Source organism: Pelobates fuscus, chromosome 8 (assembly GCF_036172605.1).
Source record: "Pelobates fuscus isolate aPelFus1 chromosome 8, aPelFus1.pri, whole genome shotgun sequence".
Lineage (NCBI taxonomy): Eukaryota > Metazoa > Chordata > Amphibia > Anura > Pelobatidae > Pelobates > Pelobates fuscus.
The window spans coordinates 120,372,214-120,516,392 of NC_086324.1; the positions used below are offsets into that span (position 1 = coordinate 120,372,214).

General features: G+C 42.6%; 1 protein-coding gene across 1 annotated transcript; it reads left to right on the forward strand.

The window, feature by feature from the left end:
* Positions 1–15,284: 15,284 nt before the first annotated feature.
* Positions 15,285–102,515, forward strand: LOC134571714 (ATP-sensitive inward rectifier potassium channel 12). The gene is made up of 2 exons (XM_063430253.1): positions 15,285–16,135; positions 100,830–102,515. Exon 2 carries the CDS (start codon positions 100,958–100,960, stop codon positions 102,245–102,247), a length of 1,290 nt encoding a protein of 429 aa, XP_063286323.1. The 5' UTR covers positions 15,285–16,135; positions 100,830–100,957; the 3' UTR covers positions 102,248–102,515.
* Positions 102,516–144,179: the final 41,664 nt, after the last annotated feature.

Consider the following 144,179-nt stretch of genomic DNA (forward strand, 5'->3'; position numbering starts at 1 on the left):
GCATTGACTCTGCAGGGAGTTTTAATCTGTCTTGGAACAACTTGTTTACCTGGTTGACTTCATGATGATTTACTGGATCTACTGTTTTGTTGATAGTTTTGTTTACAAGGTTGACGCTACTACAGTTCGGCGACAACAAGAAAGAGGAATTGGGAGGTGTCTGATGGCACTGTATATTACTGTCATGCATTGATTAGTTGCATTTTTTTACACCCATGTTAACTGTTTCTTTGCTGCTGGGAGTTTCAGTAAAGAAAGATAAGCAGATATTTGCCTCCTGTCTTTAATAAAAGTTAGATTATTAGGTCACTTAAAATAGAATAATCCCTAATTCTTCATTTCTTCTGCCTCTTTATAAGGACGCCACATTCACCAAAATGGCTCGCATCTGGGGCCATTCAGTCCCTGACATAACTACACAAAATCCACAGACATGCCTTCCTTTGGGGCTGCCATTTTTAAACTGAAAATCTCCATGAAGGTGCTGCCATATCACCTCGCCAAAATGTCTTAGCATGCCGTATCGTACGTAATTGTTTCTTTTCAGCATTTACCATTGTCTATCAGATGTACATCTATAGCCAGTTTGGGTGTAAATTTGCTGTTTGAGTGAAGTTGTAAATGTTCATATTTAATATATATATATATACATATATATATTTCAGAATAAGGTTGTCTTCAAGCAATTCTTGCTTGGCTTTACAGTTTCCTGTCTCGTCCTGTCTTGTCCTGTCTTGAAAGATTGTACCAATTTTAAGCGATTCTGGACAACCTAGCGTCAGGGTACTGTGAGGTCCTCAGTAAGGTTTAAGTAAGCAATTTAATCAAAGGACAACACTGGAAAGGATCAGTAGGTGTAATCCCTTACTGCTAAGCATGAAGAAAGATCATTGCTAATATTAGCCAAAATATCAGGCCATGATAAGAAAGAACACATAAATGTGAGCCAAAATATACACTGTAGACCTAGAATACTGGAACAATAGAACAATGGTGCAAGGCAACCAGGCCCAAAAGTAAGTATACAGTATAGTTTATTTGCAAGTTATTACATTGTTTAATACTTTTGTATTTGTTTAACACTATTTAATCTTGTTAGTGCTCAAAATGTCTTCCATCAACATTGCAACATTACTCGAACCTGCACTGTGCACCAGTACACTGTGACACACAGTACAACACAAATTCTGGTTCCACATCAATATCCATAAATGCTTCTAAAATGAACTCATTTAATTCATCCATTGTGTGGGGCTTCCTCTAAAAAAACATATTCTTTACTACACTCCAAAAATGTCCATTGGGTGAACATGGTGGCCATTCAGAACAGTGAGAAGGTGTTCTTAAGGTAGTCCCTCACTGCAAAAGCATAATGAGAAGGTTACCCATTTTTTTGGAAGAGCGGTTCGGCCCAATGAGCCCTGGTTCTAAGTTGGGACACAACCACATCGCGCAAAAAGTGTAGGTAACTGTTATTGAAGAAAAATGGTCCTACAACACCTTTTCTGGGCAGTGCACCCCACACTGACACTTGGCTGGTTTAGTTGAGATGTGATAGTCAAATGAGGATTTTAATCTGCCCATTTCACACAGTAATGCTTTTCATGTGGCCTGACAATATGAAAGAAGCCTCATCTGACCAGGTGATCTTATGAAGAAGGTCTGGTTCAATAGAGGTTTGGTTACTCATCATCTCACATAATTGCAACTGCTGGTCTGGGTCGTCCTCCAGAAGACCATGTAACAGTCTTGGATGGTACAGCTTAAATTTCAATTTACACCTGAAGCATTGCAAGGACGATCTCGGTTTGGATAACAGCTGAGACGCATGTTGTGTAGACTTTTTTGGACAGTTCAAAGCATCTATCTTCTCATTTTCTTCTTTCATAGATGTCCTAGAACGTCTAGATTTCGGTGCATTTACCACTGCACCCGTTGCTTCACATTTATCTCTAATAAGTTTTATAGTCAGACATGTTGGTGGAGGCGTGTCACATGTTTCTAGCTATGCTTTGCGCACAAGCTCGGCATTTTCAGTCTTCCAGTACTGCTTTAGAATCCACTTTCTTTGTAATTGACTGAGGTTCACTGTCATCATTCATACATTGAACAGTAAAGAAAAATAATTATTTAATCTGACTTCCACTGTTCTTTCCAACTGCCACACTGATCTTTAAATGCCTAAAATTTAGCTGCCACTTTGTTGTGTGACAGCAGTGACAGAACTACCATTGGTGTAGCCGGTGCGGCTCCACTGAAACCCGCATCATTTTGGGGCCTATCAAATGGCCGGTGAACAGGGACACCCAATGTATAATTTTTCTTTATTGCTAGACAGGGATACGCTGTAGTATCTGCCGGCTGGGAGGAAGTAACAGCCAATCAATTTCTCCCAACCTAATTAGAGAACGGCAAGGGAGGGAGACAGTAGACAACACAGACAGCAGCTGAGAGTGAGCTGCTGCAGACCCACATCAACTTCAGCCATCAGCCTCACCCAACAAAGCCACCCTCCTGCCGCAGACAAAAGGCATATAACAGCATTTATAAAATATGCAACCTGTATATGTTAGTGTGTATATCCCTGTGTGTATATCTGAGTGTGTCAGTGTGTGTATGTGACTGTGTGTGTATCTGTGTTTCAGTGTGTTTATCTGAATCTGAGTGTGTGTGTATGTGTCACTGTGTGTATCTCAGTGTGTATGCATCTATGTTTCGAGATGTGTGTAAATGTCAGGTGTGGGCATATGTCAGTGTGTGTATGTGTCAATGTTTGCATGAATATGTGTCAAAGTGTTTACATGTATGTATCTGTGTGATAATGTGCATATATATCTGTGTATACATGTTCATACATGCCAGCGATCAAAAAAACAACACAACATGCAAACACACCTGTGCAAACACAAACATTACATCCAAGCACACACCAAATTCAATCCAAACTCCAAAATTATAAACAAACAAATCCCTTCACTAAAACGCCAATACTAAACACAATGCACATGGGCATTTAAAATACACCTCACATAAAACTGAAGCTTTCCTACTCTATGATAGATGCCGAAAGGTGCCTGTGAAGTCTACGACATAATAAGCTATAATACACTAATGGAAACTAAGCCACAGAAGGAATTTATCTTCTCTGCCCAATGGGGGGCCGAAAGTACTCGTACACTTAATACTACACAACGGCGTTCAGCACTAAACGCACTCAAAGGCCTCACTTCTTGTTACTCACACATTGAGGCACACAAAAAATTGATCTACAAGTGGTATCTCACCCCAAGCCGTCGCAACAAATTTTACCCCGGAGTACCAAATACTTGCTGGAGATGTGGCACAACGAACCCACATTTGGTGGACATGCCCGGCTCTCGAGCAATTGTGGTCTGGGGTAAAGACAGTCTTTCGAGATTTGTTCATACCAGACATCCCTGTCAACATTAAAACAGGGTCAGCGCTAAATAACGAGAGGTAGAGTAAGATAAAGCAGCAACCCTAAAAAGGGGATCCCTCTCAACCCTTCAAAATAACATACAGAAAAAGGAAACAAATAGAGAAGGGCTGCGCCACAGATAAAAGTACTTAAAATCTTGGCCCAGTAGTGCAAGATATATCACATACAGAATGTCTCTTATTGAAAGTAAATGCAGCTGTGGTTTCTGGATTATTTGTGCTTGGGGGATGTGGTAGGTCTGGGTCTCTTCAGTCTCTGTATGTGGAAAGAGGGAAGACAGAGCGACCTTATAGTGCAATATGTCAGGACTTGACGGACAACACGTAAGAAGTAAAAATATTGCACTCATATGACCAGCTCTAGTGTATATCGAATATAGTGGTATAATCCCCCCAGATGTTGTTGAACTACAACTCCCATGATTCCCTGGCTATGTGTTTCATTGAAAGAATCATGGGAGTTGTAGTTCAGCAACATCTGGGGGGCCGCAGTTTGGACAGCCCTGACCTAGATAATCATCTGCTGTGAAAGACCATCATCATATCCCATAAGTGGGGATTATACCACTATATTCGACAGCCCTGATCTAGGTGCTCAGAAAAGAAGAAATAGCCACAAATAGTTCTCTCAGAAATATAATAAAAGTATATAAAAATAAGCAGAATATTACTCACAAGCATAGAGCAGACTCACTGCTCTATGATGACAGCGTTGGTGGTATGATCCCCACCTAGGATATTCTTGAGAGTAGAAGTGATAAAAGTCTTTAGGTAAAAATAGATAAAATGCCAGGAAATTTTTAAGTAAATTATTGAAATAATGAGGTAATGGATTGTAGAAAAAACAAAATCCTTTATTCAATTTAAAAATCGTAAAAAGTAATGTCCATAACGTGTTTCACCGTGTAGGCTTTCTCAAATGGAAAGCCTACACGTTGAAACGCGTTATGGACATTACTTTTTAAGGCTTTCAAATGGAAAGCCTACACGGTGAAACACGTTATGGACATTACTTTTTAAGATTTTTTAAAATGAATAAAGGATTTTGGTTTTACTGAAAAGATTGTTTTGATCGCTGGCATGTACAGGACAAAATTGGTACCATCTCTGCTTACTCGGTCACCAAGTCCATACAAGTGATGGACTACAAACCTAACATAACATAACCCTGTCCCACACAAACTTGACGAGGAGCCCTCAAAAAGGAATGGGTTTTTAACTAGGGCACAATCTTACAGGATCACTGAAACTGCTACCAAGAGGCCCACAAGGTACTCTAACCTGCAGTATGCATTCACTAGACTGACCCCTATGTCCTTTGTCAGTGCCCAGTCATGCCCTGCTCCCCACAGCGTTATCCCAATGCTCATATTTCGCTAACCCAACTGTCACCTTTTGTAAGATTACATAGTTACATAGTTAGATAGCTGAAAAGAGACTTGCGTCCATCAAGTTCAGCCTTCCTCACACCTGTTTTTTGCTGTTGATCCAAAAGGCAAAAAAAAAAAAAAAACAGTTTGAAGCACAATTTTGCAACAAGCTAGGACAAAAAATTCCTTCTTGACCCCAGAATGGCAGTCAGATTTATCCTTGAATCAAGCAGTTATTACCCTACATTTAAAGATTATATCCTTGAATATTCTGTCTTTGCAAGTATGCATCTAGTCGCTGTTTGAACATCTGTATGGACTCTGATAAAACCACTTCTTCAGGCAGAGAATTCCACATCCTGATTGTTCTTACAGTAAAAAAACCTTTCCTTTGCCTTAGACGAAATCTTCTTTCTTCCAGTCTAAACGCATGGCCTCGTGTCCTATGTAAAGTCCGGTTTGTGAATAGATTTCCACACAATGGTTTGTATTGGCCCCGAATATATTTGTATAATGTTATCATATCCCCTCTCAGGCGATGTTTTTCTAAACTAAATAGGTTTAAATTTGTTAACCTTTCTTCATAGCTGATATGTTCCATTCCTTTTATTAATTTTGTAACCCGCCTCTGCACTTTTTCTAGTGCCATGATATGCTTCTTTAGAACAGGTGCCCAAAATTGCACAGCATATTCAATATGTGGTCTTACCAGTGATTTATAGAGAGGCAAAATGATATTCTCGTCCCGAGAATGAATGCCCTTTTTCATGCATGACAATACCTTACTGGCCTTGGCCACTGCTGATTGACATTGCACATTGTTGCATAGTTTGTTGTCTATAACAATTCCCAAGTCCTTTTCGTGTGTTGTTATCCCTAATTCACTTCCATTAAGGGTATACGTTGCTTGTGTATTCTTTACGCCGAAGTGCATAACTTTGCATTTTTCAACATTAAATTTCATCTGCCATTTGAGTGCCCAGTCCTCCAGTCTATCTAAATCCTTCTGCAGCAAAGTAATATCTTGCTCACATTGTATTATTTTACAAAGTTTTGTGTCATCTGCAAACATTGAAACATGACTTTCAATGCTGTCTTCAAGATCATTTATAAAAATGTTAAATAGAAGGGGTCCCAGAACAGACCCCTGAGGGACACCACTTGCCACCTCTGTCCAGCTTGAAAATTTACCATTAACGACAACTCTTTGTATTCTGTTTTTAAGCCAATGTTCTACCCAAGAACAAGCATTTGCATCGAGACCGATTTCCTTGAGTTTGAACACTAATCTTTTGTGTGGAACTGTATCAAATGCCTTGGCAAAATCCAAATAGATCACATCCACAGCAACACCCTGATCTATACTTCTACTTACTTCTTCATAGAACGCAATCAAGTTAGTTTGACATGACCTGTGCTTCATAAAACCGTGCTGATTTTTGCTGATAACCATATTCTCCTCAAGGAATTCTTGAATATTATCCCTTAATAACCTTTCAAATATTTTACCAGCCACAGAAGTTAAGCTCACAGGTCTATAATTTCCAGGCAAGGATTTTGAACCCTTTTTGAAAATAGGAACCACATCTGCCTTCCTCCAATCCTCCGGAACACTTCCTGAAAGAAAAGAATCTCGAAAGATTAAAAACAGAGGTTCGCTTATTTCTACACTTAGTTCCTTAAGTACACGTGGATGGATACCGTCAGGCCCTGGAGCTTTGTTTATATTAACTTTCTTTAGTTGCTGCAGCACATTGTCTTGAGTTAACCAATTACAATTATTCTGCAAGTTTTTAGTAGCAATCATTTGCACATCTATTGCCATGGGTTCTTCTTTAATATATACGGAGGAGAAATAGTTATTTAGAATTCCTGCCTTTTCTTGGTCTTCATTAACTAACACCCCCGTTTCAGTTTTAAGTGTACCTATACTTTCATTTTTGGGTTCTTTGGAATTTATGTACTAAAAAATGCTTTGGGGTTGGTTTTGCTCTCTTTAGCTATCATTTTTTCATTTTGAAGTTTAGCAAGTTTAATTGCCTTTTTGCACGCATTATTTGCTTTCTTATATCTTTTATAAGATGCATCTGATTTGTCTGATTTAAATGCTTTAAATGCCCTTTTCTTATTTTTAATCTCTTGTTTTACTTACTTAAGATTGATGTCTTTCTCCAGGATATTCCTTCCTCTATGTATACGTTTAGCTCCCAGTTCAACCTAGGACATACCCCTACATTGACCAAATGTAGCTTATACTGTTGGTATTGCTGTTTTGTTATGAGTTATGTATTGCAATTGAACGAAGAAGTACCAGTTATGTATTTTAAACTGTGCCTTTGAATTCCAAAGTTCTAACATGCATTGTTCAATATTGGACTATATCTTAAATGTATGTCCCCACACCCACCCCATCCCTTTTTATTTCTGTACCCCCGATTCTACCTTCTCTTTATCTATGCTATTCAAAATGATAATAAGCAATTATTACAAATAAAAAAAATACAACACTGCATCCAAACACACCCCTGAATGCAAATGCAGTCATTACACACAAACATCCCCACTCCGTCCCGTGTCAACCCCCATATTAAAAAACTAAAATTAGCTACAAACATCAACTCTACACACAAAGCACACCTGCATTTAAAAGCCAACACTACATATAAACACACTGCACTCAAACACAAACACACCTTTGCATTCCAATGGCAACAGTACAAATACACCCCTATATGCACACACATACTCTATACAGAAACATGCTTACATTCAAACGCCCAAACACTGTTCACAAATACAACTTTGCAAGGATGGGCAAATGATAGAGCCCCAGCTGGCATAGCATCATGGGAGTTGTATGACAGATGGGGATCAATATTTTCGCCCTTATTCGCTAGAGAGGGGCCCAAAAATATTTCTTTCACCTGGACCCTTTCTACATTAGTTCCACCACTGAGTGACAGCGTGTATGTGTACCCATATAATCTGCTGTGATTAATTTAATTGATTCAACTGTATACCTACTTTTGGGCCTCCCTGTATAAAACATTTATTTTGCTATCTTTTATGCTCATTTAAGAATTTCTATTGTTCACTGAGCTATTAGGTAAATATATGGTGGAATTTTCCCACGCTGTGTAATTTGACTCATAACACTCTGATTGGTGGATAAAGTAACCAATCAGAGAGTTATGAGTCAAATTACACAGCGTGAGAAAATTCCACAGAACTTTCCCACGCTGTGCAAAAGGACACAGAGCACTCTCATTGGATGGCTTGAAATCCACCCAATCAGAGTGCTCTGTGTCATTTTACACAGCGTGGGAAAGTTCTTTGGAATTTTCCCACGCTGTGTAAAATGACACAGAGCACTCTGATTGGCTTAAACCAACCAATCAGAGTGTTCTAAGCCTAATTGCAGGGCGTGGCAAAGCTTTAGAAGCCTTGACCCGCCCTGCGGAGCTCAGTCCGCGGCGTGCCCTCGAAGGGTGAAGAAGGATTAATATTTTTTGCGCTCGTTTTTTTTTTTTTTTTAAGTGCGACGGTTATATTGGCTTTTTATTTGGCCTTTTTAGGGGCGGAAGAAAGAAGATTTTAGAAAAAAGAAGACATCTAATGGTAAGTTTTTTATTTATTTACAGGTTTTTAGCTTTATTGACTCCCCCCTCATTATTTTTAGGGTGAGGGGGGTAGGTAGGGGGACCATTTTTTTGGGGGGAGGGGAGGTGGTGACTAAGGGTTTGGGGACCCCTAGTCACCTGGGGGGGACTTTTTTTTAGGGCCCCCACCCGCCGTTTAGGGGTTGGGGTCCGGGGGGAGGACAATAGGTCCCCCCCTATTGGTATTTAGGGCCCCCACCCGCCGCTCAGGGGTAGGGGCCAGGGCGGGAGGACAATAGGTCCCCCCCTATTGGTATTTAGGGCCCCCACCCGCCGCTCAGGGGTGGGGGCCATGGGGGAGGACAATAGGTTCCCCCCCCTATTGGTATTTAGGGCCCCCACCCGCCGCTCAGGGGTGGGGGCCGGGGGGGAGGACAATAGGTCCCCCCCATTGGTATTTAGGGCCCCCACCCACCGCTCAGGGGTAGGGGCCGGGGCGGGAGGACAATAGGTCCCCCCCTATTGGTATTTAGGGCCCCCACCCGCTGCTCAGGGGTGGGGGCCGTGGGGGAGGACAATAGGTCCCCCCTATTGGTATTTAGGGCCCCCACCCGCCGCTCAGGGGTGGGGGCCGTGGGGGAGGACAATAGGTCCCCCCCTAATGGTATTTAGGGCCCCCACCCGCCGCTCAGTGGTGGGGGCCGGGGGGGAGGACAATAGGTCCCCCTATTGGTATTTAGGGCCCCCACCCACCAATCAGGGGTGGGAGCCAGTGGGAGGACAATAGGTCCCCCCCCTTTTGGTATTTAGGGCCCCCACCCGCCGCTCAGGGGTGGGGGCCGGGGGGAGGACAATAGGTCCCCCCCATTGGTATTTAGGGCCCCACCCGCCGCTCAGGGGTGGGAGGACAATAGGCCCCCCCTATTGGTATTTAGGGCCCCCACCCACCGCTCAGGGGTGGGGGCCAGTGGGGAGGACAATAAGTCCTCCCCCTTTTTTTTTTACTTTAGGGCCCCCACCCGCTGAGGGAGGGGGGACCCTTTTTTTTTTTTTTTTTTTTTTTTTTAACAGTGAGCAGCCACAGGCTATGTTCGCCAGGAACTATTCGCCAGCGAACCATTCGGGACATCACTACTCAGTCCCCAAATCTATCTAAATCCCTCCGCAGGAAAGTAATATGCTGCTCACATTGTATTACTTTACAGAGATTTGTGTAATCTGCAAACACTGAAACCTGTCTTTCAATGCCTGTTTCAAGATCATTTATAAATATGTTAAATAGAAGCGGTCCCAAAACAGAACCCTGAGGGACACCACTTACCACTTTTGTCCATCTTGAAACTTTATTATTAATGACAACTCTCTGCTCTCTATATTTAAGACAATGTTATACCTAAGAACAAGATATTTTCATCTAGACCAAATTCTTTTAGTTTGAACTTTAATGGTCTAACCTATTGTGAGGAACTGTATCAAACACCATGACAAAATCCAAATAGATCACATCCACTGCAACACCCTGATCTATAATTCTACTTACTTCTTCATAGAATGCAATTAGGTTAGTTTGACATGACCTATGTTTCTAAAACCATGCTGATTATTGCTAACAATGTTTTTCCCAATGAATTTCTGAATATTATCCCATAATAACTATTCAAATACTTTCCCAACCACAGAAGTTAAGTTTACAGGTCTATAATTTCCAGGCAAAGATGTTGAAACCTTTTTGAATATAGGAAATTGTCACAATGACTTACATTAAATTTTCCTGGGTATCTGCGATCTGAGAGGGCACATGATAGTCTGTTAGTCCTTGACCCATGTAGGGAGGGAAGCCCTTGATAATTAATCTTTGGGACACAGCTTAACAAACAGATTATAATTTTTTTTTTTTTTTAAACCATGGCATAGCTGTACCTAGAACAACACTAATAGGAACAAGCCACCTACTGTTTACTGTCTACCAATAACTACCATTGCTTGTCAATTTTACCAAACCTACAGTCTCTGCACATTAAATTTAGAAAACAATATTTTTTTAGGTACTAGAGGCACTTGATGGTGCAGCTCATAGGAAAACATTATATTTAATTATTTCCTATGAGAAGCATTGGTTGTACACACAGTGCTTGCCATGCATGCATATTAGGCCTGTAATGCTTCTCTATGGGGAGCATTCAAGATAGGGTCAGGAACATAAACATTGATTCCTGACACTATTTAGCCCACTGTCCCCCTCCTTGCCTCTCTTAAATAGGGTGAAAACTGACCCTATTTCCAGCACCACTGTTTGACACCACCCCTGATCTGCCTCCTTAGCTGACATCATCAGAACTGATTATCTCAGCCAATCACAATGCTTTTCCAATAGGATTGGCTGAGATTGCCAAAGATGCAGGCCAAGGGCAGGGCCAAGCACCTCACTGGCCAATCAATATCTCCTCATAGAGATTTAAGATTTCCAAGGGGAAAGTTCAGTGTCTCCATGCAGAGGGTGGAGACACTAAATGTCAGTGCTGCAAACTGTGCAGCACTGCCCCAGGAAGCACTTCCAGTGGCCATCTCAGGAGTGCCCACTGGAGGTGTCTCTAGGCAACAATGTAAACACATTTACAGTAAAATGTCTGCAGGGACTGACTATAGTCACCAGAACAAAGACAATAACCTGTAGTTGTTCTGGTGACTATAGTGCCCCTTTAAATTAGTCCAGCGATGGAAGAGGAAACGCCTCCTTAAAGGGACACTGTAGGTTCTGTGTCTGCCTCATCTCATTCAACTGGTTATAGTGGTATGAATGGGTAGTTCTACTACAGAAAAAGGAAATATAACAGTGTAGTATGTACACAATCACCACTCAGTACGCAAATTCCTATTGGCAACTCACTATTATCCAGTTAAAATGGAGCCTTCACAAAATCCTTGTCAGGAAGCTTAGCTCCCAGGTCCCTTTTGCTTCCACTTCAATTACAGGGTGGTGGGACAGAAATAAATAAAGTGCAGAATGTAAACAAAAGCCAAGTAAAGTGCAAAAATAATTAATTATTACTCACATATGAATTCAAAACAGCATATAGAGCAGTCCTAGGCATTTCGTCACTTCTAGGAGCTTCCTCAGGGTCAAATGCTGCTGAATGTGCAATCAAACAAAGAATAAAAAATTCCCTCCCTAACTAAGTCTTTTTTAACCTCTCTTAATTACTCCAGCATGTGCGTTTCATTGCAGACTTGAATGATAAGGCTCCTTCTTTATTCCGATCCTATTCTTCACATCATCGTGATAATAGTGAGTTGCCAATTGGAATTTGCGTACTGAGTGGCGATTGTGTACAAACTACACTATGTTATATTTCTTTTTTCTGTAGTAGAACTACCCATTCATACCACATATTTTGTATTCAGAAGACAAGAGGAGATCTTCTAGGTATTGCATCTACTTAGGGAAAGTGCTGTTTCTTTTTATTGTAATTTCCACATACTGCAGTATTCGCACTTTATAGGGGCTTGTGTTCAGCTTTGTATATAAACTGGTTATAGTGTCTGGAGTCCACCGGTACGGTCATTTCATTCAGCATTAAACAGTTTTTAATGTTTTTATATTTTAATGCTTACCAAGAGCCCCCAGTAGGGATGTGCATGGGCAAAACATTTGGTTCAGTTCGGCACTTCCAAAATTCGGGACTTCAGGAATTCGACACTTTGGCAATTTCCTAACCCTACCCCTAACCCTTACCCTAACCCAACCCCTACCCGTAACTCTACTAGGGTTAGGGGTAGGTTTAGAGGAAGGTTGGGGTAAGGGTTAAGGTTAGGGTTAGATTCCCGTCATCATTCCCTTAATTTTACCTCCCTCTCCTGTTTTGGCACTTTTCAGAAATCCGAAGCACTTTGGCACTTCTGAAATTCGGCACTTCGGTTCGGTACTTCCGAAATTCAGCAATTCGGCACTTCAGCAATTCGAAGCATCCAAATGTCCGAATTGCCTAAATTCGGCCGAATTTAAATTCGGACCGAAACAAATTGCACATGTCTAGTCCCCAGCAGCCCATCCCCTCTCAGTATTAGCTTGAGATTGGCTGAGAGTATCAACTGACTGCTTTTAGCCTATCAGAACTGCAACTAACAGTATGAAGGGTATGACAACAAGGAAGTGTGTAAACTCTGCCTTAGCCAAACCTCTAGAAGAGGCCAGATTATGGGTGGCCACGGACCCTTATTTAGTGTTAAACTGCTCTAATGTGGTTTAACACTGAATAGAGGGAGGAAACTCTAGGCACTATAACCAATTCAAAGAAATTAAATGGTTATAGTGACTACTGTGTTCCTTTAGTGACATTGTGGGACATGGAGAGGTGAACAGCACTGAGGGAGTCTTGGCTCTGGAAAAAAGTAAGTAAAAATATTTTTGTTTTAAAAATATTTGTATGTCAAATCGAGCACTGAATGTAACTAGGGAAAGTGGGATAATAGTGCTAGGCATACAGATTTAACAGGTTCTATGGAATATGTTGTAAGAAATGTAAGACAAAAGGTTGCTGTACTGGTGCAAAAAGTCACTCACACATTTAATAGATGGAGAGAAAGCAAAATACACCAACATTTTGGCAACAGCGATATCGCAATATACAATAATATCCTCAGGCTCTACTTACCAATTGGTTCATGGGACTTCTTGGTAATATTACAGGGAATGTGAGTGTTAATACATAAGTAATTAAAGTGGTTTCTTAGTAAATGTTTTTGCAACGCAATCTAGACTAATTTACCCTATTTCAACTTTTAAATGTGCTGTATGCATTTAAAAAAAAAGCCCCAGTACAATTAATGATTTTATTGGGACTAGATATAGTTAAAGAAATAGAAAAAAAATTAACAGGTGTATATATAACTGGCAATGAAAGGATTTTTCGGTTAGGATTTTCCTTTCTATGTGACAGACCGGGTGGAATTTGGAAATATTTGTGTTGTGCTTAAAGTTATGGGCCAGTATTTTGTGCCATGACCTGTGTGTTTGTTGTAAAGCTAACTTGATGCTCCTGGCCTTCCTCCAATGCATTGTGGGAAGCAGCCGTGCTGAAGGATGCTGGGAGGGCATTACAAACTGAAGGTCACCTTTCCTCTCCCGGGTTTTCTCATCACAGCAAAGAGATAAAAGCAGCAATTTGCCTAACAGATAAAATAAAGCTATTGGCTCCACATTCTGCATACAGAAACATCATGCATGGTCCCTGGGAATAAAGCCTTTATCATTACAAGAAAGGATCGGATCTAAGAGGAGAACTCAAATATAACAACTTTTCTAGGTTAACATATTTAACCCTCAAATTATCTAGTTTGCTGGTGACAACCAGAGCCAGAAGAGAATGTACTCTGAGCTGGGCAAAAATACAGTAACAACCAGTCTCTTCACATACAGGGCTGGATTTACTTCTACCGTCTCACAAAAACAAAATTCACTTCTCAGATACCAACTCCATGAGTTGGAAGATGCACAAGAAAGTTAGGAAATATATATTTGCCTCCCTACCTCCTTCTTTCTGCAGAAAAAAAAAATGAAATTATCACATGATATTATATTATCACATGATATTATAACAGTATAGTAAATATATCTAAAAAGGGAAAAATGCACAATTGTAGTGTTAGTAGAAATCCCCATAAGACATATGAGCATAGGAAACTTCCTACTAACTAGGACCTGGTCACTTAGATTGTAGTGACTTAGGAATGGAGACAAATCAGTATACTGCTTAAAGTAGAACAAACTTAAACTAATAAAAATAATCTATGAATAAACTTTCCAGGAGATAAATGATAGCTGAATGAAACTCTAAACTCATTGGGTAACAGAGTAGACTAAATCCGGATGTCACATAAAAACAAGGTTCAAATCAGGCTAGCCAAGTCACAATGTATTTCTAAACAGGTTACCCTTTCTAGACATAGTGTAAAATGTTCTCTGCGTTTCAATAGTCTATGCATTTCTAAATAGCAATACTAATTAAAAAAAAAGTTTAATTTTATTGAAAACAGTAAACAAATTATAAAAAAAAACAAAAAAACTTTCAGGATTTATTACTGATTCACATTTTTTTTGTAATGTATCCATTTGACTGTCCCATGAGCTAAATTGTCACTACATTATTTTCACATTTTGTACAGTTGTATGTTTTATATATTGTCCGTGATCATAGTCAGATCATCCTCACTCCACCAACCCCTACTATAAGGTAGTTTGGGTTATGAACACCTGCTAGCCCTGTAGACTAGAAAAACATTTTCATCCTTGCTAGCACAACAGACATAAAGGGCTCCTGGTAAGACTGTTAAAGTGCTAAGTGCACCAGGAAGGTCTATAGAATAATTTTCGAGGTAGTATGTACACCTTGTAGCACTCTAGTGGTTTTCCCATCTCTAAAATTTGTATAAAATTAGAATAAAAGGTCTGAGCAATATGTTAATCAAATGGCTAATCACAAATGGTTAATGGTAAATTATTTTAGCTGCAGATTTGCTATGTATTCTTTTGCCAATGGCTACATTTTGCCAATTGCTACCTTTTACCTACTTACTTTGAGAATGATTTTTGCTTTTCCTTTCCAATATGGTCAGATATGCAAGAAAAGGGTTAAATAGTAAAAACTGGTTTAATGTTAAAATTCAGTAGCTTGGCAAGTTTAGACAGTAATGTGTTAAACACCAATTACCTGTTTACTGTTTAATCATATATTATGACAGTGACACTTTCTTTTTTTCATTACACGCTGGCTCATGCAATAAATTCAGGGAGTGATTTTAAACAATTATATGGCTTTGAAAGGGATCTAGCAAGAAGAACGTAGTCGTAGATTGACTGTATCAGCAGCAGGGATGGAAGAGGCAGAGCTGTTATTCCTGACAAAGACAGGGAAGAGGAGGAAGAAATGAATAATCAGGCAGGAGGCAAAGAGAAGCGGGTTAGCAGGATAGCATTAAAATGTCACTGCTAGCCACAGTGGAGAAAAGAGGATGTCTTCATACTGTAAAGTCATTGAAAAGGCATAGAGATGGAAGGAGCAGTGAGTGATGAAGGAAAGACCCATTCAGAGCTGGCAAGAGAGGAGGGGGACAGTGAGGAGCACAGACAGACCTGCCGTGTAAAAGTTCCAAAGTGCTGATACAGTGATTTGGTGCTATTTAGCTGCTGTTCATGGCAGGAGCAGCAGGAGGGAGTGCAGACTTGTGGGAGTCTCAGTGCCCCCTGTGTGGAGCTCTAGAGCTGGATATTGCGTGGGACTCTGAGCTGCAGAATTAATACCCAAATAGAGAAGGAAAAATCACCAGTATTGGAGGAGAATGTATGAGAGGCACACGTTGAGCATCATTTCCACCCGGTAAAATTGTTTTACCTGGATCAACACGAGAATAGAACGTTTACATGGACAGAAGACTTGGCACCATCTCTGGCTCATGACATGGACTGCTGAAGTCTGGAAGCCACCCCATCTATTTCTGAAGATCCCACGGAGGCTCCTAATGGAAGGGAGCCTTTAGCTGGAGGAGCACGCACAGCAGACACCAGTGAATGGATTCTGGATATAATACTATGTTCAGCTTGCTTGGAGTATGTGTGGAGCCTCTTAACGCAGGGGAAGTTCTGGACTCCCCACCAACTGGGTAATTGGTTCTTCTTAGACACTTCCTCAGAGATCTGACTTCAGGTGACTGGTAAGAGAAAAAAAAAACTCACACCCCCCACAACCCCCTAAAGTCCAAACATTCGCTTTATTCCAAATATAACATCTGCTTGGCATAGAGTCCCTGTTGGTCCCTTATTTTATTTCCTTTGAGTGTCAGAAAGGAAAATATAAAGAAAGTCTTAGACTGGGGCAGACTGTGTAACTGTATAAACAAACTTCATGTATCTTGCAAGTTGCCAGGCAGAATGCTATGGATGTTGTAGTTCTTAAAGTTCTCCATAGTCAGAGCTGCTGTGTAGGGTGGTGTATTGTCTTGTGGATTGTTATACATAGGTATAACCTGGCATTACACACACTTATAGACATATAACATAATTCTTGCTTCAGATAAACAACACAATGATTACTTGTAATTGAATGACAGAAAATAACAAGTGCATGTCACAGGGCACCTCACCAATATTTCTGCTACTAATGTTAAATCACAAGAGTCACAGTTTGCCAAACTTGACATATGTGTATGTAGGCCATTATGACCCCGCCCAGTTTCAAATCCCATTAAGGGTATAATAATAGCCATCACAATATTTCCAAGCGCTCTCTCTCCACTTAGTGGCCAATTCCCAAATGGCTCCTTCAGATAAAGAGGGTATGAAGAGTGCATTGCCATAAACAAGTAGTGACTCCAGTGATGGAGGAGAAAGTGTTAATCCCAAGTAGTAAACACCAGTCTCGCACATTGCAAAAGCAGCTCATTGTTTTTCCTAATGGCACTTAAAGGGTTAACATGCATCTATATGAATTCAGGAAACGTGACACCATTACCAGGCACTTGTTGTTTTGCTGTCAGACGCTACATACCAGTAATGCCTCATCCACTGGACTGTGCAATGCAGAATGCTTATCTGCCTTGCGAGAGCGGATCACCGGTAGTAGAAAATGAAATTATCACCCATAAAGGGTAGACGATGTATTAATGGACTTCCGAAATAGCTTGCTCTGTGTAGCAGCTAAACCAGTTGAAAACTACTCACTTTTATACTTTTTGACAACAATCTATGATAATAGCAAAATTGCAAATATTAATTTGTCACAGAATGACAAGTGCCATTATGAATCCCTTTAATCCCATGAAAAGTTAGAATAGCACAATATGCTCATAATAGCAGTTATGATTATATTTAAAAAAGATACGCAGAAGACGAATTTAATACCTGTTGGATTATTTGGGGATATATATATATATTTATTTTATTATAATTTTATTTTTGTATGTGTTCTGATTGGCTATGAGTATTATTTATAATTACTACCTCTCTTCAAGTAAAAAAAAAAAAAAAATAAAGTTAGTAATGAATTGTTTAATTAATTAGTGGATCTGTTTGAAATCAATTTGTGTGTAGAGAAATTATCACTGATATTCAGAACTGATGTCACTGAAAGATTATTTTATTTTATTTTTTTTGTGTTTTTTTTTTTCTATTTTTGTATTTTCAGTTCAGTAGTCTATTGTATTAACATGTCCACAGAACTAGCCAAAGCCTAAAAGCATTATATAAAAAGAAAAAGATTTATGAGTTCTACTCAAAGACATTCTGTAAATAGCTCCACAGTGAACATAAACTCTACTTGTGTCAGATGAAGGTTTCCTGTAAGTAAAAATAGAATTTGGAGATATTGCATTCATATGCAAAATTTTCTACTGCACAGATTCATTAGTATCACTCAATAGAAATGTAAAAATAGGCAACAGACAATCTAATGATATAGAGCAAGTGTACAATTATTCTAAAAGTAGATTGCAAAATTATCCTAATTTATTGAATCAATTATTTCTAGTATTGTAAATTTCCATTTTTTTTTTTTTATTATTAAAACATGCTTTGAAATATATTCTGACTGATAAGTAAAAATGTTAGCAAAACATCCTATTTGCAACCATTTGAAATATAGTTCTGGATTCTCTTAGCAGAATAGGGGTTACTCACCTTAGTCTGCTAAGAGAATCAATTCTAAAATGCTTTAGTTGTACCAGAACCAGCTAGTTTAATACTTGGGGGTTTATCCACTACACAATGAATGATAAAAAAATAAAAAAATAAAAAATAAATAAAGCCAACATAACGAGTTAAAAATTAGCAAAATCACATGTGTTTTCAAAATAGGCTGTATTGGCCTGAGGTTTGACTATTCCATTTTTTTTTTTTAATTCACCAAAGTTAACTATTTACTAATGAAACACTTTTAAGTTAATTCACTAAACTGAACTGCAGCAAATGAACATCTGGCTGGTAAAAATAAGGCAAAAAATTAAATTGTTCAAGTCATCTGTAGTCATAGTTTGTCCATTTCAAACTAAACTTTGCCATGTTTAGAATTTTGAGTATAGCGATTAAACGTCTCTGAGGTTTATTTATAAAGACTGAATTGTAAGTGAATGGAGAAGCAAATTGCACCATTTATAAATATAGCTGACATGGAACATTTCGCAAACTCATCTATAGTAACATGGCTACTCAAGTCTAAATAGTTTTGAGAATAAACAAAACCCCTTTGCTTTCTACTCAGTAATATTGAGCATTTTTCCATCTTGTCAGTTTTGATCTACATTTTGGAAGCCAGTTGTCAACACAATTCATATTTTGGAAAATGAATATAGCAGATTTCATGACAATATTTTTCAATGTGTCTGTATCTGAAGTATACCGTTATTTAAATTCTGATAAATTTGCCGTGTCAAGAACCAGTTGTGATTGTCAAATTTTGTCACATTTTAAAAACCCAAAATGGGTCAAACTGAACAATTTGGTCAAAATAGCTACCTAATTATATTTTTACTATTCATTTATTGTTTTTTCAAATTGGGTATTCTATGTTACATTTTTGTAATTTCAGTGTAAAACATTTCAATGTTTAGTGAACGAATCTCAATGTATAACTTTGACCAGGTCACTCAAGAACATTTATTCTTATCCTGTTCCTTCACATGTCCCTTTGTCTTTGCATTTTAGATCATGTCCTGCTCAGATGCACTATACATTTTCTACATCAGTTTAGAGTTTTTGCAGACACAAACAGATCCTAAGGTCCTTGGAGACCTACGTACTTACAGTTACTCTCAATACAGAAGACATGACTTTGAGCCCCGAAGAAGATATTTTAAGAATCTTTCAAATTGTTTTAAAAATAACAGACAAGAATGCTGGTAACAAATGAATAGGCATAGGTCACAAGAAATTACTGGAATAGTTCATGATATGAAATCTATTATAAGCAGTGAATTATGATGAACATACCTAAAAAAAAAAGAGAGAAGATTGCATACTTGTGACCAATAATGAGCTGCATTGGAAGTCAATTTTGTCAAATCATTGACGCAACAGATAATTCATAGAGTACTGCTGTGGTCTTTGGTGCTTAAAAGACTGAGATCCCACTATCAATCCAGAGATAAGCATCTCCTACCTGTTGCATGGCAGGTGTGAGATTTTTTTTTTCTTCAATGATGTCAGGGCTTTGGACCACAATATGAAAGGGACACTATAAGCGCCAAAACAACTGTACATGCTCCTGCAGTCTCATTACGCTGAAAAGTGCCTTTGTTAATGCAGCCCTAGCCACACCTCCCCTTTCGCTCACACAGCCTCCCTACACACTTCCTGGAAAAGAGTCTACATTTTTTTAACTTCACTTATTGCAGTGTATTATATTTAAAATGTCTTCTCTTTTGCTCTGTTAATACCCTGCTATTGTCTGCGATAGCATCCTGTATGTGATTAACATTCAATTAACAAAGTAGGAAAATGTAATATAGTGTTTATGTAGGTTGTGTTAGTCACAGCCAAAGTTGTTTTGATGCATTGAGGAACCCTTTAAACAAGGGAGATGTAGAAAATTATTTTGAGCTAGTTAAAACAACTCGCTCCACAAGGCAAGTCTCATGGGTGACTTTTCATATAAATACATCCCTGAATTCATAAACACAGAGACACTTCATACCACAGAGAAATTGTGAATCAAAATCTTGATAATGCGCATAAGGTGGAAATTCACTGTTAGGCCCGGGTAGACACATATTATGAGCTCAACTTGTAGTTGTTTTTTTAGCTTTCTACTGCTTTACACCAACCACACAGACATACACATGCACTGCTGACTTGAACGTGAGCAGCATCATTCATGAAAACCACAAATGAAAGCTTCCCAAGTTCATGAAACCAAATTAATGACTTTTACTGTATTGTGTAGATATAGGTTTCTTATTTTATTACAGCTTGACTATGTAAAAACTATTCTGTGCAAGGATACGTTTAGGGTTTTCCCTCATAGAAACACTCCTGAGTTAAGAACCTGGTGTGTTTAAAATACAGTTTGATTACTGGACCCCACACAGTGCCCTAAATAAAGAGTCAAGTTACTTCTAATCCAACGGAGAGAAAGTCCATCACCCAACATTCGTTACCAGGAGATCATCAGTACTCATGGTCTCCTGGCCAATCGAAAGCTTCTTATGGAGCTTAGAGATTAGGATGCAGGGAACATGCATCTGTGAGAAGCATTTCCGTACATTTTGTGCTGGGGAAATTATGCAGTCAGAAAAGGAGAAAAAGTCAAGATTGACTAAGTAGCATATGTAGGTGATGGAAGTGCACTCAATCCTTCGTCTGGAATTCAGGGTGCTCTAGTGGATAAGTCCCAGTACCACAAAAGGACCAATGGAAGCATTTAAATATAAAGAATAATCCAGACACTCCAGCATATTCCAAAATGTATGCAATCTTTATTGGAACAAGGAACCAAAAAACAAAGTTTCGACCCCTTAGGGCCTTGACAAAGGCCCTAAGGGGTCGAAACTTTGTTTTTTGGTTCCTTGTTCCAATAAAGATTGCATACATTTTAGAATATGCAAGATTGACTAAGTAGTCTCAGCCACGTTTTGGTTTCTGTAGATTTTTTCAGAACCTCAGGATTTGTTGTAACTGACCTTCAGAGGTGAATGTTGGTTTTATTATTAATTTATTTATTTATGTGCATGTTTTTAATGCATTCTCTTCTTGGTGCATTAAAAGGACAATCACCTCCAACCTTGAGTGACATCTGCCATTAAAATCTATGTTTTTATTTTTTATCTTTTTAGCAAGGGAGTTTTATGATTATGTTCAATCAACATTTAAATCCTAATTATAGGCCTCTAACCTTGTTCTTAGTTTTGTATTAAGAATGCAATAAACAACTACAGAGTGTTTGCTTTGTCATCAGATAACATTAAATCCAACTGTGAATGTCTCTACATCTGTATTAGTTTGTTAGTTACTATGCAGAGGAAACAAATGATGTAGTGTTTAAAAATGAACTAGTGTTTCCTCAGTTTTAGCATAACCTAACTGCATACTAAAAGTTAATTACAGGTTGTGCTAAAATTATGTTACTTTATATATATATATTCTCCATAGTTTCTTTTACATTATATTTTTTGTTTAATTCTTTATTTTTGTTTGGCATAAAATTATAAACAAGCTGGTACAGCCACGACAGCTCATACAAGCGTTATAGTAACAAAGATCATTAGACAACAACATGCCTTTTAGTAAAACTGCACATTTTTATGGGGGTTAATATAGTTGAGGCTAATCTATCACGTCTAGCTATGAGGAAAGAGGAATTAACACACAATCCAGCAATCCAGCAAGTTCTACTTAAAATGCTAATAACCTAATAGGTATTAATCTGAGGCACTTGCCCTTTAAGAAGTATATATATAAAATATGTACATTATCTCTTAAATAACCTGTATAACCGCTATCCTCTAATTCATCCTAAGTATAGAAACTCAGAAACCCAATATTTAAAACAGTGAGTTAGCGCACAAAACTGGAAATAACTCTCAAATTTGAAGATTAAGATATTATTAGAACTTATATGGAAGAAATATAATTTAGCAGAAAGTTCATGCAAGCTAAGATATTCTCACAATATGCACACAATGTTCTTTTAGTGATTCCAGGATCTTACAGTCCACGGTGAAATATAGAGGCTCCTTCTAGATCCTCCAGGATTCCCAGAGTTTCAACATAAATAGGAATCTGGGAAATGAGAACTTAAATGATGTAATAATGTTAGGTGAAAAACCTTCACCACTTTCACCCTACGGGTGGAACTCTCACCTTGTTATAATACACTTGTATTCAGTCTGAGTTTCGTCCTAATTGATATCTGGTTCAGGGGCTTGTACTGGCCACACAGTGTATTTCGCAAAATAAACGATATGTGAGTCTCTGATAGTATTCACAGTTTTATTCTTATCCAAGATTTAAAATGCAAATCTCAAAATAAAAATCTCTATCTGGCTGGCTCACAGTTCGTGGGAGAGTTTGGATGATCGCAAGGCAGGTTCACTGTCCACCGATGTTGCTGTCCAACCTTCCTTTCCCCTGGATGCCAGGTACGTAATGCTAATAAACTAGTTTAACAAAATAGAATACCACTGGATTAAAAAAATAAAGTTTTACAGAATAGGGGTAGTCGACAAGGTGGTTCTTGATATGTAAAAAATATAAGAAGACAAACATGTCTTAGTGTTAGAGTGAAGATCAGCAGGATAAAGGCAGAGAGACATGAGTGTAGTGCATGCTAGAGAACCACTGGAACATGGTTGGGGACAAGATTACTGTACAGCATTAAGGAAAGACAAGCAATTCAATAAGAATAAGCAGAGACATTAGTTACAGATCAAACACTCTATTGATGTAATCATGTAGACAGGTTACGCTGCAGTCCCAGAGTATGAGATACAAGGCTGCTGCCCAGGTAGTATATGTGTGCTGAGCCTATGCCCACAACCACTTGGTGAAGTAATTGAGGTTGTTTAATGCAGCAGCAAGAAAGGTGCAGTGTAGGGCCTCTCTCCAGCCCCGAGGCGGTATGAAGGGCAGCATCACTGTGCCACAGACCTGGCTGATTTTGTCCAAGTCCTTCCAGATAAAAGGGAAACAAGAGGCTATGGTAATATAGTACCGCTGCCTGCAGTTGGCCATCTGTCGGTGTGGATGACTCTGTGGGGTCTTGCCCCAATTGACCCTCGACCCAGGAGAGCCACTTGTATGAGATGCATTTGCTTGTGGAAGGTTAAGGCCCAGTGTAGGCACACACTCCTCCATACTCTGTCCACCTGTTTTTCACCGAGGCTAAGATGACACTGCCACTTGGCATGCCTGCAGAGAGGCCCAGGAGCGGTCAAATTTGTCATCCAGTCTCTTTAGAGATTTCTCAACACCGCAGGGCATTCTTTCTTGGACTGTGTAGGTTCAGAGCCATGAGCTGGGGGTGCAGCCGCCATCTTAACAGGGGGAGCTGCGTGCGAAGCTGGATTGGGTACAGTATCCTTGATTCTCCGTGAAGCGTGTGGCAGACCAGTGGGGACCAGGATAACAACCACCCGTCCAAAAGGGGGGAGGACGGGTCTGCGGATGCCCCTTGCAAGAAATTGAATATTGTATGCCATGCGAGAGAGCGGCCGCCTCGCCTGCCCAGCAATTACTCCAGGCCTCTCTGGAACCTCAGAGAAAGGTATGATTTGGCAACGATAAGGAAGTGGTTCCTTACAATGTGTGTGTATCCATGACTGTTTCTGGAATGCATATGTGTTTATGTATCTGTGTGGGGAAACTGCTTTCATTGTATTATGTATATGCTTGTGGTTTTGATATTTGCATTGTTTTTATCGTAAGACTGTGCTGTGTGTGTGATGATTGTGGTTTATGAGAGTTACGGTCTGTGAGGGTGCCCATGTATGAGGGTGACTGGGACACTGACTTTTGTAAAATGAATAGCATCAAGTAAAATACCATCTTGAGGAAAGGAAATCTCCAAATCGGTTATTTATGAACTATCAAAATAAAATAAGAATTGCAGTTCCACTGTTAATGAAGAAACAGTTTGTAAATTACTCCTAAAATATGTAGGCTTGGTTAATATGTTGTAGATGTCAGGCAACCGTATTTGATGTACCAATCTGCAGAACCATGCAATAGTGACAGCAGGTCTCTGCCTCCTGGATTGTGTGTACGTGGGATTTCTACATTATTTTTCCTACATTTTATTTATTTTTAAAGAAACTTTGCGAGCTGTTGTGGTTATAGTGCCACTACAGCTCACTATAGTGTAGTTTTCTTTAAGAAACGATTAGCCAACAATTTCACTACTTATATTGAGGTGCCCCCTTCAATGTGAGTAGTCAAATATTTTGCTAACTTCTTACCGGAAGTCGTTGTGAGCTGATCCCTGACATGTTTTAATTCATTTTTTTTTAGCAGTGCATAGTTTAATAGACAACCTGATACTGACAATTTAGCAAGAGTGTAAATGACATGTTTGGAGTCAAGAGTAACATATAATGTTGACCATGCCCTTTTTTATATTTATAAAAGGAAATAATCAAGTGTGAGTCAAAGCAGGGCAAAGTGTCTGGCTACACAAGAGAGACTAGTAAAGAGTAATGCCACCAAAAGCTTTGTTACTGGGTGTAGCTTGCTTCCTCCACAGGCTCTGCCAGAACCCCAGGCAGATAGCATCAAAAGCTTTTTGAAAGCTCTCCACCCACCCATTTTAATTAGGCCGCTTGGGAGCTGTCTAAAGAAAGTCACCCAGGCACAGCAGGATGTTAAGTATGCTTTACTTGGTGGGGACCAGGATAATCCCCACCGGCCAGGGGGGAGGGGGATACAGGGCTCGGGTAACAGCAGAAAAGTCTTACAGTCTTACAGTCTCAGACTGAGAGATCGTCTGCTTCCCTCACCGAGTAGACTAGGCCACAAAAGGTCAGAAGACTCAGCTGCACCACCGTAACAGATGTTAGACCCGGAGTCTGCACCAATGAGGTACCTGGCACCTGTGAATTAGTCGACTGATGGGGTAATAATATCCCTTAAGACTCAGGAATACAAGGATCTATCAGGAGCTAAAGCCTGCTATGTCCTGTCTTCATGGCGTTCAAGCCCTGCCCCCGCTCTTTGCCTTTTTACAGCCAGAAGTGGAATCCAGAAGCTCTATGTTAGTTGCTTTTGGAACGGTGTGTCCTGTGTGGATTTTTAGGGGTCCCAGTAACAGAGTTGTATTTGTTGGCTGGCTGTACAATCCCTCTAGCCCTGGGACAAAAGAAAGAAAGCTAATTCTGCGAGCCACAAGTGTCTTTATTAGGGATGTGCATGGGCAAAACATTTGTTTCGGTTTGGAAATTCAGGTAAGTAAAAAAAATCATCTGCTTCGACAAGTCGGACCAATGGCCTTTGGTTCGGTTCAGCAGTTCGGCAATTTCGGACCCTAACCCTAGCCCCTAACCACTTGTATTGCAACTTTTCAGAAATCCGAAGCACTTCAGAACTTTGGCAATTCTGAACTTTGGCAATTCAAACTTCGGACATTTGTAAGCATCTGAATTGAACGACATTCATCCGAATGAAGACAAATTGCACGTCTAGTCTTTATAAAGACAAACTTTCACATTGCGGGCAGAGGTGCATACCTCCCTGGAATAAGAGCTGCAGAGGAATAGGCAGATGGTACGATACCTGCCTGAAAGAAAGACTGCAGAGGAGTAGGCAGCGTGTACGATAACTGCCTGGAAGGAAAGCTGCAGCCTGCTCGGGTGGAAAAGTTCCAGTATTCCAGGGCAAGCAACTAGAAAGTAGACTGGGCAGTACAGGAGCCCCATCACCTCTCCTGAGCTAAGCCCGGACTTATGGGGCTTAAACTTTGCTCGGTGATGATACCTTCTCACTGTAAGAAGCAGCATCCAGTTAACCCTAGGTAAAAAGTTAAATTGTTAAAAAGCAGTTTGACTATTAACATTGGGAGGAACAAGTGCACTGCTGGCACCATAACCACTACAGTATGCTGTACTGTTACGATGCTTGGAGTGTTCCTTTAACTAGTTTCCCAAAGTAGTTTACTGCTTCCATAATACGTTTTCCTGGTTTCTTCATAGTAAATGGCTTGTCCATGACTTGTGAATTTTTCTTATTGACTTGTAAAGAATGCCATATAGGAGCCAACCATCATCATCAACAGGGCTACCAAGCTTGATTCAGGGTGGCCTAATACAGGTTTTTTTTTCAACCTAAAGAAACTGAAGCAATGTAAAACCATCTTTTTAAATTACTTACATTCAAAATGCAGATGTAATCTTGTACTTCAGTGAATATTTTCCTATTTTTAATTCATTTACATTTTATTTTGTAAAATACAATAAAAATATATATATATAATTTCACTGTTTACAAACAATACTAGATTTTTTTTCTGCTTGTGTTTTCAATTCACGTGTTTCTTGTCCTAGGCATAGAGTTCATTCTGTGTTTGTTCCTAATGAATATTCTTTTCTGCGGCACATCCCCTGCAGCTCTATGTTGCTAATGATCGATTGCTCATAGCACATACATGGCACATCTACTGAATTATCATTGTCAGTCAATTATGATATACTGGTAAAATGTACTGAACACTAGGATAAAGTAGTTCATCATGTCCTTTCTTTGGTTACATTAACATTTATACAAAGTGCAGTCAGTTTGGGGGAAACGATCATGTCCTTTTTTTTTTCTTTTTTTTTTTAAGGTGACACAATGTGCAAGAATTGATTCAATTGCTTAAGCCTCAATATATTATTTAGAATATATATAAAAATTTGAAAGAGTAATAAAACTATAAATTACCTTCAGATTTACCTGCAGGTCCTGCAGTGGGCAAACTCCTCCAAGACCAGAAAAAAGGCTTAATGTTTCTTAGAAGGTTTGTATTTTTTCTCACTCAATAAACCCGTCTGATATGGGATTATGTGATAGGTGGATCATGCCAGTGCCGATGCAAGAATTTCTGCCACACTGGACAAAGATCCATTTTGGTGACCAGGTCCGGCGCCACCGTTCGGCGAACTAGACATTTGCCTACGGCGCCAGCCTGCTTGGGGTGCCCACCGGTAAATTTCCTGCTGGGCTCCCCCTGTCTTGAGATGCCCCCACCCCAGCGCCAGACCGCTCCTCCAGGCGCCCAAAGGTGGGGGTGCCCAGAGAAGTCCTGTCACAGTATGGCAGAGCAGGCACCTTCTTATCTTGATGACAGGTGCCTGCTCTGCCATCAAATGTCGGTGACTGCAGGAGAGGGGATGGAGCAGGCAGGCGGTCACTCCTCCCTCATGTGCCCTCTGTGATGCAGAGAGCCAGAATATGACGCTATTCCGGCCCAGCATACTAAACAGCGGGCGGGAGGAGTGAGGTGCTGCCCCATACTGGACCCCAAGGAGGTGAGTGTTTGAGTGTTTGTGTGTGTCTGTCAGTGAGTGTATGTCAGTGAGTCAGTGTCTGTGTGTGTGTCTGTGTGTGTGTGTGTCTGTCAGTGAGTGAGTGAATGTCTATCAGTGAGAGTCTGTGTGTGTGTGTGCATCTGTCAGTGAGTGTGTGTATGTGTGTGTGAGTGTATGTCGGTCAGTAAGAGTCTGTGTGTGTGTGTGAGTATGTGTGTGTGTGCATCTGTCAGTGAGTGAGCATATGTCTGTCAGTGAATGTATGTGTGAGTGTATGTGTGTGAGTGTATGTGTGTGTGTGTCAGTGAGTGAATGTCTGTCAGTGAGTTTCTGTGTGTGTGTGTGTGTGTGTGTCAGTGAGTGAGTGTATATCTGTCAGTGTGTGTGTGTGTGTGTGTGTGTGTGTATGGGCAAAACCACAACATACACATGCTGAATGGGGTGTGGAATTAGGGGCACGTTTATACACATGTTGTGGATTCTGGAAGCAAGTTCAGACATTGCTGACAGATATCTTTGAATGCACATAGACTTGGACCCATGGTCCGTCTTGCTATCCAAGCCCACTGATGGACTCCCCGCGAAGGAACAACAGCTCCTTAACAAGGTCTCTTTGGCGGCCAGGTGGCCAAAAAATCTATAAAATTCTAAATTCATGATAATGAATAAACATCCTCGGACAATACAAGAGCAAAGACGGTTGATGGAAAGGGGGTGTGCGCACACCCCATGCTCCCCCCCCTTTACCTCCCATCCAGCCTCCCCCTCACCTTCCACCCTCACACAACACGAACTACAAGAGAGGTGCATGGTGTATGAGCATCTCACAAAGAAACATGGAAAAGTAAATAACAGTGTACGAGACAGACCGTAAACTACATCAAAGTTGAGCACTAACTGGATAGCACTGTGTAAACAAATTCATCCGCTTATAGAAATGTGTTTGATGGTATTTACCGTCCTGACAGGAATAGTTGTGCCCATCATGAACCGTGCGCCCGGATACCTGATAAACCCAGCATGTCTAGGGACGCTGACTGCTGCGGATCTATGCCCCTATATAGCCCCATGACCACCTAAGTTGAGGATGACGTCAAGCGCACGCACGTTTTTGGGATCCAGGGCCAAGTACAGCCAATCGGAATAACAGGAGGGTTATTTAAACATATTTTTTTCATTTTTTCTCTCATTGCCCTGTCATGGTTTCTGCCTGATGGTAATCCAAGAGTGCGTTCCTGATCTTGATATTTTGGTATTTGACTTTGGCTTTGTTCTGACTTCCCTGATTCCTGGCATCCTTGACTTTTGGCTTTTTCTCATCGTTGTATCTGATTCTGTATCCCTGACCTCGGCAAGTATTCTGACTATTCTTGGATACCTTAAGTCCGGCCATTCTAAGGTCTGGTTAGACGTTATCCTTAGTACTAGGTGTGACACAATTCTGCGTGCTGGATCAATTAGTAATCCTGACACACTGGTAGGAAAGGGATATATAAAGCTCTCTGATCGGAGCATCGGAAGAGGGCAGTAACAAGGGGGAGTCTAAACTATTCAGTGAGCGACTAATGCGCACAAACGCACTGGAGAAAGCAATAAGGAGAACAATAGGAAGGCGACCATATCTAGCCGGTATGCCGGGCTTACATAACAGGACGCATACCACACTAGAACCCGGTGAATCAACCGAACAGTTGGACCAAAAGGGCAAAGGTACGACAAACCAGACCCCCCGCCAAACCACCTTGTCCCCCACCCACCGCAGTATTACGCTACAATAGCGATACACAAATTTCCCACGATAGCCAGGTCATGAAGGGGCCAATAATAACCTTTAACCCTGTGTGACCCTTCTTTTCTGTACCCTCCCCCCCCAAATAAAACTAAATCTATTAAATAAAGAATAAAAAGTAAAAAAATAAAAAGATAGAGAAGTTCCTGCTTGTTCTTTTTAAAGCTTTTAAGATAGGCACATAATAAGAAAGAGACTGGAGAAACAGGTCAAGCAAGAGGTTAGAGAGACCTTTAGAGAAAGGGGACGTCTATATTCATACACTGCCTGTTACCTACATACACACATAAACTGCCTAATACAAACACCCACACACATGCTGCCTAATACATAGATCCATATACACACAATGCCCAATGCATACACACACACTGCCAAATACATACATCTATGCATATATTGCATAGCATATACATGCACAGACACACAGCAGGCTGTCTCTCATAGCAGGCTTCCCTCTCTTGTCCCTTACGTGCACAGAAAGCATCCCCATTTCAGGCAGTGTGGTAGCTCAAGCCTGACATTCTGTCTCAGGACAACCTGTTCCTCACTTCTGGTTTCTTCTCAGGTTCCTTCCCCAAGTACGTATGCAAAGTATGGGGAAGCCTGAACAGGCAGACAAGGCATCAATGTACTGCCTTTTCTTTTTTAAGGGCTTGCTTTGTGGGCATCATCTTAAGTGCACCTGATTGCCAGACAGGTTAAAGATCAGCAATATAATAGCTGTTACCACAGTGTCAGGATTACTAGTTGATCCAGCAAGTAGAATTGTATCACAGCTAGGACTAACAGGTAACGTCTTACCGGGCCTTAGAATGGCCAAACTTAACATACCAAAGAATAGTCAGAATACTTGCTGAGGTCAGGGACACAGAAGGTGACACAACGATTAGGGAAAGCCAGAAAATAGGGATATCAGATACAGGGAAGTCAATACGAAGCCAAAGTCAATAACCAGAAGTAAACGCTCAGAAACACACTCTTGGACAACCACTAGGGAAACCATGACAGGGCAATAATGAAAAGGCATAAGGAGTTTAAATAAGCCTTTTTCAGCTTTTATTGACCGAAAATCGTCCTTTGACCCCAGAACATGCTTGCGTGTCCCGCGTGACGTTGCGCGCATGGAGATATAATTTGGCGTGGATCAACATGTTGCAGGTGTCAGGTATACAGATTAATGGCCACGGAGCACGCCGCAAGGTGAGGCTGAATATGTTATATTACCCCCCACCTAAAGACCGCCCACCAAGTGGGCAGGACCAGGCTTGACAGGAAACTTGGCATGGAAAGAGCGAATCTTGCAGCCAACATGAAAGTCAGAGGCCGGAACCCAAGCAGGCCCATACCCCCTCTAATCAACCAAATACTGCAAGGAAGCACGAGAAAATCTGGAATCGATTATGGAAGAGACCTCATACTCCTCCTGTACAGAAACAACAAATGGAGGAGGGGGAACATTTAAGATAAGAGGTTTGAGCAGGGAAACATGAAAGGTGTTAGGAATACATAAGGAGGCAGGAAGCGCCAGAGAATAGGAGACAGCATTCATTCTCCTAACGATACCGAATGGACCAAGGAATCTGGGGGCAAACTTCATGCTAGGAACTTTTAGTTTAACATTGCGCGATGACCAGTTGGTAAACAGGGGTGGCACAGCACCGTTAATCTGCATAAAATTTGAAACGATCAGCTGCGGTTTTGAGAACGGAGTGAACTTTGGTCCAAGTATCATGAATAGAAGCAAGGTGATTATCCAAAGCAGGGATAGCAGTGTCAGAGAAGACAGCTGGCAGGACAGTAGGATGAAGACCGTTATTAACAAGAAATAGGCTATGGCCGGAAGAGTCATGAATAGCATTGTTCCTAGCAAACTCGGCCCAGGGCAGTAATTCGGACCAATTAACCTGAGTGCTCTTAACAAAATAATGCAGATACAATTCTAATGACTGATTAGCCCTTTCGGCCGTGCCATTGGTTTGGGGATGGTAAGAGGACGAAAATGACAATTCAATGCCCAACTGTTTATTGAAAGCCCTCCAAAACCGAGACACAAACTGGGAACCTCTGTCAGACACAATATTGTAAGGAATGTCATGCAGACAGACAATTTCCCGTATAAAAATAAGAACCAACTCATGAAAGGAAGGCAACTTTTTGAGTGGAACAAAATGAGCCATCTTGGAAAAGCGGTCAACTAGGAAGTTCCACAATGAAATCCATGGACAAATGGGACCACGGAACACTAGGCACTGGAAGTGGGTGCAACAAGCCCCATGGAAGTTTATGAGGAACTTTTGAAACTGCGCAAACTGAACAGGCCTGCACATTCTCTTCTGAGAAAATCCCACCAAAATGATCTCATGATTGTGGATATGGATTTATTAATGCCTGGGTGTCCAGCAGTCACGTTGTTGTGGAACACCCTCATGACATTCTCTCTTTCACTCAATGGAACAAATAATTTATCTAGTGGTTTATTGCATGGCACCTGAGACTGAGCCTCCGTAATGGCACCAAGCAGAGGTGAAGATAATGAAAGAACAATGAAAGCAATGATACACTCAGGTGGAACAATAGGGGACGTCTCTTGTTCCTGTACTGATTCAGTATCAAACTGTCAATACAAGGTCATCCGCCTTCATGTTTTTGGGACCAGGTCTGTAAGTTATAAAAAAGTTGAAGCGAGACAGGAAAAAAGACCATCTAGCCTGTCTAGAAGACAGTCGCTTAGTGTCCCCTATATATGCCAAATTCTCATGGTCAGTAATGATCAAAATGGGATCCTTGGAACCCTGAAAAAGATGTCACCACTCTTTAAGTGCTAATATAATGGCCAATATCCTAATTATGCTCAGCGGGGGACAACTTTCTAGAAAAGTACCCACATGGATGCAAAGGGGTGTCCTGACTCTCCCTCTGAGAGAGAACAGCCCCTACCCCAGTTTCAAAGGCATCAACCTCCAGTATGAAGGGTTTGTTGGTGTTAGGATGTATCAATATATCAGCAGAAGCAAACCTTTGTTTGAAAAGTTCAAAAGCCTCTTTAGCGTCCTTAGACCATCTCATACTGTTACCCCCCTTGTGTGTCATATTGGTGATTGCGGCTATCACAGAAGAGAACCCTTTAATAAATATTCTGTAGTAATTGGCAAGCCCAATAAACATTTGAATGGCTTTTAGTCCATTGGGCAATGGCCAATGTAGAACAGCCTATAGTTTATGAGGATCCATCTGAAAACCAGAAGCCCGAAATGTTATACCCCAGAAATTGTTCTTCAGTCTGATCAAAGATGCACTTTTCCGGTTTACAATAAAGTTGATTATTAAGTAAAGATTGCAATACTTTTTTGACCTGTTTGTGGTGAGTCTGAAGGTCAGGAGAATAAATAAGGATATCATCCAGGTATACCAGGACTAATGAATAAATATAGTCCCTGAGTACAGCATTAATAAAGTCCTGGAACACAGCCGGCACATTACATAACCCAAAGGGCATAACAAGGTACTCATAGTGCCTACTTCTAGTGTTAAATGATGTTTTCCACTCGTGATTTTCTTTAATCCTTACCAAATTGTATGCACTCCTGAGGTCAAGTTTAGTAAAGATTTTAGCACCCTGAAGTCTGTTAAACAATTCGGATATGAGTGGAATGGGATAGGCATTTTTAATTGTGATCTTGTTTAGTGTCCTGTAGTCAATGCATGAACGTAACTCTCCATCTTTTTATTCCTACAAAAAAGAAGCCTGCACCTGCAGGTGAGGATGATTTATGTATGTGGCCCTTACTTAGGGAGTCTTTGATGTATTCTTCAATTAATCTACTCTCCTGTGGCAATTAGGCATACACTGCTCCCTTGGGTGGCATAGCACCAGGTAATAGATTTATGGAACAGTCATATGACCTGTGAGGAGGTAGAATTTTGGACTGATTTTACTGAATATCTCCTTAACGTCCCAATATTGTATGGGAACCTCTAGGTTCTGAGGCGTAGCAGTGGGTAATGTAATGAAGCCCACTCTCTTAGTACTGTGTAACATACATCTCTCAATACAGTCCTTGCCCCATTCCAACATCTCCCCTTTTGCCCAGTCGATATGAGGATTGTGCTTAATAAGCAAAGGGAATCCTAATGATGGGACAAGACAGAGAAGCAATTATTTTGAAAGTTATGACTTCCTTGTGTAGAGCACCAATGGAAATGTTAATGGACAAGGTTTCGTGGATATTTAAGGGTTGAGAGAGGGGTCTCCCGTCAATAGCCTCAATGGCCAGAGGTGATAATCTCTCCTTGATACGTATGGAATGTTTTTTGAAAAAATGTATATTAATGAAGTTTCCTGCCACACCTAAGTCTATCAGGGCTTTGCATGAAAAGTCCTTCTTATCACATTTGGCCGTAATCCCAAGGAGGAATCTATTTTTCTTATTCCCAGAGGACATATCCATCACACCCAAGACCTGTCCCCTTAGGATTCCGGAAGTATGGGACAAGAACTCCTCATATGTCCTTTTCTACCGCAGTATAGTCATAGACCCTCTTTTCTCCTATATTATCTTTCTGCTTCTGACAGTCTAGTGACCCCCAACTGCATGGGTTCGGGTTCGACTGTACGGGGAGGTCAGGAACAATAGGTCTGGAGAAACGGGGTGCTAAAGGCATAGCCATATGTCTGGTTTTATTTCTGGTAGTTTCTCTGGTTCTAAGTCTATTATCAATTTGCATGACAAATGTGATAAACTCATTTAGTTTATTAGGTAGTTCTTTGGAAGCAATTTCATCCAAAATTGTCTCAGATAATCCTTTTTTAAATGCAGTGATTAACCCACTGTCTGTCCAGTCTACCTCAGAAGCCAAGGTGCAAAACATAGTCGGAGAAGCTTCAGGTTGTAGGTGCATTGCTCGGGTAAGAAGCGTACTGAAAGCTTGTGCAAACTGGTCCATACGGTGATCATTCTCCTCTAGCTTTCTCTCGCAAGCTGCTATGTGCTGACACAATTCTACAGGATCTATGGCCCTGTCGTAATTTCACGACTACTAGTTGATCCAGCACGTAGAATTGTGTCACAGCTTGGACTAACAGGTATCATCTTACCAGGCCTTAGAATGGCCGTACTTAACGTACCAAAGAATAGTCAGAATAATTGCCGAGGTCAGAGACACAGAAGGAGACACAGCGATTAGGGAAAGCCAGAAGTCAGGGATAGCAGAATACAGGGAAGTAAATACGAAGCCAAAGTTCATAACCAGAAGTAAATGCTCAGAAACATACTCTCAGACAACCACTAGGGAAACCACGACAAGGCAATAATAAAAAGGCATAAGGAGTTTAAATAAGCCTATTTCAGCTCTGATTGGCCGAAATTCGTCCTTTAACCCCAGAACGTGTGCGCGCGTCTCCTGCGTGACGTCACATGCACGCTGAGGTCGTTATCAACGTGGGCGGACGTGGGGCTATAATTTGGCATGGATTCCGCAGCAGCCGGCATCCATCAACATGTTGCAGGAGTCAGATATACAGATGCATGGCCGCTGAGCGCAAATGCCACAAGGTGAGGCTGAATATGTTACACACAGGTGCCCAACAACGCAAGTGAACCGGCTGGCATAGAGGAATAGAGACTGACCCAGAACCAAATATCGGGAGGGGCACTGGAAGATTATTTCATTTCGGTGTGATAGATAGATAAATAGATTGATAGATAGATACGTACATGGGCTGTGAATGTGTGCACGGGGGCTTAGGCAGGAACAGTAACCGGGTACGAGAAAACCAACAAGGCATGGTATCAGAAAGTTCAGGGCAGGCGGCAAACAGGCAAACACGAAGATTTCACAAGCAGGGGTCACAAGCCAAGTCAGTCTTAGACAGCATGAAACAACGAACTGACCCTGCCCTCAAGGAGAGGCAGTGTTATATAGGTGAATAATGAGTAATTTGCCTCAGGTGGACTTAGAGTGATAGACAGCAACCACAGGTAAAGTCCAGCCCCCCGTGCTGTAGACAATACCAGGTAAGCAGGGCTAGAACCAGAAGTTCTGAAGCGGCTCACAGGCAGGGAAGATGGCTTAGGATACAGAAGGGCCCAGGTTAAAATCCTTTGTCTAGCACCTGTGAGGCGACGACGCCTGGCCGTCTGGATGGCACTGTGAGAACTGTGACACAGACAAGTTCATACAAAAATGCATGTACATGTTCACTGTCAGATAAAATCAGTGACACACACACATAAGCTCACTGACAGACAAGCTTGGTTACATGCACTGACACACACACATTATAATTCCAATATTTCATTAGTCTCAGGTAGAGTTTCAGTTTTGTTTGGGCTCATCTGGGCTAATTTTTGTATATGCTCCATCCCTGTTAGTTCAGCCTCTCTTCCCAGGAAGCCTAGAGTACGTGCAGCTCCTCTTTCATGCATTAGCCTCCCTACTGAGTCTCAGAGGACAGCATATTCTGGGTTGACTGGGTAGTTATCAGGGCCGGACTGGGGATACATAGCAGCCCTGGAAAAAAAATCTATGCCAGCTCCATAAGTCATTGCGCCACGTATTGTCACATGTTATACGTACGGCTATGTCTTGCTACCCCAGATGATTGAGTCATATATAAATACATATTATATGTGTGCGTGTGTGCGTGTGTGCATTCTAGTGAGTGAGCTTGTGTGTGTATGTGTGTGAGCTTGTCTGTAGTAAGCTTGTGCGTGTCAGAGTTTGTCTGTACTAACAATCTCTCTGATATATATATATGCTCATTGACATAAATGCACAAGTTTACAGAGGCACACTGACAGACAATCTCACTGACCTGCACATACAAGCTTACTGGCATACACACACACAAATGAAGTACAGACAAACTCTGACACGCACAAGCTTACTACAGACAAGCTCACACACACACACACAAGCTCACTCACTAGAATGCGCACACACACACACACACACACACAAGCTCACTCACTAGCAGGCACACACACAAGCTCTCTCACTAGCAGACACACACACACACACACACACACAAGCTCTCTCACTAGCAGACACACACACAGACAAGCTCACTCACTAGCCGGCACACACACACACAGACAGGGCTGGCGCCACTGTTAGGTGAACTAGGCATTCGCCTAGGGCGCCAGCCTGCTGGGGGGAGCCCACCGGGAATTTCCTGGTGGGCTCACCCCGTCTTGGGCCGCAGCGCTGGGCTTGTGGCTCTAGAGCCGCCCCACCCCCCCTCAGCACCGGGCCGCTCCTCCAGGCACCCGAAGGTGGGGGCGCCCTGAAGAGCCCTGTCACAGTATGGCAAAGCAGGCACCTTCTTACCTTGATGACAGGTGCCTGCTCTGCCATAAAATCCCGGTGACCGGAGGAGAGGGGGGAAGGAGAAGGCAACGAGGGAGGCTGTTCTTGCAGCCTCTCACTCCTCCTTCACACGCCCTCTGTGATGCCGTGAGCCGGAATATGACTTCATTCCGGCCCCGGCATACTAAACGGCGGGCGGGAGGAGTGAGGAGCTGCCCCACACTGGATCCTAGGGAGGTGAGTGTTTAAGTATTTGTCAGTGAGTGTGTGTGTGACACTGATTGCCTGTGTGTGTGTGTGTGTCTGTGAGTGTCTGTGTCTGTCAGTGAGTTTGTGTATGTCTGTCACTGTGTGTCTGTCTGTGTGCGTGTGTCTCTCAGTGAGTGAGTATATGTCTGTCACTGAGTGAGTGTATATCTGTCAGTGAGTGTGTGTGTCAGTGAGTGAGTGTATGTCTGTCAGTGAGTGTCTGTGTGAGTGTGTATGTCAGTGAGTGAATGTCTGTCAGTGAGTGTGTGTGTGTCTCTCAGTAAGTGTCTGTGTGTGTTTGTCAGTGAGTGAGTATATGCATGTCAGTGTGTGTGTGTGTGTGTGTGTGTGTCTGTCAGTGAGTCTGTGTGTATGTCTGTCAGTGAGTGTCTGTGTGTGTGTCCGTCAGTGATTGAGTGTGTGTCTGTTGGTGAGTGTGTGTGTGTGTGTCAGTGAGTGAATGTCTGTCAGTGAGTGTGTGTGTATGTCTCTCAGTAAGTGTGTGTGTGTTTGTCAGTGAGTGAGTATATGCATGTCAGTGTGTGTGTGTGTGTGTGTGTGTTTGTCTGTCATTGAGTGAGTATGTCTGTCAGTGAGTGTGTGTGTCAGCGTGTGTGTGTCTGTCAGTGAGTGACATGAAGGGGCGGCAAAATGGATCTTTGCCAGGATCTTTGGCAGAAATCCTTGCACCGGCCCTGCACACAGACAAGCTCACTCACTAGCAGGCATACACACACACACAAGCTCATTTACACACACACACACACAGACAAGCTCACTCACTAGCAGACACACAGACAAGCTCACTCACTAGCAGACACACACACACACACAAAGACAAGCTCACTCACTAGCAGACACACACACACAATCACTGTCATGGCTGAAGCTTACCTGGTAGGTGAAGTTTCCATTTTGTAGCCTCTTCCTTCCAGCGAGCAATGTGTGGGGGCGGGGCTTACGCGAGGGAGGCGGAGCTATGTTCAGGAGGCGGGGCTTGTGTGCGGAGGCGGGGCATGCGCCGAAATTAAGGTAAATTGTGCTGGGAGACTGACAGGACTGATCAGGGCTGTCAGACCGGCCCCAGGTGCCACGGCCCACCGGGGATTTTCCCGGTATCCCGGTGGGCCAGTCCGGCCCTGACCACAGCACTACACACAAGTACATACATACATTCAAACACAAACACTGCTCACAAACACATCTCTGCAAGGATGGCTATATGGTAGATTCTCAGCTTGAAAAGCATTGTCCACGTTGTACAACAAATGGAGATCTACCTTTTGGCCATACTTGCAATAGAATGAGAATTACCCCCATGATGGCATACCATTTGCCATAGTAGACTACCCAAGGTATTGCAAATGGGGTATGTCCAGTCGTTTTTAGTAGCCACTTAGTTATAAACACTACAGGTTTTATGGTGTTTTGGAATCTTACAGGGTAAATATAGTGCTAGCAAATTAAATTCTCTGGACTTTCTGCATGGGTTGTCAGGCAGGTCCCTCAAATTGTTATTAATATAATCACTTCATTATGTTTAAAGATTACATAAATAGGTACATCGAATTTAAATATATATATATATATATATATATATATACATAACTATTTAAATTCTATGTGTATATGTATGTAATTATTTATGCAATTATATGTATATGTATATATTTTTGTTATAATTTTTATTTATATATTTATATTTATTATTTTATTCTAAGTGTATTTTGATAAGAATATATATATATATATATATATATATCATTTTGTTTGATTTTTATATTATTTTTGTATTAAATGTTTTTCATTGTATTAATTACTTTTATGAGATATATATATATATATATAAATATATATACATACATACATAAAATATATATAATTATTGTATGTGTATATATATATATATATATATGTGTGTGTATTTTTTATTTATTTGTGTATGTGTGTGTGTGTGTAACCTCATTCCAAGTGTATTTTTATATTAATATAAATGTATAAAATACACAAATTATTAATTATATATATATATATATATATATATATATATATATATAGCCTTGTACTGCAGAGAGCCCCAGATGGATTTTTTCCCCCAAGTAAGTGGGTTAATCTCATAAGAGCAGACATTAGGCTGTTAGAGTAGGACCTGCCCAGGCAGTCCCCCTGCAGGCATCTCCATAGACGCCTATTGCGGCCATGTGATTGCAGCGGACCTCCTGGGAATGAAAGCCATTACCTTTACTTTTGCTTACTGTGGCTATGGAAGGGGAAAGTCAATCCCTGGTTGTCAGAAAGGCTTATTATTTAGTCTGCATCCCTGAGCACCATCAGGCCAGTGGTCAGTATGGAAATAAAACGTGGCCATGGTAGTACTTTATCTAGTGCAAATTTCAATATAAATCAGCATTATTATAACTGTTGGCAGAAATATCTCTCTCGCTGTCACTCAGACAGCCAAGAAGTTTGCTTTTAATTCTGTTAGCACTACGGAGTTCATGGTATCTACAGGAGCACAGACTAGCGCATGCCTAGGGGAGCTGTGATCACGTGTGTACATACGCTTGCAGATCACAGAAGCCTCTCAATGAGAAGCCTTTGATTGGAGTATTCCCTGGCATAGACTGTGTCAGGGAAAGAGCTAAATACTTTTGCAAGCTGTTTTTTCCCCAATTTTTTTTTTATATATACACCCCAAAGAAAACTTGCCAGACTCCAGACAAAACTTCATGCATGTTTTCATTTGTGGTGCGTATCTACTAAATTCTTCAACAACAACAACAACAACAATTAATTTTCAAAGAGGCATTCCTTTAATACAGTTTCTCACAATCTCAGAAAACAATTTTAACCTGAAACTAGTTGCGTATTTATTGAATAGGGATGGGCATCTTTATGAGTAGTCTATTATACAAGTTGGAACATGTGTAAATCCAAGAGTTTCAATCCATCAAATCTCTCCTAATAACCACTAAAACATATGCAGCTGACAGACAGTCTGTTTCCTGCCCAGACAGATCTCAACGACTGTGCCCTAAGCTGCTGTAAGTTACACAGGGCAGGATATGCAGTTATTGCTACCTTTTATGATGTTAGCGCTCACTTTTGTATTTAAAGGGACACACTAGGCAACAAAAACACTTTAGCTTAATAGAGCAGTTCTGTTGTATAGATCATGCCCCTGCAGTGTTCTCAATTCTTTGACATTTCTCTGTGCCAATAGTGTCCATTTAATTAGGGTGGTCTCCAGTCTGAGAGATGCTTCTGTGAGTTTAGGCCATCATTATTGTGGTCAATTCTGGGGACTGGCCAATCTCCTTATACTTTGGAATGATTTTATCACAGCCTTCCAGATGTGGGTACACAACGGAAAATATCTTCAGACAATATTTCCAGTTGTGTACCCAGAACTCTTAGCTGTCAATGTTGGAGGGAATTGCTATTCATAATGCAGAAATATAAATTCTGTATTAGCTAAGTAAAAGAAGAGGGGGGGGCGGTCTATGCATGTTGGAGGAGCCTTGACTTTAGCTAAGTCACTCACAAACAGTTTGACAATTTAACGGGGAACAGTACAGATAAACTATTTGCATACAAAATACACTGAGCTGATAGCACCCCCTTAACGCTCCTTTTTAGACATGGCAGTGTAACATCTGTGTTTAACTATCTGTATTCTATGCGTGCGTAAAATTTCGTGTAGGATATTATATTATGTTTGGTCCTGTTAACTATTCAATGCAACAGTAACTTATTGGCAGATTGACATTATAAACAATTCATACGTAGCACTTACATGTCACATCTACCACCTTATCATTGACAATCCTTTTCCCCTGTCTTTTTGGCAGTGCTATATTTCTTTGCTCTCTTGGCACTAAAATGTAATAATCATTCAGATTGTTAATGTTTAAGTAAATGTACCTTTTTTTCATGGCATGGTTGAATATGTGCAATATAGACACCATTATTAATTTACTATGGAGAGCACAGGAAATGTGAACTTTAAATATCATTAAATATGAAGATGGATCAACACATCTATTTGCGCATAGATCAAAAGAGGACATTAGCAAATAGCTTCAGGGCACAAGCAGTCCCATCACATGCAACACATTCTGTGTTTCCAAAGTGTCCCAGGACCAGAATAGTAAAGTGAAATGTGAAATGTGACAGCCTTATGCTTACTATATGCATTAGCATTAATTTAGCCAGGCAACAGGGCAGAAACTATTTTAAAAAGTCACACAAACAAGAACCTCAAATTGTGACTACAAGTATCTGTTTGCTTCCTTCTATACACACCTTTGATGCGGCAATGAACATTCAACAAAAAGTATCTTAAATATTTTAAGCTCCTGATACTTTAGCATTTTTACTTCCTTTCAGTGATTTCAGTGTCATTCCAGATTGTCGCCATCTTCTCCTTCAGTCTCTTTTAACCATCATTACTGTGGTCCCCAAGGAGGACAAAGCCTTGACCCTTTGCCGCAGATCATTCTTTCATATGCTGATGTTAAATTCTTTTTTCAGGTTGACTTTAATGTATTGATGGGAACATTTGGATTGTGTCCCTGGGAAGGAAATATAAAAAGTAAAATATATATAATGTTTTAAACAAATAATCTATATTACTTAAAGAATCAACGCAAATACCATAATCACACGAAATATGATAACCAGAAAGTGAAACAAGGCTTAAATAAAAAAGTAACTACACATAACAAGCTTATCAGAACTGGGTAAGTGACACAACTGACCCCCAATGGTTCGGCACCAAACACGTGTCTTTCTTAAGGGATAGCATGATAGTTAATATCATTTGAGAATGGACAAAAAAGAAGAAAAAAAGCTGTAAGTGTATGATTACTATCTAAAGGACAGATTAGAGGGGGTAACCCTTCACAAAAGTTAAATATAAAGAGAGAGAGAACATTATTTCTGTATACATTGCAAATGTAATTTAAGTAAATGTGCGTTTGTTTGGGTTGCTCTATTTCTATCTTTCTCGTTGGAGTCTTTTGTCAGGGATTCATGAGCCAGTTATGTAGTGTTCGGTACATCAATTACTCTTTTCAGAATCTATATTATTGCCACAACTTGAAACTTTCTGGTAAATTAGTTTCTGACTTTTAAACTTTTATTATATAAGCAGGATTAGCATTAGTAAAATGAATGCTCTTAATTATCCAAGGCAAACCATTACTAATTTTCCCACATAGTTTTGTTACTATATTTTTAATGCCAGGGGAGTAGAAGTGGCCTAAGGATTTCAGATATTGATCCCTGTATACTTTACAGGAACACTATAATGTCAGCTATATAAACACGTATTTCGGACACTACAGTGCTAAAAACATGTAAACTCCCGTGCCCCCCCCACCCACGTTACCCCTCTTAAAAAAGTGTAAAACTCACTTTTACTCTAGCACCAGCATTAAAATTAATGCATCTCTATGAGGAAAGTTCACTGTCTCCATGCAGAGGGTGGAGACACTGCCCCAGGAAGCACCTCTAGTAGCCATCTGAGGAGTGGCCAGTGAAGATATCCCTAGGCTGTAATGTAAACACTGCATTTTCTCTGGAAAAAAAAACCAGTGTTTAATGCTAAAAGCCTGAAGAGGATGATTATACTCACAAATACATTAAGCTGTAGTTGTTCTGGTGACTATAGTGTCCCTTTAACCCCTTGTGACATGTCATGATTCCCTTTTATTCCAGAAGTTTTGTCCTTAAGGGGTTCAAGGTGGGGACTTTACACACATTTAAAAAAAAAAAAAAGTCTGCAACTCTTAATATGCTGCTAAAATTATCTTCTCACTCCTTTCTTTTCTAGCTTTTGTCTTATTTTCTAGCTTTACTACTCTTGCCTCCTTTTTCAGTGCTTCTCACCTTTTTACCAAGGCTACTATTCATCACCTGCTACTTTGACAGCTTCTATTGGACACACATTTTAGAAAATGTTGTTTTCTAAATTGTTAATATCATCATCTAAATCACTCCATTGCTTCTTTACTGAAACATCAACCTCTTTGGATCCAGCTGACCACAAATGAAGAAATCTGTTAATTGTTAATCCCCCAATCTTGGTACTCTTGGTTATACATATACTCCTTGATTCTTAGTTTGCCATTCTTCATAATTTATTACAAAATACATTGTAGGACAGATAGAACGTTGAAAAATGTTCTCATAAATGATGATATTTTGTTTTATTATTGACCCATAAAAACTCTGTTAAAATTGCACTTCAGGCACCATATCTACCTGTGCTTCTTGTTAATATAGTAATGCATGAAACTCTCAGTCACTGTCTCCTTTTGTCAAAAAGAATTAAACCTCATTCCATATTGCTATTATCTTATACATGCCATTCAACAATAAACTGTTATTACAAATTTTGCCCTTGTTGTTGACAGTAGACTTGGGGATTCTTTTCATTCGGAACAGCAATCGGCCTGAATTTGTGCTTATCACCTAACCAGCCCTAATTACAATTTCCAAAGTGCCAAAAGCCAAAAAAAGGGAAAAAAACAGGAGCTGTTAATCTATATTTCCAAGTAGGATTCTTCCAGACACTTTGACTGCAGCTATTGAGGGAGACAGACCAGCAGTGATATTACGTATTTTGCCTTTGCTGTGTGGGAGTGGAAGATAGGCTGCCTCAAGGATTCTAATGTGAGACTAGGTTTAGCTTACTGCTAGGTTTAGCTTACTCCTGTAACTACCTAGCAAGATACGAGATACGAGATAAAAAATAAAAAAATAAATAAAATAAAACTACCAGTAGGTGTCTCTAAACTTTATATAGAGTAACAATCTAAATAGATATTGTCACAGTTGCAGATAAGCCTTAAAACATAACTTTTAATTGGTATATTAAAATATATGGAGTTAAAAAATGGTAAAAGCAAAAAGCACAAGGCTAAACATTAGTCCAGTATAGGTAATCTTGCTACAACTGGCACAGAACCCTCAAATTGCAAATATAGCAGGGAGAGTAGAGTGGGAAAAAGATACTACTAAATATAAATGCTCCAATTACTACATAAATATGCAGTAAAGAGTCACAAAGAGGAGCGCAGAGCACATGCATTCATTAGACTCTCCAGCCGTCAAGAGTCTGATCGATGTGTGTAGAATGCCTCTTATGCCCAAAATTAGAGTATCTAATTCCTAAGCAGCATACCAATAAAAGTGTAAAATAAAAAACACCTAGCAAGATACTTCCAGTAGCACTTTAAACAACCTTGAATGTGATAGGAAATTGCTATTGTGTCATTGATCCTAGTGTAAAAGTAGGTTTAAAAGGTATTGATATACCTAGCTGCAGCATAGCTATTGGCACTTAAAACAACTATGAGAGGAAGATCATAGTGGGAGAATATGTTGCCAAATTACAGTTTTTAAAAAGTTCTTTATCTTTCAGTAAAGAAAAAAAAAAAGTCCTCTTGCCTAGCTTCTGCCACAGTGGGTGGTACTTACACAACCTTTGAGTGGACGATAGCCTACTTCATTCATCCTACTGGTGGCTTGCAATTAGTATTGGCCGTGTATACTGCTTGCCACTTAACACCACCTTGGAACTGGTGATGTTCTAAAACAAAATCGGATTGTATTTATTCCAGTGTGTGATGTGCAATGTGCAAGCACGGTTTGCTGTGGAGGGCAGGCAAAGGTGAGATTTACTTACCTGAACCTGTCCCTTTCAGGCACCGTCATTCTCTCCAGCTTGCATCAAGCTTTGCCAGGTGTTGAAAAAATACTGAGAGAAAACAGTCCCTACTTTGTCACAGTATATCTTTTGATTGGATTGGAATTTCAGTGAAATTCTAATCCAGTCAATCTTAGTATTTCATAAAACTTATATCTTTATGGAATACTCATTTTGAAGGGGCCTAATTACAGAATCTTAATGACCAAAAACAATAAAACAGTCATACCTCCCAAGTGTCATGTATCGATGGAGATGGTGCTGGAGGGAAACTCATAGGATGCAGCTATAGGTAAACACATACCCTATGCTTATCTCTCTCTAACCAGAACAGTCGAAAGGGGTGAACATGCCCAAGAAGGGGGCATGTCTGTCCAAAGAACTGGAAGGCAAGCCTGGCATGAATGCATGTCTGCCTGCCTGCCAATCATAGGGTATACTATGCAGACCACACCCTGAGCTTGACATAAATGCGTCAAATGATGCGCCTACTCCACATTTTCTAAGGACTGTCCCCTAGCACTCACATGTCCACTTGTATCCTTACCTTCATACTAGCAGGCAGAAGCTCCAGGTATATAGTCTGGGACAGAGAAAACATGTATGTAGTGAGTGTAGAAAAAAGGGGACATGCCACAGTGTTAGAGAGACGAAAGTCAGCATTACCTTAACTAATTTCATTGTCAGCCAGTCCACACAGGTTTTATTCCCAAACATCCCTCTTAAGCTTCCATACCAAGGTTAGGGTTGCCACCTTTCTTGGAAAAAAATACTGACCTTAATTATTTACATAATTAATTATGTATGCGTGACATCACATGTAAATCACAAGGAGTGACATAAGAGAAAATTCTGTAAAACCCCAAAACTACTTACAGTTTGATTCTGCTGTATAGATGGATTGCTCCCAGTGTCTGGGTCCCCATGTCTCACAGGCGAAGCTCATCTTCCTGTCCGCCCGCACCTCCCATGCCTCACCCTTCTGTCAGTCCCTACATTGGCTTCCTATAAAATATAGAGCTCAATTTAAAATTCTGGTTCTTACTTTCAAATCTCTACATAATGCTGCTCCCACCTATCTATCCTCCCTTATACACAAGTATGTCCCGTCTAGGCCCTTACGATCTGCTGAAGACTTACGTCTATCTTCTGTCCATACTCCCACCTCTGACGCTCAAGATTTCTCTAGGGCTGCACCGTTCCTGTGGAACTCGCTTCCCTCCTCCGTTATATGCTCACCCAGTCTCCATTCTTTCAAAAAATCGTTAAAAACCCACTTCTTCATAAAAGCGTATCAATTAAACTGTTAATAGCTCCCAACTGATTCCTCTTCTGCAACTGTCACTAGTCTAATACTATCCTTACCCTTTTGTGTCATTTTACCCCACTCCCTCTAGCATGTAAGCTCATTGAGCAGGGCCCTCAACCCCTCTGTTCCTGTGTGTCCAACTTGTCTGGTTACAACTACATGTCTGTTCGTCCACCCATTGTAAAGTGCTGCGGAATTTGACGGCGCTCTATAAATATCATAATAATAATAATAATAGACACTGGGAGACATGGGACACTAAGACATTAGGGGACACTGACAGGGCCTGATTAAGAGCCCAGTGGGCCTGGTGCTGACAATTATGATGGGGCCTAATTACAGATAAAATAGAAAAGTGAACAGCGCTAAAGATCAGAAATTGTACATACGTTTAGTAGAAATACTGGCCAGTGGAGTAACTTAAAAAAAGGAGAAACAAAGATACAAATAATGGTACAGTATGTATGAACGATATAATTCCACAAGAACAAAGGTGTTATATTCACACTCACACTTTGAGGAGCTATATCAGCTCGGTGTTAAGAGCTTGGACGGAATAATCCCCGTCTATGGATTTCTTGAGGTTCCAGATCGTTGGTGAGTTTATAGGTGTAAGTATTCGTTATATGAAAAACAAGAGTAAAATACGCCACATGGTCTAGTACGTAAATATAAAATATTGTAGTAAGAGTAGATGATCCTACTCAGGGCCGGTGCAAGGATTTTTGCCGCCCTAGGCAAAAAAAAATTTGCCGCCCCCCCCCATATGTCCTGCCCACCATGTGACATCACAATGCCCCGCCCATATGCTCTGCCATATGGGCCAACGCCAGTCTTCACAAAGTGTATTTTATCTGAAAAGACAGTGTGTTTACATTAAAAAGCCTACAGGCACAGGCTATAGACACCAGAACCACTACATTATGCTGTAGTGCTTCTGGTGACTATAGTATCCATTTAATGTGAGGTAAATTATAGATTAGTGCCACTAATAATATATTGGATTGCCTACTTACCACCAGATGAGGACAAGAGGCTGATGATGGGCTCAGTCTGGCTCCACAGGTCTGGTGTAGAAGAGGCTCTCTGGAGACTGTTTTTAACAGTGCTCACAACAATTAACGAACAGGAAGCAGCTCCATTTTTTAGGGCCCCTTACACAGCTCAAGGTCTGGGCCCCCAGGGGGCATACGCCTACAATGCCCACCCATGAGTTGGGGATTTTTTATGTGTGCAATTTGTTTCAGGGATGTAGTGTGTTTATATGGCATGTAGTGTGTGTTTGCGTGTAAGGAATGCATTGTATGTTTCTGTGTGTGTGTGTGTGTGTGTGTAAGGGGTGCAAGGTTTGTTTCTGTGAATGTAATTGAATGCAGTGTGTGTCTGTAAGGGGTGCATTAATTATGTAAGAGAACGTAAGGGATGTATCGTGTGTGAGTAGGAATGTATTGTATGTTTCTGTGTGTGTGTGTGTGTCCCTTAGTGCTCTCCCTTGGTCCCCTGTGCCTCTGCAGTCCCCCCTTGGTGGTCTTCTCACTCCCCTTTCCCCCCCTTAGTGGTCCTCCCTCTCCCAAACCCCTTAGTGGTCCTCCCTCTCCCAAACCCCTTAGTAGACCTTCCCCTACTCCCACCACCCTCTTAGTGGTAATCTCCCCCCCTTAGTAGTCCTTCCCCTCCCCTTAGTGGTCCTCTCTCTCCCAAACACCTAGTGGACCTCCCCTCCTCCTCCCTCAGTGGTCCTTACCTTCCCACCCCCGTTCCCCCTGTGTTCCTTCACCCCCCTCCCCCAGTGGTTCTGACTCACCCCTCCCCTAGTGGTCCCTCCCCTCCCCTAGTGGTCCTTCCTCCCTCCTCCACTCCCCTAGTAGTCCTTACCCTCCCTCCCCTCCCCTAGTGGTCCTTCCTCCCCCTCCTCTAGTGGTGCTTACTCTCCCCTCCCCTAGTGGTCCTTACCCCCCCCAGTGGTTCTTACCCCCCTGGTCCTTACCCACCCCCAGTGGTCCTTATCCACCCCCCCCCTCCCCTAGTGGTCCTTATCCTCCCTCCCCTCCGCTAGTGGTCCTTACCGCCCCCTCCTGGTCCTAACCCCCCCAGTGGTCCTTACCCACCCCAGTGGTCCTTATCCACCCCCTCCCTCCCCTAGTGGTCCTTATCCCCCCTCTCCCTCCCTCCCCTAGTGGTCCTTATCCTCCCACCCCTCCCCTAGTGTTCCTTACCCCCCCCCATGATCCTTACCCCCCCAGTGGTCCTTATCCCCCCCTCTCCCTCCCCTAGTGGTCCTTATCCTCCCTCCCCTCCCCTAGTGGTCCTTTCCCCCTCATGGTCCTTACCCCCCCTGGTCCCTACCCCCACCCTGGTCCTTACCCACCCCCAGTGGTCCTCCCCTCCCCTAGTGGTCCTTTCCCCCCTCATGGTCCTTACCCCCCCCTGGTCCTTACCCACCCCCAGTGGTCCTCCCCTCCCTTAGTGGTCCTTCCCCCCCCTCATGGTCCTTACCCCCCCGGTCCTTACCCACCCCAGTGGTCCTCCCCTCCCCTAGTGGTCCTTTCCCCCCCTCATGGTCCTTACCCCCCCCCCTGGTCCTTACCCCCCCTGGTCCTTACCCACCCCCAGTGGTCTTTATCCCCCCTCTCCCTCCCTCCCCTAGTGGTCCTTACCCTCTCTGGTCCTTACCCCCCCTGGTCCTTACCCTCCCCCAGTGGTCCTTCCCTCCCCTAGTGGTCCTTTCCCCCCTCATGGTCCTTACCCCCCTGGTCCTTACCCACCCCCAGTGGTCCTCCCCTCCCCTAGTGGTCCTTTCCCCCCTCATGGTCCTTACCCCCCCCTGGTCCTTACCCACCCCCAGTGGTCCTCCCCTCCCCTAGTGGTCCTTTCCCCCCCTCATGGTCCTTACACCCCCCTGGTCCTTACCCACCCCCAGTGGTCCTCCCCTCCCCTAGTGGTCCATTCCCCCCCTCATGGTCCTTACCCCCCCCCCCCGGTCCTTACCCCCTGGTCCTTACCCACCCCCAGTGGTCTTTATCCCCCCTCTCCCTCCCCTAGTGGTCCTTATCCCCCCCTGGTCCTTACCCACCCCCAGTGGTCCTCCCCTCCCCTAGTGGTCCTTTCCCCCCTCATGGTCCTTACCCCCCCCCTGGTCCTTACCCACCCCCAGTGGTCCTCCCCTCCCCTAGTGGTCCTTTCCCCCCCTCATGGTCCTTACACCCCCCCTGGTCCTTACCCACCCCCAGTGGTCCTCCCCTCCCCTAGTGGTCCATTCCCCCCCTCATGGTCCTTACCCCCCCCCGGTCCTTACCCCCTGGTCCTTACCCACCCCCAGTGGTCTTTATCCCCCCCTCTCCCTCCCTCCCCTAGTGGTCCTTATCCCCCCCTGGTCCTTACCCACCCCCAGTGGTCCTCCCCTCCCCTAGTGGTCCTTTCCCCCCTCATGGTCCTTACCCCCCCCCCTGGTCCTTACCCACCCCCAGTGGTCCTCCCCTCTCCTAGTGGTCCTTTCCCCCCTCATGGTCCTTACACCCCCCCCCCTGGTCCTTACCCACACCCAGTGGTCCTCCCCTCCCCTAGTGGTCCATTCCCCCCCTCATGGTCCTTACCCCCCCCCGGTCCTTACCCACCCAGTGGTCTTTATCCCTCCCCTCTCCCTCCCTCCCCTAGTGGTCCTTATCCCCCCTGGTCCTTACCCACCCCCAGTGGTCCTCCCCTCCCCTAGTGGTCCTTTCCCCCCTCATGGTCCTTACCCCCCCCCCCCGGTCCTTACCCACCCCCAGTGGTCCTCCTCTCCCCTAGTGGTCCGTTATTCCCCCCTTCCCTCCCCTAGTGGTCCGTTATTCCCCCCCTCCCCTAGTGGTCCATTATTCCCCCCTTCCCTCCCCTAGTGATCCGTTATCCCCCCCTCCCATAGTGGTCCTTACCCTCCCCTCCTGCCCACGTAGCGTGGCCGGGCGGCGCGGAACCCGGGACAGGAACCTCTGTTTCCTGTACCCGGTCGCCGGCGGACTGACAGGAAGTGCTCACTCAGCGCTTCCCTTCAGTCCGCCGGCGGCCGGGTACAGGAAACAGAGGTTCCTGTCCCGGGTTCCGCGCCGCCCGGCCACGCTACATGGAGAGACCGGCAGGAGGGAGCGCTCTGCGCTTCACTCCTGCCGGTCACTGAAACCCGGCCGCCCTCCATGCAGCAGTGCTGCGCCGCCTGGGGCTTGTTAAAGCGCTCAGGCGGCGCAGCATGAGGAGGCGCAGCGGGGACAGGATCCGGCGCCCCTGGTAAGTTGCGCCCTAGGCGGCTGCCAAGGTCGCCTTACAGGTGGCGCCGGCCCTGATCCTACTTACATATACTAGAGCAACGACCTGCTCTAGTTTGGAGAATTTCAGGTGGAATAATCCCCACCTCGGGATATAGTGGACCCAGGTATAGCAGCAAAGCAGTATTAAATAGGAAGGAGGACAAAAAAAAAAATGACTGGATGGTTTAAAAATTATTATATATACTTTAATACAATAAGTAAAAAGTGAATAATACACTATAAAACCAGGAAGAATTTTGGACTTTTATACAGGACTGGTTTTATAGTGTATTATTCACTTTTTACTTATTGTATTAAAGTATATATAATAATTTTTAAACCATCCAGTCATTTTTTTTTTTTGTCCTCCTTCCTATTTAATACTGCTTTGCTGCTATACCTGGGTCCACTATATCCCGAGGTGGGGATTATTCCACCTGAAATTCTCCAAACTAGAGCAGGTCGTTGCTCTAGTATATGTAAGTAGGATCATCTACTCTTACTACAATATTTTATATTTACGTACTAGACCATGTGGCGTATTTTACTCTTGTTTTTCATATAACGAATACTTACACCTATAAACTCACCAACGATCTGGAACCTCAAGAAATCCATAGACGGGGATTATTCCGTCCAAGCTCTTAACACCGAGCTGAATATAACACCTTTGTTCTTGTGGAATTATATCGTTCATACATACTGTACCATTATTTGTATCTTTGTTTCTCCTTTTTTTAAGTTACTCCGCTGGCCAGTATTTCTACTAAACGTATGTACAATTTCTGATCTTTAGCGCTGTTCACCTTTCTATTTTATCTGTCCATTTATCACAAGGTAGAGGGAACACCTTGTTGGTGAACTGCTGCTCACCCTTGAGAAGAGAGCGCTTATTACCCTTTTGCATTTGGGGCCTAATTACAGAATCTTATCGACCAAAAACACTAAAACAGTCATACCTCTCAAGCGTCATGTATCTGATGGAGTTGGTGTTGGTCCGGAGTTGGTGGAGGGAAACTCAAAAGATGCATCTATAAGAAAACACATACTCTATGCTAATCTCTTTATCTAATTTATGCTTTCATCTTTCAAGTAAACCCATACCCTCTAACAGCAGTGTCCAGTGAAGCAGGAAGTCAATGGGCGGGGTAAAAGGGTGGGTCACTGACACAAATCACGTGACCAGAACTGCCAAAAGGGGTGAACATGCCCAAAAAGGGGGCATGTCTGTCCAAAGAATTGGAAGGCTAGCCTGGCATCAGTGTCCCTATGTATCACAGTGTCAGTGTCCCCATGTCGCCCAGTCCTCTAGTCTCCCAGTGTCTGTGTTCCCATTTCTCCCAGTGTCCCCATGTCTCAGTGTGTCCTGTGTCACTAGGATACTAGGGGACACTGAGAGACATGGGGACACTGAGAGATCCGGAGACACTTGGGGACACTGGGAGACATAGGGGCACTGAGACACTTGGGAACACTGGGAGACATGGGGGCACTTGTGGATACAGACATGGGAACACTGGGAGACATGGGGACACAGACATTTGGGGACACTGGGAGAAATGGGGTTACAGACACTAGGGACACAGAGGCATGGGGACACAGACACTGGGAGACATGGGGACACAGACATTTGGGGAAACTAAGACACTAGTGACACTGAGAGACATGGGAACACAGACACTGGGAGACTAGGGGACACTGTCATAGGGACACTGAGACACTAGGGACACTGGCTGGGAGGCATGGGGACACAGACACTTGGGGACACAGGGAGACATGGGGGCACTTTTGGACAAAGACATTTGGGGACACTGGGAGACATGGGGATACTCGGGGCACAGAGACATGGGGACACTGGGAGACATGGGGACACTGAGACACTAGGGACACTGGCTGGGAGACATAGGGGGCACTAAGAGATATGGGGACACTAGGAGACATGGAGACACTGTGTATCTAGTGTCTCCGTGTCCCAATGTGTCTCCCTATGACTCACAGCATCCCTATGTGTCTCAGAATTCCCATGTCTCACAGTGTCTCCATGTTTCCCAGTGTCTCTATGTTTCCCAGTGTCCCCTAGTGTCTCAGTGTCCTCCATGTGTCCCATCGTGTTTCAGTGTCCTCATGTCTCCCTGCTGCCTTTCCCCCCTTCCTTCACATACCTGAGCTGTAGTCTGTCTCTGCAGGTTCGGAGCTGCTGTCTGGACTCTCTGTGCTGCATAGCTGCTCCCCCGCGGGTCAGTGAGTAGAGAGAGGCAGGGAGATGCTGTAACTTACTATCCCTGTCTCTCTCCACACACAGTGACCACTACTGGCCGGCGCTGGTATTGCAGAGTAATCTCCATTTATACTGAGGAAAATATTTGCATTTATATTACAGGTATTACTGCAATACCATCACGGCCAGGCAGCCTCAAATACCGGCTGTGCCTTAAAATACCAGTCAGGTGGCAAACCTAAGAGTAGTGTGTTAAAAAAAAAAAGTAAAAAAAAAAAACTTTTTATTTTTTATTTTTAAATGGGCCTTTTGCATGGGCCTGGGCCTGGAGCTACAGCTCCATCAGCCCCTATGTTAATCCGGCCCTGGACACTGAGACACTAGGGATACTGAGAGCAGGGCCGGTGCAAGGATTTTTGGCTACACAGGTGAAGATGAATTTTGCAGCGATAGTATGGTGGGGGCAGGGATAGTATAGTGGGGGCAGGTATAGTATAGTGGAGGTAGGGATAGTATGGCGGGGGCAGGGATAGTATGGTGGGGGCAGGGATAGTATGGTGGGGGCAGGGATAGTATGGTGGGGGCAGGGATAGAATGGTGGGGGCAGGGATAGTATGGTGGGGGCAGGAGGAGTATGGTGGGGGCAGGAGGAGTATGGTGGGGCAGGAGGAGTATGGTGGGGGCAGGAGGAGTATAGTGGGGGCAGGAGGAGTATGGTGGGGCAGGAGGAGTATAGTGGGGGAAGGGGAATATGGTGGGGGCAGGGGCTGAAAAAAAATTGATTTAAAAAAAAAAATGCTAAAAGTTCTTCCCCCACCCCCTTCCCCTCCCAGATGCTTACCTTGGGCCAGGGAGGAAGAACCTTACCCATAGTGGTCGGCTGGGACGCGCTGCACTGGAGGCTGAAGCTGCAGTCAGGACCGCTGGGGAGTCTGGGAGCAGTAGAAGTCCCGCCCCCTTCTGACATCATCAGAGGAGGACGGCTGACTTCACTGCCCTGCTCCTGCTGTGTGCTGGCTGCAGGGAGAGAGGTGAGATGAAAAATCAGTTTCTCCAGCCAGAGGCAGGGGATTCGGATTTTTGCGCCCCCCTCCTCTGGCGCCCTAAGGCGGCCGCCTGTGCCGCCTTATGGACGCGCCGGCCCTGACTGAGAGACATGGGGACACAGACACTGGGAGACATGGGGAAACTGGAAGACATGAGGACACTGTGAGACATGAGGACACTGGCTGGGAGACACGGGGACACTGAGAGACTAGGGGACACTGTGTCCCTAATGTCCCCATGTCTCCCAGCACCTCCAAGTCTCCCAGCATCCCCAAATCTCCCAGCATCCCTTAGTGTCTCTGTGTCTCTATGTCTTCCAGTGTCCCCATGTCTCCCAGTATCCCCAAGTGTCTCAGTGTCCCCTTATGTCTCAGTGTCCCCAAGTCTCCCAGCGTCTCAGTGTCCCCAAGTGTCTCAGTGTCCCCATATCTCCAAGTGTCCCTTAGTGTCTCCCAGTGTCCCCTAATGTCTCTGTGTTTCTATGTCTCCCTGCAACCTTTTCTTTACTTACCTAACTGTAGGCTGTCTCTGCAGGCTGGGAGCTGCTGTCTGGACTCTGTCCTGTGTAGCTGCTCGTCTGCGGATCAGTGAGTAAAGAGAGGCAGGCATATGCTGTAACTTCCTATCTCTGCCTCTCTTGACACATAGCGACCCCAACTGGTCGGTGCTGGTATTGCAGAGTATTCTCCGTTTATACTGCAAAAAATACCTGCATTTGTATTGCGGGTATTACTACAATACCAGCACAGCCAAGTAGCCTCAAATATTGGCTGTGCCGGTAAAATGCCGACCAGGTGGCAATCCTAATGAGTACTGGGTAAAAAAAAAAGTTATTTTTTTTTATTTTTTTATTTTTTTTTAATCAATGGGCCTATTCCATGGGCATGTGTCTGGGGCCCCATCAGCCTTTATGTTAATTCGGCCCTGTGCTGAGATCACCACTATTAGAAGTATTGAGCCATGAGATAGTGGAATTAACAGCATGTCCATTGTAATAGGAAAGGGTAGATTTCTCTCAGGCTTGTGAACCAGAGCTGAACCTGCTACAGTATTCATCTGTTGTGCCAGTCTGCAAGGGCTTTGTGAAGCAACCTCCAGGAAGTCTTCTGCCGGTTCCTTTCTTCTTCCACAACACTTTGCCAGCCACTTGAGGAGTGTTGAATAGCTCTCTCTCTCAATGAAGAACAATATATATTTTATTAAAAGAGAGATCTTTTTATATAAGGAAACACAATGGGAGGATAAAACATAACAACAGATAACAATGGCAGGTTTAATTGAATTACACCCACACCTGGTGCTGGAGTGTCTCAGCAGCACTAACTCGATTAAATTGACATCAATCACTTTAAAATATTTTTTTTTAAGCCAGCATGCAAACACTTTTAAACAAATATAAAACAAGAAAAACTTTAAAAAAATGTGTCATAAACATTTATGAACGTATCTTAAACTTGGTCAGGTTGCATTATTAGGCACACCTCTCAGCAAGCAGAGTTTCTTCAGTCTCCCTTTTCTCTGTAGGAAGGAATTCCCAAGCTCAGCTCCACTCACCAACATCACAGTTCCCTCTGGAAGTAATAAATGTGCAACAAACCACATTCTCTGCCTTGATCTCGAAATACCACTTGGGAGAGATGCCAACTGCACCCTCTTCCTGGAAAAGGAAACTGTTCCCTGTGCGCACTGCTCCGCTCGGCCACGCTACATAAAGGTAGGAGTCCTACCGGGGACCAAAGGGGGAAGAGAGAGGGACACTAAGGAACAGGTGGAGAGGCGGAGTGGGTGAAGGAACACTATGGGACAGGGCAGGAGGGGAGTGGGTGATAAGGGGGGAGAACACTATGGGACAGGGGAGGGGAGTGGGTGATAAGGAACACTATGGAACAGGGGAGGGGGGAGAACACTATGGGACAGAAGAGGGGAGTGGGTGGTAAGGAACACTATCGGACAGGGGGTGAACACTATGGGACAGGGGAGGGGAGTGGGTGCTCTACTCTAAAAAACTAGGTGCGTCTTATGGTCAGGTATGTCTTATAGAGCGAAAAATACGGTACATGGCAGTTTACTGCACAAGTGAACGCTGCACAGGTATTTATTTTACTTTTTGTAGCCAAAAATAAAAAAATATTGAACTGTGGTTGTTGTGGTCAGGGCCGATGCAAGGATTTTTGCCGCCCTAGGCAAAAAAAAATTTGCCGCCCCCCCCCTCCCCCCATATGCTCTGCCATATGGCCCAACGCCAGTCTTCACAAAGTGTCTTTTATCTGAAAAGACAGTGTGCTTACATTAAAAAGCCTACAGGCACAGGCTATAGACACCAGAACCACTACATTATGCTGTAGTGCTTCTGGTGACTATAGTATCCATTTAATGTGAGATTAGTGCCACTAATAATATATTGGATTGCCTACTTACCACCAGATGAGGACAAGAGGCTGATGATGGGCTGAGTCTGGCTCCACAGGTCTGGTGTAGAAGTGGCTCGCTGGAGACTGTTTTTAACAGTGCTCACAACAATTAACGAACAGGAAGCAGCTCCATTTTTAGGGCCCCTTACACAGCTCAAGGTCTGGGCCCCCAGGGCTTGACCGTGAGTATGCCTTCAATGCCCACCCATAAATACCTACATGGCCCGCCCATGAGCTTTCTCACAGGAAGTGGAGTGTATGTGTGTAGGGGATGTTTTATGCGTTATTGGAGAGGATGCAATGTATGTGTGTTCTTATAGAATGTAGTGTATAAGGATACCAATTTGTGTAAGGGATGTAGTGTGTTTATAGGGGATGCAGTGTGTGTTTGCGTGTAAGGAATGCATTGCATGTTTCTGTGTGTGAGTGTGTGTGTGTAAGGGGTGCAAGGTGTGTTTCTGTGTATGTAATTGAATGCAGTGTGTGTATGTAAGTGGTGCATTGATTGTGTAAGAGATGCATTTTGTTTCTGTGTGTAAGAGAATGAGTGTTTGTGTGAACGTAAGGGATGCATTGTGTGTTTCGGGTGTGTCTGTGTGAGTAGGAATGCATTGTATGTTTCTGTGTGTGTGTGTGTGTAGTGTAAAAGAGATTGTTTGAGGGGTAGGATAGGGACTGAGAGGGGAGCAGCTGTTTATTTTTTTAAAACATTTTCATAGTGCTCTCCCCTCCTGTCAATTATTGATGTCCCCTTCCCTCCTGTCCCTCCGTGTTCTCCCCTTCTGTCCCTTAGTGCTCTCCCTTGGCCCCCTGTCCCTCTGCAGTCCCCCCTTGGTGGTCTTCTCACTCCCCCCTCTCCTCCTTAGTGGCCCTCCATTCCACACCTTCCTGGCCTGCTTCAGGACGTCCTGTAAGCCTGTGTACTTATGCACAAAGCGTTGTATGATCAGATTACACACATGTGCCATGCACGGCACATGTGTCAACTTGCCCAACTTCAATGCCGCTATCAATTTTTTTCCGTTGTCACACACCACTTTGCCGATATCCAGTTGCTGCGGAGTCAGCCACTTTTCCACCTGTGCGTTCAGGGCGGACAGGAGTGCTTGTCCGGTGTGACTCTCTGCTTTCAAGCAAGTCAAACCCAAGACGGCGTGACACTGCCGTATCCGGGATGTGGAATAGTACCTGGGGAGCTGGGGGGGTGCCGTTGATGTGGAGCAAGAAGCAGCGGCACAAGAGGACTCAGCCGAGGAGGTTATGGAAGAGGATGGAGTAGGAGGAGTAGGAGGAGTAGAGGAGGTGGCAGCAGGACTGCCTGCAATTCGTGGCGGTGTCACCAACTCCTCTGCAATGCCACGCATTCCTTGCTTGTCAGCCGTCAGCAGGTTTACCCAATGCGCAGTGTAGGTGATATACCTGCCCTGACCATGCTTTGCAGACCAGGTATCAGTGGTCAGATGGACCCTTGCCCCAACACTGTGTGCCAGACATGCCATGACTTCCTTTTGCACAATCGAGTACAAGTTGGGGATTGCCTTTTGTGAAAAGAAATTCCGGCCGGGTACCTTCCACTGCGGTGTCCCAATAGCTACAAATTTTTTGAACGCCTCAGACTCAACCAGATTGTATGGTAAAAGCTGGCGGGCTCATAGTTCGGACAAGCCAGCTGTCAGACGCTGGGCAAGGGGGTGACTTGGTGACATTGGCTTCTTATGCTCAAACATGTCCTTGACAGAAACACATGACTGTGGGCAGATGAGCGGGAACTCAAGGAGGGAGACGGAGAGGCGGATGGTTGAGAGGGGGCAAGAAGGACAGCAGTGGTTGACGTGGCTGAAGATGCTGGACCAGGAGGAGGATGGCGGCTTAGAGTAGGCGTGCTGCTTGTACTCATGTGTTGATCCCATAGGCATTTGTCTCCTCCTCCTCCTCTCTGTCTCCCCATCTGAACTTTCGCCCTGTTCTTCTTCTCTTCTAGCGGGCACCCACGTGACATCCATGGACGCATCGTCATCATCAACCGCTTCGCTTGTATCTGACAACTCAGAAAAGGAAGCAGCAGCGGGTACAACATCATCATCATCATCACACCGTACCTCCATGTGTTTAATGCTGCCTGCCTGAGACATATCCCTGTTATCTACATCCTCTAGCAATAATGGTTGCGCATCACTCATTTCTTCAAACGGGTGTGTGAATAACTCCTCTGACATACCAAGTAAAGCGGCTGTGGTGCTAGTTTTGGTGGTGGCGGCAGGCGGGTGAGTGCTATCTTGAGAGGTGCCTGAAGCTAAGCTGGAGGAGGATGGTGCGTCAAGGTTCCGAGCGGAGGCTGTACAAGATTGGGTGTCCTGTGTTAGCCAGTCAACTAAGTCCTCAGAACTTTTCAAGTTCAGGGTACGTGGCTTCTGAAAACTGGGCATTATTCTAGGGCAAAAGGGAATCTGCGGGTTGGCCTGCCTCTGCCTGTCATTTTTTGGGGGATTTGTGGTACTATGCGTGCAAGCTACTGTGAGACCAGATATGATTGGCAATGTGCACTGGAACAGTTCTGCAGAGCACACACTGTAGGCCTGAGACACCCGCTTGAAGACAAGTAACTGCTATTCAATCTATAACAGTGAAAAACAAATTTTGGTTGTAAAAGCACGCTATAGAGACACAAGATATGAGTGGCAACTGTCAAAGCACGCTGGCACAGGTCTGCAGAGCACACGCTGAAGTAGGCCTGACACCAAGATGCTTGCAGACAACTAACTGATCTTCTATTACAGTGAAAAAAAATTATTTCCTTTAAATCTAAAGCTTAACCAATTGTTAAACAGATATGAGTGGTGGCACTGGGCAAATAGGCACAGTATCCAATGTGAACCTCACACAGAAGCTGGCAGGCAGGCAACTGCTCTTCTATTACAGTGGAAACAAAATTTTGGTTGTAAAAGCACGCTATAGAGACACCAGATATGATTGGCAACTGTCAAAGCACGCTCGCACAGGTCTGCAGAGCACACGCTGAAGTAGGCCTGAAACACAGACGCTTGCAGACAACTAACTGCTCTTCTATTACAGTGAAAAAAAATTATTTCTTTTAAATCGAAAGCTTAACCAATTGTTAAAACAGATATGAGTGGTGGCACTGGGCAAATAGGCACAGTATCCAATGTGAACCTCACACAGAAGCTGGCAGGCAGGCAACTGCTCTTCTATTACAGTGGAAACTAAATTTTGGTTGTAAAAGCACGCTAAAGAGATACCAGATATGATTGGCAACTGTCAAAGCACGCTGGCACAGGTCTGCAGAGCACACGGTGAAGTAGGCCTGAAACACAGACGCTTGCAGACAACTAACTGCTCTTCTATTACAGTGAAAAAAAATTATTTCTTTTAAATCTAAAGCTTAACCAATTGTTAAAACAGATATGAGTGGTGGCACTGGGCAAATAGGCATAGTATCCAATGTGAACCTCACACAGAAGCTGGCAGGCAGGCAACTGCTCTTCTATTACAGTGGAAACAAAATTTTGGTTGTAAAAGCACGCTAAAGAGACACCAGATATGATTGGCAACTGTCAAAGCACGCTGGCACAGGTCTGCAGAGCACATGCTGAAGTAGGCCTGAAACACAGACGCTTGCAGACAACTAACTGCTCTTCTATTACAGTGAAAAAAAATTATTTCTTTTAAATCGAAAGCTTAACCAATTGTTAAAACAGATATGAGTGGTGGCACTGGGCAAATAGGCACAGTATCCAATGTGAACCTCACACAGAAGCTGGCAGGCAGGCAACTGCTCTTCTATTACAGTGGAAACTAAATTTTGGTTGTAAAAGCACGCTAAAGAGACACCAGATATGATTGGCAACTGTCAAAGCACGCTGGCACAGGTCTGCAGAGCACATGCTGAAGTAGGCCTGAAACACAGACGCTTGCAGACAACTAACTGCTCTTCTATTACAGTGAAAAAAAATTATTTCTTTTAAATCGAAAGCTTAACCAATTGTTAAAACAGATATGAGTGGTGGCACTGGGCAAATAGGCACAGTATCCAATGTGAACCTCACACAGAAGCTGGCAGGCAGGCAACTGCTCTTCTATTACAGTGGAAACAAAATTTTGGTTGTAAAAGCACGCTATAGAGACACCAGATATGATTGGCAACTGTCAAAGCACGCTGGCACAGGTCTGCAGAGCACACGCTGAAGTAGGCCTGAAACACAGACGCTTGCAGACAACTAACTGCTCTTCTATTACAGTGAAAAAAAAATATTTATTTTAAATGTAAAGCTTAACCTATTGTTAAAACAGATATGAGTGGTGGCACTGGGCAAATAGGCACAGTATCCAATGTGAACCTCACACAGAAGCTGGCAGGCAGGCATCTGCTCTTCTATTACAGTGAAAAAAAAATATTTATTTTAAATGTAAAGCTTAACCAATTGTTAAACAGATATGAGTGGTGGCACTGGGCAAATAGGCACAGTATCCAATGTGAACCTCACACAGAAGCTGGCAGGCAGGCAACTGCTCTTCTATTACAGTGGAAACAAAATTTTGGTTGTAAAAGCACGCTATAGAGACACCAGATATGATTGCCAACTGTCAAAGCACGCTGGCACAGGTCTGCAGAGCACACGCTGAAGTAGGCCTGAAACACAGACGCTTGCAGATAACTAACTGCTCTTCTATTACAGTGAAAAAAAAATATTTATTTTAAATGTAAAGCTTAACCTATTGTTAAAACAGATATGAGTGGTGGCACTGGGCAAATAGGCACAGTATCCAATGTGAACCTCACACAGAAGCTGGCAGGCAGGCAACTGCTCTTCTATTACAGTGAAAAAAAATATTTATTTTAAATGTAAAGCTTAACCTATTGTTAAAACAGATATGAGTGGTGGCACTGGGCAAATAGGCACAGTATCCAATGTGAACCTCACACAGAAGCTGGCAGGCAGGCACCTGCAATTACATTACACAGGAAAAAAAAAAAAAAAAAGCAGCCTGATGTTATAGCCCTAAAAAGGGCTTTTTGGGGTGCTGTCCTTACAGCAGAGATCAGATGAGTCCTTCAGGATTGTAGTGGACACTGAATACCCTAGCCTAGCTATCAATTTCCCTATGTAATCAGCAGCAGCTAAACTTTCCCTCCTCTCACTAAGCATGCATCTTCCGAATGAATCGAAAATGGATGCTGGGAGGGAGGTTGGAGGGTGTGGAAGGGAGGGAGTGCTGCTGATTGGCTGTAATGTGTCTGCTGACCGAGAGGCACAGGGTCAAAGATTGCCCAATGATGACGAATAGGGGGCGGATCGAACTGCGCATGTGTTCGCCCGCCGCGGCAAATGCGAACACGCTAATTTCGCCGGGAACTGTTCGCCGGCGGACAGTTCGGTACATCACTAATGGTCACTATTTCTCCCTAACTTGAATGTTTGAAAACAAGTCAACAGTATTAGTTATGACAAGCATCTATTCTAGTTGGTGCTTCTACTAATTGAGACATTAAATTATCATTTAGCAGGTTACCTGTTTTCCTTAACTAAACTACTAGTCCCCCTCGTCTAATCAATATCTGGACAATTAAAATAGCAGATGATTAACAAATTACCCAGATGTGCTACCTTATTAATTTGAGATAGCAGTTGTACTTCCTTACCAGGATTAATATTTGGGAGCTTGTAACATGTTCCTACTATAAATGAATATCCCCTGTTTCCTCCTATGCATATTTCCACCCATAAAGCTTCCACATCCTTGCCTGAACATACAGTTTCTTTAACACTTGGCTTCAAATCAGGTTTAATATAAAGACATACTTCACCCGTTTTTCTACTTTTTCTATCCTTCCTAAACAATGTGTATGCATTTAAATTAATAGCCCAATCAAATGTATCATCCCACCACATCTCAGTTATCCCAATTACGCTATACTGCTCCTTGTATGCCAATACCTCAAACTCACCCATTTTCTTACACAAACTTCTTGCAACCAGATATTTAATGTTATCATTTGTTTCTTGAACTTTATTTGAATAAAATCTATTTAATAACTTTTTGCTCTGTCTGCTAATCTCACTTCATCTCCACCCTCTTGACTTCAGCTGAATTCCTTCTCCTGTCTATGCTATATACAACATTTATCCTTATATGACCCAGGCCCCACTCTTAATTTAAAGCCTCCTCCAGACTTCTATCCATCCTCTCCCCCAACACAAAAGAGGTACAATCCATCACAGCAATAAAGGTGCAATCCATCACAGCAATAAAGGTTGTATCCAACTGCAAAATCGGCCCAGTGCTCTAAAACACCCAAAACCCTCCTTCCTTCACCAAGACTTCAGCCACACATTGACCTCTCTAATCATCCACTGCCTTTTCACTGTAGCGCGCAGCACAAGTAATATCAGAAAATACAATCCTGGAGGCCTCTTCTTGAGTTTGCTACCTAATTCCATGAACTCATTCTTTAAGGTCCCCCATCTTCCTCTAATTTGGGACATGGCAGCCAGGTCGTCCCTCATATAAAGATATGACAGAAACTATGAGCCACAGTAATGCAAGTTTGGGACAAGTCATCCCCTTGTTCACGCACCTCATTAAAAAAAATAAAATAATAATAAATAAATAACCAAATATCATGCTATTCCCCTTTTTCAAATGCCTTTCATTGAAGTGCCTAGTTAAGTCTTGTGGCTTGACTACGTCTGCCAACTCCACAGACACAGTTGGGAGCAGCTGATAGGGCACTGTTTGTGAAGAAGGAGTAAGTGTATCCACAAAACCGTGGAGACAGAAAAGGTCCCTTACAATTTGAAGTATTATAGAATGAATGCTAAAATAAAATTAAAATAATAAACAATTTTATTAATGATTCTTTTAAAAAAACGGGGGAAAAGGTTATACACATTAACAAGAGCTCAATCTTTATGAGCTCTATAGTATATAGCCATACACAAAAAAGGGGAAAGAGATGTAGGAGAGAGCAGTGTATTATACAGAATGAGTACTGTTCTATATACACTTACAAAGGGATAACCTATTCTTTTTAGTGAGTTTTGATACTGGATAGATATCACAGAGCCAGAATCAGTGCAAACCCTTTGTATATACGTGCCTGACAAGGTAGTTTAGGCTAGCAGTTATATATAAAGGCTAGTTGCAGAAGGGACTTACATTGGATACAAACTAACAAAGTGAATTTGTAACCTCCCTCCATAGTCATGCAGCCATACTAGAATAAGGAGGGAAAACAAAAAAAACCTTGTCAGAATAGTACTTATCCAGCGGAGCCTATAGTTATACTGTAGATGTTGCAAAGGAAAAGACTTCTATTTGAAAATCAAGGTTAACAAAGTAACATGTTATGCACAGTCTCCAATGCTGTGTGGGGAGCCAAAGTGTCAGATAAAAACAGAGCATGCCAGGCTAACAATAATTAGTGGAGGCAGTGATACAGCTAGGCAGTCCTAACTAAAGGATTGTAAAAGATTGAGCTGTAATGGATTTGGTAGTAACTTGTAGCAATTCTGGGCTACCGATATGACTAAAATTCCTAATGGTGGCTTGCTGACACTTGAATCATGTAGATGTGTTGCAAACTCCTGACACACATTTCAAACTGCCAGATACGTTAAAAGGACAGTGTGACAGTTCTTCTCTAATCAGGACTGCATGCTACTAGTTAACCTCCTAGTGATCCCTGGTAACTGATTGCCACATCTGAAGATACTGGAACCTCCTAATATACACTGACACGACGGCTCTCTCAAAAAACTGTATAGAGGCTTGCCACTAAACCTTGCTCTCCCAATAGACCATTATAATAAAGACATCTCCTTCCCCCACAAGAACACAGCGATATTACGCTTAAAAGTGAGCAAAACTGCTACCATCTTGTGCTAGTGATTAGTGATGTCCCGAACTGTTCGCCGGGACCGTTCGCCGGCGAACATAGCTTGTTCGTGGCGAACGCAGCGGGCGAACATATGCGATGGTCGGTCCTCCCCCTATTCGTCATCATTGAGTAAACTTTGACCCTGTACCTCACAGTCAGCAGACACATTCCAGTCAATCAGCAGCAGACCCTCCCTCCCAGACCCTCCCATCTCCATGATGAATAGGGGGCGGACCGACCATCGCAAATGTTCGCCCGCCGCGTTCGCCACGAACAAGCTATGTTCGCCGGCGAACAGTTCCCAGCGAACAGTTCGGGACATCACTACTAGTGATTAACAAAAGTGAAAGTAAACCGACGCGCGTTGCGGCTCTACTGAAACGCCTTCAACCAGGGGATTAATTGGGCACTGTTTATTTCCACAGTCACCGATGCTACAGACTGGATATGTGAGAAAGCTTTGTTCTCCTCAGGATGGAAGGGATGAGAGGGTGGTCCACTGCCCACTAATGTTTGCCCTTCTTCATTTGAAGAATATGGTAGCATTATTAACAGCAGCTTAAGCCATGGTTGTTTGCGAGGTCAGCATTTATGGTCAGCACCCGTTGCCCATGGTTGGGGGCTATATATTCAATGGGAGGGAGACCTATCCAAGCATAGGCAACGGGTGGGGACATTGAGAGTAATAATAGAGAAACCTAATGTCTTCCCCAGCCCCATTCATGGTGGTGGTTGGGGCTCTGATTAAATATACAAGTGGGCATGCTATTAAGTTTGAATTGAGAAAGTGTGTCAGAAGGTTACAGACAATTCCTTCCAAAAGCATTGAGGAGAAAGGTATTTGAGATATGGGACAGTAGTTAAATGGAGAAAATGGATCAAGAGATAGCTTTTTTAGGATGGGTATGACAGTAGCAAATTTAAGACGTGGTTTAGGATGAGCTGGGGACAATGCAGTAGTTGAAGATATGCATTAAGTACAGCACAACACAAGAGAGAGCTCTGATAATATGAGAGAGAATGGGATCAAGGGGCACATGGTGGGGTGAGAGGAAAGAAGAAACACAGACATCTCCTACTCTGTAACTGGGGAGAAGGGTAGTAGAGACATAGTCCAAGTCAGGTTGAGAGAGAGAGGGAGAAAGGAGTTAAGGGGGCAGAATTATTTCCTTAACTGATTAATCTTGTTAGTAAAATAGCATGCAAAGATGTCAGCTGTAAGGTTAGTATGTGGGGTGACACATTGGGGCAGAGCAGTAAGTAGAAGGTATCAAAGAGATGCTTGGGATTGTGAGGGTACTTACTTATGAGAGAGGAAAAGTATGATTATTTAGCAAGTAAGAAGGTTGTACTGTATGAGCATAGCATGAATTTGTAATGGAGAAAGCCTGACAAGGTACAACTTCCAAAAACGGGATATCATTTTTTTCACAACAAGGAGTGCTGGACATCTTTTTTGTTAATTCTTTGATACTTATGCGTGAAGTCAGAGTCGGAGTCATTGCACCCTTGGAAAAATTAAAAGTGAATGCTCTCTCGCACCATTGCCATTTTTTATTAAAGGATTACTATAACCCTTTTGAGGAGGGTCGCCTTTGCGGTGTAATATGCCCTACTGGGCACTATGGAGAAGTACCCCCCTCCGAGTGCAGTATAACCTGCAAAAAAAAGGTTTTACTTAGCAGGAATCCATACTGAGCAAAGTTTTCTGCCCTCTGACATCACGAGGCTACACACAGTCCAATCACAGGCACCTCATAGAAAAGTCTGTGATTGGACAATATTGCCAGCTCAGAGGGAATGTGCAACTCTGGGAGGGTAAGGTGAGATAAAGGGAGAGAGAGAGTGGAAAGGAAGGAAGGTTTTTTTCGGTTGTTTTTTGTTTAAAACAATTTGCAGCAGAGGGAGGCAGGAGGAAGCACAATAAGGGAGGGAGGGGTGAGGAGTAAGCAATCATTTTTCACATCTACTGGAAGCTTAGAGTGCACGTTGACGACAGGTGTATTTTATGCACAGAATTTACATTAGACTGCCAAAGTTATGTGTGCTGCGGATGCAGCTAACCCCCAGCACACATTTACAAATATCTCAGTATGTGCAGTATTTAAAACTTTAATACAAGATGCAAAAGGAAAGAGATTACAATTAATCTTTATAAAATTAAGTTATGTCACTTACTACTTTTTATTCATGTCTATAATCTAATTTCACCAACTCAGAAATGTCATTGAAAAAAATCTTGATATTGTCTAGCCATTGGGCAAATGGGCAAAATTGTAGCCATTTTTTCATTGAAGCACACTAATAGGTGCCGCCTGTGCTCCTTTTTTGGCTGCTTGAATTTTTTTCCTCTCAGCTCGTCCTGCATTGAGGAAGAGTGTCATCACCAGAGTAGATAATCCATGTGACAAATACTGCAAATTGTTGGGAAGAACACAATTGACAATGAAAGTGAGCATGATATCTTAAAGAAGATAATGATCAGTGGATAATACAGAATATAGGGGCTTAAGCCACAATAGAGGACTTTATGGCTACATAATCAAAGTGATTTAACTCCTTAGAGACTGCTGGTCATAATCTATACACTAAAACCACTTTATTAAGCTGACTTAGGTCGTTTTGGTGCTTAGAGTGTCTTTTAAAAAAACAAACTATTATAATGTATTTTAATAATAATAATAGTGGACATTGTGCTGGTACTGCTGAAAATTGCACAGGTGACCCTGGTGATAGTGGTGATATAACATCTTAAAAACCCTTCATTGAGAGGCACTGCAAGATCTTCCTCTAGAATATATTTTTAATTGTATTTATAAAGTTATATGTTCATATATTTTTTTTATTTACTGGCAATCAACCATCTTCTCTACCAAAGTGCTGTGACAGTGGTGCCTATAGGATGGAGGCCACATCAGTAAATGATTTGCTCTCCTCCCTAGTTGGACCCTCTTGAATGTTGTATAGTCACACATGACAGCTTGCCTCAGCTGGCTAGTTTTCTATACAAAGCATTTATTGTCCTCCAGGAAGTCTGCTTTGTGAAAGGATGTTTAGTGCTGCAGGGGCAATCATAACAGATCAGTGCTGCAATATCTCTACTGACAGTGTGGAGAAATAGACATGTGTTTAAATAAATGAGGATTGGATAGCAGAATAAAAATGTAGGCACCGCTATAGGAACATATTTTTAAAATAATTCCAATTTTAATTTTTTTTACAAAACTCAGTATATTTCATATTATCCAGCTCTGGTTACATAGCTTAATTATAAAAAATTAGATTGTTGCATTCATTAGGATCCTAACCATCAGAAGCACAACCATTCTTTCAAACAGGAAAATCACTAATAAGGAATGCTAGCTGGCCCAATTCAGGTCACAATTTTTCCTGTTTTGCGGTTGCTGTTTAAAATATATTTATTTTTCTTCAAAAATGTCACAGTGCACGTAGAACTGTCAAATCATGTCAGATCTGTTAGTTTTAAATGTCTTCTCATAAGAGTCTTTCTTTCTTGCTCAACACTCATTATATAAAACATTGTATTGTTGATTGCAAAATAGATACAAATATAGTATGACTGTTTTACTGTTCCTTTGTGTTATGTTGCTCTATCTATTGTATTCAGTTATTACCAAACACAACAAGGGAAATTAGTTTCATCTAATTTTCTTCATTCTTAACGTAACATTTAAGTGTTTCACGTACTGTGTGTACTTTTAATGGCTCTTTCATAAACGTACATGATTAAATATAGTTACATTATCATTGAAATTGCATTTAAACTTTAGCAAGTGACACAGTTACAGAATATTGATTGGTTTTCTTCCCTTGACACTTTTTTTAGATTTAATTTTTATTCAAGCTTCCCATATGAATGGATGGCATTTTGACATATGCTCAAAGTCGCCAGCTGAGATAATCCACAAAATGTTGGCATATTTCCAATTATTGAACTAAAGAACAAACTATTTTCTTTCTTTCTTTTATCCCTCAAAACTATTTATTTGAAAATGATAATGATTATAAGTTTATATATAACAACTATACAGTTTACTTATTTATAGTTTAGATGGGCTAATGAAGTCCCTAAATTACCCATCCTGCACCTATGCCAATGTATCTACTCCTCAGTTTATCCACTGGTGGTATGGAATAATGTATTTTATGATTAGGGAGTATAATTCACCTGTCATAGGAATTCCAAATACCTGGTGGCAATTTTATTAACCTGGATCAAGGGGCACTTGCAACCCTGAACTCTTCTGGCACAGCACAGAGGCACTAAACGGGGAGGCGTGACATCACTTTCCATCCCTATATACAACAAGGTACTTATTGATCTCAGCTGTGTCTGTAGTAAAGTAACTCCAGTCATTTCCAACTTACCAACTGGATTTATAAATCAACTATTGATTTATAAAGTAGCAAAATTATATTTTCGTCACATAAGTTAATACCTCTTTTTATGCATTACTCAACTTTCTGGCCTTAGCTGCTGCTGACTGATATGCATTACTCAACTTTCTGGCCTTAGATGCTGCTGACTGACACTGCACATGGTTGTCTACTTTAGACTCAATAATTATTCCAATGTCTTAATTATTTAACAGTATACCTGGGATTCCTCATCCCCAAATGCATAACTTTGCATTTATTCACATTAAATCTTGAGTTCCACATCCAAAAGTTGCATCCTGCTCACACTATATTACTATATTACCTAGTTTGTTGTCATCTGTAAATAAAGGCAAATTATATTTGAAGCCCATTTTAAAATCATTAATAAACAGATTTCAAACAAGTGAATCTAAAAATGTTCCATTAGCAGCTGCTCTCTGCACCGTATCTTTAACCCCTTAAGGACCAAACTTCTGGAATAAAAGGGAATCATGACATGTCACACACGTCATGTGTCCTTAAGGGGTTAAGCCAATATTTATCCAAATACAAGCATTTTCATCTATTCATTTTTACAATAACTTTTTGCAAGAACCTGAATCAAATGTATTTTTAAAATCCAAGTAGATCCACTCTAACACTATGATCTATACTTTCTCTACTGACTTGCAATGCAATTAAATTCATTTAAATTGAAAAATGATTTCACTGTGTAGCATGGGTCATGCTAAGTGTCTGAGTCAATATATGGTATGCTTTGAATAGATTATCCCTAAGCATTATTTCACTCTTCTTTATTGCTAGAGGTACTCTTGAAAAGCAAGAACAGGAACAATATTATCAGCTATGGATTTTTAGAGCATTATCACATGCTTCTTAAGCATTACTCTTTTACCAAACAAGATATCTCCCTTTTTACAGCCCTGTGAGGATCAAGGAAGGGCATGAGAAGAAGAGTGCCTATGATCATTATAAGTATTTAATGATGGCCTTTGGGTTATATAATTCTGTATTCTAATCTGTGATTAGTGATGTTCTGTGTGGTGTGCATCTGTTGTATCACATTCTAGTTTTTTTTCCCCAAGACATTAATCAAACTACAGTTACATTGGAGAGAACAAGTGTATTGGTTAAATCCTGTCTGGGGAGTGTCTGTAAATGAATACAGAGAAATGGAGAGTCATCTTGGAATGGAAACAGTTAACTGATAAAGCATGTCTTGAGTTTAAGATTGCTCAGAGATTAAAGCTCTAACTGCTGAATCTCTAAATAACACATTTGATTCATGATAAGGCAAACTCGTTTCCATAGTGATTGCCACTATTAGAACTTTAGACCACCTTATAGAAAATAACACGTCTTCCCTAAGATGTACTCTTTTGGTTTAATAGTTTGACATTGCTATTATTATTTGCACAATGCAGGCTAGCCTGTTCCATGTAACCCTGTGACATCAACCTCAAATTTGATCACTCAGTGCTGTTTTCTCTTAGGTACCCATGACAAATTAGTATCTCCAAGATCTGCTGTCTCAGTCGAATTATCTGAAAAGAAATCTTGAGGAGGCAAAACAAAAAGTATAGATTTGTTACATAGTTACATAGGCTGAAAAGAGACATGCGTACATTGAGTTCAGCCTTTCACACATCTGTTTCACTGCTTATCCAAAGAAAAAGCCAAAAAAACATAGTTTGTTAAAAGATTCCACCTTTTCAACAAACTAGAGAAAAAAACATCATTGACCCCAGAATGGCAGCTGTGAAGAAATGACTATATTGTTCGGTATTTTTTTGCATAGATCTTGCTTTTTTGTGTATTTTTCATTCGGCAGATGGGACTGCCGAACAGAGACCACCCCTGGCCCACTTAACTTCAAAGCCGGCATCACTTTCACCCTCTATGTGTGCGGTCAGCGTTCGTACTGTCGAACGCCACGTGGCAGAGAAAACCGCGGCCATCTTTTTTTCGTCAAACAAAGGCAGCGGGACTTGGTCGTCGAGTGTCTGGAACTGAAATCGGACACTCGACTTCCCAAACACCGGTCTCAATCATACGAACGCTGGAACAAGTGATACCGATTAGCTAGGAGAGCGCTATTCGGTACAAATATGCACACGAATGAGGGGAACAATCGCTGCTAGAAGCCAGGGGAATTCATTCGGTACTTTTATGCATTTTTTCCCTTTTTCTAAAGTGACCGGCAAAACCACACGAACCTCTGGAACTATTTTGGGCAGTCCACCCACAGTGAACCGGTCACAAAGGACTTCCATACTTTTTGCAAACCCCTGAACCGATCCGGGTGAAATTTGGATATGTTGGTCACCCGGATCGGGGCTATCAGGGGACATAGGATTTGTGGGGATACCCCAGGTATAAAGGGGTGTTCCAGAAATTGGGGAAAATAGTGAATTTTCAGCCTGGAGATAATTAGGTTGTTACTATATCAGACCTGATTATCTCCAGGACTAGGGGAGGGAACTGCCTGTTTGTATTGGGTGTGTTTTATATTTTTACTGTTCGGGATTGGATAAATGTTACTCCTCCCTGTGGGATGTCCCCTTGCATGGGGACCTGCATAAAAAGCCATGTGTGTGAATAAACGTTAGTTCTGCTTGTATCCTGAACCTGGACTCTGACTGTTATTTGGAATTCGTATGCTGTAACAAGGGAATTATCTTATGCAGCTGTTATATTCCGTATGGATTTCGTTTCCTGTAACTACCGAACCGAACTCTCGCTACCTTAGGCTCTGACTTTCCGGGAGGAAACTACCGAACTCGGTTTGGCTAAACTTGGTTTCCTTACAACTGGTGGCAAGCGGAGGGATTCGAATCCCGAATGGACATTGCAAACCAAGCAAGGGAATGAATGGCTCAGCAGTACCAGCTACTTAAAAGAACCACACTAAAGGATTTACTGGAAGCTCGAGGCAGAGTGGCAAGTAAAAAGACAAAAGCCACGTTAATTGCAGAATTAATACAGAGCGATAACACCAGCAATACAGAAATGGATCAAGGGGAAGAAAACGTGATGCAAAAGGACATCCGATGGATGCTCAGTCTGTTGGGACCCAGCCCAACTACAGAGGCGGTTCTGCAGGTCATGGCACAAGCCAGACAATCGCAAAAAGAGCGAGAGGACCGGGACAGACCGTCACAGGGAGATTTACTACACTCCCCGGGAAGTACTGGGGAAATACCAAAGAAGGTAAATTATGCAGCCTTTAAATCTTTTAATGACAATGAGATGGAAATTGACAGTTACTTGCAAGACTTTGAACGCCAATGTGCACTGGAGGGATTAGACTCCACGAAATGGGCTGCAGTCATTAGCAGTAAATTGTCAGGTAGAGCAGCCGAGGCGCTGCGAGCAGTACCTGAGGGGGACATACATAATTATGAAAAAATAAAAGACATTTTGTTGGCCAGATATGCCGTAACTCCGGAGGCATACCGGAAAAAGTTTAGAGATCTGAGGAAGACTGGGAGAGATTCCCATACGGAATGGGCGTTTCGGCTACAACGGGCGGCCCGCAATTGGATGAAGGGCTGCCAAGCAACCACTCTGGAGGATGCTTTGCAACTGATGTTACTGGAGCAATTTTTTAATCACTCTGCAGAGGACATAAAAGACTGGGTTAAAGATAGAAAACCAAAAACTGTGGAGGAAGCCGCCAGGCTAGCGGATGAGTACCAGGATAACAGGAGGAAGGAGCAAGGGGTGAGCAGACCACCTTTTAAGCCTCACTACACGGCTCCAACAACCCCTACTCCTCCTAGACCCTCCATGAGTAACCCCTCACCGAACCCCGCAAACACACCTCGACCCCCTGCAGTGTGCCATTATTGCAAGCAAATAGGACATTATAAGAATCAGTGCCCTCGCTTAAACCGGGGAAGCTGGGAAAGGCAACCCCCACAACAACCCAAGGCAGCTGCTCATTGTGTGCAACAAGAAAGCACAACCGGTGTCCCTAACCAAGAAGAACAGTGGAGTGTGTTACACGAGGTCAACCCAGTGCAAGCTGGGGGTGACAACCGGGACCACCACCGCCAATGGATTACCGTAGATGGCGTGGGGGCCCGGGCTCTGAGAGACTCTGGGGCTACTTTGACTGTGGTGCAACCTCACACGATCAGAGCGCAAGCTCGCACCGGACGCACAGTCGCTGTGAGGGTGGCTGGGGGCGCTATCCACAAACTGCCCACCGCCAATATCCTTGTTGATTGGGGTTCTGGGTCCAAACAGCTGGAGGTTGGGATTATGCAAGAACTACCCGCCGAGGTTTTGTTGGGAAATGATGTGGGATGCTTGACCTCCCAACTAGCCCGAGACCCCCCTGCCGAGGCATACCCGGTTACCACCCGAGCTCAAGCCAGACTGGAAGCTCCGCTGCACTCTGAGGAACACCAGGTAAGAGTCGAAATACCCCCCTTACCCGATCCTCCCTGTCCCTTCTGGGATACCCCCCAGGGGTTTGAACAAGAACAGCGTACCGACCCCACATTAGAGGGTTATAGGAAGGCAGCGGCCGTTACCCCAGGGAACAACCCGCACGAAAAGTTTGAGTGGTATAAGGGATTGCTGTATAGAGTGACCGAGGGGGTGGGACAGGGGGCCACCCAGGTCATCAAAAGACAGTTAATTGTACCCCGTAAATTCCGGGCTGAGTTGTTAAAACTCAGTCATGACATTCCCCTAGCAGGACATTTAGGGGTTAAAAAGACAAGGGACAGGTTAACCCAAACATTCTTCTGGCCCAGGGTCACCCAGGACCTCAAGTATTATTGCAGGACGTGCGACGTCTGCCAAAGGATAGGAAAAAGGGGAGACCTTCGGAAGGCCAAACTGCACCCATTGCCCATTATAGAACAGCCCTTTCACCGAGTAGCGGTAGATTTAATAGGACCCCTCAGCCGACCCAGCCAGTCGGGCAAAAAGTTCATACTAACCGTGGTCGACTACGCCACTAGATACCCGGAGGCAGTCGCCCTCCCCAATATAGAGGCAGAAACCGTGGCAGAGGCCCTTATTCAAATATTCACCCGAGTAGGTTTCCCACAGGAGATCCTTTCCGATCGGGGAACTCAGTTCACGGCTACCCTGACACAACAATTGTGGCAGAGCTGTGGAGTGAAACCCCTGTTCAGCGCCCCGTACCATCCCCAGACTAACGGGCTCTGTGAACGTTTCAATGGCACTCTAAAACAGATGCTAAAAACCTTTACGGAGTCCCACAAGAATTGGGAAAAGTTCCTTCCCCACCTTCTGTTTGCCTACCGTGAGGTGCCCCAGGCCTCCACTGGGTTTTCCCCCTTCGAACTCCTGTACGGGAGAAAAGTTCGGAGCCCACTGGAGCTCGTACGGGAACACTGGGAGGGCAATACAGATGAGGGGGGAGTCCCTATCGTCCAGTATGTCCTGGAGTTCCGGGACCGTCTGCGGGCGCTCACCGCATCGGTTCGGGAGAACCTGCAGACGGCCCAGGAGGACCAGAGGAAATGGTACGATAGGGGAGCCCAAGATAGAGTGCTGGACTTAGGGCAGAAGGTATTGGCTTTGAGACCAGTTAAAAAGGATAAGCTGCAAGCAGCCTGGCAGGGACCATTCAAGGTAGTAGAACGGGTTAGCGAGACTACCTACATCGTGAGCAAATGCTCAGATGAAAGGCTGACCAAAGCCTTCCATGTGAATATGCTCAAACCATATTTTGAGAGAACAGAAGATGTGGGCGCCGTGTGTGCCCCCGCCACGGAAGATAGTGAGGGACTACCCCTCCCAGATTTACTAGACACCGCCCCCTGTACTATTGACCAAGTAAGCTTGGGTCAAAATTTAAACCCCCTAGAGAAGGGTGAGGTCACGCAACTGCTGCAGAGATACCGAGAGATGTTTTCAGCCACCCCCGGCTATACCTCCGCTGCGGTACACCGCGTGGAAACCCAGGGAGAGACGCCACTGCGGCAACAACCATATCGGATCCCGGAAGCAGTGCGTGAGGGTATGCTCACCGAGTTAAGGGATATGTTACAGTTAGGGGTAATAGAACCCTCGCAAAGTCCTTGGGCCTCCCCGGTAGTACTAGTACCGAAGCGCGACGGCACCACGCGCTTCTGTGTAGACTATCGGAGGCTTAACGATCGTACCATAACAGACGCCTACCCCATGCCCAGAATAGATGAGTTCTTAGACCGTATGGCGGGGGGGAACTACTTGACTACCCTGGACCTGTGCAAAGGTTATTGGCAGATCCCCTTGGAGCCTGCGGCCATCCCCAAGTCGGCATTCGTCACCCCTTTCGGGCTATACCAATTCAAGGTTATGCCCTTTGGAATGAAGAATGCCCCGGCTACATTTCAGAGGATGGCCGATAGGCTCCTGGAGGGGTTTCAGGACTTCGCATGCGCGTATCTAGATGATATTGCCGTCTACAGCCGCACATGGGGAGACCATCTGGGTCATGTGTCCAGGGTACTCAAACGAATTCACCTCGCAGGGCTCACGTTAAAACCCGACAAATGTCACGTAGGACTAGCCGAGGTGCAGTATCTCGGCCACCGGGTGGGCTCCGGTAGACAGCATCCAGAACCAGCTAAGGTAGAGGCCATAGCGAACTGGCCCCAACCTCGGACCAAAACCCAGGTACTAGCCTTCTTAGGGACGGCCGGTTATTATAGAAAGTTTGTCCCAGAGTACAGCGCCCTGGCCAAACCCCTCACCGACCTTACCAAGAAGGCCCTTCCCAAACAGGTTTCCTGGACCCCAGAGTGCACGGACGCTTTCCAGAAGCTTAAAGCGGCATTGAGTGAGGCTCCTGTGTTGGCAGCACCCGACTACACTAAACAATTTCTTGTACACACAGATGCCTCCATGTTCGGACTGGGAGCCGTGCTAAGCCAAGTGGGAACAGACGGCATGGAACACCCGGTGGCATACCTCAGCCGTAAACTGTTACCCCAAGAAGTCAGCTATGCCACCGTAGAAAAAGAATGCTTGGCCCTCGTGTGGGCACTCAAGAAGCTACAGCCCTATTTGTATGGGCGGGCATTTACCCTTATGACTGACCACAACCCCCTGGTATGGCTTAACCGGGTAGCTGGAGACAATCCCAGGCTATTGCGGTGGAGCCTAGCTCTTCAACCTTATAATTTTACTATGCAGTACCGGCCCGGCAAACAAAATGGTAATGCGGATGGCCTGTCACGCCAGACCGAACTGGACTCCTAAACCTCTACTTTTCTCGGACATCCCCAAGCCAACCCGACAGGGTCTAGGCGGGTATGCCGACTTATGGACTTATAGGGGAGCAGTGTGAAGAAATGACTATATTGTTCGGTATTTTTTTGCATAGATCTTGCTTTTTTGTGTATTTTTCATTCGGCAGATGGGACTGCTGAACAGAGACCACCCCTGGCCCACTTAACTTCAAAGCCGGCATCACTTTCACCCTCTATGTGTGCGGTCAGCGTTCGTACTGTCGAACGCCACGTGGCAGAGAAAACCGCGGCCATCTTTTTTTCGTCAAACAAAGGCAGCGGGACTTGGTCGTCGAGTGTCTGGAACTGAAATCGGACACTCGACTTCCCAAACACCGGTCTCAATCATACGAACGCTGGAACTAGTGATACCGATTAGCTAGGAGAGCACTATTCGGTACAAATATGCACACGAATGAGGGGAACAATCGCTGCTAGGAGCCAGGGGAATTCATTCGGTACTTTTATGCATTTTTTTCCTTTTTCTAAAGTGACCGGCAAAACCACACGAACCTCTGGAACTATTTTGGCCAGTCCACCCACAGTGAACCGGTCACAAAGGACTTCCATACTTTTTGCAAACCCCTGAACCGATCCGGGTGAAATTTGGATATGTTGGTCACCCGGATCGGGGCTATCAGGGGACATAGGATTTGTGGGGATACCCCAGGTATAAAGGGGTGTTCCAGAAATTGGGGAAAATAGTGAATTTTCAGCCTGGAGATAATTAGGTTGTTACTATATCAGACCTGATTATCTCCAGGACTAGGGGAGGGAACTGCCTGTTTGTATTGGGTGTGTTTTATATTTTTACTGTTCGGGATTGGATAAATGTTACTCCTCCCTGTGGGATGTCCCCTTGCATGGGGACCTGCATAAAAAGCCATGTGTGTGAATAAACGTTAGTTCTGCTTGTATCCTGAACCTGGACTCTGACTGTTATTTGGAATTCGTATGCTGTAACAAGGGAATTATCTTATGCAGCTGTTATATTCCGTATGGATTTCGTTTCCTGTAACTACCGAACCGAACTCTCGCTACCTTAGGCTCTGACTTTCCGGGAGGAAACTACCGAACTCGGTTTGGCTAAACTTGGTTTCCTTACAGCAGCATTCGTCCAGTTGCTGTTTAAACATCTGGATAGACTCTGATAAGACCAGCCGTTTGGGCAGAGAATTCCACATCCTTATTGTTCTTACAGTAAAAAACACTTTCCTTTAAGCCTAAATCTCCTTTCTTCCCGTCTAAATGTGCCACCTTGTGTCCTATTTATAGTCTTTTTATGGATAGATTTACAGACAATGGTTTCTATTGGCCTATAATATATCTATATAATGATATCATATCCCCTCTGAGACGTCGGATTTTCTCAATGAAGTGGTCTGGGTGCAGTGTCTCTGTCCCCTTAAAGGGTCACCTGAACAACTTTAGCTTAATGAAGCAGTTTTGGTGTATAGAACATGCCCCTGCAGCCTCAATGCTCAATACTCTGCCATTTAGGAGTTAAATCCCTTTGTTTATGAACCCTAGTCACACCTCCCTGCATGTGACTTGCACAACCTTCCATAAACACTTCCTGTAAAGAGAGCCCTATTTAGGCTTTCTTTATTGCAAGTTCTGTTTAATTAAGATTTTCTTATCCCCTGCTATGTTACTAGCTTGCTAGATAAAAGATGCTGTGATTAAAGTTCAATTTAGAGATTGAGATACAATTATTTTAGGTGAATTACATTTGTTTGAAATTGAAACCAGTTTTTTTTTTTCATGCAAGCTCTGTCAATCATAGCCAGGGGAGGTATGGCAAGGGCTGCATAAACAGAAACAAAGTGACTTAACTCCGAAATGAGCGTGGATTGAGCAGTGAAATTGCAAGGGAATGATCTATACACTCAAACTACTTTATTTAGCTAAAGTAATTTAGGTGACTATAGTGTTCCTTTAACCCACAAATGTAAAATATTGCCGTTTTTGAGAAACTGTAATGTTTATGTTGCAGGGTTAACTCCTTTGGCACATTGGATTGGACCATGCCGGAGGAGGCCTTGCCTCCTTCATCATAGAAATATATAATGTGACGGCAGATAAGAGCTATTCGGCCATCTAGGGTGGCCAATGTTCTAAATACTTTCCTTAGTCTCTTATATCTAGGATAGGCTAATGCCTATCCCAAACATGCTTAAACTCCCTTACTGTTTTAACCTCTACCACTTTAGCTGAAAGGCTATTCCATGCATCCACTACTCTCTCAGTAAAGTAATACTTCTTCAAATTATTTTTAAACCTTTTGGTCCTCTAATTTCAGACTATGTCCTCTTGTTGTGGTAGTTTTCCTTCTTTTAAATATACTCTCCTCCTTTACCGTATTGATTCCCTTTATATATTTAAAGGTTTCTGTCATATCCCCCTTTCTTGTCTTTCCTCCAAACTATACATGTTAAGATCCTTTAACCTTTCCTGGTAAGTTTTACCCTGCAATCCATGAACCAGTTTTGTAGCACTTCTCTTAACTCTCTCCAAAGTACCAATAAACCTCTGGAGATATGGTCTCCAGAAGTGCGTACAATACTCCAAGTGAAGTCTCATTATTGCTTTGTACAATGGCATGAGCTCTTCTCTCTTTCTACTGCTAATACCTCTCCCTATACAACCAAGCATTCCGCTAGCATTTCCTGTGGCTCTATTACATTGTCTGCATACCTTTGAATCATCTGACATAACTACCCCTAAATCACTTTCCTCAGATGTTGAGGTTAGGACTGTATCAAATATTCTATACTCTGCCCTTGGGTTTTTATGTCCAAGATCCATTATCTTGCATTTATCCACATTACATGTAAGTTGCCACAGATCTGACCATTTTTCATGTTTACCTAAATCATTTGCTGTTTGGAATATCCCTCCTGACACTTTTGCAATTTTTTGTATCATCAGCAAAAAGACACACCTTACCATCAAGACCTTCTGCAATATCACCAATAAAAATATTCCAAGTACAGATACCTGAGTACTTGTTACCCACTGGTAACAATACCTTGCTTCGAATATACTCCATTGACTACAACCCTCTGTTGCCTATCGCTTTCCAATCTTCTGGAACTACTCCCATTAAATAAATCAGTTAACGGTTTTGTTAGTTCACCACTAAGTTATTTCAGGCCCCATCAACTTATTTGTCTTTAGACAGCTGAAATAGAACCTCTTCCTCTGTAAACTCACATGTAACAAATTACTCAGTTTAATTTCCTAATTGAGGTCCCTTTCATTCATTTTCATCTGAAAATACTGAACACAAATATTCAGCTATACCTTTATCCTCTTCTACATACCTTCCTTCTTTTGTTCTTAGTCTAACTAATCCTTGTTTTACTTTCCTTTTCTTATTTATGTATTTTAAAAATGTTTTACTGACTGGGCTATTTTCTCTTCTGTGTGTGCTTTGGAAGCTTTCATAACTTGCTATGCCTCTTTCTGTCTAATCTTCTAGATCTGTCTGTCTTCCTCTTATAGATCTGTCTGTCTTTTAAATGACTAAATGCTAACTTTTTTTTTTTACTATTTTGTACACTTTTTTCACTTTTTTGCTCTTATGGACACGCCTCATGCAATTTTGTGTTGCCTTCAAGAGTGCAACTTTTAATTAGTCCCATTTCTCCTGGACTCCGTTTTAACCACCCCATTCTGATAATTACTCCTTTAGGAATATTCTAATTTTAGAAAAGTCAGTTTTTCTAAAATCTAACACTTTTGCTTTGTGTGGTGTACCTCAGTCACTGTTTTTAAATTAAAGTATACCGACTGATGATCAGTAGATCTTAAACTTTCAACTTCTGTAATATCTGATACCAAATCTTCATTTGTTTACACTAAATCTAGTATGGCTTACTCATGAGTTGACTCTTCAACAAGTTATTTTAGAGTTAATCCCAGTAGGGAGTTTAGAATATGTGTACTCATGGCACAAGCAGCTATTTTGGTTTTCCAGTTCACTTCAGGATTCATGAAGTTTAAAATCACCCATGATGATAACTTACCCCATCAATAGTATTTTAGCTATCTAATCAATTAGCAGATTATCTAATGCAAAGAAACAAGTCCTGCGCTCAGACTCCGATTACTCCTGGGCAGCAGCAACGACCATAGTACACATCAGCCAAAATACATATAGTAAAAACAAACAAAAAAATGATTATCTAATGCTTCTATTTGTCCAGGGGTTCTATAAATCACATCTACATGAGTTACTGTGTTCACCATACTAACTTGTATTAGGTTAGATGTTATGCTATCCTTCACATACAGGGCAATCCCTACCCCTTTTACGCTTTCCCTGTATTTTCTATATAAAGAGTACCCTGGTATTGCTATACCCCAGTCATTTTCTCACTATACCATGTTTCAGTAACAGCCACTAAATCAACATTTTCAGTTGCCATTATTGCCACAAGTTCATGGATCTTATTCCCCAAACTGCGAGCATTTGTAAACATTTAACTCTAAGTTTATCATATTTTAACACACTTGCTACAGGCACTTTCTGCCATTGTTTTGTGGGAAACTGGATTGATGTTTTATCACCCTGATGTTTTATCACCCCCCTCTCCTAGTTGAAATACTTCCTAGCAAAAACCTCGGAACTGCTCACTGAGAACATTTGTTCCCTTTTGAGAAAGATGAAAACCATCTTGTTTCATTTCTCTTCCATCGTGAGCTACCATGAGAAACAAAGCCAAATCCTTACTCCCGACACCATTGGCCAAGCCACAAGTTAAAGTCCCTAATGCACATCCGCTTATCATTCTGAATGTTATGCACAGGCAGATCTTCAGAAAATGACAGTGTGGACACAACCTGCCATATATCATTGGCAATAGCACAAAAAACGTCTTTTAACTCTAAAACTTTATTGCAAGCCAAGTCATTTGTCCCTAGATGGACAAGAACATCCAATCCTTTCTGCTTTGCTTGCTTAACAATAGTAAAAATATGTCTCCTGTCTCTACGAGCAGTAGCTCCAGGAAGACATCTCACAAAGACACTATTGTCCAACTTACACCTTTTATGATAGAATCCCCCAGCAACAACTGCCTTCTATCAGGCCTCATCTTGTCCTTTTTGTCATTGGCTGCAGTCTTGCACACTTTAGACATAAAGGATGGTGGTTTCTCAAACTTTCTCAAAGCCTGTCTCCATACCATCACTGCACTCTGAAAGTGATGAAAATGATCATGTAGAGCAGGGCTTCCCAAACCTTTATGGGCCGAGACCCACTTTTCAAAACGGTAATTTTTCGAGACCCACTTGCTTTTAATGCATATTTTAAAAAGTGAACACCATGGCAATCAGCTTTAGAGGCATACAATTGGCACACCATAGCAATCCGCTTTAGATGCACACAATTGGCACACCATGACAATTACTTTTAGAGGCATAAAACTGGCACACCATGGCAAACCGCTTTAGAGGCATACAATTGGTACACTATAGCAATCCACTTTAGAGGCATACAATTGGCACACTATAGCAATCTGCTTTAGAGGCATACAATTGGCACACTATAGCAATCCACTTTAGAGGCATACAATTGGCACACTATAGCAATCTGCTTTAGATGCATAAAATTGGCACACCGTGGCAAGCAGCTTTACAGGCATACAATTGGCATACCATAGCAATCAGCTTTACAGGCATACAATTGGAACATTATGCCAGCTTTAGATGCATACAATTGGCACACTACAGCAATCCGCTCTAGATGCATACAATTGGCATACCATGGCAATCAGCTTTAGATGCATAAAATTGGTACATCATGGTAATCAGTTTTAGATGTATAAACTTGGCACATCATGACAACTTTAGGTGCATACAATTGGCACACCATGGCAATCAGTTTTAGAGGCTTACAATTGGCACACCATGGCAACCAGCTTTAGAGGCATAAATTCAGAACATTGTGGCAATCAGTTTTAGAGGCATAAAGTTGGAACATCATGGCAGCTTTAAATACATAAACTTGGCACAGCATGGCAATAAGCTTTAGGTGCATAAACTTGGCACATCATGGTAACCATGGAGTGAAGAGGTTACATTGGGGGAGGGCAGGGAGTGAAGGGGTTACATGGGGAAAGGCAGGGAGTGAAGGGGTGACATGGGGAGGGCAGGGAGTGAAGGGGTTACAGTTTGTGGGGAGGGGGCAGGGAGTGAAGGGGTGACATGGGGGAGGGAAGGGAGTGAAGGGGTGACATGGGGGAGGGCAGGGAGTGAAGGGGTTACATGGGGACATGGGGGAGTGAAAGGGTTACATTGGGGGAGGGGACAGGGAGTGAAGGGCTTACATTGGGGGGAGGGCAGGGAGTGAAGGGGTTACATGGGGAGGGCAGGGGGTGAAGGGGTTACATGGGGGAGGGCAGGGAGTGAAGGGGTTACAGTTTGTGGGGAGGGGGGCAGGGAGTGAAGGGGTGACATGGGGGAGGGAAGGGAGTAAAGGGATGACATGGGGGAGGCCAGGGAATGAAAGGGTTACATTGGGGGGAGGGGCAGGGAGTGAAGGGGTTACATTGGGGGGAGGGCAGGGAGTGAAGGGGTTACATGGGGAGGGCAGGGGGTGAAGGGGTTACATGGGGGAGGGCAGGGAGTGAAGGGGTTACATGGGGAGGGCAGGGTGTGAAGGGGTTACATGGGGAGGAGGGCAGGGGGTGAAGGGGTTACATGGGGAGGGCAGGGGGTGAAGGGGTTACATGGGGGGCAGGGAGTGATGGGGTTACATGGGGAGGGCAGGGAGTGAAGGGGTTACATGGGGAGGGCAGGGGGTGAAGGGTTTACATGGGGAGGAGGGCAGGGGGTGAAGGGGTTACATGGTTAGGCCAGGGGGTGAAGGGGTTACATGGGGGGGCAGGGGGTGAAGGGGTTACATGGGGGACAGGGAGTGAAGGGGTTACATTGGGGGGGCATGAAGTGAAGGGGTTACATTGGGGGGAGGGCAGGGAGTGAAGGGGTTACATGGGGGGAGGGCAGGGAGTGAAAGGGTTACATGGGGAGGGCAGGGAGTGAAGGGGTTACATGGGGGGAGGGCAGGGAGTGAAGGGGTTACATGGGGAGGGCAGGGGGTGAAGGGTTACATGGGGGAGGGCAGGGAGTGAAGGGGTTACATGGGGAGGGCAGGGGGTGAAGGGTTACATGGGGAGGAGGACAGGGGGTGAAGGGGTTACATGGGGGGCAGGGGGTGAATGGGTTACATGGGGGCATGGGTGAAGGGGTTACATGGGCGGGAAGGGGGTGAAGGGGTTACATGGGGGAGGGCAGGGGGTGAAGGGGTTACATGGGGGCAGGGGGTGAATGGGCTACATGGGGGGCAGGGGTGAAGGGGTTACATGGGGAGGGCAGGGGGTGAAGGGGATACATGGGAGGGCAGGGGGTGAAGGGGTTACATGGGGAGGGCAGGGGGTGAAGGGGTTACATGGGGGGAAGGGGGGTGTCTGGGGGCTGTGTCCTACCTTCATTTAATTCCCTGGTGGTCCAGTGTCTCCCTGGTGGTCCGGTGGGTCTCCGGTCTGCAGCTCCGCTGGGTGCAGAGCTGCAGACCATGTAATAAAAGTCTTGCGAACTCCCAGAGTGTTGCCATGGTAACAGTCTGGGTGCTCGCGAGTCTTCTATCACACGGTCTGCACCCGGCGGAGCTGCAGACCGGAGCTGCTGGGCAGACTGATTGGAGGGAGCCCGGCGGCATACAGGGAAAGCCGCCGGGCTCCCTCCTGGCGTCAGTCTGGGAATCGCCCTGCGACCCACCAGTGGGTCGCGACCCACACTTTGGGAACCGCTGATGTAGAGACACAAACTGTGCAACATGACTTTTATCTACAACTCTAAGTCTACCAGATCCTACAGTAATCCATCTGACATTTCTAGGAAGCCTCTGTGGCAGTGGTTTTACAACAGTCCCAGCCTGAGTTTGTCATGGCAACTGGGGAGGAGAGGTGAGCAGGGCCAATTAGAGCGTTGGTGCTGGAACCAAGGCGAGTAAAAAAAAATATTTTTAAACCCTTTTAATGCCGAATAGGGGAGGACCCAATAGTACTTGTAACAGGAAAACTATAATGTACAGATTTGTATTTCTAACATTATAGTATTCCTTTAATGACAACTCTCCGTACAACTCTCTTTAAGCTTTAAGAATTTTCATCTAGATCAATTTATTTAAGCTTGAACACTAACCTATTGTGTAGAACTGTATCAAATGCATTGGCAAAATAGATTTCATAAACTTTAACACCCTAATCTATACTTCTATTTAATTTATTGTAAAATAAAACCATGTTGATTTTTACTAACTTAATAGCAATTACTTGTTATGGCTGTCTATTTAAATACTTAGAATTATAACATACTTCAGACAAACTTGCTCCTTGTTATTAGAGACTCTTCAACATTCTAAGCAAGTCTGAATATGTTCACGCTCATTTACAATTTATTGCTAAAGCCAATCATCTGCATCCATTTCTCAAGTTTTAAGGGACTCTCCAGTACCAGGAAAATATATCAGTTTTCCTGGCACTGCAGGGCCCTGCAGTGCCCCTCTCCCTCCCACCCACCATCCCATGTTGCTGAAGGGGTTAAAACCCATTCAGTGACTTACCTGAATCCCAGTCCCTCGGCGCTGGGTCAGACTCCACGCACAGTCCTCTTCCGCCGACGTCAGCCAGCGGGGGAGACCTAATGCGCGTGCGCGGCAATGCACGTGCGCGGCAATGGCCATGCGCGCATTAGACATCCCCATAGGAAAGCATTATTTAATGCTTTCCTATGGCGATTCCAGTGACGCTGGAGGTCCTCATGAATAGCGTGAGGACGTCCAGCGTCGTTCCAAACACTTTTCCGATTCTAAGAACAAGGAAGTCCTTCTAGTGGCTGTCTGATAGACAGCCACTAGAGGAGGTCTTAACCCTGCAAGGTAATTATTGCAGTTTATAAAAACTGCAATAATTACACTTGCAGGGTTAAGGTTGGTGGGAGCTGGCACCCAGACCACTCTAATGGGCAGAAGTGTCTGGGTGCCTGGAGTGTCCCTATAAAAATATTCCTAGAGGCCGCGATGAGAACTTTTCGTAAAGTATTTATTGAGGTTTTTTATTTAACATGTGAAAAGTACAGCTTTGGAAACACATCTCCTAACAGAGAGGATTATCAACAAATAATAAAAGAACAATACTCATGCGAAGGAATTAGGAAATTATAGCGCTTTGGTATTTTTAAAAAGAATAGAAAAGTAATTCACTAAACTTTATTGTAGAATTTAGATTTACTGATATGGCCTATTTTTTTAGTATTCTACCCAACAGCAAATGTACTACTATATCTTATTTTTTATAGTTTTATACTTCCCGCCCCCCTCCTGTCACTTATTGACTTTACCTTTATGCTGTATTAGCATGATATATGATTCCCTTGCTCAGCAAACAAATATGGGGTTTCAGTTCCACCATATGGTCACATTATGTTATGCCCACCACAACTTCACAGTACTCCAATATCGGTGGGTCCTACACGACTTTCAACCTGGGAGACAAATTAAATAGTGCTAGTGCTAGTGCTAAATGAGCTAAAGTGTATTTAAATAATCTGTTGTAAGAGCATTGTGAGTATATATAATGCAAAATTTATGTGATAAAAAGTGCAATTCAAAAAATGCAGTGTCAAAACTAAACAATGAAAGTGATAGTGATTTGATATATATATACTCACAATGCATATTATCTAACAGCTCTTAAAACATTATAATTAAAGTGATATTACTATCCAAAACCTCCTCAAATGTATTCTTTTCAGTGGTTCCTTCCAAAGGGAATTAGTTGGAATTGGTGTAGGAACCACTGACATCAAGGTATTGTGAAGTACTGGTGGACTTAACACAAAATGGCTATATGGTGGAACTGAATCCCCATATTTGTTTGCTGAGATTGGTGATTTTAAGTAGCCTTACAAAATGTAAAACTTTATATATGTGTGCGCTGTTCCTTAATATGTATTATGTATACGTTTAGGTCAATATGGGAGCAACAATCTGCAAAATGCATATTCCAGGTGTGCCCCAATTCCATTTTTGTCTTAAAATGATTCACTTGCGGCTGACACCACTTCATATGTACTGTAGTGTATTTATTTTTTGCAATGCTTCAAATGAAGCTTGTTTTTAGTTGATGTCAACAAAAGTTATGTTATATTAATGTGCATGGTTGGGAAAAAAATATTTTTCAATCCTCTTCTAAGTGTCTAACTATCTTGGGGTTAAATTTTGTGTATACTTATTCCTACTTGACATGAGTTCCTCAACTCTCTTTTGTAACGAGAGGGGAACGATGTTGTCATTAAATAGTAAATGCAGAGTTTGGCAGGTAGGTACTTATAGAATATGGAGTAGTTTAATTAGGATAACTCTGTATCTCTTGTCAAGATGTGAGCTAGAACTAGAAGCAAATGTTGTTTTGTGTTCTGACTTACAGAATAAGTGAAACAAAGCATAACAAAGTACACAAAGCCAAACAGACATACACGTAGTAGTAATGTAATGTGTGTTTCTGCCTGTGCTCTTCATCAATTCTGCAGGCTGCTTGTTTCCAAACAGCTCAGCTAAAGCCTGCTGTTAGTGACTGAGTTACATGCTAAGATGCCTCCTCTAGGCAAGCTTAAGCTGCAGAAAGCTGCAAAATGTCTTTTTAATTTTTTTTTAACTGCCTTACCCATATATATTTAACTTTTTTAACTGCCTTACCCATATATATTTAACTTTTTTAACTGCCTTACCCATATATATTTGAACAGAAATCAGATGACCGTAAATTGTTTTGGTGCCTAGAATGTTGCTTTAACGTGTAAATAAGAAACTGTAAAATATGCTATTTGATACAAGCATTATCAAGTATTATCAAATGATGCCATCATTCCTCCCAGAGAAAAGGCTCAAAACAATCTTAAATTGCAATGTAATTATTAAAATGCTAAATAATAAAACTGAAACTTTAAATAATAAAGAAAAGCACTCCAGGACCTCCAGAATCCTTACTGGAAAGGCTAGGATATTTGTATATCTTTATGTGAATCAATTAACCCTCCCCTGATTTCACCCCCTCGGGAACCATGAGCTTTGTCCAGTGAGTTTCCACATTAGACTCCATTCATGAAGGGAAATAGAATCAATAGAACATTTTATTACATTTCCTACAAGCATAAGTCATTACAAATATTTTTTTTTTGGAATTAAGCCCAAGCCTGTGTCTGACACATTTGAGGGAAAAGAAAATAATTGTACACCGCAAAATATGCACTATGACCTAGTCAAGAGTGAGATCAGTCATACTAAATAAAGATATGCATTTGTAAATAATTGTGATGCTGCTTCTGAAATCAGCTATGTTTATGAGCCAATTTAACCCCTTAAGGACCAAACTTCTGGAATAAAAGGGATTCATGACATGTCACACGTCATGTGTCCTTAAGGGGTTAAAGACATGTAGCATTTACTATCAGGACTTGTAAGCTGGCTTCTAAAAACTCAGTTACCCAGTGTAGATTCAAGCTATGGATGATGCTGGAAAAATAACAGGTGTATAAATTATAGCAATAAATAGTGAAAAGTGTAAAAAAAAAATTAATGCTGTGATTTACAGACATGCTGCAAAATTAGCTCTTTTGGTGCCACAGTACTTTGGCAGTGTGAGGGGAAGTGCAATTAAAATACACACTGGATTCTGTGCAACCTCAGAATATAAACTGTGACAGCTGACTCATCCTAAAAATGTGATACATTGACACACAGACACACTGATACACATACAGAAACAAAGATGCACACACTCCCACACTTACCGATACACAGACACACAGGTATAAACACTGGCAAACATACAGATATACAGAAACACACAGAGACACACATGCAGATAAACAGACACACAAATACACACACTGACACAAATACAGATACACAGATACATACACTGCAACACATACAGATACACAGACACACATTGACACACCTACATATACACAGACACACACAGATACTGAAATACATACAGAAACACAGACACACACTGACACAAATGCAGATATACAGACACATAGAAACACATGAGACACCTACAGATACACAGACACACACACTGACACACAGACATACTGATATACATTCAGAAACACAGACACACACTGACACACATGCAGATAAACAGACACACAGAAACACACACTAAGACACCTACAGATACATTGACACACAGACACACTGATACACATACAGAAACAAATATACACACAGAGACACACATGCAGATAAACAGACACAAATACACACACTGAAACAAATACAGATACACTGACACAAATAAACACACACATACAGATACACAGACACATAGAAACACATGCATATAGACAGACGCACACACTGAAACACATATAGATAGATAGACAAAGAAATACACTGTGTGAAAATTAAGTTTACCATAGCATAAATGTAAAAAATTAATGTTTTTGTATTAAGCATGTGTGAGTTAATGTAGAGGTGTGGGTGTATAATGTTGGCATTTGAATCCATTATGCATTTGTGTGTAGTGTTGGTTTTTGAATGCAGGGGTGTTTATTGACAAACATGCAGATACACAGACACAGAGATACACAAACTGACACACATGCAGATAAACAGATATACAGATACAAACACAGACACACATACAAATGCAAAGACATATATATACACACACTGACACACATGCAAATAAACAGATACACACACTGACACACATACAGATACAGAGACACACACCACACACAGACATACTGATATACATACAGGGGCGGCACTTTTATGGGGGCAGCAAAAAACACTGCCCCCAAATGCCCAGGCAAATACCTTGTTAGCCTGGCGGCATTCGGCTAACTAAAAATCCAGGCAGGCAGCGCCGGCGAGGGAGCACTTATTAGTGAGCTCTCTGCTCAGCTCCCTCGCGCGCCACAGAGTGATGCCGGGAGACAGAATATTACATCATATTCTGGCTCCCGGCATCACTCTGCGGCGCACGAGGGAGCTGAGCAGAGACAGCTCACTAATCAGTGCTCCCTCGCCAGTGCCGCCCGCCCACCTGGATTTTTAGTTAGCCGCCCAACCGCCTGCATACCTGCCTCCCTCCCTGCAAGACGACCCACTGGACCCCAGGTAAAAAAAAATCCACCCAGCTCTTCCAAAGGTAGGGAGGCTGGGTGAATTTAAACTGAAATTGCAAAATTAATCTTTATTAATTAATGTTTGGGGGTGGGGGCGTTGCGTGTCTTGCTGTCAGTGTGTGTATGTCAGTGTTTGTCTGGCTGTCAGTGTGTGTCTGAGTGATTGTGTGTGTGTGTGTGTGTATGTATGTCAGTGTGTGTCTGAGTGATTGCGTGTGTCTGGCTGTCAGTGTGTGTGTGATTGTGTGTGTCTGGCTGCCAGTGTGTGTATGTCTGTCAGTGTGTATCTGAGTGATTGTGTGTGTCTGGCTGTCACTGTGTGACTGTCTGTCAGTGATTTTGTGTGTGTGTGTGTGTGGCTGTCAGTGTGTGTATGTCAGTGTGTGTCTGGCTGTTAGTGTGTGTCTGAGTAATTGTGTGTGTCTGGCTGTCAGTGTTTGTGTGATTGTGTGTGTCTGGCTGTCAGTGTGTGTATGTCTGTCAGTGTGTATCTGAGTGATTGTGTGTATGTCTGTGACTGTGTGGCTGTCTGTCAGTGAGTGTGTGTGTTTGTTTCTGAGTGATTGTGTCAGTGAGGGCGCCTGTATATCTGAGTGATTGTGTGTGTGTGTGTCTGTCAGTGAGTGTCTGTCAGTGAATGTGTGAGTGTCTGTCAGTGAATGTCAGTGAATGTGTGCCTGCGTCATTGTGTGTGTATGTCAGTGATTGTGTGTGTCAGTGAGTCAGTGATTGTTTGTGTCAAATCAGTGTGTGTATGTCAGTGTATCTGAGTGTGTGTCTGTCAGTCAAAGTGTGTGTTAGTTGTTTAACAGGAAGAGGTGTGGCATTGACAGGAAGAGGTTGGGCAAATGTAAATTAGGGGGTGCCCAAGTTCCGTCATGCCTAGGGCAGCACAGATACTAAATACATCACTGCACACAGATGCACACACTGACACACATACAGATACACAAACACAAAGAACCACACACATACAGATACACAGACACATAGAAACCCATGCAAATACACAGGCACACACAATGACACACATATAGATAAACAGACAGAGAAATGCACTGTGTGAAAATGACCAAATTTAAATTTACCTTAGCATACATGTAAAAACTGTTCTTTAAGATACAAAATTGACCTTGGATCTGCAGTGTTACATATTCTTTGAGTTTGTATTCCACAATATGTTTATTCACATTTTGTAACTTTTTTTTCCCATTTGTTTCAGCATTTGTAAAAATTTACAAATACAGAAATATTTTAAAAAAATGAAATGGTGGAACAAGGTTATGGCTAATGGCAGGAGAAAGAAAACTGATTTTGAATGTTCTATGAGTACATTCTAGTGTGTTCACAGATATATGTGTTGCATTGTGCATCTGTGTGCTTGGATGTGTCTTTGTATTTTGTCTAGTGTGTATTTATGAATGTGTACCTTTGTTTGTTAATATGTAAAAATTAAGTCATCAGAGCTGCAACACTAAGTAGAAATAAATCTGGATTTATTTCACTAGAAAGTAGACCAGAAGCTTTCTGATTAAATAAATCCATATAACGGAAAGAAGAGGGCGGCTTAGCCTGGCTTGGGATCCAGACCTGTCCCACTTTGTCATCTCTCTTCTGCCAATCCCACTGGATTAGTAGGTATTGTCAACACTACCAGCAGGCAAACAGCACTTAAAGTTATTGTTTACTTGCGGGGTGCATTCAGTCCTGATTTTAAGTAAAACTGGTACATTATAAATCTTCCAAATCTTATATTTGTATAGGATTTGGATGCAAAAGCAGAGATTTTCATCTGGACACTGAATTCATCAGGGCGATTGGTATAAGTCCAGTTGAACTGACGAAATTGGCTTTAGTAAATATGCGAATTTCCATTCTGGTCAGAATTTGATAATTTTTACCAAAATCCAATGTTTAGTGAATAACTCTGTAGGTATCCATATGAGTATCAAATTACGAGTGTGTGTGTGTATCTAATTCAATGCATGGACAGTTCTGTATGCATAGGTAGCTACTTAGATATTTGTAAATGTCCTGCTGTTCACTAATCAAAAATAAGTTTGTTTGTATGAGGGGAGACCCTCTCAAAATTGTCTCACACAGGGACCTGCTTATATACTCGGTGGGAAAGAGACATGTGAAGAAATAGAGACGTAGATGATGGACAATTGAATTAAAGGGAGGAAGGCGTATTTTAAAAATGGATAATATAAAAAAATATTCTAAAATTAAAAGGACCACTGATGGCACCCATACCACTTTATCTCATGAAGTGGTCTGTGTACAGTGGTCCTTTAGTTTTAGCCCTACAATATAAAGCAAGGTAAATATGCCTCTAGTGACTGTGTTTATGATAGTCAGCAGAAGCACTTCTGCTGTGAGTACCTTATCAAACTAATTTTCACCGCTAAACTCTTCATTTCATTGGAGGAGCTCAGCGCTGATTTTACATGTTCTCTTCATCCACAATCCTCCTGTGGATGTTTAGAAACGTTGGTGTGACGTTGCACGACGTTGGCGTGACGTCGCAGGAAGCAGATTGAGCGGCTGCAAGGACTCTAGCATGGTGCTAGAAAAAAGGTACGTAATATTACAGTTTGTATTTAGATTTAGGAGGCACTAAATCTAAATTAAGAAGAGAACTCTATAGCATTAGTAATACAGCACTAGGAACACAGATATTCACAAGAAATTTACACCTTCCTCTTCTACCCCTTCAACTTACCTATTTCGATGCTGCCAGAAGTAAGGAATACTTCTGTCATAGCTCCTGGTGTCTCATGATGAGGATGCTCCTCAGCAGCTGGCAAAATAACAGGCAATGTGAAGTGGGATATCACGGAATCTGCTACTACCTATATTGAAAATCAATAAAAAAAAAAGAATTACAAAAAAAAGAATCTTGCCACACAAGGCCTATCGGCCAAAATATGTTTTTGTCTCTAACAGAAACCCGAACTTTGGTTGGATGTCTGCAGGGGTGTGTGCTCCACTTCTTTCTCTGGACTTTTATACTTTTTTATTATTCAGAGTTCTTTTTTGTTAATTTTCAGCTCGTATCCTCAGTCTTTTCAGTGCCTTCAAGACAGGGACGGTTAGGAGCTGGAATTATGTCCAGGAAACCTGGTTCACCTAGCGAAAACTACAGCTCTGTTGTCTGTTCATCAACTTAATATTCTTTAATGGAGCATAATTTCCTTCAAAATATGAATACAGCTACTGAACATATATTTTGCACTCTAACATTGAACATTTGCTGTACATGTATACACTTTCAAATTTTGGTAGACAGAGCAGACATAATGCACACATTGTGCTAAATGAGATTCTCCCAGGCACCCCCGCTGGCTGCCACAATTTTCTCAGGCTCCTGACCTCTCCAGGAATTGTCTTCATTTTAACCTCCTTACACTCATAATTCATCACAAATATTTAAAGGACCAATATTGACTCGACATATCACACAACTAGATTTTACCAAAATTGAACCGATGTCATTACTAAACTGAGACACACAACGGATTGAAATATATATTTCCACTGGACCATCTTACTACCAGGAGATACCTTCAGCTGAAAAACACAAACAAGGTACATTTAAACTAAAAAAAACTCATCCCCCAGTGTAAATTGGGTTTTGGATTTGATCATCCATTCAGCAATGTTCAGATTTCATTTCTAAATACCAAGAAAACTAATTGATGAAAACTATTTAACTAAAACACATTGTTTTGAACTCCTATAATCTGACCTGCATGCATGTTCTCTTATCTGTTATCTACTAAGCAAAATGAAGTGCAAAATCTCACACCTCACTGTAGCCTGAATCCTATAGAGCAGGGCAATGTAACCAGCCCCTACTGCTAACACCCTTACAAAAACTAGAAGCTATTTTAACTCCTTCACTGCTGAGGGAATGATCACCTTTACTCTAAAATCACTTGGCATCTTTAGAGGGACTGAAAACTTAAAGTTCAATCCCCTGACACTATCACAGCTGCTCCACAACCCTGTCTACCTGCAAGCCCAATTGAAGTGATTCAACTTAGAAGCCACAACAACCAAACTAGGAAACCTCTTTGTGTGATCCCCATTAAAAGACACACTGTTTCCAAAGTACAGAGCAAAAATAATCCCAAAACTGTCCTATCAGATAAATCCTGTGCAATGCCAGATCAATAAGGAACAAAACAGCTATTATTGTCGACCTTATTGAAACATGCAAATTAGCGTGCATTACAGAATCATGGCTAGATGAAAATGCGGGGCCGATCTAGAGGCAGCTATTCCAGGCAATAACACAGTGTTCCGCCGCCTGAGACAAGATCGCAAGGGAGGTGGAGTTATGATCTGTGTAAAATCATCCTTAAATCCCAGACCAATATCAGTCCACAAATCCCAATCTTTTGAATGCGTAGCTGCCAGCCTCTTAATAGATAGAGGATTACGGATTCTGTTAATATACAGACCCCCAGGAGATGGGAAGAATGTCTTCAACAACTCTCAGACCTTTTGACTGGTTTAATCCTTGAACACCCCAGATGGCTTATATTGGGAGATTTCAACACTTGGATTGATGACACCCTACCCCTGCTTGGGCAGGATCTCCTCAGCTTGATGAGTGCACTCGGCTTCACATAAATTGTCGCCACTTCCACCCACAGAAAAGGTCATACACATGATCTAGTGTTCCAGTCTGGACTAGAAGTGTCACCAGTAACTGTAAATTCAGTTGTTTGGTCAGACCACCACTCCATTTATTTCTACATTGTATCACAATCAGGGAGACCCCAGCCTCAGAACCTGGTCAAACACTGCTCATTAAAAGGGGTGACACCATTGGATGTAACATCACATATGGATCTAAGTGAACTAATGGACACCTGTGAAGATTCCAGCTCCATAATACGACTCTACAACAAAACCATGAGAGACACCCTAGAAAGCTTTGCCCCAACAAGCATACGCACTGTCAAAACCCACAACAATGCACCATGTTTTGATAGCACTATCAGAGAAATGAAGAGAACAAGACGTAAACTCAAGAGAAAGTGGCACAGGACACATGATCCAGAGGAACAAGACACTCTTGCCAAACATCTAAATGAATATCAAATCAAGATAACTCGGAAAAATATCTTAATTTTTATCACACGAAATTGCACTCTCATACAATAGACTCAGGCAACTGTTTCGCACAGTAGAAAGGATCTGCAAACCAGCATATCCCCACCAACCTTTCTCAGGATAAGTGTGAGGCATTTGCGATCTTTTTCAGAGAAAAGATTTCCTCAATCCGAGCAACTACCACAGCAGGCTACCACACAGTTACACACCAGAACCACTACAATGGAATGCCAGATTGCCCCAGTTCATGGTCCACTTTTACAAATTTGGATAAAAGGAAGTTAAAAGAACCATGCACAAGTTACACCCTACTATATGTGACTTAGACCCTGCTCCAACTCAGCTTATATCTGCATGCATTGAAACACTTGCCCCAGCCTTCACAAAATAGTGCAGTGTTCACTAAAAACTGGAGACTTCCCAGATCCTCTAAAAGAAGCTGTGGTAAAACCACTCCTCAAGAAACCTTTATTGGACCCAGACTGCATGGCTAATTACAGACCAGTATCCAACCTTCCATTTCTGGGGAAAATAATTGAAAAAGTAGGGCAACTCAACTGGAGGTCCATCTATCAAGCTTGAACATCTCTGATCCTTTCCAGTCAGGTTTCAGATGCCGCCACAGCACTGAAACAGTGCTAGTCTGAGTGCTAAATGATCTCTCTATGGCGAGAGAGAAAGGTGATTACTCCATCCTAATCCTTTTGGATCTCTCGGCTGCATTTGACACCATTGACCACAGGATTTTAATAGAGCGCTTGCAGCACATCTGTGGTCTACGAGGCACAGTCCTTAACTGATTTAAGCCTTTCCTCACTGATAGATCAGGGAGAGTAACATCAGGATCAAGATCATCAGCACCAACAGAACTGGCCTGTGGAGTTCCACAAGGATCCATCTTCTTTCCCATGCTATTCGCAATTTACTTGCGACCACTGGGGAACATCATTACGCGACATGGCCTAAGGAATTATGCTGTGATGCTGATGACATACAACTCTACTTCTCTTTTGCTCCAGATACCACAGACTCAACATGCCGCATCAACAGTTGCTTAGCAGACCTCTTAGAATGGATGAATGCTAGTAGGCTTAATGTGAACCCGGACGAAACAAAGTTACTCTTGGTGAGGGGACCCCGGGCAACAAAAATATCCCATGATCACCCAAGTGGCCTGGAGCTTGGAGTCTCTGAACTCATTAGTACATCATATGTATGAAACCTCAGAGTGCTGATTGACTCTGGACTATCATTTAAACAGCAGATTTCCTCTGTAATAAAAAACGCCTACTTTCATCTGAAAAACATAGCCAGGATACAACACTTAATTCCACTGGATGATATACCAACATTAATCCATGCATTTGTATCCTCTCGGCTAGATTACTGCAATGTACTTTACTCGGGTCTCCCAGAAAAAGAACTCCATCACCTTCAGACAGTAAAAAATGCAACAGCCAGACTACTGACCAATCAAACTCGCTCCTGCCACATAACACCTGTTCTCCACTCCCTGCATTGGCTTCCAATTAAATGGCGAACATACTTTAAAATTGGCCTGCTTACCTTCACAGCCTTAAACAATCAAGGCCCACAGTACCTGAAAGAGCTCCTGACCCCCTACATTCCATCCTGTTCACTTTGGTCAGCCAGCAAATCCTTTCTGTCAGTACCAAGAATAAAGACAGACTCAGGTTCCAGGGCATTCAGCCACGCTGCCCCTACCTTCTGGAACTCTTTACCATGCGCAATCAGAGAGGCACCGTCCTTACAGAATTTTTTTTTAAAAGCTAAAGACCCACCTCTTCCATCAGGCATTCAGTCCGCTCATCTGACCTTCAGAAACTCCTTACTTTTATTTCTTTATGTTTGTATATTTGTAAAGTGCTTTGAGTCTCACAGAGAGAAAATCTCTATAAAAATCGCAAATTATTATTATTATTATTATTATTATAAATAAAATAAAAAATAAAAGATCATAGGTCTCCTATTCTTTGCTGTAAATCTTTTGTTTTCTAGTTGTGCAAAATTGGTAATTTGTGAAAAGACAAATATTTAGTCTTATTTTCTGGCGTGATAACTGCAGGTCTGACATTATGACATACTGGCCGCACAAAGCATGGATATAATGTCTGCTGCAGATTATTGAAAAACACTTATATAGTTGACACCAGAAGTTTAATAATTGTCTACCCAGCCTAACTAGATTTGTTTTCCTGCAGCATCACAGCAGCCTAACTGGGGCATGCTTATTTGGCCCTAGGACGTTTGCCTGTCAAGAGTTGCATTTACCCTTGAAATAGATTTCAGAGAGGATGCCAGAAGCTGAGTACAGATTAGTAGAGCTGCAAATTTTCAAGCTTTTCATTTAAGCCTATTCTTCTAACTGTCCTGATAAGCCCTAATTCTTGGGGGGGGGGGGGGTTGTTTGTTTTTTGGGATTTCTAGAATTTGGAACTAATGTGAGTGGGGTCAGGAACATGTATCATAGTACCAGCCTGTGTGATAAGAAAATGCCAATTGATTTCGACATGGAAACATATGCTATAGTTTACTAGTTAGACCTGCCAATAAATACTGGTGTTGCAGTGAATTTATACCAAAATATAAGTTACCAGTTAGCATATTTGAGCCACTTTGCCAAAAAAGAAATGCTGCTGTTGAATGAAGCCCTTTAAGAAAGTACAGAAGCCACATTGCTGGTTCTAGTCTAGGAGTAGGCTACTTTTGGCATGTAAGATGTTGTGGACTACATCTCCCCAGGTGCTTTATTAGCCTTATGGCTGTAAGAATATTATGGTAAATGAAGTCCACAACATCTGGAGTGCCAAAAGTTTCCTACCTCTGAGTTAGTCTTACACGGTTATAACTGATACATTTCTAGGGTAACTCATCTCACCTAAGACCATGCATTCATATGAGTCAGTGAGTGCACGGATACACCAGTGTTGCAGGTTTCCCTGTTTTTTTTCCTGGGGGAAAGAATCTGCATTCTGACACTTGCAAAATATGACATTTCAAAGCCATTTAACTCTTGAGCAATAACTAATGAATTGGGAATGCCCCTATACAACCAGGGGAGGACCGAGGGGATGGCAAGACCGGCGCCCAGCCAAGGGCTCAGACTGAGAGGGGCGCAAAAATCAATTGCCAGGGTGAGCAGTGATTTTGCACCCCCTGCTCAGCCTGCGCCCCTGGCGCACCTAGGCAGCATGCAGCTCCATCAAGAGACCGCACGCATAGTACACCAGGGGAGCGCCTCTCCTCACGGTCTTCGTAGGAGCGCCGGGTGTCACGAGACACAGCAGGCCACGCATCGGGCACACCCCGCCCCTGCCATGACAGGCAAAATGGCAGGGAGGGGGACAAGTGAAGAAAGCCTTCAACTAGTGTGGGAGGGAGAGAGGGAGGGGGATGAAGATTGCATAGGTAGGCAGATATTCAGGAAAGGGCGGTTTGGCAAGGGGGGGAGATATTCAGAAAGGTGGGATATTCAGGAAGGGAGGAGGTTGGCAAGGGGAGAGATCTTGAGAAAGGTGGAAGCTTGGCATGGGGGGAGCTATTTAGGAACGGAGGTTAGCAAGGTGGAAGATCTTGAGAAAGGGGGGAGATATTTAGAAAGAGAGGTTGGCAAGGGGCATCTTGAGAAAAGGGGGAGGTTGGCAGAGGGGAGATATTCAGGAAGGGGAGATATGGATGGAAGGGGAAAGTTGGAAAGAGGGAGAGATATGGATAGGAGGGAGGTTGGCAAGGTGGGAGATATGGATGTAAGGGGGAAGTTGGCAAGGGAGGTAGATATGGATAGTAGGGGGGAGATTGGCAGGGGGAGATATGGATAGGAGGGTGAGGTTGGAAAGGAAGGGAGATATGGATAGGAGGGGGGAGGTTGGCAAGGGGGTAGTTATGGATGAAAGGAGGGAGGTTGGTTGGTGGGGAGATATGGATGAAAAGGGGTAGGTTGGCTGGGGGGAGATATGGATGAAAGGAGGGAGGTTATCAAGGGTGGGAGATATGGATGAAAGGGGGGAGGTTAGCAAGGGGGGGAGGTTAGCAAGGGGGGGAATATAGATGAAAGGGGGACGGTTGGCAAGGAGGGGGAGATGTGGATGGAATACAGGAGGGAAAAATGGATGGAAGGCAGAGGAAGACATGGATGGAAGAGAGACACTGGGGGTGGGGGAATATGGATGGAAGGGAGACATAAGGGGGAGAGACATGGATGGAAGGAAGATGTGGATTGCGAGACAGGGATTTAAGGGGGGAGATATGAATGAAAGAGAGGAGAGAAATCGATGGAAGTGGGGAGGGAGACATGGAAGGGCAGAAAGATATGGATAGAAGATGAGGTACATGGATGGATGGAAGGGAGGAGAGACATGGAAGAGAAGGGAACAGAGAATGGAAGGGGGACGAAAGGGATGGTAGAAGAGACATGGATGGGAGGTAGGTAGAAGTGAGCAGAGAGTGCAGTCATATCTTTCCTTGGATATGGATGAAAGGGGGGAGGTTGGCTAGGGGGGAGATATGGATGAAAGGAATGGCTGGGGGGAGATATGGATGAAAGGAATGGCTGGGGGGAGATATGGATGAAAGGAGGGAGGTTGTCAAGGGGGGGAGATAGAGATGAAAGGGGGAGGTTGGCAAGGAGAGGTAGATGTGGATGGAACACAGGAGGGGGAAATAGGTGGAAGGCGGAAGGGAGACATGGATGGAAGAGAGACACTGGGGGGGAATATGGATGGAAGAGAGACATAAGGGGTAGAGACATGGATGGAAGAGAGATGTGGATGGGGAGACAGGGATGGAAGGGGGGAGATATGAATGAAAGAGAGTAGAGAAATTGATGGAAGTGGGGAGGGAGACATGGAAGGGCAGAAAGATATGGATAGAAGATGAGGTACATGGATGGATGGAAGGGAAGAGAGACATGGAATAGTCATATCTTTCCTTGCCTGGGGATTGCAGAGGGACTAGGGAGGGAGCAGAGCGAATAATGACACCTTACCTACTTGGCTGAGACTTTAGTTGGCATAGGGACTTAGGGAGCGTGTGGAGTAGACATTCCAGACAGTGGCATTACTACTAAGACAGTAAGTAATGAAGTGAAGCTTTTGAGTAAATGATATGTATGTACCCAGGATTACATATTGTGTGAGAATGAAAGACGTAATTTTAGTTTGTGTCGCCCTAGGACGTTTAAACAGGTCACAGATGACCAGTTACATGATGCTATCTACTCATCAGTTATTACTATCATTTAAAAAAAAAAAAAACAGTTAGTCCAACCATACACAGCCAGCCCAAAATCATCACAGACACAAGCATGGGGACCATCACACATTGACAGCACAAAATGATCACACACATTCTCATCACACGCAGCCAGCCAGCTCAATAACATCACACACAAACTATTCCTATCACACACAGACAATATAATACATCACATGCAGTCCCCGTTACAGTCAGACAGCCAAAAATATCACACACAAACTGTAGCCATTACATTGAGACAGTCCAATATCAGTCCCCATTACACCTTGACACCCCAATAAATCACATGCAGTCTATACTCAGACAGCCTTAGTTCATCGGTCACAACCAAAGTATTTGTTAGCTATAAAAAAAATGTAGGGACACCAGTAAAGACTCCTGTTTGTAATAGGCTGCAAGGCCGGACTACCCTGGGGGCGCTGTGGGTTGTGGCTTTTAAGATTTTGGTAGTGGCTGAATGCAGATGCAGCCGTAAGAGTTTGAAAGAGTACTCTCACGGCCAATGTGATGTCGCCTTTGTTGCCGCCGTAAATCTCATATCCGGCATCTTTTTCTTTCTGCATGGTGCATGCAGGAGACTGTTTGAAGTTCTCAAGCATGTCCTGTGAGCGCAATCTAAATGCTAGGGTAAGTCCAGGGTGTTGAGGCAAGTCCTGTGAGTGCAATCTCAGTGTTGGGTAAGTTATAGGTGCTGGGGCAAGTCATGTGAGCGCAATCTGTTTGCTGGGGTAAGTGCTGGGGCAAGTCCTGTGAGTTCAATCTCTTTGCTGATGTAAGTCCTGGGGCAAGTACTGTGAGTTGGTATAAAACTTTTTTCCGGGGCTGGTTTTTATCCTTAATCCAGCACTGATATGATGTGATATCCCAGTGTTATGCATGTAAAAAGGTGTGATTTATCAATGGTGTGCTTGCAATAAGGTGTAATGGCATGTGTTATGCTTGTCATAAGGTGTGCTGTGCCTGTACTATGCTTGCAATATGATGACAAGCATTCCTCTGGCATGTCACCATCATCACACAAGTCTAAATATGTGTGTGTAAATATATATTTATGATTTGAGGTTGATAACACAGATTATTATTGGCATTATTGGGAAAGCATTGTAAATGGAGCTTTGCTATTTCAGGTGTACGAGTTCTCCTTGCAGTGATTTCATATAGTGCGGAGGGCTTTGAGTGACTGCAGGAAACCTCAGGAACTTTCAATTCCTTTTTATTCATTTTTTGGGGGGACAGGGAGGATTAGGAAACAAAAAATAATGCTAGTTTCCCTTTACATGGTGGAGAACTTCTGTAGGTGTCTTGCTATATGGAACAGCACCTTTAAAAATGTAAAATGAGTTCCATTAAGGTTTTATATTTCTTCAGAATGTGAAACAGCATGTTTAGCCTAAATCTCATTTGTGTAGTATGCTCACTATGGAAATGCAGGCAATAGAAAATTATTGGAATTGATCTAAACAAGAAAAAATAATAATTTTCATGAGGGGGAAGGGACCAGGGGTGTCGATACAGGAGACACTGGAGACCCTAGGTACGCCTCTGTATATACTTACAATACAGCTATGTAATTTTTACATGGTCTTATGTCATTGTCCAGTTAACCCTTACGTTTCCCTGCTGTCCATGCCTTCTGTCTCCCCTGCCCTTTATATTAGCCCTCCACATCACACTAGTTATCCTACATATACAAATATATGTTGCTGTAATATTTGTTTACTTTTTTTAAAATGTGTTTGTTGGGAATTTATATAATAATTTGTGCCAAAACCATATTACTAAAATATATCACTGGCAAAATTGGAAATTCTGGAAGTTTGGAAGATTTAACCAAATGCTACTGTATAGCTCAACTTCTCTTAATGAAACTAATGAGGTCATTTCACATAATTTAATTAAATCTAAAACTTATTTTCCTGTTACAGATTCTCATGCGATTCATCTTCTGTGAAAGACCAGAATTACGTATTCCTGTTCAAACAACACAAAGGACTAGACGGGAAAAGGAAAAACTTCATATGGACATTTGTACATACCATCCACAAATCCAGGTATGGGCACAAGCAGAATAAACCCCTACAGCATTGTGTCTTCTGATGAAGAAGGACTGAGACTGACCACCATGCCAGGTGTCAATGGATTTGGTAATGGCAAAATTCACACTCGGAGAAAATGTCGAAATCGGTTTGTAAAGAAGAATGGGCAGTGTAATGTCCAGTTTGCCAATATGGATGAAAAGTCCCAGCGATATCTAGCTGACATGTTCACAACATGTGTAGACATTCGTTGGAGGTACATGTTGCTCATTTTCTCTATGGCATTCCTGGTTTCATGGCTATTCTTTGGATTGATTTTTTGGATAATTGCTTTGGTGCATGGAGACTTGGAAAACCCCACAGGGAATACAGATTTCACACCATGTGTAATCCAAGTTAATGGCTTCATGGCAGCTTTCTTATTTTCTATTGAAACGCAAACAACTATTGGATATGGTTTTCGTTGTGTGACAGAGGAATGTCCAATAGCAGTATTTATGGTGGTATTTCAGTCAATAGTGGGCTGTATTATAGACTCTTTCATGATTGGTGCTATCATGGCAAAAATGGCTAGACCCAAGAAAAGAGCACAGACACTACTCTTCAGCCACAATGCAGTTATAGCCATGAGGGATGGGAAACTTAGCTTAATGTGGAGAGTTGGCAATCTTAGGAAGAGCCATATAGTTGAGGCACATGTAAGAGCTCAGCTGATAAAGCCTAGAATCACAGAGGAAGGTGAATATATACCTCTTGATCAAATAGATATAAATGTTGGTTTCGATAAGGGACTGGATCGTATTTTTTTGGTATCTCCAATCACAATTCTTCACGAAATTGATGAGGAAAGCCCACTTTTTGGGATTAGTAAACAAGACCTAGAATCATCTGACTTTGAAATCGTAGTAATCCTAGAGGGCATGGTGGAAGCAACAGCAATGACAACCCAGGCTCGGAGCTCCTACTTAGCTAATGAAATTCTGTGGGGTCATCGTTTTGAGCCAGTTCTATTCGAGGAAAGAAACCAGTACAAAGTGGACTACTCACATTTTCACAAAACATATGAAGTTCCATCAACTCCCCGTTGCAGTGCCAAAGATCTGATAGAAAATAAATTTATACTTCCAGATTCTAACTCGTTCTGCTATGAGAATGAGTTGGCTTTCATGAACCATGATGAGGACGATGAGGATGATGATAGCAGAGTCATAGATGGCTTACGTTCAGACAGCACACATGAATTTGATAGGATTCAAGCCACATTAACACTGGACCAGCAATCATATAGAAGGGAATCTGAAATCTAAACTTGCAATACCTAACTTATTCATCTTTATTTTTCTAAAATCCTCCTTAATACCTAGAGAACACTGCAAGTGTTGACAGTACTAACAGTCTGTCTGCAATAATTGAAGGACCTATAAATGTCCTGAGAGAACTGTAGTCATAATGACGATTTTAGCCAGCCTGGTTGCTCTGGTTACTGAAATTACAGGGGTTGACTCATTAATTCTAAGTTTATATTATGGCAAAAGGAGAATACTTACCCTTTAACAGAAAAAGCACAACATTAAAAACTGTTAGGTCGATATACTTCAATAAAGTCAAGCAACTTAATCAGTCTCTCCATACTGCGGGCAGTAATCTGATCAGGATTGTATTGGAGGAGACAGACTTACTTGATGCCCGATAATCGTGCCCTGAGTATGCTTCTGCAGTGTGGTTCCATCTTGTCTAGGACTGCTTGGACTGCCAATATAAATAAATATTGTTAAAGGAACAGGAAGACTTGTAAAAATATGTAAAATAATGCTCATACAATATTCTTATGACAAAATGAGCTACATTGCTTGTTCTAGGTATGGAGATAGAAAGTTTTACAAAATTGTATATTTATAATTAAAAATGAAACTTGAAGGAACTAAAAACTATTATATAAAAAAAATTTACATTTTGAACACTTCAACTGGAGTAGACATTAACTTTTGTAGTACAAAAGCTGTTGCATTTATTAAATATGCATCTAGATACAATTACCACAATTACCTGTAGGATTTTACGTGTATGTCAAAAGATCTTTGCGTGCCAGAGGGCTGTTTTATGTGTTGCAAAGCAATATTTTATGTTGCAGATCCATCTGACATGCAAAGCTTTATGAGAAAACTCAATGAGCCTATAATGAGACTATGTAATAGAGATGGTGCCTTAGGAAATAAGAACAAAAAATGTCTGATCGGTCAGAGTCGCATCACATATTTATAAAGGTTGTGCGTTGCCATGTTTTATGTCATGCTAGGAAGAGAACTCCTTAGCCTGCCCAGGATAAAATTTAAATAAAATTATGTTTTTGAAAAGTCTGTTTCTTCAATGTTCACAATTTACAGTTATGTTTGCAGTAATTTCTTCTTTATACTTTTAACAGGGTTATTCAGTCGAATCCCTTTATTGTAAGAATATTTCCGTAGCTCTACTCTAGACTGCTCACATGTAAGGGTTTATCTTACACATTTATTTATCTAGACCTATTTCATATGAGATTGTTGTTCATTTCTGTGCTGCTAGTAAACTGTGTTAGTCTATTCTTCATCCATGTAGATCTGGAAAATGAAGCCATAGATATGCATGAAAATCTTTTCTGTTTACATTTTAAACACAGTTCATATATTTATATTAAAAGTCAGTGACCAAAGGAATGTCATTTGAACTGATTAAGGGGATTTTTTTTTTTTTTTTTATGTTGAAGCTTTCAGCAATAAATTGCTGTCCATTGTACTGGACTTTCAAATCAGTGAAGAAAGGATCTCTGGGTTGTTTTTGTTTTTTTCGTGCTTTATTTCCGTCTAATGCTACATGCTATTTTTGGATACAGCCCCACAGCCCGGCATATTACCAGAAGAACAATAGATGACAGACAAAACAAAGTGGATTTCTACATTATAAATTACTTAGCAACTCACTAATATAGATGTAGAGCATCAATAAATTGCTATTTGCTCAAAATGGTTTAGCAGTGTTTATAATATTTTTTAATAAGTATAAAATGGACAGGGAGGCTACAGAATTAACCATTATGGGTCTCGTTTGCTTACACCCAGAATGCAAAGCTGCACTACAAGCATGTTCTGAGGGGAAAGATCTTCTGACAAATCTGTTATATGTAGATGTGTTTAATAATAGTCTGTTTCTAATTACCGTGTTGTATGACAGAAATTATATATTTTATAAGATGATTTATGGATCGAGATTATTAACAAAACAAAAAAACAAATATTTTGGATGAACTCCCAAACTAGGGAAGTTTATCCAGAGAGCGTACATTAGATACAAGATAAAATGTAACTTTTATTGATCGTTTTATTGATATTTATACGCTTAAAGTTCTTTGTTTCTTCTAGCTCTGAAAATAGAAGCTGTCTAGGTTCATGTTTATTCTGAATTGGCAAGCAGATATAATATGGATGTGTTTCCCTTAGGGATATACTAATAGAAGCTGGGACACAAATCTTACTGTAAGTCCAACCTAAAACAAGATGTCTGACGTATGCTGAAAAATATCACATTGTGTCAGAGATACAGGAAATGTAGGGGTAATGCATCATTCAATTTTATTAAAACATAACTGACCATTTCTTGAAAATCTTAACAAAATACATAGACAGTTTTTTATGATTTATTAATTTAACATTTTAAGGTGGTGGGAATAGTTTAACACATTCTGGTTACACAAACCATATTTCTAATATTTGCATGCTTAATAAACCCAGTGCAAAAGGCCTCACATCCAGTCTCCTTATTTGTGAAGGAATGTTTGTTTTATATGGTGACGTATTAACAGATTATAAAATGGGACATATTTAGTACACCAGCAGACAAAATCAATGAAGCCTGATGAAGAGATGTATCAGCCAACATAGTAGACAAAACATAATACTGGAAACAAGATGAGAAAACGGGGTATGAGTGATTTTATATCAAAATAGTAGATATAATACAAATAATAATAGAAATACTCTACCACCTCATAATCAACAATTCATTTTTTTAGTATGTAATTGCTAATGTGCTCTGTTGGGAGTTTACTTTGCAACACTCACTATGGAGTCATATGCCATAATAAAAAATACTCATTATTTGCTTTGTTTGTCTGTTTTCTGGAGTACTGTTGTGTATTTCCTTCTGCCCGTATTATTTATATAGCATACCATCATACCCTTCTCTGGCCATTTTAGCCGGGCAGGGGTACACACTCAGGCCCTGAACACCAGGATGGTTAATAAGTAAAAACTATTTAATATCTCTTGATGCCTTTGAAGCTATCCTGCAGAGTAAGTGGTGAGAACCGCACTCAATCCCAACGGCCAAGGGTGCTACAGAGCAGGACCAGCAATCCCAGTACAATAATCCAAGAAGAAAAAACTCACAGGCACTCCAATTTTCAAGCCGCAGGCAGATTTATTGTGACAGAATGCAACGCAACGTTTCGACCAGAAAGGTATTTTTCAAGCTGACACCACATAGTGCAAAATGTACTTATATAACAAACACTGACAAACAGGAAATCAGTCAATAATTCAATCAACCAATTAGTACTAATTAATAGGAATTACTAATTGATATAAGAGAATTTAAAAAGGCATTATTATAAAAGAAACACATATCAATACCAATAGTGTTACAATAGATACATAATCCAAATCTATAATGTATATTATATTAATAACCTAATACAAATACGACATGAATCACTCTGCAATTTTACTTTTGCTAGGAATTTAGGGTGTGTATAAATAAGACATCCTGTTGTAACACAAGTTTCAATGGTTACAAGTACGTGCCAATAGATGAGAGAAGAGAGATAAATAGAAAACACAAGTAAATAAAATAAATACATGCGACGTATCCTCCATGGCTTCCAGACGCGGCTCATTTCCGGGTATGTGAACCGCACGTTACATCACTGTAACGCACGTGCGGTATCCTCCTCCTGTCACAATAAATCTGCCTGCGGCTTGAAAATGTTAAGCTATCCTGTGATACAGGGATGTGGGGTGAAGCACCAGTAAAATTTACAACTGCTTCTGAAGACACTTGAGTTCTAGTGAAAGGTACAAAATCTGTCAAGTTATTTTTCAACTTTGTTTCCATCTTTAGTGAGTTTGTTGTATTTTTTTTTTTTAAACTTTAACTTTTAAAGGCTGTGTTGTGAATGTGTTTTGTTGGCAAGGAGTAGCACTAAAGCAAGATGGACAAAATCATTTAAATATGGCCAAATTATCATATTTACTAATGCTAAATGCTGCAGTCGGCTAGATGCAGCCTACCTCCAGATTAAAATCAGTGCTTTCACATCCCCCATGCAGCAGCTTACAGAGTTGGAATGCTTCGTTGGTCAGTCCAGCAGAGACCGGGATCACCCCCACTGTTACAGAGGGGAGTGGGGTAAGAGCTCCGTGAGATTTCTTGAAAGAGTGGGAGCGAGGAGAGGCTCGCTTCCAGACTTCAATGCTCCACTGCGGGCCCCCGGTAGGCGATAGTCCCAAGTAAGGTATTAGCCAGTTCGTCTGGGCACCCCGAGTAGAAGCAGGGGACCAGAACAGCAATTCCAGCCCGATAGCGAGGTATATCCCCCTGAAAATCGGAAGGATAAATGGGAGCCTGTCCAGCTCACATCCTGCCAGTTGAAAGTGAGGCCCCGCCACCAATGAATTTTTAAGGTCAAAATAGAGAAATGGGAAAAATATCTGTCAACTGTGCTTTTAGTTAAGCTACTCAGCCTTACATTTTGAGACCTATAGCCATACTAAAGACCTACATGGAAGCAGGTGAGGATCAACACTGGTGACTTCTCTCACAATGGAGAAAAAGCTGCTGCTTCTGTGGCTCGCAGTAATCATTGGTCCAAAGTCAGTCTAAACCCATGGTTAGGTCATTCAAATTCTCATTTGGACAATCATGGATATTTATTTCTGGTGACAAAAATAAGAAATTGCCCCAGAGTTCACAAAGCCAGGATTAGAAGGGATAATATGCCAAATATTTTCTAAATGTTTTTCAGTTTGGATAAAGTTGCTTAGCTGAAAATGTTCTCAGTGACATGGTAATGTAATAATCTAGGTTGAAAAAAAAAAACATTAAATCCATTGAGTTCAATCCTTATTTTTATTTTATTTTTCTCAAAATACAATATTTTTTTTTTTAAGGACACAGACAATATTACATTGTACCAAACAACATCTAGACACGTACTTAATCCATTTTTTGAAAAAATATGAACATAATATTTATTTGAAGGAATGTATAGTTAGCATATAAATATATCACAACACACCAATTTTGTGTATAGATTTCTTTGCAGACAAACTTAAAAATTGAAATTATGTTAATGTGCACAATTTTTATTTTTCACTTATTCATCCTTTATAACATGGGGGTGTAACCTTTTGGCTTCCTTGGGCCACGTTGAGCGCAGTGAAATATTTTGGGCTGCACATAAAATCTACAATATAATTAATTTATATATTTTATATATATTTATATAATTTAATCTATTTATATAATAAAACTTCAAAAGCCCTTTTCTTAAATTTGCTTAGTAGCTCCCTCATTTGTTATCCTTATGTAGAGATTGCCATATTTAAGGATACCAACTTAGGGAGCTATCTACCGAACACACACATATATATATATATATATGCACACATAAGCACACACACACACACACACACACACACAGACACACACACACACACACACAATCACAGACCTTTACACACATTATCACAGACACACACACATACAATCACAGACCTATACACTAAACGCAACCACAAATATACACACACAATAACAGACCCACACACACAGATAACCACAGACCTATACGCACAATCACAGACCCACACAATCACATACATACACACACATATAACCGCAGACCTATACGCACAATCACAAATATACACATACACAATCACAGACCCACACACGCAGACAATCACAGACCTATACACACAATCACATACATGCACAATCACAGACCCAGACAAATGCATATACACAGTCACATACATAAACACACACATAATCACAGATGTACACACACAATCACAGACCCACACACATACAATCACAGACCCATACACACAATAACATACATACACATACACACACACACACACAATCACAGATGCACACATGCACATACAATCACATACCTATACACACAATCACAAATATAAACACACAATCACATACCTACACACACACACACTCACACAAAATCACAGACCTATATGCACAGTCACATACACACACAATACAGATGTGTACACACACACACAGATGTAAGGACCCTGTAGGGTGGTTTTGCTTGGAATATGCACCTTTTTGCACGTTCCTTCTTTCAGTTCTCTAAGCTCTCAGATCAGAACATATCTGCATAGTTATGTGACAGCTGACATGTTTCGCTCCGGCTATGGGGCTTTATCAAAGCTTTGATCTGATCCAGGAGCCTAAAGGACTGAAAGTAGGAGCATTCGAAAAGGTGTGAATTTCAGGCAAAATGCTGACCCAAGACCAAAGGATCAATGAGACCAGTTTGGAGGGGAAGACCCATTTGACGAAAAGCCACAAATCCCATCAGAATACCAACCCTTAACTGAAAGTTGAAAGGAACCTGAGCAATTCGGAGGACAGTACATATTCGGCTCTGCAAATTTGCATCAAAAGCTGAAGTGGCTTATACTGAGACGCTGTGAGTGGGTTATACCAGTGATGGTCCCACTGACTTTTATGTAAGAGTCTTTAACTGTTTTTTCAAAAGGATTCTGAATAATTGGTATTAAAATATGAATGTTTTTTTATGTTCTCATGTTTCCACATGCTTATTAAAAGAGATGTCTGCAAGATTTTAAAATTACCATAAGATAAGTATAATTTTGCCACTATTCAGGTGCACCTGCATGAAATATTTTGTGCACAAGCAAGCACATATATTTGAGTGTTTTCACTTTTTTATTACTAGTCACATTATTATTTTTTTAATTCTTTATTTTATTGTGCATGAGAAAAATTACAACATAGTACCATAGTACACATCAGCTAAAATACATACAGTAAAAAAAAAAGAAAAAAATTACCTGCGCTCTTTCCACATCCCTATGTATCTTTAAACAAATGGAGGCCTTTAGTTACCTCCAATGGCCATGAGAGGATATGCTCTCGTGGCAAGATACGTAGGGATGTGGAAAGAGCGCAGGTAACTTTTTTTCTTTAATTATAAAACTGCATTAACATATCAGAATTTAAAATAGCATTAGATATATCTAGATATTCATACCTCCAAATTTTTGGAGGTATGAAATTAAGACCAGGGTGGACAGGCCTAAAGGTCCCATATTTGACAACTTTGAATCTTGTATGTATTGACCCCACAAGACATATATTGCAGTTAATCCTTGGCGATTCTTACTGCACACATTTGAAATCTTTGGACAGCTCGGACAGAACCCTCCACTGGCTGATTGATAAATTCCTCCAATGTAGCAATATACTTTATGCTGTGTTACACTATCCGCTCGAGATTTACTAATTTGACTCATAGTTTAAAAATCTATCATAAATTGACAGGTCCAGCATAACAGATTTCCTAGCAGAAAAACTGTAATCTGGCAGCAATATACACCACTGTAAATGTCAATCCACGGTGAAACAAAAATCAGCAAACAGCTTGCAGCTTTTAAAAGAGAAACTGGTAATGAAAAAACACATGGTCTAAAACACCTATTATGTAATAAGGCTCAGGAGATGCCCAGTCTCATGGTCCTTTTTTGAAAATATTATAATGCCCTCTTCTGGGGGGCACAGGAGAAACTCATATTTCTCAAAATAAAATGGGGGGGGGGGGGCGGCAAAGGGAAAAGGGGAAGGGGAGTGCATCCATCCACAATAGTTTACAACAGAAATTCTAATGACTATAACCAATTCTAGTATACATAACATGACACAGCAATACCTAGTTCGGATAATAGAATAAACATTTTGTTGTCAATTTTCCAAATAAATTTCTTTATAAGTGCAATCAAAACCTGTATTCTCTCTTAATCTTTGTTTCCCAATCCTCCTAGTAGTGTCTAAGGTTATCTAACTACAAAGAAGGCTGTCTGAGAGCCATTTCGTACGCCTTATTTTCTAGTATATAATTAAAGACTTCTTTAATGGTAGGGATTGTTTGTGACTTCCAGAAACTGGAGATGACAGTAGTAGCAGCTAAAAGGACATGTCCAATTATAATTTTATCAATTTTTTCAATACTATCTGGGGAAGAATTTGAATAAAGCCAATTCTGAAGTGCGTACAGAATTATTAGAATTGTATGAGTTTATGACAATACAAAAGAACACATGAAAGCAAGCCAATCATTCCACAGTTTCTCCAACATTTATCTGAATATATGGAGTTTATTTTATTCAACCTATAGGGGAATAAATACCATCTATAAATTATTTTGAAATGGCTTTCCCAATGATTGGAGCGCTGTGTAAGTCCTTTAAGAGCTGGTACAAATTTATGCCATTCCTCCAGGTCGCAACAAGCACCCATATCTTTTTTTCCCATGCAAGCATGTAATCATCTTTTAATTTAGGTATGGGCATTAGATAAGAGAAACACTGAGGTATAGTCCCGCGTGTATTAGGGTTATGTAAGTAGTTTTTTTCCAGATCAGATAATGCGTTTTCTGTATAATTTTGATCTAAATTTTGAAAGAAAAATTGATCTTTTATTTATTTAATAATTAGTGTTCTAATTGCATATTTTCTTCTTGGTCAATTTATCGTGAAAGTTAATGAAAGATATTAAAGAATTACCTAAGAAAAAGTAATTTACATTTTAAATTGATTTAGTGAGCCAATTATCCAAATTTATTTCAGAAAAATCTAGTTTTAATAGTGGCATTACTCGTGACCAGCCAGAGGAAGGGCCAACTACCTTAAACACAGTAGTGTCTGGTCCTGGTGCTCTACTACCTGGAATATTTTTATTTTTTTATCTTTTTCTTGTGCGTGTGAAAAGAGATAACATTTTATCTTACAGTGCCACAACAGCAACAATAAGCTTATTTTGAACAGTAGTTGACAAGGCATGTGAGGAAATGGCACAATTTTATATTATAGTGTCAGGCTAAACATTGAGAGACTATGTCAGGGTGAGAGACGCAGTTTTAAACACAAGATCTCAGCTAGATCAGAGATTGTCAGGTTAGATAGTGGCGGGATTGATTGCACAGGTTGTGTATAAATGACATGCTTACTCGGGTAGCAGTGGTGTGTCAGTCGGCCCAGCAGTATCAGTTTGTATATATGCATACATGGATAACATTGGATCATTAACAAGCTTAGTGGAAATGGCTGACTTTAACTGACAATTTCCTGATATGTAGTGTAGCCTGCCTGTGGGGTGCGAGTATGTTGCAAGAGATTAACGTAGTATATAGCTAGCTGAGACCCACATGTCTGCGTGCAAGATAAAGTAGGAGATTAACTAACAGTATGTGATGTAGCCTCTCTAGGTGCAAGTGTTTATGGATAAGTACGGTTAAGGATGCGGCAGAGAGAGGGAGTGATTAATCCACTGAGGCTAATGAAACGGTGTGGCGTCAGCATCTGCATGCTATAAGCTCCATCTGAGAGCTCAGGCATGGCATATGTCAAATAGGCAAAATATCATAAGGTTGCATAAAATAAAATAAGTAGGCAACAGGCCTAACTGAAACATAATGATAATAATAACCATCTCAGGTGATGACTAAAGAGATCACTTAAGTTCAGTTGCTCAACTCAGCTTCCAATAGGAGAAGCCTGGCTGTCAGCCAAACCCTGTGTGTGGCAGTCCCCTCTGGCTTTGTGGTAGTCCACGCCACGTTTGGTAGGGCGCTCTTGTGTTCCCCACACCCGTCTGCATACCGGGTCCGTGGGGGGTCTTCTGCTATCTCCTGTCGGCTGGATATGGGTGTGCGAGGTCTCCGTCTTCCATGTCTTCGGCCCAAGGCTTTTGTGGGAGCCCGTGCCTGGTGTCCATTGATCCCTTCATCAGGATTGTGGGCCCATGGGTTCTCCAGGTTTTGGATGACCCCCTAGGCATATGGACGGCAGTGGGCGGTTACCTCCATTTGAGCCCCCGGCTCGGAAGAAGAACAGGCCTCAGCGTCCTTCATCCACACCACAGGAGGTGTAGATACATGCGAGCTATGTCCCTTCATTATCTCCAGTTTGGGTGAGGGGTATGCTTCCACAGTGTTGTTGTGGGACCGTTGTTCTGCATGAGAGGGAAGCCTTGAGCTTCTAGTCGTTGATCCGGCTCCAGAATTTCTGGCAGATGTGGTCAAATCTCTGATTGAATGCTATGAGCCAGTCCTGTGTCGTCAGGCCTGGTGATGGTTGCTGAGTTACTGGGTTAGTGGCCATATTGAGTGCGCTGCGTGGGTTCCGAATTGGCCCCTTGCTTGATGCTGGATAGCTAGAGTACTTCATTGGGGACCGGGATATTCCCCCCGGTCCAGAGGGGGAGGGGTAACGAGGCGAGTGGTAGACCTCATTTGTTGCAGCTTCGTGTGGGGCAGGTGATCGGCCATTTCATCCGCCCGGCAGCGGTGGTAGGCCGCAGTGTGGTCTACGCAGGAGAGTCAAGCAGGTAAGTCCGCTAGGTCGCAGGGACTTCCTCCAGGTTCACATATAGCTGTATGTAGCTTTGTAGGGCGTCGGCAACTGGCTGGGTGTCCAATATCAGGTGGATTGTGTGATTCAAATCAGGATCTCAGGCGATGTGCAGCCAACCACCATGATGCCCAGGCCCCGCCCCCCTGGGATATGGCCGAATTCAAAAAATGTAATTTATCTGGGGCAACTTGTGGTAAGACAATTTTGTCTAAAAAGGTTTCATTTTTTTCATATTGGGTTGTATGGTTTTTGGATCAGAGGCCAAATTGTATGATTATTTATAATAATTTGCAAATTGGTTACCGATTTCAATTGTATGAGTAATCTTTTTACCATTCTCTCCCAACAAATATGCAGTTTGTAATTGCGCTGTTTTCTGTCTAAGTTTAGATGCCAGCAGGGAGGAGGCCTTATTGCTTTTAGAATATTATAGCTGTTTAAGTCGTCTTATCATGAAAGTTTTTTTTCTATTAGGATTACTCCGATTTTCTTTTTTAGTTTTTTTTTATCATTGGCAATTGGGAAGAAGATGGACCAAATTTCTTAGCCAAATGTAAATTATATAACTCTCTTTCCATCTCCCTTAAACTTTTAGATTTAGACTTCTTCAGATAACACGCTCTTTGTAAAAAGTGACCTCTTAACACAGCCTTGTGCGCATTCCACACCACTGCACAAGAAACCTCAGGATTTTCATTTTCCTTATAATACTTCTTTAACACAGTCTCAACTAATGTTTTCAAGATGATCACTTAATTTCCAGGTGTGATCTGGTGTAGACTGGAGAGACTCCGACACGTAAAACAACAGTAGCATGATAAGACCATGTTATTTCCAATATTTCTGCCATGGTAACAATGTACAACTCGTCAACTAAAAATCGGTCAATATCGGTCAATACGGGAGTACATGTATACAGTCTCAACTAATGTTTTATTTATTTTTCAGGCCCAAAACAAGATGATCACTTAATTTCCAGGTGTGATCTGGGGTAGACTGGAGAGACTCAGACACATATAAAACAATAGTAGCATGATAAGACCATTTTATTTCCAACATTTCTGCCTTGGTAACAACGTACTCTCATCAACTAAAAATTGGTCAAAACGGGAGTACATGTTGCATGATACTGAGTGGTAAGTATAGTTCTTTCCCACTTCATGCAACACTCTCCAAGCATCATAAAGACTCTTAGCATGCAAAATTTAGCACACTCTGCAGCCAGCCTGTCAGTACCACTGCCATCAACTGAGCTGAAACGAATTATATCTATTTTTTGATCCAGTACAAAATTGGTATCGCCACAAATGATCAATTTTCCTATGACCACTTTTATTATCTTATTCCAAAGACATCTCAAATATTTTAACTGAAACATTTATTATGGTATAAGTCACATTGTTTACTTTCCCAACCCAGATGATAAACCTCCCACTTTCATCAACTACAATCTTATCAGTGAAATTAGTCTTATTTTTATTAAAAAAAGATAGATACACCTCTCGATTTGGTCTTGTATGTAGAGTGGCATTGCAATGGAAAATTCTTTATATATCTGCTTTTTGAGTTCTAGCTTCTTTGGCTGTTAATCTTCTCGTATGTGTAGTGTTAGGATCCCTCACATTGTGTGACAGTATTTTTAATACCATAACAACCGAACAATTTTATAGACTATTATTTGTTTTGTCAATTCTAACTTTAATTGAAAGGCCTACAACAACATCCGCTCAAGAGTAATCAAAGTATAGCAGAAATACAAAAGTTGCATGGACAAAATTACAATCCATTTCCAGAAACTCATATACATAAGATTGAATGGTAAACATAACTCTGTCAATTGTATATATAATGTATCCATAAAATATTTTTTTCAGCAGAATATTCTGTAAAAATATTGATTAATTGGATGGATACCCAGTGGACAAAAAGGGAAAAATAAAATTTACAAAAATTAGGGATAAAAACTTGGATTCTGACTTCTGAATGAAGCCAAACTAGAAAAATATATATATATACAAACGTAGTATAGGCCATGGGTTTAAGAGAAAAGAAAGTGTCTCCTTAAACCCAACAAACCCTTTAAAAATTGAATCCAAGGTCTGTTCGCTAGAGAATCAGCTTACTTTCATTACAGCGAAAGTGGCTGATCTCGAAGATCAGAGCCGACAGAACAATATTCACGTACAAAGTATTGCCGAATTAATATCCACAAATGAGATTTCAGATTATGTGAAAGGAGTGATTCACTCAATTTTACCAAACATCTGATTCAGAACTAATAATAGATAGGTGCCATAGACTGCCTAAGCCAAATTCGGCACAGAATGAAGCTCCAAGAGATATCATTGCTAAAATTAATTTCTAACACATAAAAAAATGATTTCCTAAGGAATTCAAGCATGTTCACATTTTTCAGGATTTGCGACTATGGCTAAGAGGAGAGCATTCCAGGACTTTACTCAACGATTACAAAGTAAAGGTATTAAATACAGATGGGGCTTTACAGTGAAGGTACTGTACCAACATGATGGGCAGAATATTATAATTAATTCACCAAAGGAAGGAGAGGATTTTTTTACCACCTTGACACCAGGAGACCCTTGAAGTCCAAAAACTCCAAGGAAATCAAAAAGAAGAGAGATTCCTGCCCACTAAAAATGATTTGTGAAGTGGTTACTGTTATATTATGATATCCATATTTTCCTTTGGATTATATAATATGGTGTTTAAATGAAAAAAAAATGTTTAAACATATTCCTCAATTCTATATTCACTTACACCAATTTACATTTCTGGGTCCTAGAAGCCTTCCTAGAGGTCCTTAAGGCTTAAGACACCCCCCTATTATGTTCTTCCTACTCCATCGCCCTAATAACAGCAGAGGACACAATAAAGCTTAAGCAAGAAAAATCAAAAACCTGTTTCATTCATACCATTTGAAGCCTTCTTTCTTCAATCTTGTTTCGTTTGCCCCCCCCCCAAAAAAATTACAAAAAATAAACAAAAAAAAATAAAAATAAACAATGAAAAATAAAATTCTATGTCATTTTCAAAAAGCTGCACCAAGAAAAGTAGGCACTGTAAAAATGAACTTTTATTGAAAATGTTTGGTAAACAAGAAAAAAAGATTCCCAAAATTAAATACACACCACCCGTTAGTGAATTCCTTCCTAATCTATTTTCTGCGCTGTTCCTTGTCTCTTTCTCTACGTCAGAGCCTTAGTTACCTTTGTATATGTAAGTGATGATGATGATGATCATAAAGGTAATACAAATGTAGCTTTCTCTCCATCTAGCTCATTTCTCTTTTTCATTCCATCGCTCTAGGTATATCTTTGCCCTGCTAGTTTTCATCTCTCTTTCACTCTCCATTTGTCTGTTTTCATCTTTGCATACTTTGCACGTTTTTTGTAAGGAAGACTGTAAGCACCATAACCACAACAGCAATCTTTAGTGGTTAAAATGCCAGGAGTGCCCTGGTTCCCTTCCTGTGTAAGTAGTCAAATAGTTTTGTAATGGTTTGAGTTCTTACGTGGGGTGCAGGGCTAGTTCAATGGTTAAGAGTGTTAGCTGATTGCTAATGAGCTAAGCGCTGCATGAGGCAGGGAGCCGCGGCCGAAATATCCCAGGAAAGAAACAAAACCATTACCAAACAGTTTGACTGTTACATTGGGGGTCCAAGGTCATTCCTAGCACCATTATCACTACAGTGAGCTGTAGTGGAAATTATGAGAAGAAGAGAGAAGACTCCAAAGTCATTGCTTGGTTATTGGGCTAGAAATTCTAGTGCTGGCCCCAAGTAATTGTGTACTTTGTCCAAAATACATTAATTTATGCCATTACTAAAACAAGACACAGATCAGTCACAACATCAAAAAAACACCGTTATACCGTGTAGGTCCCCCTTGTGCTGACAAATTGAGGCGTGGACTTTACAAGACCTCTGAAAGTGTCCTGTTGTCTCTGATACCAAGACATTACCAGCAGGTTCTTTAAGTCCTGCAAGTTGCACGGTGGTGCATCCATGGATTGGATTTGTTGTTCACAGGTTCCCAATCAGATTGAGACCTGGGGATTTTGGAGGCCAAGGCAGCATCTTCCTGAGGCTCATGTCTCCACTGAAAGTGTTTTTGAAAGTGGAAAGGGGTCATCATTGGCACTCTGACTGGTCTGTGACTACACAACCCCATACGCAGCATCTGTGTGTTCTGACTCCATTCTATCAGCAATTTGTTATACAATAGCTCTTTTGTGTGAGCAGATAGGCTAGCCTCTGCTCCCCACGTGCGCCCATGCCCTGACACCAGCGATTGTCTTTCCTTGCACCACCTTTGGTAGGTACTAACCACTGCATACTGGAAATGCTCTACAAGACTTGTGTCAGGCTTACCTTGCTGGGAGTCCAACATGCAGAGATAAATGCTCACCCTTGCAATTAGACACAGGCCAAGGTGGTCAAGGTAGAACTCACCTAGCCTGTGAATCTGTGCACGGGGGCTGTGCAGGTGAATGCTTGAAGTCGCAGTACAGAAAAGGGAATCCAGGAGAATAGTCGTAGGTAAGCCAATGGTCAGAGGATGCCAGAAATCAGGAGATACGAGTAGTGAGCCGAGGTCAAGGTATGCCAGAGGTCAGGGTACAAAACGAGTAGCAATCCAAGGTCAGGACAATACTGGAACGTGGAATAGCAATTCTCTAACCAGAGTCATTGAACTGACACTGCCCTTAGGGAGGGGCAGTGTCTTATACCTGGTTGATTAGGAAACAGATTCAGCTGGAGAGTAACTGACAGGTCTGAGCCAGGTGAAGTCCAGCCCCCTAATGCTGCAGGCAATTCAAGATTAGACGGGAGTTATCCAAAGTCCTGAAATGGTTCAGAGGGAATAGAGCAGGTTCAGAACTGCCGAGTACACAGGTTCAAATCCCTCTTCGGGCAATAAAGGGGCGACCCCGTCTGGCAGTCTGGAGGTCACGGTGTGAATCCTGACAGTACCCTCCCCTTAAGAACGCACTCCAGGCGTGAACAGATTCTTTTTGGGAACTGTAATCCTCGTCTTCGGACTCTGTATCACTTAAGAAGTCCTTGTAGTCAAAGTTTCCAGAGCGGAGACCCTCAGTCGGGGACTTTGGGGTAGCAGTGTCGGGTACTGATGGAGAGAGGTCTGGGCCATTCAGAGGCTTGGTGCAGGCGGAAATAACCTTTGTCCCAGGAGCCATTTTATCTGAAACTTTTTCCTTAGGTGAGTCCTCTGGAACTGGTTCTCCTTTGGGTAGGTAGGAAGTGGTGGAGGTGCTTGCTCTTTCTTGAATAGTAGATTCATCAAGAAGAGGTACAGATGTGTCTGGAGCAGGAGGTAGAGATTTTTCAGGGGTACCGGTAGCTGATTCTAAAGAAACACAGGTTGTATTAACTACCGTGGTCTGAGTACTCTTATGTGTCACGGAGCGTGGACCAGACTGACAGCGACTTTGGTGTTTCTCAGGCAGAGGTGCAGAGTTGGCCGGATGGGTATGCATAACCCCAACTTGAACAGTTTCTGGTCGATGAGGGCGAATTGGGCAGAATGAGATAAAGTGCCCCCTTTTACCACAGTAAAAACAAAGGCCATGATTTCTCCGCCGGTCTCTTTCTTCGCTAGTCACTTTGGGCTGGACCAATCCTATTTCCATAGGCTCATCTGAGTCAAGAGGAAGGTAAGATTCCTCTGGGGCCTTCCTAGGAACAGGAGCAAAACGAGGCAACACGGTTTTGTGGTATTGGTACAGATTCCCTTTGTTTCTGGGAATCTGTGATCCTCTGTGACGTGGTGCTGGTTTAGGCACAGCGGTCTTGCTATCCATAGGTTCAATTGGTAATGATGGTTTTTCCCATGATGAACCCGATAGAGCTTTTTCGGCCTTTCTTTCTCTAAGCCTTCGGTCAATGCTGATTGATAGTTGAAGCAGCGCGTTTAATGTAGTAGGAAGTTCAGTTCTAGAAAGTTCATCCTTTACTCCTTCGGATAACCCAATTCGAAATTGGTTGCGCAGGGTTATATTGTTCCATTGAGTTTCTATTGCCCATCTTTTAAACTCAGCAATGTAATCTTCGACAGGTCTATGTTTTTGCTGAAGGGTTCTGATGGTTAAATCAGCAGTAGACTGTTTGTTAGGATCTTCATAAAGAAGAGACATAGCTTCAAAGAACTCGTCCAATGAGTCTAAGATGGGATCATCATTTTCCAAAAAGGAGTGGGCCCAGGCCATAGGTTCACCTCTTAGGAAGGAGATAACTGAACAAACCATAGATCTTTCAGTGGGATAAGATCGAGGTTTTAGAGAAATGAATAACTTGCAGGAATTAAGAAATTCCCTGTATTTGGATCTATCTCCAGAAAACTTTTCAGGATTACAGACAGCAGGGTCGCTAGCTGAGTGCATAACTGTAACCGGTTCTGGGACTGGGCGTACTGTGCCTTTAAGAAATAAAACTTCCTGCTGTAGCTCCAAAACAGTCTGGGTCAGGCTGGACACTTGCTGAGCAAGGGAGGTGAGCATTATCTCTGTGGACTCCATAATGGTCAGTTCAATCTGTCAGGCTTACCTTGCTGGGAGTCCAACATGCAGAGATAAATGCTCACCCTTGCAATTAGACACAGGCCAAGGTGGTCAAGGTAGAACTCACCTGGCCTGTGAATCTGTGCATGGGGGCTGTGCAGGTGAATGCTTGAAGTCGCAGTACAGAAAAGGGAATCCAGGAGAATAGTCGTAGGTAAGCCAATGGTCAGAGGATGCCAGAAATCAGGAGATACGAGTAGCGAGCCGAGGTCAAGGTATGCCAGAGGTCAGGGTACAAAACAAGTAGCAATCCAAGGTCAGGACAATACTGGAACGTGGAATAGCAATTCTCTAACCAGAGTCATTGAACTGACACTGCCCTTAGGGAGGGGCAGTGTCTTATATCTTGTTGATTAGGAAACAGATTCAGCTGGAGAGTAACTGACAGGTCTGAGCCAGGTGAAGTCCAGCCCCCTAGTGCTGCAGGCAATTCAAGATTAGACGGGAGTTATCCAAAGTCCTGAAATGGTTCAGAGGTAATAGAGCAGGTTCAAATCCCTCTTCGGGCACTAAAGGGGCGACGCAGTCTGGCAGTCTGGAGGTCATGGTGTGAATCCTGACAACTTGCCATACTGGACATGCTCTGACCATGTCATCTATTTGGCCCTTGTCAAAGTCACTCAATTTTTCATTTGCCCATTTTTCCTGCTTTAAACACATGAAATGTAAGAACTGACTAATCACTTGTTGACTAATATATGCCACCCCGTGACAGGTGCCATTGTAATGATATCATTAATGCTATTCACTTCACCTGTCCGTGGTTTTAATATTGTGGCTGATCAGTGTACATTAGCTCAGCAGACCGTATCATGTAATTCACCATGTAGAGAGGTTTCACTGAGCTGGAATATTGCTGACTTTTAGGACCAATATATGCAATTCCCTGGTGAATGTCTGACAGTTCATGGTTTACTGAAAAAAAAGAGTAAGATTCAAAATTCTTTTTTTATTCAATTCCATACCCTTTGCTCCCAGTGACTGTTACAGTTGGCTATTCCCACAATTCTCCTGGAAGAAATTGATTGCTAGGTACTGACGTTGGGATAAAAATAGTTGTCATTTGCTTGACATTTCCATTATGTTAGATCTCAACAGAGTTAGCAATGAGGAGAGGACCACATACTGACCACACTGTCTAAAATAAGCATTGATATAATGTAATTTAACCAAATATTTTCTTCAAATAGAGATACACACGGAAAATGCTTCCTGAAAAACTTTACTGAATCTAATGCAGTGCAACTTATTTTAAAAACTAATCTTTAATTCAGAGAGCATAACAGTTAATTTTTGCTTATTGAATTAGGTTTTCATTCTGTTGTATTTCAGTTGGTTCACTTCGGCTAATATGAAGTGTGAAATGTGAACATCTAAAAGTATGTGTCAGTAAAACCTTGTAATGTACCTCTATATTAGGAAGTGTGACTCTCTATATCAGTAAGTTTGCATGCAGTATATTGAGACGACTATCCTCATAGTGCAAACATTGTCTTTCACACATTCTAAAACATAAAAACTGTGTTTCCCACACAACATCAGTTGGCTGTAGCATTTTACCAATCTAATGTTACTGGCATATATTAATTTAAGAATATACCCCTCACCATATACACCAACCACCCCATGCCATTGTGGCTTCCTCACGTACTCCCTCCTGCTTGTGAGACCGCCCTTTACCTGTGTCTTGGACAGGAGGGAGCCTCATGCCAGCGCTGTCCGGCGTAAGTGGGAGCAACGCCACAAGCCGCATTGTGCGGCGCCCCGCCCTCCAGACATGTCATCTGGCCGTGTTTTTTGCTGTTTTTTATGATATTTTTTGTTAATTAATAAATATACTAGTATTTGTAAGAGTCCTTTGACGCCTCAGAAATCTTCATTGGGGAAGTGCCATCCCCCCTATAGTGGCATCATACCTGTATACCTTAGAGTTGGGATTTTAGGCTCTTGAAAAGGTGAGCACCTTAATACTTTATTGGTATTTTAGAGTTTTTTTTGTGAAAATCCGTTTTATTGATGAGAAACAAGGAGGGTATGAGGCACGCAGGCCCCCAAGTATAACAATGCAATGAAATATGACAATTTACATTAGACATGCTAGTTACAGAGTGCATTATAACAACGTTTGGTGCATTGCATTACGTGCTAAAGGTGTGGGTATGGATATGGATATGGCTATGGGGTTCGTAATATATCTAAGGGTCGTAGGGGTGTATTTCCAAGGGAGTCACCCTCCTTCTGGAGGTGGGTGTGTGTGTTTGGTCATTGTTTACTCCCGGATTGCCCCCATGTTTTATCCGATTCTATTGTAGTCAGCTACACCATGGTTAGCCTCTGTTTCCCCCAAGTCGAGGATGGGTAAGGTGTCGTTCGTGAAGTTGGGTAGATAGAAGAAGGATAGGGGAAGGGACAGTGGTGTAGAGTTTTTAATTTGTATATATTACCCATTGGATGCTTTTCTCTCTTTTATCTCCATCGGAGAGAATATTTTTTACAAGAAAGAGGTGTTCAGCTGCCCTAAGAGCATAAGAGCCCTATACACGGAGCCTATATATATAGGCTCTATTAAATGAAAGTGACCCAATTTTAAGGAATTAATACACTATTTTTTCCTATTACCATCTGCACTAACCCCTATTTTTTCCATTTGTATGTGCTGGACATTATCTTCTGTACATACGTATATGCACACGGGGTAAGTTACCCCTTTTTATTTTTTTTCACTTTAGCACTCCACTGTAGATATAGGTGTATCTTATATCATTCAAAAGTATACGTATATTGTTGAGGGGGAGAGGGTATCCCAGATAAAAGTGTAGACCTGCTGTTAAAATGCTTAAATATTGCAGGTGGGGCTGGATTGCCATGCTGGCTGGCTGCATGTCAGAACAGCTCCCTACAGTTCTGGCATTTTATCGACAATTATGAAGAAAAAAATCTCGGCCAGACCTAAAATATGTTATGATTTTGGAGCAAGTGCCCACCTGACCTGCTAATATGCCCTGGGACAGGTGCTAGGAAGCTGTGGAGGACGGTTTACAGACTTGCTGCCTACTCAGGCTGGGAGCGCAGTAGACGGCCGCCGCTCTGCTCTCAGGCCTGACTGTTATGCATCGGCTTCTGAAACTCCATCTCTCTGGTCCCGTTTCCCCCCTTTGGACAGGTGAGGGTTATTCCGGTCCCCACTGGAAGTCTTTGGACAAGGCACTGATGAGGCATGCAGCTGCTGCTCTGGTGCTGAGATTTTAGGATGGCCACCGCAGCAGCCCCTGTGGGATCGGATCCCTCACCTAGCCTGTAGAAGGGCTTTTTTATGCAGTCCCATGGTGACTCCTGAGCTCTGTTCGGGCCCCCACAGACCCTACACAACATCATTGTGCCTAAGCTTAGAAGTGGAAGCTGCTGGCAACAATTCACTGCACACCCAACGTCTCTTACTTGAGCCCTGAACCAAGTGGAGAGGAGGTCTCATCTCAGCCCTACTCCCCAGGAACACCGTTCATGGCTCACTAGAGTACTGGATCTGAGGGTGCAAGATCAAGCATTTTACCAATCTAATGTTACTGGCATAAATTAATTTAAGAATATAGCGCTCACTACATCCGCCAACCACCCCATGCCATCATGGCTTCCTCACGTATTCCCTCCTGCTTGTGAGACCACCCTTTCACTGTGTGCCAGAGCGTTGTCCTACATCTTGGGCAGTAAGCCTCTGATAAACCTCGCTATTCTAAATTGTTTTATTCTCTAAGGGTGTCCCAATCACCTCTGCAGCTAAGCCTCGGTGGTATCTACATCTTCAATTTAACTACAGTTCTACTCAGTGTTCCCCACATTCTCTCTCTGTTAATTCAATAGAATTGTGTTCCTGATGTCTTTTTTCATCAATTATAAAAAGTGAAGTGATTATTGACATTTCATATCACATCTACATCTTCTTGTATATTGTCATCTACATTCCTGTGAAATATCTTACCAAGCTTGTCTGATCTATAATGCACAACAAAAATAAACAATGTAAAAACAAATAAAATTATTTTATTATAATTATTTTGCACTTAAAGCACTTTTTGGAATAACATACTCCCTCTGTAATAGAGGTTTCTTTTGGTTCTATTATTTATAAAGTGCCAACAAATTTTGCAGCGCTGTACAATAGGTGGACTAACAGACAAGTATTTGCAACAAGACGGGTTGGACACACATGAACAGTGGGTGTTGAGGGCCCTGCTCAAACGATCTGTCACGGTATGCCCGACTCCTGGCCGCCGCTGGATGTTTCAGTACTTCGACGGCACACCACAAATGCAAGGCATACCACACTCTTTCCTTGTCTGCCGGCCCCTGCAGCTGTTCCACATAAGTTACAGCGTGCCCTGCCTGCCTTTGGGCCCACCTTCCCTCCTGCGGGCATGCTGGGTTGTATGTGTGTAGTGTCCCTCACACTGATCCAGGATCCCTTCAGGGTGTTACAACACTGGGGACCCATATTGGTAATCTGACATCAGCAAAAGTGAGCATCTCAGCTAATCCCAATGCTTCCCCATAGGAAAACATTGTGATTGGCTGAGATTGTCAGTTCTGATGACAAGGAGGTGGTCAAGGGTGGAGCCAGCTGTCACACTGGCCAATCAGCATCTCTTCATAGAGATGCATTGAATCAATGCATCTGTGAGGAAAGTTCTATGCAGAGGGTTGAGACACTGAATGTCAGTCCTGCACAGTGTGCAGCACTACCCCAGGCAGCACCTCTAGTAGCCATCTGAGGAGTGGCTACTGGAGGTGTCCCTAAAATGTAATAATAAAACACAGCTTTTTCTCTGAAAATACTATGTTTACTGCAAAAAGTTTACCATGTTTCATTCTTCAAACGGTCGTATTTAAAAAACTATAAATCCTACAGCGAAGAGCTATTGTGATATTGTGAGAATCACAAGACCCAGACCTACATTGTAATGCATAGTATGTCTCTGAAATATTAAAAATGAAGGCACAGTTGTGTAGTCAATGCACAGTGTGTGTTTAGTGGATGCAGTGTGTGTAAAGTGGCCAAAATGTAGATCCGTATCTGTTGTTCAAGTCTCAGAATGCTTTGCTAGCCGGGGATCTACAATGTGTCCATTCTTGCAGGCCTTTATTTAGCACTCAGCAGTGTATGTGTGTAACAGTCACCTGGGGACTTATGTAACAGTTTAACAGGAGTTGGAGCCCAGTTGCAGGAGATGGCACAGAAAGGAGGCAAAAACCAAAGCACAGTACAGATTAAGGGGAAATCCAAAGGCAGGGTCAGGCGAGAAGCAGAAGTCAGGGCTGGCAGCGGAGTAACGTAGTCGGTAAAGCAGGCAGAGGTCAGAGCCCAGGAAATCAGTCAGTAACGTAGCAAAGATCCGGCAGGAAAAACCAAACAGGCAAAATTACCAGATCCTAGGTTTCAGTCAGGGCTGGCTTTTACAACCAGCAAATAAGATGCAGCTGACCCTAATTGGAAAAGGGCTACAGGTGGATCAGTACTGGTAAGGCAAGGTGTCACTGACACATACTTACGTACACTAAGGTGCACACCAGAGCCAGACTGGCCCACCAGGATTTCCCGGTGGGCCGCAGCAAGCTGGGGCTGGGCTGAGAGCCCTTATGATTATTATGATAAATCCTCCCCTCAGTGCCAGCCTGTCAGTCCGAGGGGAGTAAGGAGGGAGGATCTGGGGGCTGGTGTGGCTGTCAGCAGCCGCAAGTCAGTCTCCCTGCATAGTCTAAAACCATTTCGGCTGCATGCCCCGCCCCCAAACAGAAGCTCCGCCTCCCACACACAAGCTCCACGCACGTTGCTGGAAAGCTGCCCACCGGACCAAGAAAAAACTAAAAGGTATTTACCTTTTTACAGCCCCCTACCCACCATTCAGACGCCCCCCACCTCACAGACAGTCCCCCTATCCACTATACATGCCCCCTACTCATTATACAGCCCCCTCTCCCACTATACAGCCCCCCCACCCACTATACAGCCCCATACCCACCATACAGCCTGTGGCAAACACAGTCACTGTATATTGTCCTTCCTGTATGTACTATGTTTATTGCATGTGTATGCCTTTAAGAACCAAGTGTCTGTAATGTGATTCAGGCAAACAATGGCATTCGTATGCTGGTATTCATATGCTGGCGGCAAGAAAAGCCTCCCTGCAAATCGTTTTACGAACAGTGAATTTCATCACTGTTCGTGAGACAACCAAACTACCGAATGGAGACCACATACAGGAGGTCATGTGGAACCCATTAAGGATTGCAACAATGTTGCAATCGGTAATTAAGAGGATTCAGGGTGGCCGCCGTTCGGCTACCGACCACGCGGCGGTCGGCCATTTTGGATCCTTTGTTAGTCCAGCGGTATTTGGTCGTTGAGTGCCTGGAACTAAAATCGACTACTCGGCGGCACGGATACCGCTGGACTTCCAAGCCGTTCGGGAGCCCGGTTTTCCGGTAATGTGGTTCCCTAAGTTCATTCGGTAGTTTGAAGGGAACTTAAATGTAAGGTGTATTTAGTGCGGCGTTCGGTTATTTCAGCTGGGATCTGAGCGGTACTCTCACGAAGGGTGCGCTCAGACCCCAGCTATTGTCAGTTTTGCTGCACGGAGGGATAATCCACTTACCTGTATATTCTAGTGGGAGTATCCCTCTCGTGCAGCAGTGCCTGATGGGAGAAATGCCCAGGTTATTCAGTTCCCCATGTAGTCCCCTACTGTACAACCCCTGGAATGTCATTAGGGAAACCCCTTGCATGGGGAATCCCATAAATACTGGAAGCCTGTAAATAAAGCCTCAGTTGACTCCCAGCCGATGTGTCGTCTAGTTCTTGGGAGGGAAGGATTCTTATAACGCTACCTGGATTATTGCATGCTGTATCTGCCTACTTGGATTATTACCTGCTTTTCCTGTCTACCAGCGGAGACCCTGTGGATTATACTTCCTCTCCGCTACACAGCCTCTTACCCACCTCACAGCCCCCTACCCACTTTACAGCCCCCCTACCCACCTCACAGCCTCCTACCCACTATACAGCCATCTATTCTCTATACATCCCCCTGCTCACTATACAGCTCCTCTACCCACTATACAGCCCCCTACCCACTATACAGCCCCCCTACCCACTAAACATCTCCTTACCCACATCACACACCCCTACCCATTATACAGCCCCCCACCCACCTCACAGTCCCCCTACCCTCCATAGCAGCCCCCTACCAACCTTACAGAACTCCTACCCACCATACAGCCCCCTACCCACCATACAGCCCCCTAGCCACGTTTTATAAATATATATATATATATATATATATATATATATATATATATATATATATATATATATATATATATATATATATATATATATATATAATGTGTTTATATATTACTCAGTCATCTAGGGTGGCAACACAGAGCCATACATATTACATGTGACAATACATGGTACAGTGACTTTTGGGGCTGGCATCGATTTTTTTTTCCAGGGCTGCTTTGTATCCCCAGTCCGGCCCTGGTGCACACTGACACAGATACACACACAGATACATCCAGATACACATACACGCATAAACATATGAGATACAGACACTGACATACATGCAAATATACAGTGACACCCAGATACAAACTGAATATACACACACACACATACACTCTGATATACATACACACATAGGATATATACATACATGCACTGACACCCAGATACAAACAGACACAGATACACACATTGACAGATACACATATACTCAGGTGCACACTGATACAGATACCAAACCAAAACATACATAAAATGTATGTTTAACCCCTATTTACTTACCCAATCGCCGTCATTCCCCCGCCGGCGATCAGCGTTGCTCCCGGTCTGGGGGGGACTGCAACAGAAGGGTGGTTAAAAAAAAGTGTGTCAGTGTGAATGTCTCTATGTGTACCTGAGTGTTTGTGTGTATCTGTCAGTGTGTGTGTTTGTATCTGTGGGTCAGTGTGTGTGTCTGTGTATCTATCAGTGTGTATCTTTGTGCTTGTTTGTATCTGTGTTTCAGTGTGCACCTTAGTTTATATGTGTATCCATGTTTGTGTCTGTGTATCTATCAGTGTTTGTATCTGTGTGTTTGTATGTGTCTGGGTGTCTATCAGTGTTTGAATCTTTGTGTTTGTTTGTGTCTGGGTGTCAGGGCCAGCGCGGGCTGGGGGATGACATGTTTTAGTGATCCGGTAGGAGGGAAGCACACAGCGCTCCCTCATACCTGTCACTCAGTGTAGCGTGGCTGGGCGGCGCGGACGGCGGTACAGGAGTTCTGCTTCCTGTACCCGGCAAGACTGAAAGGCAGTGATTTCTCTGTGAGCACTTCTTGTCAGTCCGGCCGGGTACAGGAAACTGAAGCTCCTGTACCGTGGTCTGCGCCGCCCAAACACGCTACAAAGAGGTAGGAGGCACAAAGGGAAGGGAGAGGAGACAGTCCTAAGGGACACTGGGGGGGAGGGCTGGGGGAGACAGCACTAAGGGACACTTGAGGTGGGGGGGAGAAGTGGAGATAAGACCACTAAGGGACGGGTGCAGTGGTAGAGATTATTAAGGGACGGGGGAGTGTAAGACATACAGAGAGGCTGAGGAAGGGGTGAAAGAGAAGCACAGAAGAGCTGGTAGGGGAAACAGAGACACACAGAGAGGCTCAGGAGACAGATACAGAGAGTTGCTTGTGAGGGAGACACACAGAGGGGCCTGGGTGGAAAAGAGACACACCAAGGAGCTGGGAAGAGTAAGACACAAAGGAGCTTGGGGGAGTAAGAAACGCAAAGGAGTTTAGAGGATGTATGAGACATGCAAAGAGGGGGGAGATAAGAGACACACAAGGGGCTTGTAAGAGATACACTAAAGGGGATGTAAGACACGAAACCTAAATAAATAATATACAAAAAAATTATATTAGCAAAATAAATATAATTTTTAAAAAAAGAGCTGCTCCCCTCTCAGCCCCTATCCTATTCCACAAACCCTCTCTTTCACACTACACACATACAAAATGCATGCCTACACAGAAACACACGATGCATGCCTACACACACATGCACAGAAACATACAATGCATCCCTACTCACATACAGACACACCGAAACATACAATGCATACACACCATGCTTCCTTTACACACACAGAAACAGACAATGCATCCCTTACACATACACACAATGCATCCCTCACAAACACACATACACAGAAGCACACAATGCATCCCTTACACACACACAAACACACACACACACTGCTTCTCACACTAAATGCACCCATTACAGACCCAGACTGCATTATATTACATACACAGAAACACACCTTGCATCCCTTACACATACAAACACAGATTCACACAATGCATCCCTTACACACACACACTACATCCCTTACACAAACTGGTATACTACATTCCATAAGAACACACACACATTACATCCTCTACAATAACGTACATACATACATGCATATACATATGAGATACAGACACTGACATACATGCAAATATACAGACACACAGTGACACTGAGCTACAAACAGACACACACACACATACACTGATACACACACAGTTACACACATACACACAGTTACAGGCAGACAGTTACACACATACACACACACACATACACACTTGCCTATGGGCAGCTTTACACCGAATAAAATTAACTTTAGTTGAGAATCTCTTAAAACAAAGATAGTGTGAGTGTTCCAGCAATAAATACAAAAAAAAAAAAAAAAAAACACTTTAAAAAATAATTGCAAATGACAGAATATGGGTCATGCACATAATAAAATATCAGACAAGCTGTACAAGATAAAAAAAAAGTACACAACATGGACACTGATAATTGTTGCAGTCTGTATGTAAAGATCAAAAAGTAGACAGCACCGAATAGAAAAGATACACATTTCCACAAAGTTACCAAAACAAACAGTAACAATCTGATCAAAACAGTTAAATAGAGCCCAACTAAAACAAAATGGGGAATATCAACTAAGTAGTGAAAAGAATTGTGGACAAAAAGTGTAGATAAAAATCAAATACACAGTCACTAGAAAACCATGAATAGATCAGAGAAGTGAGGCATATGGGGGGCAGCCTATAGATCAGGGAAGTAAGGCATAGGGGGGCATGTGTGTGTTTGGGTGTCTGTTTGTATCTGGGTGTCACTGTGTGTCTGTATATTTGCATGTATGTCAGTGTCTGTATCTTATAGGTATATGCGTGTATGTATGTGCATTTATGTGTATCAGTGTCAGTGTATATCTGTGTGTCTGTGTGTATCTGTGTCAGTTTGCACCTGTTTGTGTCTATGTATCTGTGTGTGTGTCTGTGTATCTGTGTGTGTTTGTATCTGTGTCAGTGTGCACCTTAGTGTACGTGTGTGTAAGTATGTGTCAATGTGTGTTTCTATGCGTGTGTAACTGAGTGTCTGTGTATTTGCATGTATGTCCGTGTGTGTCTGTATGTGTGTGTATACACTACACACAAATGCACGCCTGCATTCAAACACCAACATTCACATACACATACACACAACCAAGGAGTTGGCTAGACTCCCAAATATATATATATATATATATATATATATATATATATATATATATATATATATATATATATAGAAGGCGTATGCCTGAAGTTGTGGGAGGGATTTTATGCCTATTTAAACCCAGCAAACCCCTTACTCACCTGTCTTCGCCGATTTCGGAAATTCCCTTTCCGGTGCACGCAGACCTCTGACGTCAGATTTTCCGCGACGCGCCTAAACCGACGGTCAGCAACTTCACGCGGGAATTCGTACGTTTGAACAAACGAACGGGCTAGTCGGCAAAATTGTAAGTCGGACAATTTAATTTATTCGGTTAAATCATACGAGTACACACACGTTAAAATTCTTTTGTTTTAGTCATTTCGCTAAACACTTCGTCCAGACCATTTCACCTAGCATGGCCGTCCCGCTACTGCACAAATATAAAATAATGTCTCAAACACGTGAATTTTCTCAGTGCAAATTCTTGCAGTGGTGTTACTAAACGTGTTAACCACTTCGGGGCAACATTGTGTCAGAGCTGTCACAGTAACAAGGGGTTTTCCGACCCCGGCCCTTGAGGTGGTTAATTTATTGGGTAAGCTGGGGTCCTTTGAGCTCCCCCATGCCGAGCGGTGTCAGGAAAGAGGTCAGTCTGAAGTCTCAGCAGTCCCAGCTTCCATTCACAACCCGCCAGCAGCACATCGCAGTGTATAAATACATACAATTGGTGGAACACTTTGGGCGGATCTATAGGAGAAATATATCACATAGGGTAATATTGTAAAGGCAAGTAAAATAATTAAGAATCAAGAGTAAATACTCACAAACATGGAGCCAAATAAAATCATAAGGCTCTCATGAATAGCGCAGGAGGACTCTTTTAGGACGCCCTCAATCCTGCTTCCTGATGTATTTGATGCAGGTGATAGATGAAAAAAAGACGTCTTTATGAAAGGATAATTCTTTATTGTAAAAACATGCACCTATATATAAGTGCTGATGCTGGTTAAAAATAGTATATCTGGGATATCTCTATATGGGTACTGTCTGGAATCAGGTCAGACCCAATCATAAAAGTCCCAAAAAAAAAAAAAAAAAAAAAACAGATTTAAAGTCCAATGTGTCTTGTAAAAAGTCCAAATGGTACCTTTGGTAGCTTCTGTACCAATGCCGATACGCGTTTCGCCCCTATGGGGGCTTCCTCAGTCGGTGTAATGTTCTAATGGGTCCTCTTCTCTTTATACATCTTCTTACTGGCGTTTATTCCCGGGTTTTTTTCCTCGTTGCTTCCGGGTTCCGGCGTTATGCGCACGTGGAACGCAACGTGCGTTCCAACCTGTACGTCGTGCGCTCCACTTTCGGGTCGCATAGAGTGACGTCATTAATTGTTGCGACCCTTGCGTCCCTGGAACGCACGACGTATCGAATGTGCGTTCCAGTACATCCTATATACTTAGATGATATACAAAATTATTACAGTATTTAGTTTAAAACGGGAAATAGCAGCAATGGCAATCGAATACATATTACAGTATTAAGTTTCAAACGGGAAATAGCAGCAATGGCATACACTTCTACAACTGTACCATGTAGCACCAAATTTCATAGCTGTCAATGGTGTACACTTCCATAACTAGCTGTTCCTGATTGTAACTACATCTATATTAAAAAACCATATTAGGTTAATATTAATAAAATATACCTAAATAATTGATTTACAAAATTACATATGATACCAATATATCAACATATGATTAAATTTCGTAGTCATCTTATGTAAAAATATAAATAAAATATAGATCTAAAATATGTGCTGTTTTAAAAAAAGTGACACAATTCGAAATCCGAATTAAGACCATGTGGTGTTAAAGTGTTAAAATTAAAAATAAACTTCATTTCCTCCTTCCCTAGTTTGTTAATATAGTCCCCACCTCTCCAATCTTTTTTCACTAATTTAAGGGGACAAAAAAAGAGGTTTTCTGGGTTTTGGTTGTGGTGTATCTTGAAGTGATTAGAGACGCTGTGAGTTTCTAATCCCTTTTTAATATTCCTAATGTGTTCTGAGACCCTCACATTAACGCATCTAATAGTCCTTCCTATGTATACCAAATTGCATGGGCATTTCAAGAGATATATAACCCCTTTTGAATAACAAGTCAATTGATCCTTAATGGAAAAGATGGTATTCGTGGATTCTTTAACCTCTGTTATATGCCTTTTTACGCTCTTCGTGGTTCTGCAAGCTAGGCAGGACCCACATCCGAAGAAACCTTTTGTTTGATTCAAAAAGTGCTTTGGTGCATGGGGTTCCTTACTACTATGGACTATGGTTCTCTTTAAATTTGTGGCCCCCCTATAAATAATCTGAGGTTTTGTAGGTAGCACTTTCTTAAGTATTGGGTCGTCTTGTAAGACGTGCCAATACTTTCTAATGGTTCTATTAACTCTTTTGCTGTTGCCATTGAAATTGCATATAAACCGAGCATTCTTTAATGTTTTTTCATCATTTTTCTTTGGTTTGTAGGTCAGTAGTTGTTCCCTCGGGATTTTTCTCACCTCCTCTATCGCTGTGGTTAGAAGTGAGTCATCGTATCCCTTCTCCATGAATTGGCTTTTTATCTTTCCTGCTTGATTTAAAAAGTCTGTCTCGTCGGTACAGTTCCGTTTTATTCTTAAAAATTGGCTTTTCGGTGCATTGGTTAGCCATGGTTTGTGGTGACAACTATTTTGATCAATGTACCCATTGGCATCAACAGGTTTAAAAAAGTTTCTGGTCTTAATCGAATTATCTTCTATAAAAATATGAAGATCTAAAAAATTAATACTTGTCGAACTGTGGATCGTGGTGAGGATGATTCCCCATTCATTATTATTAAGAAAGGATAAAAATTGTTCTAAAACTTCAGTGGAACCATTCCAGATCAAGAGGATATCATCTATATATCGGCGATAGGACACCAAATTCGCCACCCAAGAATGTCTCGAGAAGATATATTCTTCCTCCCAGTATGCCATGAAGAGGTTTGCATAACTGGGTGCGAATTTGGTGCCCATCGCCGTACCTCGGATCTGTAAATAAAAAGTGTCCTGAAACCAAAAATAGTTATGGGTCAGGATCAGTAAAATCCCTTCTAAAATGTATTCTATTTGGTCATCTTTAAAATTCGATTTTATTAAAAAATGCCTGACTGCTTTAAGACCTATCTCATGAGGAATAATACTATATAAAGATGTGACGTCACTTGTGACTAGATGATATTGGTCTTTCCATTGGATCGTATTTAGGAGCTGTAGGACGTGAATCGTATCTTTTAGATGTGCTGTAGTGTTGCTCACTAGGGGCTGTAACAGGGTATCGATGTATTCTGAGATTTTGGATGAAATAGAATCAATTCCAGATATTATTGGACGACCTGGAGGGTGTAGAGGGTTCTTGTGGACTTTCGGAAGGTAATAGAAAACTGGGGTTTTAGGGTGCGGGACAGAAAGGTATTTGCCTTCTTTCTCCGTTAGAATTCCCTTATCTAGCCCCTTCTGTATGAAGTTTGCAAACTGTTCTTTAATTTCATTAATTGGATTCGAGGTTAATTTTTGATAAGTTGTAGTGTCGGATAGTATTCTCTCCGATTCTTGTACATACAAAGTCTCGGAGAGGACTACCAGACCCCCCCCCTTATCCGCTGGTTAAACCAGCGGATAAGGGGGGGGGTCTGGTAGTCCTCTCCGAGACTTTGTATGTACAAGAATCGGAGAGAATACTATCCGACACTACAACTTATCAAAAATTAACCTCGAATCCAATTAATGAAATTAAAGAACAGTTTGCAAACTTCATACAGAAGGGGCTAGATAAGGGAATTCTAACGGAGAAAGAAGGCAAATACCTTTCTGTCCCGCACCCTAAAACCCCAGTTTTCTATTACCTTCCGAAAGTCCACAAGAACCCTCTACACCCTCCAGGTCGTCCAATAATATCTGGAATTGATTCTATTTCATCCAAAATCTCAGAATACATCGATACCCTGTTACAGCCCCTAGTGAGCAACACTACAGCACATCTAAAAGATACGATTCACGTCCTACAGCTCCTAAATACGATCCAATGGAAAGACCAATATCATCTAGTCACAAGTGACGTCACATCTTTATATAGTATTATTCCTCATGAGATAGGTCTTAAAGCAGTCAGGCATTTTTTAATAAAATCGAATTTTAAAGATGACCAAATAGAATACATTTTAGAAGGGATTTTACTGATCCTGACCCATAACTATTTTTGGTTTCAGGACACTTTTTATTTACAGATCCGAGGTACGGCGATGGGCACCAAATTCGCACCCAGTTATGCAAACCTCTTCATGGCATACTGGGAGGAAGAATATATCTTCTCGAGACATTCTTGGGTGGCGAATTTGGTGTCCTATCGCCGATATATAGATGATATCCTCTTGATCTGGAATGGTTCCACTGAAGTTTTAGAACAATTTTTATCCTTTCTTAATAATAATGAATGGGGAATCATCCTCACCACGATCCACAGTTCGACAAGTATTAATTTTTTAGATCTTCATATTTTTATAGAAGATAATTCGATTAAGACCAGAAACTTTTTTAAACCTGTTGATGCCAATGGGTACATTGATCAAAATAGTTGTCACCACAAACCATGGCTAACCAATGCACCGAAAAGCCAATTTTTAAGAATAAAACGGAACTGTACCGACGAGACAGACTTTTTAAATCAAGCAGGAAAGATAAAAAGCCAATTCATGGAGAAGGGATACGATGACTCACTTCTAACCACAGCGATAGAGGAGGTGAGAAAAATCCCGAGGGAACAACTACTGACCTACAAACCAAAGAAAAATGATGAAAAAACATTAAAGAATGCTCGGTTTATATGCAATTTCAATGGCAACAGCAAAAGAGTTAATAGAACCATTAGAAAGTATTGGCACGTCTTACAAGACGACCCAATACTTAAGAAAGTGCTACCTACAAAACCTCAGATTATTTATAGGGGGGCCACAAATTTAAAGAGAACCATAGTCCATAGTAGTAAGGAACCCCATGCACCAAAGCACTTTTTGAATCAAACAAAAGGTTTCTTCGGATGTGGGTCCTGCCTAGCTTGCAGAACCACGAAGAGCGTAAAAAGGCATATAACAGAGGTTAAAGAATCCACGAATACCATCTTTTCCATTAAGGATCAATTGACTTGTTATTCAAAAGGGGTTATATATCTCTTGAAATGCCCATGCAATTTGGTATACATAGGAAGGACTATTAGATGCGTTAATGTGAGGGTCTCAGAACACATTAGGAATATTAAAAAGGGATTAGAAACTCACAGCGTCTCTAATCACTTCAAGATACACCACAACCAAAACCCAGAAAACCTCTTTTTTTGTCCCCTTAAATTAGTGAAAAAAGATTGGAGAGGTGGGGACTATATTAACAAACTAGGGAAGGAGGAAATGAAGTTTATTTTTAATTTTAACACTTTAACACCACATGGTCTTAATTCGGATTTCGAATTGTGTCACTTTTTTTAAAACAGCACATATTTTAGATCTATATTTTATTTATATTTTTACATAAGATGACTACGAAATTTAATCATATGTTGATATATTGGTATCATATGTAATTTTGTAAATCAATTATTTAGGTATATTTTATTAATATTAACCTAATATGGTTTTTTAATATAGATGTAGTTACAATCAGGAACAGCTAGTTATGGAAGTGTACACCATTGACAGCTATGAAATTTGGTGCTACATGGTACAGTTGTAGAAGTGTATGCCATTGCTGCTATTTCCCGTTTGAAACTTAATACTGTAATATGTATTCGATTGCCATTGCTGCTATTTCCCGTTTTAAACTAAATACTGTAATAATTTTGTATATCATCTAAGTATATAGGATGTACTGGAACGCACATTCGATACGTCGTGCGTTCCAGGGACGCAAGGGTCGCAACAATTAATGACGTCACTCTATGCGACCCGAAAGTGGAGCGCACGACGTACAGGTTGGAACGCACGTTGCGTTCCACGTGCGCATAACGCCGGAACCCGGAAGCAACGAGGAAAAAAACCCGGGAATAAACGCCAGTAAGAAGATGTATAAAGAGAAGAGGACCCATTAGAACATTACACCGACTGAGGAAGCCCCCATAGGGGCGAAACGCGTATCGGCATTGGTACAGAAGCTACCAAAGGTACCATTTGGACTTTTTACAAGACACATTGGACTTTAAATCTGTTTTTTTTTTTTTTTTTTTTTGGGACTTTTATGATTGGGTCTGACCTGATTCCAGACAGTACCCATATAGAGATATCCCAGATATACTATTTTTAACCAGCATCAGCACTTATATATAGGTGCATGTTTTTACAATAAAGAATTATCCTTTCATAAAGACGTCTTTTTTTCATCTATCACCTGCATCAAATACATCAGGAAGCAGGATTGAGGGCGTCCTAAAAGAGTCCTCCTGCGCTATTCATGAGAGCCTTATGATTTTATTTGGCTCCATGTTTGTGAGTATTTACTCTTGATTCTTAATTATTTTACTTGCCTTTACAATATTACCCTATGTGATATATTTCTCCTATAGATCCGCCCAAAGTGTTCCACCAATTGTATGTATTTATATTTTGTTATTTAGAGTGGTATAAGGGGTTCCCACTCAGGTGGTTTATAGCACTGGTTGCTAACACTTTCTTCCCACATATTGTGTATTGTTTCCCTTTCTCATTTATAGCACATCGCAGTGGCCTGTTCCCGTGGTTTATCATTAGATCGTGGTACAGAGATGGTCTTCATGTGGCTACCTCCATTTACAAGTTTTCTGGTAATAGCCCGCTGCATACTGCAATTCCCACGATGCACAGCCAGCATTGCGGAGTGAATGGTATAGAGCTAAGTTCCAATTCCTATTTCTCACTGCCCTGATCAGGATGTCTGAATGCCTGTGTAGAATCAATCCTATCAGGCTCATTGGTTACACTTGCTATCTCTGCAGTATTATGGCAGGACGTGAGAATAGATATTTTAGGCTAGGTCTCATTCTTTACTGCTGTTCACGTACCTGGTTTTATGTATTACATGATGGGTACAACGAGATTTCGTTCATGCGTATTCGTCAAGTACACTTTTCATTATTTCTTACAGCTTCAGTAACCAGTTACTTTTCAGTCTATTTCATTGCATGCTTGTTTATGATGTTTCCGCCCATAGGGAATAAACGGCTAGTATATAGGTGTACTGCATAGAATACCAAATGGCTACATGGTCAGGGATTCCACTCTCTCTCTCTCGTTATAACCTATTGAAACGGTGTTTCACTTCATCCAAAAAGTACGGCATTTTTGTTTTTTAGTTGTGCGTTTCCTCTCCCTAAGCTGTATCACAGAAAGGTCAGGTAATTTTATAACATGACAGGAGGCTTCATATTTGCTTAAGTCTCTCTTTACTAGAACTCCACAGCAGCAAAAAAACACAGAGAGTTAAACAACCAATCAGAAAATAGTAAGGAGACCATATAACTCCCTTCCCAGCATTCAATTTCCTCTCTTTCTTTGCTGCTCCGCATCAGTAACAGGTCAGAGTACCACTGCCTCCTGCTTTTGTTAGTTGGTGGCTTTGGGTTTATATGCTTTTATATACTTTATATATTTCTATTTTATGCATTTTCTTTCTGTCTTGTGGTGATCTGGGGACTTCATATTGCTATCCTGTATTCTACCCTCTGGGGATCTCACTTCCCCGTGTTTCACTGTCCCCCTTTTCTGCCTTCGGGTTTTTCCCACGTTATTTCCCTGCTCGGGGGTTTCTGGAGGCTGACCCGTTCTGCCTCCTCCGATCCCCCCGAGCACCGGGACCGCGGAGTACGTCTCCAGCGGTCCGTGAGCTTTCTCTCGGCTCCGGTTGCGGGGCGCTCGTTTCTGAGCGCTCTGCCGCCGACCGGAGTTCCCCCACGTGGCCGCACCTCGCGGCCGCCCCGATACGCGGACCGCGTGTGTCCGCCGGGCGGAGAAGGGAGCTCTTGCTCTCGCCCCCTCCCCCGCCCGTTTAACTTCTTGGCGCCGATCTCACTGCTGCTTCGCCGGCGCGGGGGCTCCCACTCACACAGACCGCGGCTGCAGGCCTGTGTGCGGTTTGGGAATTCCTCCTCTCCCCTCCTTGGCTTTTTTCGTTACATGTGTTTTATACAGGGTCCCCCTTTTCATGGCCCTGCACAAGGTGCATTGAGTTGCTGTTACACTTTATGTTTATGCATGCATTTCTGTCCGGTATACCTTAAAGGTGTATGCCCCAATTTCGTCTACACTGGTTTATTGGGGTCCTTTTACCCGTGTTGGCCCTAAGTATACTTCATCATGCACTACACTTTGAGAGCACTCTACCAGATTGCATATGTGACTGTTCATGCATTATTGACCTGCTGACCCTGTGCCCATAATACTGGCCTGCTGTGTCTGTGCCCATGTACTGGCCTGCTGTGTCCGTGCCCATTATACTGGCCTGCTGTGTCTGTGCCCATAAGGTTGGCCTGCTTTGTCTGTGCCCATAAGATTGGCCTGCTTTGTCTGTGCCCATAAGATTGGCCTGCATTTGTCTGTGCCCATTAGATTGGCCTGCTTTGTCTGTGCCCATAAGATTGGCCTGCCTTGTCTGTGCCGTAAGATTGCCTGCTGGGCTTGCACCTTTACCGGCCTGCCCTGCCTATATTTACGCTCGGACCACCCTGCCAGTACCTTATTACGAAGCCGGCTCTGACCGTGCCTAACCCCCATCGGCTGCTGGCCTATATTATTCAGTGGGGAGTTTATGCGGGGGTCCTCTGGGGCCATACTGTTGACACACTTACATTGCTCTCATATTAACCGGGTCTCACCTGTCATTTTTACTCCAGGGTCACGCTGCTGCTCAGAAATGGACGCTTCGACCCAAGAAAACTTGCAGGCTATGATCAATGCGGCCGTTGCCGCTTCAGTAGAAAAAGCGCTCTCACGCGCTATGCCCCAGCCATCCCAAGAGAGGGAGGTATCAGAGGCCCAGCGCGTGCTGATTGAGTCCGACCCCGACTCTCCAGACAGGAGCCAGACACGCGCTCCTAAGCGCTATTGGAAGGGTGCAGGCCCTGAGCATACTGCCCGGAAGGGCAAGGCTCCTGCTAAGCGACCTAAGCGGGCGTCCGCTTCCTCTCCAGCACACCCCAGATACTTCCCCGAAGAGGAGGATGATTTCACCCTTCCCGCGCCTCTGTCTGTCCTGGATGAATGGCGGGCGGACCAGTCCCCCTCGGAGGACGAGGGCGGGTGGGGTGGGGAAGTTTCGGAGGAAGAGGCATACCATCAGGATGCCGATGAGACCACCTCGGAGAACCTTCGCGCCCCTCTGGGGGAGGACGTGTTCCTGGACGCCACAGGCGTACCCCTCTTTGATCCGCGCAACATCCGGCATCCCCGGTCTCCCGAGTGGTCTCTGCCTGAACACCTGGCCCAGTTTGTTCACTATTGGGTCCGCAGGCCCCTCGACTGGGCAGTTCGAAAGAGGCTGAGGGCAGAATGCCCCAGACCCACTTTGCCTGACAAGGTCGCTGTGACACCTGAATTTGATCCGATGGTCTCCACCTACTTGACCCGGACTGGTCGCGACCCCAAGAAAGGGGTCGAGCGCAACCTCCGCCTCGCACAGGATAAGGTGCTGGACGTACTGGGACCGCTGTCACGGATCCTAGCCATGGCGGACGAAGCTGTCACACAGGGCTCACCCCTGGACGCTGCTGCCATCAGGGATTGGGCATTGCGCTCCGTTTGCCTGCTGGGCAACTCCAACTCGGCCCTGTGCACGGAACGGAGAAGAGCAGTCCTCATGCGCATGGACGGCAAGTTGTTGGAGCTGGGTTCCAAGGAATTGGGCCCGTTGGCCAAGGGCCTGTTATTTGGGGAACCCTTCATCAAGGAGCTCCAGAGGCATGTTAACCTCTACACCACCCTGAATAAGGCGCAGACTTCGATAAAAAGGGTGTTTCGTTCCCACTCTGCACGTGTTTTTGGCAGGGCTGGTAGGCAGCGGGGTCGTGCCTCCAGCCGCTTCTGGCCTTCGGGCCAACGAGGATCCCGCTCTCATCCTTCTTTCCCAGCTACCTCCCGGGGTCCTTCACTTCCTGGAGGTCGGACCGCCGCAGAGGTAACCGCGCTCGTGGTCGAGGCAGACTGCCACCAGGTGAGACACATGACACCACATGTTTATCAAAGGTATTTGCATGCCAGCCGTTTACGTTTTTGTCTCGACAGGTGGAAAGACATCTCTTCGGACGCATGGATCCTCCAAACGGACTTCCATTCCCCTCCCGTTCAGGAATCCCGCCCCCGGACTCCGGTATCGTCGAAGGAATCAAAGGCCCTGGTGGACGCCGAGATACGAGCCCTCTTCGACAAAGGGGCAGTTCAGTGGGCTCCGGACGACGGCGGTTTCTTCAGCTCGATTTTTCTAGTCAAGAAAAAGTCTGGAGAATTCCGACCGGTTATAAACCTGAGGAGTCTGAACGCCTTCGTTTCTTACCACCACTTCAAGATGGAAGGCATCCATCTACTACGGGACCTCTTACATCAAGGGGATTGGTTCACTCGCCTGGATCTGAAGGACGCATACCTGTCCGTTCCGGTGGCGACAGAACATCGTCGTTTTCTACGATTCGTTTGGGAAGGAAGGCCATGCCAATTCACCTGCCTCCCCTTCGGCCTCAGCTCGGCTCCGTGGTGTTTCACCAAGCTACTGAAACCGGTGACCGCATGCTTGCGTTCCAGGGGCATTCGATGCCTGATATACCTGGACGATTTGCTTCTCTTCTGCGAGGACGCCTCCAGGCTGAAATCTCAGACGGCCTTCGCGGTCTCCTTGTTCGAATCCCTGGGATTTGTGGTCAACCAGGAGAAGTCGGCCCTGAAGCCGGCGCAGGTGGTTCAGTTTCTGGGGTTCGAGATCGATGCGGTTCAGTGCATCATACGACTTCCCCAGACGAAGATCACGGCCATTCGGAAAGAGATTCGAAGGATTCTACGCCAGGCCACGATTCCTCTCAGGGTTTTGGCGCGGATAGTGGGTCTCCTGTCCGCCTCTATCCAAGCCGTCTACCCGGGCCCCCTTCACTACAGGGCCATGCAGCGCCTGAAAGCACGCTTCCTGCGCTGGACGCCCTCTTACGACCAGCGGATTACCCTCACTTAGGAAGTCAAGACCGAGCTCCGATGGTGGCTGTTACACATGTCTGCCTGGAACGGCAAGGCGATTTTCGGGCCGACCCCAGACTTTGTCCTAGAATCGGACGCGAGCTTGTGGGGCTGGGGTGCAACTTGCACGACTGCCTCCACAGGAGGCCCCTGGTCAAACACGGAGGCTGGATACCACATCAACTGCCTGGAGATGATCGCGGGGTCGTTCGCTATACGCAGCCTTGCGGGCCACCTGTCGGATTGCTGCATCCTCCTGAGGATGGACAATATCTCAGCGGTGCAGTATATAAACCGCCTGGGGGGGGCCCGTTCTCAAGCTCTGACGGAAGTCACGAAGGAGATATACAACTTTTGCCTTCAACGCAATATCACCCTCCAGGCGGAGTATCTCCCAGGTGTATCGAACCTGACGGCAGACTGGTTCTCCAGACACTGGAGAGATGCCAGCGACTGGCGACTGCATCGGCAAGTCTTCCTCGAGGTGGCACGACGGAGGGGCCCTTTCACGGTGGACCTGTTCGCATCCAGAACGAACTTCCAGGTCCCGAAGTACTTCAGCTGGCTCCCGGACCCGACGTGCACGGCGGTGGACGCTTTCCTTCAAGACTGGCCGTCACAGGGAGCCTATGCTTTTCCGCCTTTCACTATGATACCCAGGGTCCTACTCCAGTTACGACGTCAACAGGTGTCGTTAGTATTGCTGACACCTCTGTGGCAGGGCCAAGCCTGGTTTCCAGAACTTCTGGAGCTGTCTTGTCAGGATCCGCTCCTTCTCCCGTCCCTACCGACGCTCCTGTCGGACACTCGAGGCAACCATCACCCCCTCGTTCTGGAGGGCCATCTCCGCTTGGTGGCTTGGACTCTTTCCGGGGCTCCTGGAGGATCGATGACCTATCGGAAACGGCTAGAGACCTCCTACGGGACTCGTGGGCCCCAGGCACGAGGAAATGTTATCTATCCGCCTGGAACGTTTTGCGTCGTTGGTGCGTGGAATGGAGTGTCGATCCCTTTACAGCACCTGTCTCCAGCGTTCTGAATTTCCTTTCACACCTGTTTGTCCAGGGAAAATCATATCGCTCAGTGAACGTGGCCAGGTCGGCCATTTCGGCGGCTCATGTCCCTCTTCTAGGGACGCCGATTGGACAGGATCCCTTGGTTTGTAGACTGTTGAGAGGGATCAGACTGTCGCGCCCCCCGGCTCCTAAATATACATCGCTCTGGGACGTACACCGGGTCTTGGATTTCATTCAGTCTTGGCCGGAAAATCAGGATCTATCTCTACATCAGCTGTCGGCCAAATTTGTGCTTCTGTTATGTTTGGTGTCATTTCGTCGGGTTTCCGACGTTAGGGCTTTCGATGTTAACGCCTTCTCCTTTTCTCCTGACGGGGTGACATTTTCGGTTACAAGGCGTACCAAATCGGACTCTTCTGCAGTATTCTACCCCTTTTTTCGAGAAGCCCCTAGACTCTGTGTAGTTTCTACCCTGTCTCGTTATGTGGCTATCACCAAGCCGCTTCGACCCTCTCAATCAGGACAGCTGTTGATTTCCTACGTACGCCCACATAAACCGGTTTCGACCGTTACCCTGGCTTGCTGGATCAGATGGCTACTGTCGTTGGCCGGCGTGGATTCATCGTTCGATGCTCACTCAGTTAGGGGTGCGGCAGCCTCTGGGGCACTGATGGCAGGTGCTTCTCTTTCCGATATTCTACGTTCAGCAGACTGGTCTCGAGAGGACACCTTCCGGAGATTCTACTTCAGACCGGCGGAACATGCATCGTTGGTTCTCCTGAATGAGCGTTGAAACAGCAAATATGAAGCCTCCTGTCATGTTATAAAATTGTAGATTATGCTAGCTTTAGTGTACCTATAATCTTAATTTTATTAATGACAGGAGGCGAATATTTCCCACCCTTTTCTTTTCCCGACCCTTGGTTTTCTCTTTGTTATTGTACGTTTGTTGAATAAAGAATTACTCTACTAATCAGTTTCTCTAGTGTTTATTTCGGTATTTTCTATTCCTGGGGCGGGCCCGATAGACTTGGTGGTTCGCTTCTTACAAATTGTGTTGGGTGGCTACATGATTTTAGACGTACATTTCGTTGGCTAATCACCTTTTTCGACTGTCTTTCTCTCGTTTCAGTGTAAAGTTCTCAGGATGAGGTCAAGTTCGAATCTTCGTTTCGGTTGAACAGTTTTTCTGCGTGAATTGTTATCTATGTCAAGATGGACCTTTCTGTTATATTGTGTTATGTTTTCCTGACTGTGTTTGTTGTCGCAGCTCGAAAGAGGAAATGGAATGCTGGGAAGGGAGTTATATGGTCTCCTTACTATTTTCTGATTGGTTGTTTAACTCTCTGTGTTTTTTTGCTGCTGTGGAGTTCTAGTAAAGAGAGACTTAAGCAAATATTCGCCTCCTGTCATTAATAAAATTAAGATTATAGGTACACTAAAGCTAGCATAATATCCAATTTCTTTTCGCAAAAAAAAAAAAAAAAAAAACTGGTAATCATTTCATTACGGAAGTTTAACGAATCATTGTTTATTCCGTTCATTTGAAACTCTGTTATTAAGGTCAATTCGCAAGTTGAACTACGTTCGAAATGTGCTTGTTGGTTTCTATTCACATACTCTATTACTGACGTCTTTCGTATGGAGAAGTACATGAATAGCTTGCGTTTCGTGATACCATTAATGATGCTCACGCCGAATTCTTACAAAAGCGGGTGAATTTTCTGTTGGTTAATTAATTTCTCTCCTCTCATTTTAGGAATCGAGTTCGTATATCTCATTATGCTGAATGTCATGATACTCAATTCATATAGATTACCTTATTACGTCTTTTTTAAACGCACTTACTTTCAAGATGCTTTTGCACAAGGTGTTTTCATTTGTGTTTATTTTGTTTTTGATGTCCTTTTGTTTGTTTCATGTGTATATATGCATTTTAGATAGGGAATAAGTCACCATGCTCTCAAGGTCCGAATGCGTGTGAAAAAGTGAATTTAAGTAAGTATGGAAGTTAGATGTCTTGATAATGCATGGGTAGGCAGGGTTATTATGGTTGGCCATCCTCAGTGTAATCGCAGATGCCCTGACTGT

Excerpts from the sequence above, each read along its gene's own strand:
- LOC134571714 (XM_063430253.1), top strand. The coding sequence starts at position 100,958 with ATGGGCACAAGCAGAATAAACCCCTACAGCATTGTGTCTTCTGATGAA.